The 144,179-nt window shown below is 34.8% G+C and overlaps 6 protein-coding genes across 11 annotated transcripts; 3 read left to right on the top strand and 3 right to left on the bottom strand.

Annotated features, from left to right (window-relative positions):
* Positions 1-20,693: 20,693 nt before the first annotated feature.
* On the top strand, positions 20,694-25,619 carry LOC114401160. 4 transcript variants are annotated; one of them, XM_028363585.1, is made up of 4 exons: positions 20,737-20,838; positions 22,111-22,172; positions 24,226-24,876; positions 25,185-25,619. In XM_028363585.1, exons 3-4 carry the CDS (start codon positions 24,291-24,293, stop codon positions 25,346-25,348), a joined length of 750 nt encoding a protein of 249 aa, XP_028219386.1. In that variant the 5' UTR covers positions 20,737-20,838; positions 22,111-22,172; positions 24,226-24,290; the 3' UTR covers positions 25,349-25,619. The 4 variants fall into 4 exon arrangements, with proteins under 4 accessions (XP_028219383.1, XP_028219386.1, XP_028219385.1 ...); XM_028363584.1 differs by having other exon boundaries at positions 22,111-22,185; XM_028363582.1 differs by lacking the exon at positions 22,111-22,172 and having other exon boundaries at positions 20,694-20,838.
* Positions 25,620-28,274: 2,655 nt separating this feature from the next.
* Positions 28,275-32,905, bottom strand: LOC114401631 (vesicle transport protein GOT1-like). Its single transcript, XM_028364193.1, has 7 exons — positions 32,639-32,905; positions 31,003-31,073; positions 29,816-29,907; positions 29,627-29,707; positions 29,427-29,524; positions 29,263-29,344; positions 28,275-28,879 (listed from the first exon to the last, which is right to left on the bottom strand). Exons 2-7 carry the CDS (start codon positions 31,031-31,033, stop codon positions 28,841-28,843), a joined length of 423 nt encoding a protein of 140 aa, XP_028219994.1. The 5' UTR covers positions 31,034-31,073; positions 32,639-32,905; the 3' UTR covers positions 28,275-28,840.
* A 22,572-nt stretch (positions 32,906-55,477) lies between these two features.
* On the top strand, positions 55,478-62,072 carry LOC114403248 (protein SMG7-like). The gene is made up of 8 exons (XM_028366076.1): positions 55,478-55,726; positions 56,613-56,728; positions 57,406-57,990; positions 58,099-58,221; positions 58,772-59,001; positions 59,092-61,010; positions 61,110-61,233; positions 61,457-62,072. Exons 2-6 carry the CDS (start codon positions 56,660-56,662, stop codon positions 60,986-60,988), a joined length of 2,904 nt encoding a protein of 967 aa, XP_028221877.1. The 5' UTR covers positions 55,478-55,726; positions 56,613-56,659; the 3' UTR covers positions 60,989-61,010; positions 61,110-61,233; positions 61,457-62,072.
* An 8,489-nt stretch (positions 62,073-70,561) lies between these two features.
* LOC114403179 (non-specific phospholipase C2) lies at positions 70,562-77,315 on the top strand. The gene is made up of 4 exons (XM_028365969.1): positions 70,562-71,171; positions 72,539-73,146; positions 76,042-76,218; positions 76,836-77,315. The coding sequence occupies exons 1-4, from the start codon at positions 70,675-70,677 to the stop codon at positions 77,144-77,146; spliced, it is 1,593 nt and encodes a 530-aa protein (XP_028221770.1). The 5' UTR covers positions 70,562-70,674; the 3' UTR covers positions 77,147-77,315.
* A 336-nt stretch (positions 77,316-77,651) lies between these two features.
* On the bottom strand, positions 77,652-82,958 carry LOC114403181 (hydroxyproline O-arabinosyltransferase 3-like). 3 transcript variants are annotated; one of them, XM_028365970.1, is made up of 8 exons: positions 81,857-82,958; positions 80,354-80,421; positions 80,067-80,268; positions 79,855-79,952; positions 79,634-79,703; positions 79,477-79,548; positions 79,190-79,303; positions 77,652-78,076 (listed from the first exon to the last, which is right to left on the bottom strand). In XM_028365970.1, the coding sequence occupies exons 1-8, from the start codon at positions 82,265-82,267 to the stop codon at positions 78,005-78,007; spliced, it is 1,107 nt and encodes a 368-aa protein (XP_028221771.1). In that variant the 5' UTR covers positions 82,268-82,958; the 3' UTR covers positions 77,652-78,004. The 3 variants fall into 3 exon arrangements, with proteins under 3 accessions (XP_028221771.1, XP_028221772.1, XP_028221773.1); XM_028365971.1 differs by having other exon boundaries at positions 79,190-79,242; XM_028365972.1 differs by lacking the exon at positions 77,652-78,076 and having other exon boundaries at positions 79,225-79,366.
* A 1,471-nt stretch (positions 82,959-84,429) lies between these two features.
* LOC114402605 (ABC transporter G family member 23-like) lies at positions 84,430-86,634 on the bottom strand. Its single transcript, XM_028365250.1, has one exon. It carries the CDS (start codon positions 86,545-86,547, stop codon positions 84,577-84,579), a length of 1,971 nt encoding a protein of 656 aa, XP_028221051.1. The 5' UTR covers positions 86,548-86,634; the 3' UTR covers positions 84,430-84,576.
* Positions 86,635-144,179: the final 57,545 nt, after the last annotated feature.

The raw sequence follows: 144,179 nt of genomic DNA, 5'->3' as shown, positions 1-144,179 counted from the left end.
ACTTTCCTAAACAGTTTTGCATTAAACAATTTCCACCAAAAAATATAAATGGATGAATTATTGAACATAGTCTCAAATTGAAATGAAAGAACAACTACATTGTCGGTTCAAAAGGAAGGTACTTTTGATTAAAGCATAAAATGATATAGTCAAATGACTGTACTATTTCTTGAGGGATAAAATGTTTACGAAAGCCAAAGTTGATATGGTTTTTGCATGAAGATTGCAAAATGAAATTTAATGTCAAGAAAATTGACATTCAAAGATTCTTTGCATTACAATTTTGGAAACAATCTCTATAACATTGGCTTTGACTATCAATAAATGCATCCTAGGGTGAATTTAACTTCAATACCTAGATAAATAAATAAAAGATAAAAATGAGTCATGAAAGCAAAATTATATGTCCTTAGATATGGAAAAAGAAATAATTAAGTAGACACATAATTTTAATAGCCATTTGAATCATTTTGATAGGTTATCGTTTGAAATAGTATCTCCCAAACAAAAGATAAAATTAATGAATCATTGCAATCATGTTTTTAATTTTAGGGTCTTGAATATCAATAAAAATGCTACAATAGTCCTTAGATATGGAAAAAGTAATTTACAATATATTTTGGGATCATTTTAATTGGTTATATTATAATTATGTGTTTTGGAAAGACATTGGAATTTTTTGTAATACTAGTACCTTATAGTCTCTTTGCAATAAAGCAAGGTAAAAGGACAAAATAATAAGTTACACTAAATAACTGTTTTTGGGACATAAATACAATAAATAATACTAACATGCAAATAAATAAACAAAAGTGTAATAAGGATAACAATAATCTGTTGGAACTATAAAACTTTACAATTAATTTTATTCTTTGATCTACTTAATATTTAAATTGTGTACTTTTAGTTACTCCACCATTTTGTAATAAGGAGTAATTACCACAAATATGAATTTGATGAAAGTAAGAAATGGAAATTTTCTCTTTTTTTTGGTGAACTCCTCCTTTATTTATATTAAACGAAGCCAAGGGTAAAAAAAAAAATGAAATTACTAAGAAATTAAAAGCAAAGTAGCCATTCCCATACAATAAGCAGTGAGTGACTCCCTAATAGCTTTAGGAGGCTACTCAAACAACACACGAGGTGACTTCAAATCAAGAGCAAGATTCGCCAATGCATTTGTGCAAGAATTTTCCTCAAGATAAATGTGAGACAACTTAATCATCCACCCAATATTCATAAACATCTATCTCCTTTAACCAAATGTGATTTGAATTCTATCTTATTGCTAAAAAAAGAGAAATACAAGCAATAGACTCTTTTGAACACATTCTCTTCTATTGGATGAAAATGATTGGAAATCACACATTTTAGCAAGTTTCACTTCTAATTCAATAAATTTCAACCAATAATTGAGTGTGTCAAAATGTGTTGCTAAAACTCCCCAACAACAAAACGTTGGTTATATTGTGTTTGTGGTAATTAATTTATATTAGTTAATGTTAGTGATATCTCTATAACACTCTTTGTGATTTATTGGAGATAACCAATTTTGGTGGGTTCTAAAGCAAAATTAGGAGAAAAACCATTAAATGATATGTGAAACCCACCAAAATTGGTGATTTCGAATAAATTTCAACTAATCACATAGAAAGTATAGAAAATGGTGTTAGAAAGAGTGTCATTAGCCTTTCAGTTAAATAAATTTGACATAGTAAATAAATAGTTAGATTTTTATGGAGCATTTATATGCGCAGTTGCTCACGTTTGATGCTCATATATCATGCTTGAAACAACATCAACATAATTATAACCCTGACTCTAAAAATCTTAATTTTCCTTAAAGAAAATCATTTATTTTTTGTACCAATACAAGGGTTATATATCTATTAACTTGGTGACAATTATGCATGTTGGAATCATTGAGGAAGCCAAAGCACAATACAACACTCCCATAGATATCGGTTGCAATTCCTAAGAGCCTAACATATGACAAGTATTTGACTGACACACAATCAAAGCTTCTTCTTGGCAAATATAGTGCATTCAAGAATATGGAAAAGGTAGACTCAAGTTGTGAATGCCATCTCACCTGCTGCTACACGCTGATGTACAAGTGTTGTAACCAATCAAACTAAAGATGTGTGCCACTGTCAGTAGCAAAGTACCCCTTCTTTTGGTCGACTCCAACCAATGGTTCCATCACAACCATGGCCTCATATTGTGAAAGAGGCACGTGAGATCAAGGCTTCTCAATAATAGGAATATGTAGGAGACATGACATAACATCTAGTGTAATGGTCATCTACCTTACATGAAAGAGGCACTTGAGATCAAGGCTTCCCAATAATAGGAATATGTAGGAGACATGACATAACATCTAGTGTAATGGTCATCTACCTTACATGAAGGTAAAATAAGTTGGTGTCCTTATGCCACCCGCACCACTCAAGAAATGCAAATAATATGACTTTTATTTACCATGTTATACTGTGCATGTGCGAGAAAAGCCAACCTTGAGCCTGCCACATACCTAGGGATGGCAAAATAGGCTCGGATCCTATGAGTATCTACAAGCAGGATGGACAATTACCCACTTATTGGGACTGGGAATGGGGATAAATATTTACTTGTAATTTTTTGCGAGAAGGGGTGCAAGTACAGTGTTATAGTACCCACCCCGCCTTGCCTCACACATATTTGCCATACATAATAAATATTAATATAATTAAGATTTTGTTTAAGTAAATAATTTATGCCTCATTTTCTAGTTTAGTTTTGTTAGTTATCTTATTTTGCTTGGTTTGATTCATTTTCTGCTTATTGAAATTGGGTATTGAAAAGCTACTAAGAGGGATTGATCAAATTGTTTTCTTTTCTACAATAAAAGAAAAACAAAATAAGATGGGAGTATATTAATGGAAGCAAAAGGAACATTACCATATCATGGAAGACATATCTTGATTTTATGTGCTAGGTGTTTCCTTTTGAGTACTTATTGTGCTTTGACATGTGATTCTTTTGATTAGATGGTCATATGAAAATGTTTGGAGTGTATTTGGTGTTTTTCACAAAAACAGAATAAACCTAGACTTAATGAAGTTCAATCCATACTTATCAATATCTTTTGGGGACTATTTATTTGTGTAGCCACATTCTTCATCTTCCATAGATCTTTAGTTTCTCTTCAAGTCCTTGAATATTTACTTATATTTTTGTGTTTTGCATGGAGAGTAGGGTAAGCAATTTGTATGATAGGTACCAAAGAATTCCAAGGATTATTTTTCTTTGGTTCCTTATGTTTTCTCATAGATATGGAAGTGTTTTCAATAGCATTGTCGATGGGAGGTTCACTGTCTTTGTGATTGGGAGAGAATTATGAATTGGTGAAGAATGTCTTTATATATTAACTTGAAAAGAAAGATTGAGAAATGCAATGGCAGATCATGAGAATAAAATTGTACAAATTAGGATGGCCTTGAGTGAACAAAATTGTACAAATTGCTGCTTTTTTAACCATGATTAATAATTTAATATGTTATTTCACATGAATGTCATAACTAGATAAGAAGAATATGATCCTCATTTTTTCTATCTTTGATTTGTAGACTTAAATCTTTCTTCCATTGGACAAGTACCAGGCTAGAACGCGTCTAAACATTACTTAAAGCTACATTGATAAACTCTCTTCAGCTTCATGCTAAAGAATTTTTGATGTACTTATGGATCTGCATCAATATTATGTTTAAAAACTTTTAAAAGATAGCAAATTGATGCAAGTACCATATCTTGCAGTTATTAAATTGTAGACTTATTAACTTTTTCATGTTGTCACATTTTTTTTATGGAGACTTCTACACTTCGATGTTAATTTTGGTAGGTGCCAAGTTTTCTTTATATTTAAACACTCCATTACTTTTTGTTTTCAAATCAAAAGCTTTTTATTGTGTAATAGAATAAGAAATTAACAAAAGAGTGATTGAAGCAAGGTCAGGTATCACATGTGAATTTTTCATTATTGTATGCATACTTATAGCTCTGTCTCTTCTATTATATGTCTATTTGTCTGCTAAATTTTTCATTCCCTGTCCTTTTCTTCATGAGTATGGTAGGTGATCTACTAACCTTAAGTTTAAAATAATTCATACGTAATTTCAAAGTAATGAATATTAGCATAATCATCTTTTTATACCATTTTTTTGTGACTGTCTTCTTTATTGATAATATTTTTTCCTACTTTTCTTGCTTAGCTAATGATAGAATATTCTTTGACAAATCATTATTCATTCAAGCATAAATCAATGGACTTTAAGAAGTCAAGCATAATCTTCTTGGTACATATTTATTTTTTTATATAGGAAATATTTATTTGCTTAACTGGAAGAAATCTAATATACAATTATTGGTTCATACCTTATGTATTTCTCATCAATGGATTATCTTGCATAAATCATAAATGTGCTCGTAGTTGCAACTTTTATCAGGGGTGAAATCCAACACATTACTATTGGACTGAGCTCCAAAAGGTCCAATGATGAATCAATATTGAATATAACCACTCTAGTGTTAGCAAGGGGTTTCATGTTGTCCATCTTTAAAAATCAAGTCATGGTTGTTTGTTTTCTAAACCTTTCTATTGTTTTTTTTATAGGTAGGTTGGAGCTCTAACACAATAATCAAAGTTCCTCTTCATTTTTACACATTTTTTAGTAAACCAAAAAAAAGTAGGAGAAAGAGAGACTAGAAAATGGAGATTTTCTCATCTTATATGTTAAGGCAGGAAATGCATGAAGGTATAAATGCTTTGGGTTTATCACTAAGGGATTGGACTTTTAAAATAGTCAATAGTTGTTTTTGTTTAACATACATTTAGAATGGAATTTGAAGAGTGGAATTGTACATATGTCAATAAAATAGTTAGGAACCTTATTTTGCCTTTTTTTCTTAATTTCATCTTAGTTTAATTTGTGTTTTTTGTGTCAAATTTCAAAATTTGTTTTTTGAAAGATGGTTATAATATGCTTGTTGGTGTGTTGTATAATATTGCTTTCTTTCTGTTTTGATTGGACTCATAATTTTTTATATATGAGCATGGAGATAATATTGTCAAAGAGAAAATGGACAACAAAACATTTGAAAGAATGAAGTTACAATGACTTTCCTAAACAGTTTTGCATTAAACAATTTCCACCAAAAAATATAAATGGATGAATTATTGAACATAGTCTCAAATTGAAATGAAAGAACAACTACATTGTCGGTTCAAAAGGAAGGTACTTTTGATTAAAGCATAAAATGATATAGTCAAATGACTGTACTATTTCTTGAGGGATAAAATGTTTACGAAAGCCAAAGTTGATATGGTTTTTGCATGAAGATTGCAAAATGAAATTTAATGTCAAGAAAATTGACATTCAAAGATTCTTTGCATTACAATTTTGGAAACAATCTCTATAACATTGGCTTTGACTATCAATAAATGCATCCTAGGGTGAATTTAACTTCAATACCTAGATAAATAAATAAAAGATAAAAATGAGTCATGAAAGCAAAATTATATGTCCTTAGATATGGAAAAAGAAATAATTAAGTAGACACATAATTTTAATAGCCATTTGAATCATTTTGATAGGTTATCGTTTGAAATAGTATCTCCCAAACAAAAGATAAAATTAATGAATCATTGCAATCATGTTTTTAATTTTAGGGTCTTGAATATCAATAAAAATGCTACAATAGTCCTTAGATATGGAAAAAGTAATTTACAATATATTTTGGGATCATTTTAATTGGTTATATTATAATTATGTGTTTTGGAAAGACATTGGAATTTTTTGTAATACTAGTACCTTATAGTCTCTTTGCAATAAAGCAAGGTAAAAGGACAAAATAATAAGTTACACTAAATAACTGTTTTTGGGACATAAATACAATAAATAATACTAACATGCAAATAAATAAACAAAAGTGTAATAAGGATAACAATAATCTGTTGGAACTATAAAACTTTACAATTAATTTTATTCTTTGATCTACTTAATATTTAAATTGTGTACTTTTAGTTACTCCACCATTTTGTAATAAGGAGTAATTACCACAAATATGAATTTGATGAAAGTAAGAAATGGAAATTTTCTCTTTTTTTTGGTGAACTCCTCCTTTATTTATATTAAACGAAGCCAAGGGTAAAAAAAAAATGAAATTACTAAGAAATTAAAAGCAAAGTAGCCATTCCCATACAATAAGCAGTGAGTGACTCCCTAATAGCTTTAGGAGGCTACTCAAACAACACACGAGGTGACTTCAAATCAAGAGCAAGATTCGCCAATGCATTTGTGCAAGAATTTTCCTCAAGATAAATGTGAGACAACTTAATCATCCACCCAATATTCATAAACATCTATCTCCTTTAACCAAATGTGATTTGAATTCTATCTTATTGCTAAAAAAAGAGAAATACAAGCAATAGACTCTTTTGAACACATTCTCTTCTATTGGATGAAAATGATTGGAAATCACACATTTTAGCAAGTTTCACTTCTAATTCAATAAATTTCAACCAATAATTGAGTGTGTCAAAATGTGTTGCTAAAACTCCCCAACAACAAAACGTTGGTTATATTGTGTTTGTGGTAATTAATTTATATTAGTTAATGTTAGTGATATCTCTATAACACTCTTTGTGATTTATTGGAGATAACCAATTTTGGTGGGTTCTAAAGCAAAATTAGGAGAAAAACCATTAAATGATATGTGAAACCCACCAAAATTGGTGATTTCGAATAAATTTCAACTAATCACATAGAAAGTATAGAAAATGGTGTTAGAAAGAGTGTCATTAGCCTTTCAGTTAAATAAATTTGACATAGTAAATAAATAGTTAGATTTTTATGGAGCATTTATATGCGCAGTTGCTCACGTTTGATGCTCATATATCATGCTTGAAACAACATCAACATAATTATAACCCTGACTCTAAAAATCTTAATTTTCCTTAAAGAAAATCATTTATTTTTTGTACCAATACAAGGGTTATATATCTATTAACTTGGTGACAATTATGCATGTTGGAATCATTGAGGAAGCCAAAGCACAATACAACACTCCCATAGATATCGGTTGCAATTCCTAAGAGCCTAACATATGACAAGTATTTGACTGACACACAATCAAAGCTTCTTCTTGGCAAATATAGTGCATTCAAGAATATGGAAAAGGTAGACTCAAGTTGTGAATGCCATCTCACCTGCTGCTACACGCTGATGTACAAGTGTTGTAACCAATCAAACTAAAGATGTGTGCCACTGTCAGTAGCAAAGTACCCCTTCTTTTGGTCGACTCCAACCAATGGTTCCATCACAACCATGGCCTCATATTGTGAAAGAGGCACGTGAGATCAAGGCTTCTCAATAATAGGAATATGTAGGAGACATGACATAACATCTAGTGTAATGGTCATCTACCTTACATGAAAGAGGCACTTGAGATCAAGGCTTCCCAATAATAGGAATATGTAGGAGACATGACATAACATCTAGTGTAATGGTCATCTACCTTACATGAAGGTAAAATAAGTTGGTGTCCTTATGCCACCCGCACCACTCAAGAAATGCAAATAATATGACTTTTATTTACCATGTTATACTGTGCATGTGCGAGAAAAGCCAACCTTGAGCCTGCCACATACCTAGGGATGGCAAAATAGGCTCGGATCCTATGAGTATCTACAAGCAGGATGGACAATTACCCACTTATTGGGACTGGGAATGGGGATAAATATTTACTTGTAATTTTTTGCGAGAAGGGGTGCAAGTACAGTGTTATAGTACCCACCCCGCCTTGCCTCACACATATTTGCCATACATAATAAATATTAATATAATTAAGATTTTGTTTAAGTAAATAATTTATGCCTCATTTTCTAGTTTAGTTTTGTTAGTTATCTTATTTTGCTTGGTTTGATTCATTTTCTGCTTATTGAAATTGGGTATTGAAAAGCTACTAAGAGGGATTGATCAAATTGTTTTCTTTTCTACAATAAAAGAAAAACAAAATAAGATGGGAGTATATTAATGGAAGCAAAAGGAACATTACCATATCATGGAAGACATATCTTGATTTTATGTGCTAGGTGTTTCCTTTTGAGTACTTATTGTGCTTTGACATGTGATTCTTTTGATTAGATGGTCATATGAAAATGTTTGGAGTGTATTTGGTGTTTTTCACAAAAACAGAATAAACCTAGACTTAATGAAGTTCAATCCATACTTATCAATATCTTTTGGGGACTATTTATTTGTGTAGCCACATTCTTCATCTTCCATAGATCTTTAGTTTCTCTTCAAGTCCTTGAATATTTACTTATATTTTTGTGTTTTGCATGGAGAGTAGGGTAAGCAATTTGTATGATAGGTACCAAAGAATTCCAAGGATTATTTTTCTTTGGTTCCTTATGTTTTCTCATAGATATGGAAGTGTTTTCAATAGCATTGTCGATGGGAGGTTCACTGTCTTTGTGATTGGGAGAGAATTATGAATTGGTGAAGAATGTCTTTATATATTAACTTGAAAAGAAAGATTGAGAAATGCAATGGCAGATCATGAGAATAAAATTGTACAAATTAGGATGGCCTTGAGTGAACAAAATTGTACAAATTGCTGCTTTTTTAACCATGATTAATAATTTAATATGTTATTTCACATGAATGTCATAACTAGATAAGAAGAATATGATCCTCATTTTTTCTATCTTTGATTTGTAGACTTAAATCTTTCTTCCATTGGACAAGTACCAGGCTAGAACGCGTCTAAACATTACTTAAAGCTACATTGATAAACTCTCTTCAGCTTCATGCTAAAGAATTTTTGATGTACTTATGGATCTGCATCAATATTATGTTTAAAAACTTTTAAAAGATAGCAAATTGATGCAAGTACCATATCTTGCAGTTATTAAATTGTAGACTTATTAACTTTTTCATGTTGTCACATTTTTTTTATGGAGACTTCTACACTTCGATGTTAATTTTGGTAGGTGCCAAGTTTTCTTTATATTTAAACACTCCATTACTTTTTGTTTTCAAATCAAAAGCTTTTTATTGTGTAATAGAATAAGAAATTAACAAAAGAGTGATTGAAGCAAGGTCAGGTATCACATGTGAATTTTTCATTATTGTATGCATACTTATAGCTCTGTCTCTTCTATTATATGTCTATTTGTCTGCTAAATTTTTCATTCCCTGTCCTTTTCTTCATGAGTATGGTAGGTGATCTACTAACCCTTAAGTTTAAAATAATTCATACGTAATTTCAAAGTAATGAATATTAGCATAATCATCTTTTTATACCATTTTTTTGTGACTGTCTTCTTTATTGATAATATTTTTTCCTACTTTTCTTGCTTAGCTAATGATAGAATATTCTTTGACAAATCATTATTCATTCAAGCATAAATACTCTACTTGATAAAGAAAGTGTCCAGACTGTTGTGGATTCTTACGGGAAATGGATCGTTATTGATATTCCACTGGAAAACTTCAGGGTAGGCTCAGCTAACAGGGATCAGGACACGGTTAGTAAGAAGCGTGTCATCAATGGTGTTTTATCTGAGGACAGTGATGGCTGTGAGGACAGAAATGATTCAAGTGATGCCCTTGGATGTGCAAATGCAATGACTGATATCGCTGGTCAAGTTGTGGACCGCGGCATTGCAAGAAATGGCAAACTGTTGAGTGCTGGAGAGGACAGTTTGCCTGCTGACATGGATGTTGATCCATCATCAACTTGTGTTAACCCTCCTAGGTTGCACCGTGTTGATGATATCGTTTCAAGCGATGCATTCCCAGAGAACAAAGAGAGGGGCTTAGCTACCACAGGATACGAGATTTCAACTTCTGAAAATGGTGCTTTGTCTAATGATAAGATTAAAGAAACTATTTTAGATGAAGGCGGCAGAGATTGTGCTGTGGATGTGGATCCCCCAACTTTAGATACCCTTTCATCAACATCAGAGGATGTGAAGCATTGTGAAACAGAAACACATCAAAATGGTGTCAATGAGGTTCCCAGAGTCATTTCTTGCACTAAAGATGCTGATAGCCACTTGAGCCCCCCATCAACAGTTAAACCTGCTAAGCCACTTGCACTTGATATGGGTAAAAATTCAGGTACCATGAAGGAGGATGTGAATTCGGGATCAAATACCTAAAATTCAATCATGATTCACATGACAATTAGAGATATAGATCCCAATAAAGATAGGGTTTAATTTTGATAATCTATGCAAAGATTTTTCATTGTTAATCAATTAGAAAATTATTAATTATTACGAAAGTAAAAAAAATTCAATTATATGTCAATCCTTAATTGAATGACCAATTTCAAAAAATTACTCTTTTTAACAAAATAAAAGTCCGGGGAAGGGCTAAGGAGATAAGAGGATGGACATCTGATAAGCATAAGCATAAGCCACACATCATCAAGGTGTACACCTGCAAACAGTGAGCAAGAGAAGCAATAACCATGGACCACCAGCAGCAAGGTGCACAACACCCAAGGGGTGCAAACCACCCAACAGTTATGATCCACCCAAGGGTGTAAACCACCCAATAGTTACGATTCACCCAAAGGGTGCAAGGTCAGAAGATGTGAATCAAGGGGACATGACCCTTGGGAACAGTCACAACCAACCATTATGATCCGCCTAAGGGGTGCAAGGTCAGGAGATGCGAATCAAGGGGGCATGACCCTTGGGAACAGTCACAATCATTCAGAATAGTTGTGTCCATTAGATGTAGTATAAATAGAAGTAAACCAGAATCGAAAAGGCATTCTGGAATTAGGAAGAATCTGAATTGTGGAGAGACAGACTCTCGAAAACCTGTGTAATAAAATATCTCAAATTATCTATACCAATTTCTATTTCATCTTTTCAAATCTGTTATATTTTTATTTGTTCTTATCAAGTTGGTATCAGAGCACCGATTCGGTGCTTGTTTCCAACAATAGTGACAACTTGATCTAATTCTGAAAATCCAGACACAATGGAGAGAATTTTGGAGATGCTAATGGCGGATCAACAAAATTGAGATGTAGAATGACAACAACGAGATGCAGAACGACAACAACTTGAAACATGTTTTGCGCGCCTAGAAGCCATGATGGAAAATTTATCCAAGCATTCAAATGATGACACACCCAAAGGTTTAGTCAATAAAGAAGAGACACCCAAAAGCCACACCAATGAAGGAAAAACAGAACGATGGAGAAAATTGGAAATCCCCATATATGATGGGGAATCTGATGCTTATAGTTGGATAAATAAATTGAAACGTTTTTTTTCAAATGAGAGATATATTGGAAGAAGAGAAAATTCAAGCAGTTATGGTGGCGCTAGATGGAAAGGCGCTATCTTGGTTCCAATGGTGGGAGACTTGCAATTCTGATTTTGGATGGGGCGATTTCAAGGTTGTCATTCTTGAAAGATTCCAAACTTCAGCCACTCTCAACCCTTTTGTCGCCCTCCTTGCACTTAAACAAGAAGAAACGATGGAAGAGTACGTTAAGCAATTTGAAAGGTTTGTAGGAGTGTTGTACAATGTTGGTGAAGCAATGACATTATGGCCTACGCCAAGAATGTCACCAGCTTAAGGGGATTCTTAGGCCTTACTGACTATTATGGGAGGTTTGTTCATAATCATGGAAAAATAGCAAGGTCATTGACCAACCTGTTGAAGAAAAATGCCTTCCAATGGAGTCTAAAGGCGCAAACTGCCTTCGAACAACTTAAGCAAGCCATGACCAGTTTGCCTACATTAGCAGTACCTGACTTTTCAAAGCCTTTTGTGGTTGAAACTGATGCTTGTAGAACTGGATTAGGAGCGGTTCTAATGCAAGAAGGAAGACCCCTAGCCTTTTGGAGCACTACCATATCCGAAAGAAATCAAAGGAAATCGGTGTATGATCACGAATTGATGGCAGTCGTGAAAGCGGTCCAAAAATGGCGACACTACTTGCTGGGAAACCATTTTATTATCAAAATTGACCAAAAAAGTTTGAAATTTTTGACAGAACAGAGGATGCTTGGTGAGGAATAATACAAATGTATTTCCAAATTGGCAGGATATGATTTTGAAATACAGTACAAGTCAGGGAAGGAAAATTCTGCCGTCGATGCCCTTTCCTGGAGAAGTTCCTATTGTGCCATGACCGTCTTACAAATTCACGATTTCGAGGAATGGATAGAAGAGATCAAATAAGATGACAAGTTACAGAAAATCATGCAAGACCTGATTATTGATCCCGCATCTCATATGGGCTATACTTTGAGGGATCAAAAGTTATTTTACAAGGAGAAATGGATGTTATCCAAATCTTCCTCTCGGATTCCAATCATTTTAAAAGAATTTCATTCATCATTGATAGGAGGACATTCAGGTATCTTCAGAACTTACAAAAGAATAGCAAGTCTAGTGTATTGGGAAGGGATGAAAACCGATATCAAGAATTTCATTGCTACTTGCGAAGTCTGTCAAAGAAACAAAAGCAACAACTTGTCTCCAGCAGGATTGCTACAACCATTACCCATTCCTACTCAAGTATGGACAAATATTTCTATGGATTTTATTGGAGGACTGCCCAAATCCAAGGGGAAGGATACAATCCTGGTGGTGGTTGATCGATTCACTAAATATGCTCACTTCATACCATTAGGACATTCCTTCACCGCTACTAAAGTAGCCGTAGTTTTTCTACAGGAAATTGTAAGATTGCATGGATTTCTATCTTCCATTGTTTCAAATTGTGACCATTTATTTTTAAGTAACTTCTAGAAATCCCTTTTTAAAGCAACAGGTACATAGCTTAAGTTCAGTTCAACATATCATTCCCAAACTGACGGACAAACAGAAGTTGTCAACCGATGCTTGGAAGTTTATTTACGGTGCTTAACTAGAACAAAGCCTAAGAAATGAGTCTCTTGTCTTCCATGGGCAGAATTCTGGTTTAACACCAATTATAACGCTTCAAGCAAGATGTCTCTTTTCAAAGCTTTGTATGGTCATGATCCCCCTCACATTTTCAAGGGATCCACCATTCCTTCCTGCCTTGAAAAAGTCAATAAACTAACAATTGCTCGGAATGAATTATTGGCTACTCTAGGAGAAAATTTGTTGAAGTCTCAAGATATCAAGCGAGCAAATGCCAACAAATGCCGCCAGGACATAGAATATGCAGTCTGTGATTGGGTGTTCTTGAAGATGCAACCTTACAGGAGAAGATCCTTGGCTAAAAGGATTAATGAAAAACTCTCCCCTCGGTTTTATGGTCCTTTCTAGGTGTTAAACAAGGTATGTGTTGTTGCTTAAGTTGGATTTTCCATCTCACAGTAAAATTCATTCGGTCTTTCATGTCTCTCTCCTAAAGAAAGCCATTGGTGACTCGTTCCAGTCCCAACCTTTACCACCTATGTTATCTGAGGATCAGGAATTATAAGCTTATCCAGATTCTGTTTTAGATATTTGTGGATTACAACCTGGCAACGTGGAAGTTTTAATTCAGTAGCAAAATCTCCCTCTTCGTGAAAATAGTTGAGAATCTGTGGCTAAATTACAAGAGGTTTTTCCGACTTATCATCTTGAGGACAAGGTGAGTCTTTTAGGCAGGGGTATTGATAAGCATAAGCATAAGCCACACATCACCAAGGTGTACACCTGCAAACAACAAGCAAGAGAAGCAGTAACCATGGACCACCAGCAGCAGGGCGTACAACACCCAAGGGGTGCAAACCACCCAATAGTTACAACCCACCCAAAGGGTGTAAACCACCCAATAGTTATGATTCACCCAAAGGGTGCAAGGTCAGAAGATGTGAATCAAGGGGACATGACCCTTGGGAACAGTCGCAACCAACTGAAAGATGTGAATCAAGGGGACATGACCCTTGGGAACAGTCACAACCAACCATTATGATCCGCCCAAGGGGTGCAAGGTCAGGAGATGCGAATCAAGGGGGCATGACCCTTGGGAACAGTCACAACAATTTAGAATAGTTGTGTCCATTAGATGTAGTATAAATAAAAGTAAACCAGAATGGGAAATATACTCTAGAATTAGGAAGAATCTGAATTATGGAGAGATAGACTCTCGAAAACCTGTGTAATAAAATATCTCAAATTATCTATACCAATTTCTGTTTCGTCTTTTCAAATCTGTTCCATTTTTATTTGTTCTTATCAACATCCCAACTATGTTGCCACCCCATCCTCAACCACCCCTAAACAACCCCCCTCCAAATATATTAAGAAATAGAGAATTACAAAACAATTGAGAGGGCCAAACCATACCCAATGGCGATGAGCTAGGGAAATCTATAAAAAGGAAGTCCTTTCTTGTACCTAAGGACTTCCTGCTGAACAAAAGTAGATGGAGAATCCCACCAAGTGTAACCAAAAGAGTTAAATCCAAAAGCAACAAGCTTGTCAGCACAAGTGTTGTCGTCCCTATATATGTGAGAAATTCTAAAACTAAAATGTTTTGTTAAGCTCTATACTTTTCATCCAACGAGTGTAAATAGACCAATGCATTGACTTAAGATTGTTAAAAGCATGAAGGAGTTGAGTCTGTTTCTAACCAAAAATATCGTCAACTACAAGATCTAGCCTTTTCTATGGCAAAAATATCTGCCATTGTCTTCGTAAAAAAAGCTATAGAAATAGCCACATTGCAAGCACATGCTCCCAAAAAATTAAGATCATCGTTGATGAAGAATTGCCACTTCCAACTAAATCGAGGCATCCTCTAGTTGTCCCATCTATGTTACATTTGACCCAATGCACTCTCGCTTGCCTCCAAATAACTTGTATAGGCTTTGGCGCCTTGGATGAGAGTTAACATCAAAACTCTTAAGGATATTAAAATATGTTTGAGTTTACCATTGTGCTAGAGGAAATGGATCTTGTAGTGTGAACACTAGAAGAAATAGCATTTGTGACAAAAATTAAGTTTGTCGAAATCTTCTCAAATCTAAGTTCATTTCTTGTTGTCCAGATGTTGAAAATAGTGAAGGTAATGGCAGCAAGAACAACATCAGAAGCCTGAGAGGGTCTATTCCACATACGAATCAAAATGAGATTTGATAGGGAGGATAAGTCCAAGGTATTTCCTAACTTTGATTCAACCCAACTCCTAACTTGACAAGCAAAGGGGTAGCTTAGGAAGAGATGGTGAGTCATTTCAAAATCATGGCCACAATTAGAGCAAACAGATACAATAATGATTCCTCTTTTATGCAAGTTGCCATCTGTGGGCAGCTTATTAAGAAAAGCTCTCCATAAAATAGTTGTCTTCAAAGGGGAAATAGAAGCATTCCAAATTTTTTGGCCCAACCAGCACCACTTTGCTTTGGATAGAGAAAAAGGTATGCATCCTTGAGGGACAACACCTGAATGAGATTTCCTCCAGACCATGTGATTGTCTTCTAGAGAAATAGGAATAACAACCTACAAAATGGGGTTAATAACTTGCTGGAAATTGTTAGTTAGGAATGATGGAAAGTTCCAATTGCCATTAATCCAAAAGTCATTGATATAAGCCTTAATAAACGGCCTATCTTGTGTAGGAATATTTATAGACTCTGCAATATTGAATCCCATCCAGCTCTTACACCAAAAATTCATAGATCCCCTTCCAAGAAGCCAAGAAGCATTTTCCATGACCAAACTAATGGAAGATTTGATTCCAATCGACAAGGAAGAAGAAACTTGCTCCTTGATGATTCTATTATTTTTTTTATCACCTGCCCTCTAAGTAGATTAGCTCACTGTAAGTTTGATGAAAGCATGTCCCAACCTAATTTTAACATGGTTGTCTTATTAATTGCAATAACAGATCTCATTCCTAAACCACCCTCTTCAAAAGGTTTACAGACATCATGCCAAGAAATAATCACATTCTTTTTTACATCAACATCACCACTCTATATAAAGTTCCTAACCTATTTGTCTATGTCCTTGAGAAGGGAACTAGGCTACTCATGGACATGAAAAGAGTGAGTTAGCATGCTATGGATGATAGACTTAACAAGAAACACTATGCCCGTGAAAGAAAGAAGTTTACCTTTCCAAGTGGTAAGTTTCAGCTTTATCCTATCAGCAATAGGCTAAAGGTAGTTCCTCTTTGGCTTACCTTGGAAGAAGGGAACTCCAAGATACAAAAAGGGAGAAATTCATGAGAAAATCCAGGTATACCTGAAATCTCATAAATGTGTCTGGGGGATGTTGCCTGAATAAAAATGGAATTTAGCTTTATTGATAAGTTGACCTGAGGCTTCAATGTGCTTCAATGTATTTGTCTAAGAGTAGTAGAATGCTTCTTATATTTTTCTTGGTTCCTATGCAGAAGATAATGACGTCACCTACATACAAGACATGAGAAAGGGTGTTGAAGTGTCTTGGGCTAGCCATATAGGAAAGAACCCTTTGAAACCAAGTTAGAAATCCCTCTGCTAAGGACTTCTTCAGCAATACAAAACATAAGGGGGGACAACGGGTCCCCCTATCTCACTCCTCTCTTGCAAACAAAATACCCTATAGAGTGACCATTAACAGAAATAGGTAATCTAGCTGAACTATGAATGGTTTCAATCCAGTCACAAAATATCTTATTGAACCCAAAAGCATTCATGACCTTTAGAAGAAACTCCCAATGGATGGTGTCAAAGGCTTTGCGAATGTCTAACTTGATAGTTATGTTCCCATCATTATCCTTCTTCTTGAGCAGATTTACAGCTTCAGAAGTTGTGTTTATACAATAAAAAATCGACTTGCCCTTGATAAAGCCTCATTGATTCTCAAAAATGATCTTAGGAGCCACTTTAGCAAGCCTATCTGCCAGAATTTTTGTGATAATTTTGAATTGATAATTTGCTAAAGCTATCGGTCTGTAATCCTGAACCGTGTCAGCTCCAGAAAATTTTAGAATGAGAACAAACTTATTAGAGTTTAAAAAAGGAAGGACCCAATTCTGTTGAAAGAAATTAAGAGTGGAATCATAAAACATCATTGGAAATGATGTCCCAAAAAGATTTATAGAAGAAACCTCCATAGCCATCTGGTCCAGGGGCACTATTTTTGTCCATGCTAAAAATTGCATTTTTAATCTCTTACCAGAAGGCATAGCAATCAACATGTCATTGTGAGAGACAATAGAAAGGATTGTGTGCTGAATGAGATTATTCTGTAGTTGTTGTCCAAGGCAAATAAATCTTTGTAGAAGGTAATGAAACAATTTTCAATATCATGTTGGCTGGAGATCAACTCATTGCCATTGCGAAGAAGATTGATTTTTTGAGTTTTCCTCTTAATGGCCGCCATTTTATGGAAAAAAAGCCATGTTTCTATCCCCACAAGTATGCCACTGCACTTTGGACTTTTCTTGCCATAAAGTATGTTTCATGGAGAGAGCTTAGGAAGAGTGCTGCAAGAAAGAGTCCCAACAATCCAGGAATTCAGCATTGCAAACAGTTCTATCTAATCAGATATCAATAGCATTTTGACCCCTTCTACCATTAGACCAAGTAAAAGGCACACCTACTGTTTGAAGGTGAGTGAGATTGCAAATATTTGTCCAGAACCTAAAATCATTGCAAGATCTTTGGGATGGTAGACAACCTCCTCTCTTTAAATGAGAACATAGGACAACATTAAAGTCCCCAATGTAGCACCATGGGCCTTTTAGAGAGTCTTGAAGGTCAGATAGGTGCTCCCTAAGATCTTTGCAAAAAACATAAGATGTTGAGGTGTAAACTACTATGGAATGAATTAAAGATTTGATTAATTGTGACATAGAAAGCCACAAGTTGCTTAGGGCAACAAGTGACATTTATATCTATATTATCCTTGCAAAAACACCAAAGATTAGGTGAGGGAGGATATGGAGTTGGTGGCAAACGGCTTTAAGTGTAGCTTCTGCCAAAGATATGAAGAAACTTTTGATAACTCGGTCATGGGTTCGATAATAAGCAAAATGTCTAGAGAATGAGTATTGCACAACTTCTCTATATACAACCTTGTGTCAAGGTTTTGGACCCCCCCTAGCATTCCAAAATATGACCTTCATTGAGGGGTTTTCTTGTTACCAATCTCGGAGGGTGTTGCCTTGGTTCCTTTACCAGGAGAATTCTTGCTTTGGGCTTTCATTTTTTTTTTTTGGACTTTTAGATGACCTCTTGGAAACTTGTTGCTTCCTTAACAATGACTTTGCACATGTTGTCCAGGAAGATATTATCATCTTCTACCATGTCCACCCATCGGGAGGATACAACATGCATGTCCTTCTGGACTTTATCTAGCTTATTTGCCTCTGAGGTATTTTGGACACTCAGGAATTGTCAGATGTCTATATAATGCTAAAAAAAGGTCTTGCTATAGTGAGGTGCATGAAGTTGTCAATAGCATTGATGTAGCTCTCTAATTTTAATATGGAAATTGATTTTAAATTGATGTGATTTATATTTGGATGTTTTTATTATAGAATTAAGTTAGCAGTAAAATTTAATACAAAATTTTGGATTCAACACAAAAATTACAAAAAGTCTGCTTTAACCTAGACTCAATTCTGGATCCATAATCAATTCTGAATTCTTTTCTAACCGGAAATTAAACATGTAAAAATTTATCGAAAATCAATTCTCAAATGTGAAACCAAATACGCATTAACATGATAATATTTTTTTTAATCTTGTACATCATTTGACAAATAATGGATAACACAAGTAAAATAATATCAAATTTACTAAAATACTTTTTTTTCATATTTTATCTTAAAATTTATATCAAATTCAATGTGTTTATCGAAATAAAAGTGAGAAAGAGATTTAAATAAAATAATTCTAATTTTTCCTTTTTTAAAATGATTATGTAAATCATTTATTATTTTTTCAGTTATTAAATAGATAAAAGCGGGGATAAATGTATCTTTTTAATACTTTGTGTTTGAGACATAATGTTGTTCCATGATATTTTGGCTAACAAAAATTAGAAATTTTATCTTGTCTTCATCTTAAGTTTTCTTATCCCTAATTATTTTTTAGATCAAATGTGAAACAAAAGGATTTGTATAAAAAAATTTTATCCAACCCAAAAGTTACTCAAAAAAAGTTGTTTGAACCTATCATCAATTCTAAAATAAATTCAGTATAATTTTTTTTTATCTAATGGAAAAACTCCTCAATTTTAAAATATTCTCAAACATGTCAAAATTAATTTGAAATTAATTCAAGAATCGAAATCAATTCTCCAACTTGAAATAAAAATACCGTAAGGCTTAAGCTACTTTGTTAGCCTCCCATAAAACATGAGCAACGCTAACTTCAGTTCTAGATCTGGCCAGCTGAAGAATATCATGACTAAACCATAACATTGATGAGAAGAAGAGAGCATCCTTTATCACAAGCCAGCCGAAGCCCCTTCCAAATGCCCCAAAGTTCAGCCTGAAAAATAGAACATAAACCAATCCTAGCAGAGAAGGCAGTCACAAAATTCGAATCTCCATTCCTTATAGCTCCCCCACACCAACAGACGAAAAATGCACATCTATAACTGTTATAAAGGAAATAATTTTATTTAGTATTATCTTTTTTTTTCAAATATTTTTATCCTTAATTCTTATAAATTATTATAGCATTTTATTTTAACTTTTAACAACAATTATATCTTCCTAAATAGGTTACATTTAACTATGGAATGGTTTTTTTTTTTTTTTTTTGCTCTAGTTAACCTTAATGGATACCATCCAATCAATCTCTCCTGCCTCGGCAAGTCAAAAAGATTCCAGAGTAGTAAAAGTTTGTCCAACTTGCTGGGACCTAGCTCTAATTTCAGCAACTAAAGCCTCCTCATTTTCCAAATAGCATAAGAGCAATGACAAAAACAGACCCATTTGAGACTAAAGTGATCTGCATTTTTAACGTTCACAATTGGGTAAATTGAACAACTAAATGGAGGTTGAATGATTTTTATAATAGTACATTGATAAGAGAAGAAAATAAAAAAAAAAATAAAACCTTTTTTTATTGGCTAAAATCAAGAGGAAAGATGCAAAAAGTACAAATTGTTCTCCAAATTCCAATTCTTGCCTTCTATCTGTTGTTTGTGAGCAAGTATTTCGTGCAATTAACGTTCTACACGGCTAAAATAAAATAGGGTCTTGTTAATTAATATTTTTAGGATACTGATCAAATAGTTAAAAAAATGTGTAAATTATAGGAAAATGAAAAAACAAATTATGAAAATCATAATTTTACGTCTCTCATTAAAAAAAAATTACTGTTAATTTCTTAATTAGTGTCTTGTTTCTTATCATTTGCGTATAAAATATGTTACCAAATCAAATAATCATGTAAAAGTGGTTAATGTGATCAAATTATTGTTAAATTTAAAATTGATCCCAACAAAAATAATTTTTAATCTGACCCTATCTACTTTTTAATCGAACTAGTCAAAATTTCTTTATTCTCGTGGTTTGGAGGTAAGTTAAAAAAAATTACGCTACACTTTTAGAAATATTGAGAAACTACGTTCACTATAAAACTCACGATTCCTTAATATATTATTTCCGAATTATTCGCCCCAGATGCTATGAGTGAACCAATATAAAATAATTATTTTGATTGCAATTGCAACAACTTTTATTTTGGTGGGCCCACTCTGCTAATGAAGAAATGGTGTCAAGGTTGTTATGTGGTTATCATATTCCCATCCAAGTCCCACTCGCAAACGTTAGAGCCACGAAAGCCACATCTCTCTCCCTCTATCCAGAACATGGTTAGCAGATGAAGTACAAGTAAGTTGATCATGAATTATTCTTCAAATTTCAAACCTCTCTTTTAAAAAGAAAAAGAAAAATTCAAATGGGTATGTGTTTATGATACAAGAATATAGAAGAAAAGAAACCCAATTCCCCCTTTTTTCTGTATTTTTTCATTTTAAAGCTGAGAAATGTGTGCTGAAGTAGCATGTCTAGTTGTCTTCAAATGGGTATGTGGAAAGTTCGAGTGATCTTTGTTGTGTATATTTTTCAGTTTCTGCATTTTCATAAACTGTTGCAGACAGCATCCATTTCTCGATCAGACGAACAGTGTGTTATTCAAATTCAGTGACTTTGTTCTGGAAAAATCCGTGATTTGTTTGGATGTATTCAATTTAGGTCAAGTTCTGATGCAAAAACGGTGGTTTCAGAATTTAATATACACCATTTTTTTTTTGGAAAAAAATAAAATTGTTTAATTTGTAAAGATTTTTGTTGGTTTTGGGTAGAAAATTAAGAAACAGAGGAGAGAAGAGAGACAATACGCATACGTATGAAATAAAATTCTAAATCAAATTGCAGCTACGATATAACAAGATATTAGTAAAATAAAATATTAAAACTAACTTCGTCCTTACAGATAGGAATCACTTATTGACTAGGCTAATCCATTAAAACTAACTTACTCCTATAATATAGGAAACCAACTTATTTACTAAATCCTATTTTAAAAATTGAAAAATAAAATATTATGCAGTTACAAAAGTATATCTTCAACACTCCTTCTTACTTTTGGAACTGCAAACTCCAATTGTTTGTCTTAAGAGTTCAAGTATATCTTCAACACTCCTCTTTATTTTTGGAACGGTAAACTCCAATTGTTTGTCTTAAGAGTTCAAGTTTATTGATAGGTAATGACTTTGTAAACATGTCAGTCAGTTGATCTTTATACTTGCAATAAATTAAGTTCACTACTCCACTTTATTGCATCTTTATCAAATAATAGACCTTGATGTTGAAATGTTTAGTCTTTCCATGACACACGGGATTGTTTGTAATAACAATGGCGACTTGATTGTCAACAAAAATTCCAGTTTTATTCTTTTGGGCAAATAGAATGTTTGGCCTTGTTGTAGTGAAATACATTAGACATCCAATCAAGCTCCTATAATATCCTTCATCAATGTTATCAACACCTTCTTTCTTGCTGAACTTCTCCTTTTGATTCATTGGTGTGCTAACAGATTTGCATTTCTCCATTTGAAACTTCAAATTTTCTTTTGCTTATTTCTTTTTTTTCATGTTTAGCATTCTTTCAGGATGGCAATGACCAAGTCTCTCGTGCCAAGAGTTCTGTGGGTGTGACTTGAGTGAGTGAAATAGGTTGTATGCTCCTTCTCTGCTAGATCACATGAGAAGCTTTTACCTTTCATTTTAATCCTTAGAACTTCCTGGCCAGCAATGTCATAGATAAAGCAATGTTGATGTTCAAATGACACTTTAAATCCCTTTTTAATCAATTGACCTACACTTAACAAGTTTTGGTCAATGTTAGGTACATAAAGAACATCTGATATTAATTTGGTACCTGAACACGTTGAAATTGCAACAGTTCCTTTTCCTTTTACAAAAATATAGCCACCACTCCCAATTCTGACCTTTGAGACATTAGTTGGCTTCAAATCCTTGAATAGAGTCTTATCATATGTCATGTGGTTCATACAACCACTATCAATCAACCAACATTTAAAACTACTCCTCATCGAATAGCATGTTGCAGCAAAAATATAATCTTCTTCCTCTTGCTCAACAACTTGGGCATCGGCTTCTTGCTGTTGAAATTTGCTTTTACAAATTATAGCTTCGTGTCCAAGCTTATTGCACTTGCTGCACTTTGCGTCTGGTCGTTTCCAACATTTGTATGGTGGGTGACCCAATTTTCCGCAATGCTAACAAGGTGGATAATTTTTCTTTTTATCCTTACCTTTGTTTTAGTTGTTTGCACTATTTTCGTTGCTTGCTGGCTGATTCTTCTTGAAAAAATTCTTTTTGCTTTCATCAACTTCATGATGTTTGGAGGGCAAAGCACCTTCGACAACACGATCTTGCCTCATCAACCTTTGCTGCTCTTGAGCTTGTAGGGCATGTAGCACTTCTGTCAATGTGATCTTCGACAGATCCTTTGTGTTCTCCAATGAAGCTATAGATGCTTCATACTTGTCCGGCACGTTACCAGAATTTTCTCTACAATTCTCGAATAAGCAAAATCACTTCCCAACAACTTTATCTTGTTGGCAATACCCAACAATTTGTTTGAGTATTCTTTTATTGTCTCTGACTCTTCCATCATTTGAAGCTCAAATTCCCTCCTTAAATTTAGCACTTGCATGCTTCATATTCTATCATCTCCAACATATTCCTCTTTCAGATAATCCCAAATTACTTTGGGTGTTTTAAGAGTCATGATTCTGGTGAATATCATTTGTGAAACACTAGTGAACAAACATGACCTCGCCTTTGCCTTCTTCATCTTTCTTTCGTTGTGATTTTTAATTTGGGCCATGGTGGGATTTTCAGACAACGGATATATTTCATAATCCTCCTCCACAGCATCCCACAAATCCAAAGACTCCATGTAAGATTGCATTTTCACTTTTCAAAGATCATAATTCTCTCCATCAAAGATGGGAAGAGTTATGTAGGAAAAACTTGTTTCACCTTCCATGGTACAGGTACCGTAAGAATAAAGCTCTCGATACCAATTGTTGGTTTTGTGGAGGAAATTATAAAAAACAGAGGAGAGAAGAGAGACAATACGTATGCGGAGGAAATAGAATTATTCTATTCTAAATCAAATTGTTTTCAGCAGCGATATAATAAATAGCAACAGATAAACTAATTAGATAACAAGATATTAGCAAAATAGAATATTAAAACTAACTTGCTTCTTAAAGATAGGAACCACTTATTGACTAGGCTAATCCATTAAAATTGACTTCTGAAATATAGGAAACCAACTTATTTACTAAATCTTATTTTAAAAATTGAAAAATAAAATATTATGCAGTTACAAAAGTATATCTTAAACAATTTTTATAATCTCAATCAATAAGTAAAAAAAAAACTTGACAGTTTTAAAATACATGCCAATGGATGATTAGACCGATGTCTGACTTAGTATTGGGAGGAAAATACCCACCTTATGTGCGCTCAAACGAAGATTTGTCATTGCTTTTAGTGGAGACAACTTCATACCAATACCACGGTTACCAAAAAATAGATGTCTGAGATAAAAAAACTTTATACTTGCAATGCATTCTAATTAAATTTAAATGAAATTGTTTGTCTGATTTGGGATAGCTCCTTTGTTTTTACTATGGGCTAGAAAAATGTTTAGCTGTTTTTTACTTTTTCTGTTGGCAGGATATAAAAAAATTTGGTTCTGTGGTAGTTATCTGTGTACTTTGGTGACACTAGTTTTTTCCACAATGGACTTGGGGTTTCTTGGTAAAATCCCGTGGTTTAATGCTCAATTGAACACAGATTCGGGGAGTAATTCAGTTCCTATCGATACATTCACTGAACAACCTAAACAAGAACTTGGCAATGATTCCAAATTGCCCTTTCTTTCATTGTTTCCTTGGGTGAATCGTGCTGGAGACAAATTTCAAAGGCCATCTACTATCAACAAAGAGTTAAAAAGGCAAGCACGCCGCAGGAATGGTGTAGGAAAAGATGGTGAGGTTAACCCTTTGCGCTTCCGGCCGTATGTGTGTAAGGTTCCATGGCATACAGGGGTTAGAGCATTTCTTTCTCAGATGTTCCCTCGATATGGACATTACTGTGGACCAAACTGGTCAAGCGGGAAAGACGGAGGATCTCTTGTTTGGGATAGGCGACCGATTGATTGGTTGGATTTCTGCTGTTACTGCCATGATATAGGGTATGATACTCACGATCAAGCGAAGCTGCTGAAGGCCGACTTAGCATTTCTCGAATGTTTGGAAAAGCACCATGGGAGTACTAAAGGAGACCCTCATGTTGCTCCTATTTATAAGACAATGTGTCTTAATGGTATGCTTCTCACTAAATACCGTTAGGAAAATACTTTGATGTGGTTTTGTAAGTGCTGTTGGTGTCATTATTCTGCAATCAAAATTGGAGTTTCACTTCAGTAACACGTGGAATAAAGGTTGACATTTAAGATCAGCATTGGTTACTGAGATGAAACTCTAGTTTTGATTGGAGAAAAGTGCCAAAGTCAGTTCAAGACTGTACCTATGTTTTATTCAGACTGTTATTCCTTTATGGGTTGGTGTGCTTAAGGAGAGGAGTAGCTTTTGAACATGTGTGCTGACTTATTTTTCCACTTTGAGTGACAGGTCTGAGGAATTTTCTGATACCATACAGAAGGAATATTGTGAATCTACAACAGTTTGGGCAACCTGTGATTCAGTTTGGATGGCTAAGCAATTTGAGATGGGGAAGTTGGAACTTTCAGAAAACTCATAGATTGAGCTCAGTGGGAGGAAGTACTGTGTCATAGCTCATAAATTGTGAATTTCATCAAATTTTGAAAGTATGTGGTCCTGACCCCCCAATCTTCCGAGCTCCTTTAGTTTTAAGTTTTAACCTTCTGTTTGCTGGATCATGCTTCTTATTGACATCACTTCCACATTTTGTATAGACTTAGTGTTCATAGCTTGTTTTGTAAATTGCAACCTTTGGCGTTGTGTGACATCTTGGTGCCATAAGCAAACTTGTTATAATTTTTTTTATCAGCAAATGTTAATTGTCAGTTTATTAGTTTTTGTCAACAGGAGGGATCAAACCCTCGACCTTTCCCTCATTTTTTTTTAATTTCATTATCACTCAACCAACCTTATATCTCCATGAACTTCTTATAATGAAAATCATTAGGTTGTGAATTGTGACTTGCTACTTTGCTTACTTATATTTGCAGCATATGCTTACGCCATGTGTAGTTTGGTGTCGATATTTAAAAATAGTTAGTTTTATAATAGAAAGTGTTGTTTATTGTGTGGAAAACCAATAATTTTTCAGATGAAATCGATGGTTATAAAGTTGAGCTGTGAACAATATTGCGCCGGTGTAATACGAGGAGGCTAACACACCAACGAGACTTTTGTCTAGGGGGCACAAGTGAACTATATAAGTGAATTTCAAAATTTAACATGACATCTAATTCAAAACCTTAACCATTAAATGCACGAGTTTTTCTTTATGCTATTCAATTTTGTTCAACTCTATCTAATGTGTGAGACCTTTTCATTCTTCATTTCAACACTTGTATTCTCTGAAGCATGGTACTCATGAGTATGTATACCAAAAATGTTTTTAAAAAAAGAAAAAGAAAAAAAATGGGTACTAGTTAGGTATGTATCAAGCCCACATCTGAAGACTTCGTAAGAATTGTTGGTGGAGATGAATGAGATTCATTTAAAGGGTTGACATTCATGGAGTTGTTTTTTGTTCTTGATGAACTAGATTTAAATGGGATTCTTTTCGCTGACAATAAACTAGAAAATAATGAGATTGAAATTATATTATTGAAGTGTGATTCTTGCTTAGGTATTATATTGATGATTGAATATCATTGTAAGATTTTTGTCATATTGAATAATTTAATATTATTTTGTATAGAATAATTTAATCTTCGTATATGTTATAAATTATATTTATTTGCGTTTTTTTCATCGTTTATACAATACAATTTAGTCACGTTTATGTAAAATTTTATCACCAATGAGCGCGTGGATCAATTAGTATTATGCAACGTAGCTTGTATTAAATATCAGTATACTTTTTTATATAAAAAATGTCAGTATACTTTGCAACAGAATATGTGACATGGTGTAAGGATCAAGGTCGTAATTGCGTATCAATTTTTGTTTAGCTTATCTGTTAATCAGTTTCTGCAGACATAGCCTTCTTTGGTGTGTGGCTTACTTTTGCAGTTACTTTTTATGAGCTTTTGCCTATTTTGTGGAGGAAAATGAGCAATTTATGCCTAATGAAAAGGAATGAAGATCAAATCCTACTTCAGTTCCATTTTTTCCCTCTTAGATTGTGTTTGGATGGAGAGTTTTAGAATTTTTAAGAATTTTGAATTCTCAGAATTTCAATTCTTTCAATTGAAATTTCTTCATTTCCAATTTTTTTTGTTTGTGTATATAAAAAGAAAATTTCATTTTCAAAATCTTGTGATTGCGACATGATTTCCCCATCATTTGCAATAGCGAATCCTGCCCCTTTTGAATGGCTAAACTTGCTGATTCTTTTATCACCAACCTTGATGAACTCTTTGATAACAGTGTTAATTCTGCGACATGATAGAAGAGTATGTTGATGTAGAAAACCTCAACTACTATGATGAATTGGACAGTGTTTCCAAGTTGCAGAAACCACTTCGCGCGTCTGTTGGTCGAAGCAAACTTGCAGCAAAAGTTGCTAAAAGAATCAAGAATTATGGTAGAAGTGGTGCTGCATCTGGTTTGATATCTAGTCTTGCATTCACAGCAGTGCAGGGGATTGAGCTGACAAATCCTCAGGCTCGTCATGCACACCAACTTGGTAGCACCCACTTTCAAAGATCAAGAGGACATGAAACCATGTATAAATACAAATTTTTGTTCAGTCCCCTGATTATTCTTGGTGGATATGCCTAGAAATTGTTGATGCTGATGGATATTACTTGTTAGGTTTATAGTAGATTTTTGAGTTAATTAAGTTTTTAGTCCTTAAATTATGGGATTTTGAATTTTTGATCCCTAAATTATTTTTTAAGAAAAATTTGATCCTTAAAGAATCTGTTAATGTTATCTGTTAAATGATGAAGTGTCATCAAACAACGCAAATTAAATGTCACGTGTATGCCACATACATGTCACATAAATTTTATTATATTTAGATAAATAATTATAATATTATGTTATTAAAATGTAAAAGAAAAAAAAATCATTATTAAACCCTAACGCTCCAAGCATCCATGTACGTACAACAACCACCAATTAGGAGATCTACAATGATGAACAACAATTCATTCTCCTCATCTATAATTTATGATGATATTTGTGATCATTTAAGTAAACAACTTAACACTTAACATGAATTATTAACTGTAAGAATTATGAGAATTAAAAACTTAATTAACCCTAAATTCTTTTAACGCAGCCGTGTATGTTGTCAATACGTTCCCTTTAGTCCCTTGTATATATGACTTCCCCAGTGCCTAATATCAGGTTCCTTTTCGTAGTAACAAAGAGATGTTGATGATCAATATAACCATTTGCATGGGCTAGCTTGAGAACAAAAAAACATTGTCAATGTAGAATTGTAGGCCAAGCTTTTTGTGTCAATTTAGATTTGAGACCAAGTTTATTTACGAGCAAAAAAAAAAACTTTTATCAAGTACTTTTTTCATAAACGGAACCATTACGAATCGTATCATATAAGAAGTGACCACTGTTTCAGTTTGCATACATCAAATTGGCCAATGCCACACACAAAGGGAAAATAATGGTTTCACGGTTTCAATTTGCATTCATTTTGCATACATCAAATCGACTGCTCCAATCCCAACTCTCTCACTGTAAGAGTGTATTACAGATAAAGAAATAAAAATATCAAGTACCATATTGCTGCACTAACACCATTTGATATCACTTAAAATCATTATATTCCTATGATGAGTTGTAAACAAATGCCACCAAAACACCCCAAGTACAGAAACCTTTCCAATGATGTCGTATGAATTGGATAGTAATGTAGATGAAGTTAAAGAACTGACAACTCCGATGATCAATTGATTTTCCATAAAGCATGAGAATCAAAAAGGGACTAAAAAGGAGTTGTAAAATGAATACAAAAACCTTTTTCCTTTCCATTTTCCTTTGAATAAAATGATTATGACAATTCTATACCATCAGAATTCAGAGTTAGGTCTCCATATGAGAGTATTTTCTTTACACTGACTTACATATGCACTTGCTAGCAGCTACATGATGTTCTCCACGTGTTACACAGGCACCCGTCTGCCTCTGTAGCGGTCCAATAACTGAAAAGGAAGAGTTTGATAATTTCAGCATATTATGCAAATGAATGCATAAAGACTTTCAACACCTAGCAGAGATGAAGAACTTCTACATCACATTTGAGATGTAGATCATAGATGGAACCAAAGCCCAGCAACTCATAAATGCAACAGTCTCTTGAAAGATAAATAGAACCAACTATTCTAAGACATTTATCAATGAAAACTAAGAAGCCCCAATCTACCACACCACAGCTAATAACATTAGTTTAAGACCTCCATGAACATCCTCTATTGATATGGTAACACAAGCAGGAGTGTAAAATGATAAAATAAATAGCTTTAATAAATGGTGTGTATAAATGCTTAAGATTATAGGGACAAGACATTTCAGCACAACTGCTTACTGATCGAACAAATGGTTGTTGAAACAACCAACCGAGAACAGGGATTTTCTGCAAGAAAACAGCCAGTGTAGGCCAGAAACCACTGCAAAATATAATTACATCATTAGCCTTAAGCACAAAACATACTTAATAGAACAGATTTTTTTTCAGTTTTTTTACTATACCTGAAGAGTACAATGAACCCATAAGACTCCACAATCATGCCCAGAATAGGCCACCCCAAGATAAGAATAAAGAATCCAATCCCAAATGAAATTGTTCCCTACAAAAACAGAAAATAGGCAGAAGGTAAAGGTCGAAAATTAACCATGAAGAGCACATGGAATGGCAAATGAAAGAGATGACAAATATATAACTAGTTTACCTTGAAATTACTACGTTTCATGAAGAACTGCATGGTGGATTTCAGTCCAATGGTCAGGGATACTCCAGACACAAAGAGGATCTGATTTGAGTGACAAAAAGCATGTTATAAAAGATCTTATTAAGTATAATCACACAGCAAGCAGAAAGATAAAAAAATCATAAGCATGAAATTTGTCATAACACTTACATTTCCCATTGCTAGCAATCCCTTGTCAAAGAAGAAGATAAGGCCAAGGAATGAGAAAAATATACCAAAGCCTGTTAATCCCAATCCAATCTCTGTTTAATGTGCCAATGAAAGCATTAATTTTCAGAAGATATTAGAATAGTTAAATAAAAAATTACAGTATATGCCAGCAATATAATGTTTACATTTAATCTTCTCATCTGCTTTTGCTAGCCAAGATTACAGAACAAATATGCAAAAGCAAGGGCACTAATAAATGTTTTAAAAACAGTATGATATCAAGAAAGATTTCTTGTTCCAAGAAACTGAAGAAAATAAGTACAGGGCACTGGTATAGCTGCTATAGCATTGTGTATGACATATATTGTTACTTCTACATAATAAATTTCAAGAAAGTATTTCGATATAATATTTGTGTAAGTACTGATTATTTTAACTACATGATCAGATTATCAATATCTTATCAATAGAGTTTTCAAAATGGCCATGTCAAACATGTCTAATTTCTTGCTTAGGATGGAGATAACAGGCAAAAATTATGCTCTTTTCCTTTTCCTCTTATTTCTCCTTTTGCTTCTATGTGGGTTAAGGCCCACAATCTGCCCTGCACCATGCATAAACACAATTCACATGGCACACATTAAGGCAACATCCCCTTAAAGGAGCTTTGATAAAAATCAAGGCAATTAAGATAGGTCACAATCACGTGCACACAAACTTTAAAAACTCTAGGCATTATAAAATAGATGGAAGCATTAAGTGCATGCCAATTTGGACCTGCTAGAAGAACTTCACTAACTCAAAAAAAAAAAAAAAAATGCACAACAAATAATCAGAAATTGGCCTTTCACAAACTGTGATTTAAATCCTCTAATCAACCATTAATAAAACCATGAAAATCAGAAATTCACAAGGTAGAAGAAAAGAAGAAACCAAGCAAATTAGCACAATCCTATATAAATCAGAATCATTTCAACCAGATAGCATATGCCCAAAATGAATGAATTCAATCAATAATTTATTTATGGAAACGGCCTCTTTACATATTCAAGGGTATGGTCTGGGTATGATGACCCTCCCCCATACCTTTGCAAAGCCAAGAGCCTTTTGGCACCGAAGTTAAAAAAAATGGAACTATTGCAAACTCTAATGATATTGCCAGTAATAAAAAATGAAATTCCACTTACTCTTCCGATCATTCATTTCAAAGGAAACCATTTTATATCAATGATTCAAACGTCCAAGTGTCTTGCCTTCACTGAAACAAATGATAGAAGAACATAAGTCAGTTAATAAAAATAAACGAAATGCATACAAATATTCTCCTGAGCCAGTTTGACTCAAGAAGAGCACACAGCAACATCATAGCCACTATAAGTCTCGACACAGGGAAAAGTTCCAGAAGAACCAAATGTTAATATGAAAAATCATTAAATATAGATGAAAGTGCAATTTTGGTCCTCCGAAAATAGGATTGACATCAGTTTGGTCCTTAAACAAAAATTGACATCAATTTTCCATGTGGATGCCTTTCTCATCTCCCAAATCATGTTCTCTTTCTTCCTCCTTGAACCGAAGGTTATCAAATGGCAGGCACCCATAGAGAAGCCAGAAGCACACCCATTCTCCAATAGCACTTTTCATACGGAAACATATACTCCCATTTTTTCCATCCTTAGTCACTTTGAAGCACTCATACAACAGGAATAACACACACATGCATGGGTCTGAGAGAAAATTAAGAAAGCAACAAGTAATTCACTCTTTACAAGTTTCAACAGTTAGAGGTTGACAAGAACACAACCTAGAAAATCTCCCCACAGAGACCACCAAGCATTCCTCCATAATCCATAACAATGGTCAGAAAACCATAATACTTGGAACCTAAAAAAAATCACTTGACTACCCCAGTACAACAAATCATCATTCATACCAAAAATACACTGTGTAGAATACGTAGTTTAGTTTGTATTGTAATAGTTAAAAACTTAAAATAGCAGTCATCCCACTCTCCCGCTTTAACGTTTTCAGAGCTATCCATTACGCACCAGTTTCCAAGATTGGTAACTATGCTAATTTAGATCCCTATTAAGTCCTAACGACTTAAAATTAGCATTATCACTACCATTACATAAACTAAACTGCATCAATCAGCATATACTTATTTAAAGTCAATACAAATGCAATAGACGAAAAGTTGGAAAAAAAAAACCACAAAACTTGAGCACCAAAGACCACAATACACAATAGTCTAATCCTGATAGCAAATAATCTCATTAGCCTTCCAACTTCAATAATCAAAAACCAAAGCATCCTCAACTTACTGTAACAAACACCAGATCCATGAAACAACTTATTGTAACAAACACCAGATCCATGAAACTTTCTAATTACAGCATATAAAACATTATTCTCCAAGAACAGAATCAAATACAAAACAAACTATAGAAAACTAATGCTTCCGCGTGAATATTTACTCGCTACTGTCCCATTCTAACTAAACGAAATTCAGTAAAGAAAATAACGGTTGAGTACCAAAACAAGTAACCACATGCCACCGTTTCGCGATTCGCAGCATGAATTTCTCCGCGGAAGAAACGCAAAAACGCGAAGCACAGAAAACACGTTCACGCTAATAATAGAAGGCAAAGAAATTGATCTGAAACAATTAACGGAAAAGACCATTGATGCGTTTGGATCTCAAAACGCACCGTCGTTTCGGCGAAAGAAAGAAAGGGATCCAACAACAGGAACAGCAAAATATTAAGATTCACAGAAAAGTGTGTGTGTGTGTGTGTTTGTGTGTGAGAGAGAGTGTGTTACCGGTTGTCGTAGCGGCGGTGATCGGCGGCGGTGATGGTGGTGGAAGCTGTGATTCGGCGAAGATGGAAGTTATGGAGAGGTGCGTAAGGTACAGGGTGATGATGGTTTTCACTGTTTTTCAGTTTCTCATTGTTGATTTTGCTTTGTTCGTTGATTCGTTTTTTTATTACTATATTGCAAAATCAGAATTGGATCGATGTTGTTCGGCCAATAGAATGAGATGGATTTTTGGTCTTCTCACTTATGAAATGAGCTTAGTTTATTTGTGTCGCAACTTAGAGACAAAGGAGACGCGGGTTGAATTAGATAAATTATGTTTGATTTTTCTTACTGGGGTTTAAGTCTTACGTGTAAAAGAGTTAATTTTATTGGTTTTTTTTAACCTTGCTAGAGAATAATGATTTTCTTTAAGGATCGAAGAAATTAAATAATTCAATTTTAATTTCGAGATATTAATCATTATATACAATTACTCAATTAATTTGACTTTATTTTTTTTACTGAATTAACTGTATTTAGATATTCATAATTTAAACAAAATTTTCTATTACAAAATATAAATACAAAAATTGAATTAAAATAAAGATTTAAATATAATTTTAATCTTCTATTTTCTTTAATATGTAGCTTTGATCTTCTTAATTTAAAATAAAGAGAGACATTTGATTTTCCTATTTTAAAAATTTTACAATTTTGGTAAAAATTTTAAATTTATCTACATTCAATTTTTTTCTTTAATTTTTAGTTTGAAAGTAAACTTATTTTGAAAATTGTCTATCTTATTAAAACTAGTTTAATGTGTGTGGTGATAATGATGACAAACACCGACAACAACAAAAATGAGGTGTCAAACTCAATAATGGTGGTAGGTAACGACGATATCAACATTGACAATGGTGGTGACGATAGTTCATATAGACAATAATGGTAATAGTGGCACTAGTGTCGGTGGTGGTGGGGGAGACGAGGTGATGGTAGCCATGTCCATTATGGTGACAAAAGCAAAAATAGTCATTGTCATATGTAAGAAGAATGTGTATTTTAAAACAAAATCAAATTCACATTATTTTTTCTTAATTTTGAAAATGAACGTAAATTTTTTTTTGAAATTGAGTTAAAATAATTTATACTTCATTTTTGTCAAATGTGTTTTTTTTTTTAATTATGTTTGAAAATAAAAGACTTGCAACAATCCCGAGCATACCTCTTTTATGAGCTATATGCAACAAATATCTATAATGAACAAGGTAAATATTTACATGATATGCAAGGCCGAACCTGACATTTTGTTGGCCCAAGGCAAAACAATTGATAAATACCCTTGATAAACAAGTATTATGAAAACTTAAATATGCTTTTTATCCCTTAAATTTAGGTTATTGTTGCTTTTGGTCCTTTAGACTTACTAAATTTGTTTTTTTTGTAGTCCCATACAAAATTTGAAGGATCAAATACATATTAAGCCTATTGCAAATTATAGGCTTACATACAAATTTGATCCTCTTATTTTATCAAATACCCAATTATGGTTGTCTTATTTTAAAATAAAAACATTTGATCTTCCTATTTTAAAAATTTTACAATTTTGGTCATATCCTCAATTTTGCTATGTGTACTTTTTTTATTTATCAATTATACTAAAATTCAAGCATGTGTTCCATTAAAAAATAGGCAAACAGTTTTATTAAAATGATACATATTTTATTACATACAAAATATTTTCTCTCCCAAAAATGTCTATAAATACAAAATATTACATGAAAAAAATGTTTAATTCTTTTTTTGTATGGTGTCTAGATAATTATAAATTAATAGTTATTTTTTAAAAGGATGACAAGATTAAGCTATTGTCAAAAGAATTGAAAAGAAATTATTTCTCACATTAATTTATTTTGGGGTTCCTTTTAATCATGAGGCCCATTAAGATAGTCCCCTTGGACAACCCTCAGGGTTAAACCTGGTATAGGTGATTAACATGATTGAGTCGTTTGATGAAAAAAAATCTATGATTTGACAAATTACAATTTATATTTTTATTGAAAAAGTACTCACATTTAATATTTGATCATGCTTCAAACAAAAATTAATCAATTTCATGTTTCATAAAAAACTTTATAGCAAAAAATATTATTTACATTAACTATATTTTTTGGAAAAAACCTGGCTAATCATGTTCTAAAAATATATTAAATCATAATGAATTAGATTACATTGCCTATTCTCTTTTACAAAAATAATAGTTAAAAAAAAGTGTCAACCACATTTTTTCATCTGTAAACTTTTTTTAAACTAGTTTTTTAGTCCTTCAACAAAAATTTGACCATTAAGCTCCCTAAACATTTTGAAAATGTTGTCTTTAGTCCCTAAAACCCCAATAAATAAATAAATGAGATTCAAACTTTTGTCCAGGGACTATTTCCAGTTGACATTAGTTGATGTTGTTTTTAGTCGACCCCAACCTGAATTCGGTAGACTTTGGCCTCGGACATTTTTTACTGGCTTCAGCGAAGGTTGCTTTTGGTTGACCTTAGCCTACACTTTTTTATCTGGCCTTGATAGGGACAATTCTCAATTAACATTAGTCAAGACTATTTTTGATCGGCCAAGGCCAAAGTTGTTTTTGTCTTACCTTGATTGAGGTTGTTTTCACCCGACTTCTCCTTCATTATTAGAAAAATAGGTCAAAATATTAAAACTTAAGGCCCATGAGTTGGCCCTAACCCACAAGGCTTTGTTGGAATTTTTGAAAGTGGTTTTTGGCCCTTGCACATGTGGGTCAAGCCAAATTGACAACTCTACTCTTCAAGAAGTGTTTTTTTGCTACAGGAGTGAAAAATAAAAAGATAGAAAAAAGAAACAAAAAGAGAACTAAGACATAATAGCTAGATCTCTAAGGAACAATGTTATCAAACTCGGCTTAGGTAGGTCAGTCCAACCAAATGATCCGGAAGTTGATCACCTAACGTGTATGATCTTGTTGTTCGATCAATTGTGTATTTAAAATTGTGAAAACCGGTTTAACTAGGTAAGTTTTTAGCAAAATAAGTGACTTGTTGATTTTTTTGAGAATCGATTTTTAAGCTTCCCAATTCCCATGCTCATGTTTGCTATTGTTTCATGCTTTCCTATGCCTCTAGGCACATTTTTCTCTTTCCTTATGTTGTTGTACCACGCTTCCCTATTCCCTCTTCTCTCCATTGTAGGTGTTAGTGTTCTCCATGTTTCCTTCAATATTTAAAATTCAAACTTGGTCCATTGCTAAACTTTAATCAACAACCAAGTGGGCTAAAGTCAAAAAAGCCTACAATAACAAAATGCTCACAAAGCCTTGTGGGCTAGGGATGACCCATGGGCCTCATATTTTTTAGGCTAGGTTGGATGACTAAAAAAACAAGATGACCAAAGTCGTAGATTATAAATTATAAGGGCCAAAATTATAATTTAGCCATTTTTTTAATACTTAGGGCGAGGTTGGGTGAAACAATCTCGATTGAGGTAGGCCTAAAATAGTCTTGATCGAGGTCAATAAAAAATAGCTTGGGCTTACTTTCGTAAAAAATGACCTCAATCGAGGTCAGACAAAAATAGTGTGGGTCAAGGTTGACCAAACACAGCCTTGGTTGACATTAGTAAAAATCGACAGGGGTCGAGGTTAACCAAAAATAGTCCCAATTGAAAACAATTTCACTCAAAGAAAGTCTAAGCAAAGGACGATTGAAGACAACTCAAGCTAAGATCGATCAAAGTCAGCCCAAATGAGGTGAAAATAACATTGTTCAAGATCAACCAAAAACAACCCTGTTCAAGATTAGGCATCAACCATATTACTATCTAGTGTACTACTCATCCACAAACCCACTCGATGCGTAATATTGCCTTAAGGTGGATTTTTCAAATGCTTACACACCCATCTTAATATTTCTTGATGATAGAGTTGGAAAAATCCTTATACCATATCCTCTTGCCTTTTTCCTTTGCCCATAGTCCACATCATGTAGAGCATTTCATCATCCTACTTTTTTTTGCCTCATCATCTTTTCATCGTTATTTGTCATGGATTCTTTTGTAATGTTGGGTATAATTGGACTTTGTTTTGACTTGGTTCCTATTTCTTGGCCCTTACTAAGATTTTTAATAGTTAACTTCAATGACGGATCTAGAAATTGATTGAAGGGGGATTAAGCTTTTTTTTCTCTTTATTTATATTTATTTAAATATTTAACTTTTTATAAATAATGTTTTTTTTAAAATATGTATTATTTTATTAGTACTTAATGTCATAAATATTGTTTTTATATTTTATTTGAATTTTAAAAAATATTTAAATCTCAAATTCTAAAAAAGTTGCAATAATTGTTTTAATTAGTTAAAAAATTAAAACATTTAACTTTAAAATAATTATAATTATAATGAGATTTATAATTAATTCTTTTAAAACATAAAGTACATCAACAAATAAATTTACGTTCAATTATATTATAATTATCTACTTTTATTTAGCCAAATTTTCATTGGGTCGATCCTTTAGTTTAGGTATAATAAGAAAGGGCTTGGTGGACTTTTAGTTATAAAAAAACAAAGGTTGGAAGAATTGGGGTGATGCTTCAAAATGTAAGAAGCAATAAACACATTATCTTTTGATACTATCTGAACTGGCCTTTTAATTCAGACAAAGGAGTACCTGATTTCTGGCTAACTACAATGAAGACTAATGAAGCACTAGCTGAAGGTGAATAATCTTTGTATTCAAACCTTATAATGTATGAAGAAGTGTTGAGGGAGGGAGGGCTAAAGCCCTTGTTAGCCCCATCTAGATCCGTTGTTAGATAACTTTTCCTCCTAATAACATGATTATTTTCATGCGGTTTGAATGATTTGCCACACATAGCCACCGCCTTCTCTTTAACTTGATGCATATTACTCAAATTGGTAATAATTTCCTTGAATCCCATTGACTCCTCATTAATATATTGGTCTTATTTCTTCCTATCTTCATTTTTCGTTATAATCTCTATATTTATTCCACCTTCCAAACCTCCCCATGACTGTCATAAATCAAGACAGAGTAGCATGATCCTGTATATATTTTTCTTATTTTAGGAGCACTATTTATACGAGATTTGTCACTAATGACTTTAATTGCTCTCAAAATAACAATTTGATTTTTGTTATGATTTATTTTTTCAACTAGCATCCAAGGCCATATATCTCACACACATTACAATTATTTTCTTAATTTTTTGTCTTGTTATTCCTTAAGGGCATCTACAATGCATAATTGCTTATCATAATTTTGTGGGTCTTACAATTTCATATAGATTCAAGCATTTTAAACAAAAATTCACACCAATGTTAAGATTGCTAAAGTTAGTGCTTAAGTTAATTTTGTAGATCCTACAATACTTGAAAAAATGTTATTTATGGTATAATGTTGTTAAGCAATGGTTGCTTATATAAGCAATGATGCTTATATAAGAAACTTCATGTTATATGTTCCTGTGGAAAAAAGAACTCATAAGCAACGATGCTTACATAAGCAACTTCATGTCATATGCTCCCGTGAAAATAAAAACCCTTAAGCAACGCTGCTTAAAGTTAAACAACTTATGTAAGCACTCTCATTGAAGATGCTCTAAGTCAACAAACACAAATTTAGTCAGTGGGACCCTTTCCTTCTTAGGCTCCTCATGTGGTGGCTCTACCCTCATTGGATCACTATTATCTTTATCTCCTACTACTATGTTTGAACTACCCTAGAAGGTGAACGTGACCTATTTTTGTGATACATTTCTCATCAATGATCATATTTATTGCACGTAAAGTAGACAATATGTGGCCATAATAACATGATTATTTGCATGTGGTTTGAATGATATGTCATGCATAACCATCAATTTCTCCTTAGCCTGATGCACACTACTCAAATCGGTAACAATTACCTTGGGGCCTACAGTCTCATTAATATCTTACTCTTTTTGTTCCCATCATCATTTTTCGTTACAATCTCCATATTGATTCCACCTTCCAAAACCTCCCCATAATCTCCGTAAATCAAGGAAAAATAACTAGATACCGTATTTTCCTTATTTATAGGAACTATATTAAAGTTATATCTATCAGCAATTATTTAATCTGCTGTCAAAATAACAACTTGGTTCTTATTATCATTTATTTTTTTAACTAGCATCTAAGGTTCTTATATCTCAGATACATTACAATTTTTTCTTAATTTTTTTCCTATTATCCCCTTAGTCAACAAACACAAATTTAGTGAATGGGACCCCTTCCTTCCTTAATTCCATAGGTTGCAGCTCTATGTTGTTCGCACTCCGGAATACTACTTATTTGTGTGGATGCGAAATCTACCGGCAAATGCACCGGGTTGTCAAGTAAATAATTAAAATGGTGTGAATCGAGTATCGAACTCAGGGAATTTGTTCATTTGGTAAAGGTTTGTTCAATAAGCAAGCATTTGCAAACAGAAATCATGATTGTGAATGAAAATAAAAGTATGTTCTAGTCTAATTACAAAGTAATAAACGTGAGCAAGTAAGTGTGAAAACAGATATCTAAAGGCGTTGGGTCCTCTTACTGAGCAAATTGATGCAATTAAGGATGTTTCTCTAATTAAAGATGTCTCTCTGTTCTATGCTGAAGGCTCAAGTACTAAACACCGATGTCTTGTGAGTTTAGCCTAATTCTAATTAAACTTCGTTCGCAGATGTCTCTTGTTGAACTTAGCTTAATTGAACAGCTTTATGATCACAACATAATAAAAACTAAATTACCGCACTCTGTGTCCATACATACGGTAACCTAATCCTGCTCTATCAAGTTCTAAGGAGACAATACATCTTTCAATGCTAAAGCCCCTAACAGTACACACATATGGGTGATCAAGCCACAAACATACAATAATAAAGTGTTGATAGAAACAATGAACACATAAAACAACCTTAATTAGATAGGAAAAGAGTTTACATCAATTACTCAGTAAGAATCCCCAACTGAGGATTTAGCCTTCCATAGCAAGGAAGCTCCTTTTACAATGAAGATAAGGAATTAAGAGAAATTGCTTGCTTACAAAGGAGTGAGGATGTCTTCTCCACCTCTAGGAATCTCACAATCACTCAAAAACTCACAAATCTTCCTAAAAGATCAAAACTTGGCTTCTTTGCTCTGTTCTTTGCCTCTGTGTATTTCAGTCTTCAAGCTTTTACGGCTATTCAGCGCTCTCTCTCTCTCTTTTCTGTTATTCCAGGCTTAAAAAGGGCTCACTGACCTCGACATCACGCTTAGCGGAGTAAGTGAATTTTCGCTTAACACCAAACTCTCGCTAAACCTAGAAGGTGACAAACAACTCGCTGAGCGAGCTGATGACGCGCTGAGCGCGTGCCTGCGTGACAGATTCCCTTCCAGATTTCTCCTATCCGCTAAGCACGTTGATGCCTTGCTTAGTGGATGACACTCGCTAAGCGCATTAAACTCGCTTAGCGAGACATCAACTTTAACACTTCTTCAAAATAACTCCTTTTTGCCTGAAATTGAAGAGAAATTGACATTAACTCCATACACAAGGCTTCTACTGAGCACAAATAAAAACAAAGCAAAATTTATTTACAATCCTACAAAAGGAACCATAAATTGGGAAAAATATATACATTTTGTAAAAGTTTTCTATACAAAAGTTAGTCATATAAGATGACTAACACTCTACCCTTATTTCCTCCTCCTACCTTCATCTCCTACCATGATGTTTGCATCGTCAAAAGGTAAATGTGGCATGTTTTTGTAACATATTTCTTATTAATGGTCACATTTACAACATCTATAGCAAAGAAGATATGACCCTTCATATTTGAGAGGCATAGTAATCCCATAAAATTTAATGGATGGTATCAACTTCTTTGTCAAATCCATCTCCATACAAAATCTTGCATAATGACCTCTAGAATGCATTGAAGTCAATATGTGAATTTTAAGTAGGATACTCAACTCTCTATAAAAATGTATCATTATATATTTCTAATGGAAGTTTAGGGATACAAACCTAAATTGTGACTATTCGCTCCTCCACAACATTTGCAAGAAAAAGTACATCTATAAACAAGAAGGTAATGATCTACAATCATCCATGATCTATCATACAATACATGCTTGCAGTCTTTAGGCGATGTGGATTGCACCACATAAGATGAATAATGCATATTTTATCATCTTCTTTATGCAACTTTCCTTCTAATGACTTGAAGTTCTATTTCCTAAAATGTTCACAATGAGTGCATTTTTTTCATAAGGAACTCTAGTTACCAAGTTCTTCATTTGACACACTTATCTCGGGATATGAATTGTACTCACTCCCTTGATTAACATCTTGCTTTGATAGGTTTTTGAACCATATGTTCTCAAGTAAATCTTCCTTGGCAAAAGCTTTTGTTTGGTTTCCTATTCTGGCATTGTATTCGTTGAATGTATAGGTAAGGAATTTTTATATGACGAACTACTAACAACTTCATCTGAATATCATCTCCTTCTCAAAAGATTATTGACCCTATTTGAACTTCACTTTTTGGTACAATGGTCCATTGCATTGTTATTAAAAACCCTAGCACCAGCGCCTTACACCTCCATCCTTACCCTAACAATTGTACAAAACAATTTATTCTATGATATAAGGTTATAGTAGTTTATCTAAAAAAAAAAGATTATTGTAGCTATGTAAATTTTATTTTAAAAATTCAATTTAGAAATAAAAACAAAAATAATAGATTTCTTTCATCTTTATTTTTATATTTGATTTTCTTTACCACTTTATCTTTTTCAATCTATTATTTGTATATTTGTTTCTAAATTGAATTCCAATTTTTCTTAAAATATCCTTACATCACAATGTAAATTGTTTATTTAAAACTAAAATATAATTTATATGGTTAGATATACCAACAATAGTCATGTATCACGAACGGAATTAGTCTGAGATCGAGTGGATTGAAGGACATGCACTAATAGTCTATGACCCAAGACAAAAATAAAAATATATATTTATTATAAAATTTAAATATTAAAAATAGAGTAAACTATGTTTTTGGTCCTCAAAGTTTTTCACTTTTATGATTTTGATCCTTTAACTTTTCAAAGGCTGGTTTTCATTCCCATACTTTATTTGGTCTAGTATTTTGGTCATTTCCGTCCAAATCTACCATTAACTGCCTATGTGTCACTATTTATATTAATATATTATTTTCTGACATTTTTAGTGGTAAAAAAACAGTTAAAAATTGGTACCCTCAACATAAAAAAATAAGCTCCATATCCTCCAAAATCATTCCCAATAACAAAATATATATAGTTAATAGATCCAAAATCAAAATTAATGGAGTCACATTTTCTTCAAATTTTGTTAATCATTTATAGAGTTCAAGACTGAAGAAATCCCCTTCTCTCTCCCTTATCTCCTTTGATTTTTTTTATCTTTACATCGACACAAATAAAAAATAATTCAGAGTTCAAACACATCCACACAAACTCCACCATTATGACGGAACTAACACCAGCCACAACGTCAACCACTACTACTGTTGTTGTCTCTGGTACCATCTAGATCTCCCATGGTGGCTAGATCTTTGGCTACAATTCCAGTCTCACCCACGCCACCACATCCCTTCAAACCCTTAGCCTCTTCCTCTCTCTACAAATGACCCTCGTAGCCCCCATCTCTCAATGCTTCCCTTGGCCATGTGACACCCTTTTCCCAGTCAAGACCTTGACGACCGCCATGTCAAAAAGGTCACCTTCATTACCACCGACACCATATGATGTAACACCCTTAATTCTATAAAGGACTTTTAGGTCTTTTTTTTAAAAAAATTAACAAGAAAATTAAAAGCTTGAATCATAAAAAATATCCTTCAAAGTACATGATAATACATTTTACTTTTTAAAAGTTCCACATGTAGCCACATCGCATAAACTTTCTAAAAGACTCATCATCTTTAACTCATCTAAATTTCTTTTTAATAAAACATCCATATGATTAATCAAATACTTAGTTCAAAACTACTTGCTTAATCAAACCTTTGGTTCTCGTGAAAAGTATTACAACTTAATAAAACCTTAGATATGCATTTCCCAAATCCTTCATTAGACAAAGATATTCACAAATAAAGAAACATCTCATTTTATACAATGTTTGATTTTCATTAATACAAATAAACAACCAAAGGTTTTCTTTAAACCTCAATTTCCTTATTAAAACAATATGCTTTACAAGTACATATAAATGGTTAGATATTTGAAAAGAATACATAAACACACTCGAGTCACATCCAAAAGGATCATCATAAAGTAAAAGCCTAGTTTACCCTTTTTGTTCAAGGAAGACCAAAACTCAGAACAATGACTCGACAACAAACAACCCTCATATACCCACTCCAAGCTCTAAAGGCCTTGTTGGGAAACAATTCAAATTTGTAATTTCAAATCTCTAGGATATTGTTTAGATTTTAAAAAATGATATTGTCTTATTTCTAAGATACTCTTTAGAATTAAAGATATGTTCTATAAATTAGATATTTGTTTTCTTTTTTAAGATGATGATGCTAGGTCTATATATATAGATCCTTAATATGAGAAAAACTATCAAGCCTGGATAGGGGGTCATCACTCTAGGTGAGAAAGGGGGGTTCATGTTGAAGGAATATTTATAAGTTTATCTAGTTTGTCCTAAAAACCTGTTGTGAAGAGATCATGGATGTAGGGATAAGGGTCTAAACCATGTAAAACAAATTGCCACTGAAGTTGTGGATGTAAGAGTGAGGGCCCGAACAATGTTAAACAAAATTGTGATCCTTTTCTATTTCATTTATGATGGTATCTCTTGTTTTTGGTTGTGTGATTTTTGAGTAACTAGTTTAGTACCTGTGCATATGCATGGGAAAGCTGTGAAAATTGAACATATACTTATATTCGTATGGCTATAACACTAGATAGTATTATGAAGTATTCAACTGAAAACTAAGTAAATGAGAACAAAAATGAATATGACTCAAAAAATTTATGATCAACATGTGTAAACTGAATTGAAGGTCTACCATAATAAAACAAATATTATATAAGAAACAGTCAATTAACAAAGTAATAATGTTAGAGACATTATTTGTAGGAAAAGCACGCCCACAAAATAAAGTATCAATTTACAAATATTTATAAAATTCAGAATAACATTGTACTTAACTTATAAACATGGACAAAATAAAACATAGTTAACGGTTGGATTAGGGAATTTGAAGACAATTTCCAAGTCAGGTTCAAAAGATTATGTTTCACAAAAAGTTTTCCATCCAACTCTAATTTTAGTTATCTTTCTCCTATGATTGTAAACAATGCGACATTCCGCAATGTCTTCCAAATTCAAATGAATGAACCCTTTGTCTTTCATAAAACAATACATCTTGCTTGGAACGTCTTGATACTAACAATAACTTTACATGAGAAATAGAAGAAATAAAAAACTTGGTAGATAAAGATTGGCTGAATGATTAAGTAAATTACTAAGTAACTTACCAAGCTGTGGCAGGTAATTTTGTATTGATCCAAAAGCACGTTGAAAGTGATCGAATTTGGCACTTAATGGTGTAATGAGTGCCATTTTGGGAATGATTTTGGATGGTTACTGGTTTTGAATATGGTATGTAAGAATAGAATCTGACCATAATGGGTTAACGTCACTTGATGATCTCCGATCAGCTGATAGAAATCCCTTAACATTGTCTACCATGATATAATGGTTGGGTCGTCCAAATCTTTTTTATAGACAACGGTATGCATATTTTCATTTTTGTCAACCAAATGTCAGTAACGTTTAAGCACGTCCTTCCACCTCATGGCAAATGACCTACTAACTTCACAGTAAGTCTACATTTGAAATAGGTGTAACATTAGAATGAGAATATTTGGTTGGTCAGTTGTACAAAATAATTGAAAAAATTATATGTTAAATAAAAATGAAAATGACAACAATATCATAATAAACGGTTGACTTGATCCTTCGCATGAACGGTGTTTAAAATCTCCTCTGATGTTCTTGTGATCTGCAACATGATGTTGGCCATTTCATAACACTTTCTATGGTCTTCGTTCATCAATTCTGAACTTCATATAGAGTTAAAAAGTTGGCATGATTAAATGTTGACACATAAATAACCATTTAAGCTAATTATTATACAATGATATAACAAAATTGACATTAATCTTGTGTCATGATGAAAGCCAGTTCCTTCTTAGCCTCACATAAAGATGTACATCACACACCTATTTTCCATGTTCAATGTGCCTAAAGTTATGCATATTATGAATTGAAACAAAACAACCAATCAATAGATAAGTGTAATGAGATGGATAAAACTGCAACACTCATTATACAATGATATAACAAAATTGACATTAATCTTGTGTCATGATGAAAGCTAGTTCCTTTTTTGCCTCACATAAAGATGTACATCACACACCTATTTTCCATGTTCAATGTGCCCAAAGTTATGCATATTAAGAATTGAAATAAAACAACCAATCAATAGATAAGTGTAATGAGATGGATAAAACTGCAACACTCATAATTTGTTGAAAAGACAATCTCAAAAGGTAACAGAACAATGTGTCCAGTTCTCTATTTTTTGTTCTATAGTGTTATGATTATCAAAAAAATGATATATTATGTTAACAAAGAAAGAGATGATGAAAGCCCCTTCATACAATGTACACAATGTTCGTATAAATTAAATGGGTAAAATAGAAATCATTTTCTGACAAACATTTATTTTATAATAACAATTAGGCCATTCAATTAGCATGCTTAACATAATCTACGTTTGGCCACTCATAATGCTTTTTTCCTAAATTCAAACTAAATGTGCATGTTTGTGTGTCACTGTTCACAGTGTTTTGATTATCGAAATATAGTATCCTTCGATAACCAAACAAAACGCATGCATAGAACATTAAGGCTAACATGATGTTGGGTTTGGGAGTGACAATACAAAATCATTCAATGCGGCGTAGGAGTTTGAACATTCTTATCAGGCGCAATGACTTGACATGTGACTTGTGGCTGGTTGAGGGAGCCAAACAATGATGGTGGTGGAGCAAAGCATTATGGTTACGCATTAGACAGACCGACTTTGTCTTCCAACCCTATGTCGATCTTCATCTTTGCTAGAAATGTGTGCATTCTTCACTGGTTAGTGTAGGAGATCTCTCTGGCTTTGGAAACGAAGAGAAGCAAATGAAATCGTGTATGGAGTTTGTGATTTTAAGAACAAAACATTCATCACAACACCAAATTTTCTTCTTGCACCCACCAATATATTTGGATGCCCATGCCATTTTAGATAATTATAAAATTGTCCTTTGCTGAATCTAATACATATTATGAATTTGTAAAGTCATTATGGATTTTCAATTTGTATGGGTCGATGGCGATTTTTGTATTGATTGCACATTATTTGAGTGTGTAAAAAATTAATTTGTGAAAATTAATTTGTACATAAGTTTGGGCCAATATAGGACATTAATATGACATTATTACATAACTTCTTATTTATTTGAAAAACTTCTTAATTGAAGACTTTTATATTTAAAAATAAAAGTTACAATTTATTTCAAGTGGTTATAGAAAAAACATGGCTCGAGGTAGCATGAAGGTATGAAAATTATAGTATATGTATTAGTTCTTTCTTTATAAATCAATCAATTTTGTACTTGAAAGTGTATTGATATCAGCACAAATGGTCATTATATACGTAACAGAGGTAAAAGCATGTTAATTTACTGGGTTACATGAAGTTTGCCATTTTTAAAATATCACAATTGCAAATTGATGATACCTTGCAAATAATAGCCTCAGAAGTTGATTATCATGACTCAAAATAAAAACCTACACCATTACAATGCCATAACATTTAACTATAAGAGAGGATTTAATACAAAGTCACACTAAATTTGACTTACACCGCACGTGCTTAAGACACTAAGTATAAACATTGCATGAAGTATACATGCATTCAGTGTAAAGCTGAAACCTCGTGGTTGAATGATCTTGCTGCATCAAAACATCAGTTGATTTTAATTAGTCATACAATAGTGATGTTATAATTCAATGAGTAGCAACAAACTGTTACACTGGCAATACAATATTGCACACAGTAATTAACAAGCACATGTAGTCTTAAACTAAAACCAAGTAAATAAATCATATCTAAAGAACTCATGTTGCAAGCTTAGGATAATGAAGTTGTTACAAATTTTATCTTGAATGAAACTGTGCCAAAAATAGATGTCATGAAGTTGTTACAATATATAATGCACTTAATAACCTTGCAAATAAACTTCAGATAATCTTAATCTTTGGAAATGTATTGATATTAGGACAAATGGTCATCACATATGCAACAAACATATAGCCATCCTAATTTACTCAGTTACATGAAGCTTGTTATGTTCAAAATATCACACATGCAAATTGATGACACCTTATAGATAATAGCCTTAGAAGTTGATTATCATGACTCAAAATTAAGGGTTGCACCATTACACTATCATATCATTTAACCACAACAGAGAATTTAATACAAAGTCACACTAAACTTGAGTTACATCACATCTACTTATGGCACTAAGTATAAACATTGCATGAAGTATACATGCATTCGGTGTAAAATTGAAACCTCGAGGTTGATAAGCATTGATGCATCAACATATCAGTTGAATTTACTTAGTCATATAATTTATTCAATGAGTAACACCAAACTCTTACATTGTTAATATAATTTTGCGCACAATAACTAACAAACACATGTAGTCTTAAACTGAAGTTGCAGTAAATAAACCATATCTAAACCACTCATGTTGCAAGCTTAGCAAGATAAAACTGAGGTGAATTTTGTTATGGATGAAATTATGCAAAAAGTAGATGTCGTGAAACTATTACAACTTGCAGATTTGTTAATAACGTTGCAGTTAACTACAAATAATCTTAATCTGATTGCTTTGGAAATGTATTAACATCAACACAATTGGTCATCATATACGCAGGAGAGGTATAGCCATGCTAATTTACTGGGTTACATGAAGCTTGTCATGTTCAAAATATCACATATGCAAATTGATGATGTGTTATAGATAATAGCCTCAGAAGTTGATTATCATGACTCAAAATTAAAAGTTGCACCATTACACTGTCATACCATTTAACCACAAGAAAGGATTTAATACAAAGTCACACTAAACTTGACTTACACCACATCTTCTTAAGACACTAAATATAAACATTGCATGAAGTATACATACATTCAACATAAAACTGAAACCTGATGGCTGATAAGCATTACTGCATCCAAATATCAGTTGAATTTACTTAGGAATACAACAATGACATTTTTATTAAATGAGTAACACCAAACTTTTACACTGTCAATACAATATTGCACACAGTAACTAACAAACACATGTAGTCTTAAATTAAAACCAAATAAATAAACCATATCTATAGAACTCATGTTACAAGCTTAGGAGGATTAAGCTAAGGTGAATGTTGTCTTGGTGAAATTGTGCAAAAAGTAGATGTCATGAAGTTGTTACAACTTATAATACATCATGCATTTAACTAAAGATTTTGTAGTACTTCCTTGAAAACCTCATTGATTGTTGTATTTAGTGGTTTTCCTTCTTTATCATGAATAAGAATTTTCAAACCATTTTTGCTCTGAACTCTTGAGAATGCCACATAAAGCCGGCCATGACTAAAAACTGGTTGAAGAAGATATAATCCAACACATTGAAGAGATTGGCCTTGAGATTTATTGATTGTCATGGCATATGATACAATAAATGGGAATTGTCTTCTAGTCAGCTTGAAAGGCCAAGGAGATTAAGATGGTGATAATAACATTCGTGGAATATATACCAAACTTTCTACATTTTTTTCCAGAAATTATGCGTGCCTCAATAACATGGTTTGTCATTCTAGAGATAATTAGCCTTGTCTCGTTGCATAGGCCTTCAGCTTGATCTAAATTTCGAATCAACATAACAGGTGTGCTTATTTTCAGCCTAATTTTATGATTAGGTATTCCTAATGTCTTCAATGAATGCAGAAAATCTGGTGTAACTGCTTCAAAACATTCAGTTGTTGCAGCATATGTCATGTCAATTAAGTCAGAGCTGAATTATTTTTTCTCTTCACATGGGATGATGTTTAATATATAGTCGTTAATTTGGTCCACCACCTCATTTGTTGCAGCAAGTATAACTCTAGATTTGAGAAATTCCTCATCTTTATACTTCTCCATATCTGGGTAGGTATGACCGACAATTGCTTCAATAGGATTGGTGAAATTTGTTATTAAAAGATCTGGTGGAATTTCTATCTCATAACACCCATCATCACCTTTCTAACATATTTATATATTTTAATTATAGAAGAACTCAGGTACCTTAAATTAGTGAAATTAAAGAGATCTCCTATTATGTCATGAATGAAATATGATGAAACCAAAATAAAGTCAACATTGACAATGTATTTGTATACAATGTAGTGCTCAATGAAATACATGATAATGGTAATGAGGATCAAGAGTAAGTCAATAAAAGATTGTAGAAAAAAAATGATTGACCAGAATAGAAAGACTCTATTGAGGTAAAATTAGACATGTTTCCCAAAGCAAATGATTTTTGGACCTGTGGTCTATACATCAGTAGATGTAAAACATAGGTAGGTTTTTGGACATGTAGTCCATACACCTGAAAATGAAAAACTAGTTAGATTTTTGGAGCTGCAGTCAGTATACTTGAAGATGTAAAATCAATCAAGTTTTTTGACTCATAGATTATACGCTTGAAGGTGTAAAAACAACTAAGTTTTTGGACTCATAGGTTATACACTTGAAGATGTAAAATTAGTTGGATGTAAATAGATTTTTGTGCAAAAAAAGAATGATTACATTGTGAGACGTAAAACATGACTTGTTGCTCAAGAATTTTCACAAAGGCCTAACATTAACTTTGAATACACGCATATTCACTTGTAGTGGATATGAATCTTAATCAGTCTACTTACATATAATGAATGTTGTTACAACCTATTTGTATCGGTCTATTGATAATGACATTTGTATGGAACTTATAGAAGGATATAATTTTCCCAGTAGTGCAAATTACGGAGAAAATTATCCTATCAAATTGATCAAGTCTCTCTATGGACTAAAACAATCTAGACTATGAAAAACTCCTATAGGATTTAATCTTGTTAATGATATTTGATAAAAGGACATAAAGTCATCTCATTTGTCCATGTATTTTTACTAAAAATAGAGAAATGAATTTGACGTAATTGTTATTTATAAAGATGACATAAATACTTTTTGGAACTCCCTAAGAACTTTCAAAGCTAAAGATTGATTAAACAAAGAGTTTGAGATGAAGGACACAAGAAACACAATTGTTTGAGAAATTGGATACTCGAAGAATAAATTTTTTGTGCATCAAGAAGCTTTTATAGTAAAGGTGCTTAAAAGGTGTTATATGGAAAAATCACATTCATTGTACACTTCAATGATTGCAATGTCTTTAGATATATCCTTTTAGATATTGAGAAAAGAATGAAGTACTTGGTCCTAAAGTACCATATCTTAGTGTTATCGAAACACTAATATGTCTTACTATGCATACATGACCTTATATATCATTTCTCACTTATTCACTAGTAAAATAATTTTTCATCAATATGAAAATAATTAAAGATATATTTCATTATTTTAGAGGTTATTTGTCAGATTCTCTTAACGATATGCCATAAGTTTAGGTGATACAACAATTTCATGTAATAAGTTTCTTAGTAAGATTTTAATGAGACACATTCTCAGATAATGGACATCCAAGGAGAGTGTTATGAATAATCTTGTGTGGATGTCATTATCTTCTTGTATCTTTGTTTATATTTATCTCTATTTGTATTTATTTTTTATAATTCTTTAGTTACATTTTATATCCATAAATAGGTTATTCCTCTCTTAGAATGAATATACACAATTATCATTATCTCTAAACTCTCTTCTTCTCTACTTTCTCTCTATTATTCTTCTCATAGTCATATTATATTTTATAATATTTAGATAAAATTTCTTAGAAAAATAAAATTTGTATTGATTTTATAATTAAAAAAATTAGGTGATAAAAATAGATTATATACTAACTAAATTTTGATAAAATATAATATTGAGATAAGATTTCTTAAAAAAAAGTAAAATTACTATTGATTTTATAATTTAGAAAAGTTGAGAGATAAAGACTAATTTTATGATAATTACAATTTAATAAAGCATAATATATAGTTTTAGATATGATTTTCTTCTAAAAAATATAGAATAAATTATTAATTTTTCAATTTGAAAATAAAAATCAACAAGGCCTCCCTACAACGCGAGTTCTCCCCTAGGCATGAGTGTATATTTGCATAATAAAATTGATGATTATGATTATGAATGACGTTGATTATGATTTTGAATGATTGACGTATATAATATAAAAATATTATATATATATATATATATATATATATATATATTTATCTATTATATAATATAAAAATGTTATTTCATTTGTCAATCCTCAACTTTTGTTTGATCCATCTTTTAATTTGGGTCATAAGTATTGCGATGAGAGATGTTGAAAAATATGTACCGAAATTTATTATGGATTAAAAATAGATAGCTTAATCAGTATATGTATTTAATGACAAAATAAATTAATTTTTACTCTACTTGTATTGAAAGGACATGGATAGATAATAATAAAAACTTATGGGTACTGTAATTAAGAATTACTTAAATAACTTTAATTATATATAAGTTAAGTTGTTATAAATATATAAATTAGGAAATATTATATATATATATATATATATATATAATAAAAAGAAATTACAATATAATTATAATAATATAAGTATTCATAAATGATAAACGTATAACCATGTGCGTGTTATTACACTAGTAATACTAAAAGGAGAAGAGGAAGGATATTGAAAATGTGAGAAAATAAGTTTAATAGATAAAAGTAAATCATACCTGATACACACATAGTAATAAAAAAATAAAAAGAATTATACAAAATATTTATTACATTAAAAGTATAATTTTTTTTATATTTATTTTAAATAATAGTAAAATTTGTTTAATATTGTATACCATATTAAATAAATATGGAAATTGTGTAACACCCTGAAATATTACTAATTATAAATCGATGTTTAATTGTATTTATTGTGTTATTTGACTATATGGTTGATTTGAATGAGTTCAGGTATGGTTTGAATTAGTCATGTGTGAATTTCTTGATGTGCATGTTGAGTTATGTGGAGTTTTGTTGAGCTAAGTTGAAATTATGAGATTTCAAATTTTTACCTAAACCTATTTTAGTAAAATTGCAATTTCGGATTCATTAACCGTTGGATCGTCTTAAGATTTTTTGGGGGGTTCCTAAGACAATTATCCACATTCTAACCGTTGGGATTTACAATATAACATCTTGAGTATGAGATATGATATTTTTTTATCGAAACAGAAAAATTGGAGCTGGATCTGCTCGCCCAGGCGAGCCAAACTCGCTTGGACGAGTGTTGCAGGCTTCAAAATACTTCCAACAGTGTAAAAAAATCATCTTCTTCCTCCTTCTCTTCCCCTAAACCCTCCCCCAACACCCCCAAGCTCCTCCTCCACTACCACTGACCACCACAAGCCATTTTTGCTTGTCGTCGGATCACCGCACAGAGAAGAACAGTTTGATCAAAGCAGAATCTTCAAAACTCAACTCGAGGATTCGGTAGAGAACGAAGCCTCCAATCCTTCCTTCGCGGTTTCTTCGAGGTAACCGTGATTCTAAGCCTTCTCATTATTAGTTTGAGTCTATCTTTGTATCTCTTCTGACTTAGGAACTATTATTGGATGTTTTTACATTTCCTTTGAAAAACCCTTTAAAATGAGACATTGTAAAAATTATCTTTTTATAACATTGATGTTATTTTTGTGACCTTCACTGAACCCTGGTCACATTGGCGTGATTGGAATTTTAAAATGATGTCTCCTTTTAGTAGAATCCGAAACACCCCTTAGCCCTTTATGTTTTGACAGGGGTATTTGACCCCGAATGTTGTCATTAACCTTGTTTCTGAAATCTATACTAAATTTCCTTCAATTTGGTATATAGAACCTTGCATTTGGACTAACGAACGTGAACGAGAGGGGTCTCTACGCGACGCAAAGAGAAACTGACGTAGAGTTCACGATAGGTGAGGGGAGTTTATTATTGTTTACCGTTTTTAATACCATAATTGGGGTCAGAGAACCTAACTATGGGGATGTATGCCTGGATTCTGGTTTTCAAGAAAAACTATGTTTTTAACTAATGAGATGTGATATATTTGTTATTGATGTGCATGCTGGTTTTCAAGAAAAATTGTGTTTTTAACTAATGGGATGTGATAGGTTTGTTATTGATGATAGAAATTGTCAATGATGTTGTTGTTGTATTGATTGGAATTTTTGGGAAAAGTCTTAAATATAGAGGAGACTCTGCCCAAAATTTTATATTTGTTCTTCTATTTTCTTCTTTATTAAATTTTAAATGGGCATAAGAGTTTGTTTGAATACTATAGTTTTTCTCTTTAATTTATAATTTTCCTTAAAAAAATATAAGTCTCATGGTATTATAGATTGTTGTTGTATGAGGTTTATGTTGCTTGAAGACCTGAGGAATGTGAATCCTGGGCATGAATTTATGTGTATGTATATGGAATGTGATTGCTTGTGATGTTGATGATGATATTGAGATGAAATGTTGATGATGTTGAAAATGCACTATGATGATGTTATGTTGTGTATGTACATGAGGGTGTAGTGACCTTGTTGGATATCCCTGGTGGGGGAAATTGAGTGGTTAAAGAGTTTTAAACATCTCTAGAGAGGGATGACTTTGAATCTTTAATTATCCATGGTCAGTACATTGATGGTGGCCATGTTTCATACGTTGTATGTTGTGTATGTACGTGGGGGGTGCATTGACCTTGTTGGATATCCTTGGTGGGAGAAATATAGTAGTTAAAAAGTTTTATGCATCTTTGGAGAGGGATGACTTAGAATATTTAATTATCCACAGTTATTGCATTGATGGTGCCCATGTTTCATACTTCATATTGCATGGAAATAGTACAAAATCTGTTAGTAAGTACTCGTAGTTTTTCATGAGGTAAAATACTTGTACTTGGGGGCATGTCACTCCGTTTGGAACTCCCTTGAGACTCAGGCTGGTCACTGTGGGGGGTAGTTGCCTGTGCACGACAGGGTGACCTCGACACTCCTAGTTTTCCTAAGTGAGAGTGTCGTGTGGACACGCTTAGGCTATTTCCTTGGGGATGATACCACATTGCATTTGAGAGTTGAGGTCAGGTGCATGCATCATACTGAACATGATTGATTGGAACTATGGATGGATGATGACTATTTGTTGAGTGTGTGTTGGACTAATGAATGTTTGTCTAAACTTATGATATTTGTTAATGTTTTCTTACTAATTGTGGTTATTTGATTTTTTTTTGTATTAATTTCTTTTATAATAATCTCACCCCTCGCAATTTTGAACCGTGTGGTTGGTACCTGTGATGATCACAAACCTTTGTTGGTGGGAGCAGAATGACAACAGTAGAGTACGATAAGTGAGATTCTTTTGTGGACCCGCTGAGTCGACGTGACGATGTTTGGATTATTTTGAGAGAGTTGTGTTTTGTTAATCAACTCTTCCATAGCTGGTTTCATAATTCTTTTTGCTGAATTGAAGATGTAAATCACAAATTTAATTATATGTATGAACAAATTTATTTTTTATTATGTGAATGATATGTACTGAGTTACTATTCCTATATATATATATATATATGTATTCACTTAAGTAATGACGTGTTGTTTGGTGAATGTATATCGAAAAAAAATTACTTTCATTTTTCATAAGTAAATTAACAGTTTTCATTTAAAAATTGATATTTCTTGCGATTTAAAGTTGTGATATTGAGACGGGTCGTTACAAATTGAAAATTGAAAACATATTTTTTTTATTATGGCATTAATACGAAATATTCATTATAAAAAGGAGTGACTAATTTTTGTAAGAAACTAGAAGTACACACAAAATTATTATTTTCCTCCAATATGATTTATTCTATAAACAATGCTAAAATTTAAAACTAAACAATTCAGTTAAAATGCTCATATTGTTACCATTTGTGTTGATCATTATTGGTGATTGAAAACTCTTTAAAACACATTACAAAAAAAGTCATATTGAAATTATTTAATTATTTTTTACATGAGAAATCTAATTATTAAATATGTTCACAACATATATCCATAGAGGCACACGATAAAAATTAAAAACTCGTTAAATACATGCAAAAAAATGAAAGTAGTAAAATATGAAAGGTTTCCTTTATAGAAAATAAAAAAAATATTTTCATTACAATAAAAGTATAATTTCTTTTTTACATTTTTATTTAAAGTAAACATTTTAAAATATTAATAAAGTTTATCTAATACATTCAGAACTTCTTAAAAAAATATCCTTATAAACATACGACGAAAGTTGGAAACTTTTTAAATACACACATACAAGGGGAAAAAAAAAGAAGAAAAAAGAAAAAAGGAAAATGGAAGGGAGGGTCAATTAAAAGTAGCAGTAGAAGAATAGGAAAGGGGTTCCTTTAAACGCCGTCGTTGGCATGCCGCCTGCAAAGAAAAAAAAAAAAACCACACCGCAACAAGATAGATAGAGAGAGAAATAAACTAAGAAAAGAGAGAGAAACAAAAGAAACAAACACGTTGAATTGAATTTTCTAATCTCATCTCTTTTTCGACCCCAACTACACAAACAAACCCTCTCTCTCTTTGTCTCCCATTCGTTCTTTCTCTCTCTAACGAAACCCTATCCCTGACCCTCTTTCTCCATTCTCCCTCCGATTTCAATCCCATGCTCCGATCCCTTCCCACATAGGTCAGTTTTATTTTTTTTTTTCTATTTTTTTATTCTATTTAATCAATTTTTATTTTTTACCTTCGCGAAGCTTCGATTCTTGTTCTTCTTTTTCTTTTTTGCTATAAAATCTTTGACCTGATTTGTTCTAATATGATGTATCGGTGATGGATTTTGCAGATCTGGTATTGCCTTCGTTTTTCTCTGGCATTTTTTTTCGTTTTTTTATTTGTCGATTTTATTAAATTTCTCCGCGAGTGGGAGGTTTTGACATTTGAATTTGTACAAATCTTATTATTGGAGTTTGTGAAATTATTAGAGTTTATGAAATTTAGGTCTATGATTTGTTTTGTTGGGTCTGAATGCTATTGAGGGTTTTCCGATCATCGTTCTTGTTGTTGATATTGTTTCTGTTTTTCTTTTTGTTGCTTTTTTTCATTCTCTGATCGTGGATTGTGCTGATTCATATGAATATTTACGATTTGTGCTGTGTATCAGTTTGTTTGTGTGGGTTCAGTTTTTGATGCCTGAGATTTTTCATCTGAGACAACCTTCTTCGTTAAGAAGTCGAATTAGTCGGTGTGTTTTACTGGAATTTTGTTTGAGTTTGAGTTTGACTTTCATAGGGTTCTGTTATAGTCATGTTTGTATCGGAGTTTTGTGCTGTATCTTATTTAACATGGCTTTGTTTGTTTCAATCAAGTCAATTGTCGTTTTTAAAGTTGGATGGTTCTGTATGTTCTGCTGGAATTCAGTTTTCAGTTTTACTTTCAAAGGGTATGGATATAATGATATATTAATTTGATGGGAGGCCAGGGTAGTATGTGATCGGTTTACTTGCTAACTATTCAGTGAATCATTGAAGGGAGCAATTTGCAATTGTATAATTTATAGTTTGTTTTTGCAGGTTTTATGTGATTTGAGTTTGGTTAGTCAAGAAATAATTGATGGATCATGATAGTAGAAATGGATAAAATGTCTGCTCCTTCATCAAGGGAGCGTGCACAACGCCTCTATGATAAGGTATTCTTTTCCCCTTCTTTTTTTGGTCATTCACTGTGCTGGAAACCTTGAAAAATTGATGAACAAGCCACCGTTTTTTGGTGTAGTTTCTTATGATCTTTAAATGTGGCTGGAATCTGGTTAATTTTAGTTGATTATAATCTCTGTTGGTATTGTGGTGTGTCAAGATTTTCAATTTGATCCTTTAATTGCTATATTGTTTAATGCTATTCCTTCTCTGATATTTTTTTAATGATTTTAGATTTTTATGAAGTTACTTACTGAATCAGTAAATCTCTTTTTTGCAAAAAATTCTCTAGATAAAAGTGACCATGACCATATGAAAGACACCATAATAAATTGGCACTAAGTTAGAAAATGACAATACTTTGGCACCAATCAGTGAATTGAACTGTCACTCTGGATACTTTTTATTCCAAAGCTCAAGTACTTCATTGTTAAACTCAAATGAATAAATATATTTATTGAGGATTCTTAATGTTCTTGGACTGTCACTTGCTAAACACAAAAAAAGAATGACTATACATTCAAATGAAAAATTTAAAAGAACTTTTAACTTGCTGTTGTTTTCCATGGTTTTCTTGTTTTTAGATTTTAATATTGATCTGCATGAGGTATTTTTGGTGATATGAATACTAGAGATCTGTTTGGTAACATTACAATTATTTGTTACTTAGAACCTTGAATTGGAGAGTAAGCGTCGGAGGTCGGCTAAGGCGCGTGTCCCATCAGATCCTAATGCTTGGCAACAGATACGTGAGAATTATGAAGCAATAATTCTTGAGGATCATGCTTTCTCTGAGCAGCACAATATTGAATATGCTCTTTGGCAGTTGCATTATAAGCGGATTGAGGAGTTTAGGGCATACTTCAGTGCTGCTCTTTCTTCTACAAATGCAAACTCATCTCAGGGAGGGAAAGGTCCCGCGCGACCTGATCGGATTACTAAAATAAGGCTACAATTTAAGACTTTCCTTTCAGAAGCAACTGGATTTTACCATGATCTTATTACGAAAATCAGAGCTAAGTATGGTCTTCCTCTTGGTTACTTTGAGGATTCAGAGAAAGATGGAAAGAAATCTGCTGAGATGAAGAAAGGTTTAGTAGCTTGTCATCGTTGTCTGATATACTTGGGTGATCTTGCTCGTTATAAAGGAATGTATGGTGAAGGCGACTCAATTAACCGGGAGTTCACCGCAGCTTCTAGTTATTACTTGCAAGCTGCATCACTTTGGCCTTCTAGTGGGAACCCCCATCATCAGGTTTTGGCAATCCTGCATCCATTTTTATTTTTTATGGTTGCTTTATATTTTTTTTACTTATCTTTCATAGATTTTTATATTCCATTTTATTGAGTCTGTTTTTTTCAGCTTGCTTTGTTGGCTTCATATTCTGGGGATGAGCTGGTGGCTATTTATCGATATTTTCGTAGTCTGGCAGTAGATAGTCCATTTACAACTGCCAGAGAAAACTTGATAGTTGCATTTGAGAAGGTAATGTGACCATGGCCCCATGGATTTGCTCTTGTCATTGTTTAAGTAGTTTCTGTTTTATTCTTTGATTTGACTTGTTATTCAGCCTTTATCTTCTTTATATCTTGATTGTTGCTTGCATACTTATAGTATTATTATGAGGATGAGATTCAGTCATTCTTACTTAGTGTTTGATGCTGAAAATTAAGTGCTTTAAAAAAAAAGAGAGGTTATAAATTTAAGATCTGTTGTGAGTTAGTAAAGCCATGTTTTCTGTACACATCTTAGGTGAGTTCATGCATGTATTTTGAGTACTTAATTACATTAATTTGGTGGGTAAAATAGCTTTAAAGAAACATGCTGTGAAAGCTAGTCTGTCTATTTGACCTGGACACTTTGGGCTTTAAAGAATATGCCGCTGAAATCGATTCTGTTTATTTTCATATTGTAGTCTGTGGTGTGTTAAATTTTACCACCTGTTTTCACCATTCTGTGTCATTTATTGTCTGTGATCCTTTTGAGGCATTATATTATAATTATTCTAACTAGCTATTGTTTTAATCCATGATAGAATCGTCAAAGTTTTTCTCAGCTTTCTGGTGATGTTAAAGCTCTTGCAGTCAAGGAATCTTCTGTGCGATCAACTGGCAAAGGAAGAGGAAAAGGGGAAGCAAAACTTGCAACAAGGGGTACTGGTGTTGATGCCAGTCCTAGAACAGGAGCATCCAGTATACAGGAAACATATAAATACTTCTGCACGCGCTTTGTCCGTCTAAATGGAATCTTGTTTACACGCACAAGGTGTATTTTCTTAACATTTTCTTTGTACTCGCACTGATGATTCATGTGTTTTTCTGACATTTCCCCATTGTTTCTCAAATAACTTGATAGCATTGAGACTTTTGCTGAAGTTCTTGCTGTTGTAAGCACTGGCCTGCGTGAGCTTCTGTCTTCCGGTCAAGATGAAGAGCTGAATTTTGGGACAGACACTCCTGAGAATGCACTTGTCATCGTCAGAATTGTCTGCATTCTAGTATTCACAGTTTATAATGTGAACAAGGAATCTGAAGGTCAAACTTATTCAGAAATTGTACAGCGTGCTGTTCTGCTTCAGAATGCATTTACAGCAGCTTTTGAATTGATGGGTTACCTAATAGAGAGATGTGCACAGCTGCGTGATCCTTCTTCTAGTTATCTTTTGCCAGGCATTTTGGTTTTTGTTGAGTGGTTGGCTTTTTATCCAGATCTTGCTGCAGGCAATGATGTGGATGAAAATCAGGCAAATTTGAGATCAGAATTTTGGAATCGTTGTGTATCCTTCTTGAATAAGCTGCTTTCAGTTGGGCCTATGTCTATTGATGATGACGAAGAGGAGACTTGCTTTAATAACATGAGCAGGTATGAGGAAGGGGAAACTGAAAACCGACATGCTTTGTGGGAGGACTCCGAGTTAAGGGGATTTATTCCACTTCTTCCTGCACAAACCATCCTGGATTTTTCAAGGAAGCATTCCATTGTAAGTGATGGTGATAAGGAAAGAAAAGCTCGGATCAAAAGGATTTTAGCTGCTGGGAAGGCTTTAGCAAATGTTGTTAAGGTTGATAAACAAATGATCTATTTTGATTCAAAGGTGAAGAAATTTGTAATTGGTGTTGAGCCTCAAACTGCAGATGATTTTGGTTTTTCCACCTATTCAGGCATGTCGAATGCAAAAGAGTTAGTGCAAGAAAATCCTGCACAGAAATCGAAGATGGAAATTGTTCAGTCAAACCAACACCAGCATACGGAAGGAGATGATGACGATGAGGTTATTGTTTTCAAACCTGTAGTGGCTGAGACACGAGCTGATGTGATTGCCTCATCATGGGCACCCCATGTGGGTTTGGAACCTTTTCCAAAAGCATCTGGAGGGGATTTAATATTTCATGTTAATTCTACTTCTAATCCTCTAAGTAACCTAAGTCATCAAACTTTATCTGTTCCTGGTGGTGGTATGGTGCCTCAACACCTGCAACCAGTTCAGCCACATACATCAAGGTGGTTAGAGGAGGAAATTTCTCTTGCTAACAATTTAAAAGGTCTTGGGTTATTTGAGAATGGACATGTGATGAAACCTGGTCTACAAGAAGCGGTTGGCTTCTCCAACCATGTTTCACTTCCTTTTCCTATCCAACAATCTATAGGTGCTGATACTAATGGCATGTTTTATGGTTTCTCAAAAGCTTTGGAGTCTGCAGTACCATCCAAAGTTGATACCATTGCATCTTCTGGAGTAGTTACTGATAATTTAGCTGTAAAAACGTCAGCTTTGCCAGTTGGTTCAAGAAAAGCCCCAGTCAGTCGACCTACTAGGCACCTTGGACCTCCTCCTGGTTTCAGTCATGTTCCTCCCAAACAAGGTATTGAATCCACCGTTTCAGATTCAATTAGTGGGAACCCAATTATGGATGATTATAGTTGGTTGGATGGATATCATTTGCATTCATCAACAAAAGGATTAGGCTCCAATGGTCCTCTTAACTACTCTCAGTCAAATTCTCAGCAAGTCAGTAACAACGGCTTGAGTCCTACTGCCAGCTTTCCCTTTCCTGGAAAACAAGTTCCTCCTGTGCCTCTTCAAGTGGAGAAACAGAATGGTTGGCAAGATTATCAAACTTATGATCTTTTAAAATCACATCATGGTCAGCAGCTTCAGCCACAACAGCTCACAACTGGAAATCAGCAGTTTTCTCCTCTGCCCGAGCAATTTCAAGGACAGTCAATGTGGACAGGTCGTTACTTTGTGTGATGTCAGTATGAGAGTATAGATGGTATGCTTCTGGGACGGATTTATTTATTGCCACTGCTTGTTTGTTGTTTTTTTTTGGTTATGGATTGCTAACACAACTATGTGTTTGAGGTCCTTGTAGGCATATTGCGAATGTGCTGCATCCTTTTGCTACTCAATCAAACTCCAGCTTAGCTGCCTCGTCATTGAATGTTGTTGGAGTTTCTTTGGCCTTGGCTTGTTGCAGGCACTTGCTACTACAAAAGGTGAGTGTACCAATTTCTTCAATTTGTTGATATTTGCCACTTTGTACAAATGAGGATGTAAGTCCCACCTATATTTTCACTAAATTTAGTGTTTATTTCTTAATATTTCTGTTTTGGTCTGGTCTCCATTACTAGCTTTCAAAAATTGTTGCGAAGTCTTGAGGAACTATGTCTGCTTCCACTTATTTGTATAACTTCTTTTTTTTTTGACAAATCATTACAGATTTATGGTGAGCTTGTCAGCTCGGACAAAGGAAGATAAACATGCATCTTTACCGTTCAAAGTTCGTATGAAGTAAATGCCTTGTCTGGTTGGTTGGGGTGGATAGGTGGTGATAAATAAAATGACTATTCAGTTGTCTTGGAGCTTATATCTTCTGGGATTGGTGGTGTCACAATGGTTTGTTCACACTTCTCTAGTGGAAATGTCATAATGATGCACCTGTAAAAATTGTTGTTACTATCATTTGGTTGCAAGTGATACATAGTGCTAGCCCTTTTTTCTGCTGCAATGCTTCAGACTATATATAGTTGGGAAAGGTTGGTAAAGATAAGAAGTGGGTGTCAAAGTTGGATAATGGGGTATGAAATTATTGACGTTATGGGGCTCACTTGTTGAGCACATGTGTTTAGTTGTTGCGTCTTCGTTAAGGTTCTTATCTTATTATATGTTGTGTATGACGAGTGGTATATGTGGTTTATTTTCTAATTTTTCTAAGTCGAGGGGTTGACTCGAACTTCAAAATAAATTGGTGGATTGTTGAATGCAAATCCATCTTGGTCTGTATGAGTACAATGATTTATCTACCCATAATCGGATTTACCATATTTTTTGCTTATTTGTTAGAGTTTTATTGCTTTCAGTAGTGTTTAGAGGGTAATTAAATTGTGAATGATTTTCATATTCTTTTGAGGATAAGAATTCTACTTTAAGCAAGCGTTTCCCGTGTTTGATAGTTTGTCAAAATGAAGTAATTACTGAGGTTTACGCAATGTTCGCTTCAGAGGAAGTGAACGAAGAGGAAAATGAAGAAAGACAAAATGTCTTTATTTTTTTTTTTTTGGTTTGGTTTGATGCAAAGGCTGTCTTAGGTGAATTCTTTATTTATTCATTTTCATTAATTTATTATTTCATTAGAAGTCGTTTATCATTATGATTTTGATTATTACAAGAATTTGGTTATCTTTTATTCTTTTGCTATTTTTTTATGAAGGTAAATTTGTCCTTTTAAGCTTTCCAGTTTAGTTTTTTTTTTCCTTTTAATTAAACTTGGCCTTTTTATGTTTTTTTGTGTTGTTTTTTTTTTCTTTTTATTTATATCTTTTTTTCTCTCTTCATGTTAATGATTTTTCTTCTGTTATAATGTCTCAATGAAATTTCCTCGTATGATGTTTGACGTAGTTACATAAATACGAAACGACTGAAGGAGAGGTTTTTTTTTCATCTTTTTCAATGCCGGTGGCATTCCCTTCTCTTATTGATAACTTTTTTTCTTTCTTTTTTCACGACCTTCGTACATGACCAAGCTATGAGATGGGAAGGAAAGCTGGCATGGCTTGGTATTCGACGCTTTGAATGGATGAAAGGGGAATGTGATGAACTGATGTTGGAGGTTGGGATGGGGACTGATCATGCCTTGGTTATGATCATTTATTGCCAGTAGGGTCCTATCGTATTGTTGGTTTAGGAGGATTAGCTTTTGCTAATTCAAATTTCAAAGAAAGTTTAGGGGCTTAATGTGGATTTGGATTCATGATGATGATGATTAACAAAGATATGAAAATAGGTCAAGGTTTTACAATGATTGTAACTGTAGAATAAAGGAAGGGGGGCTAAATAAGGAGAATTTGTAGGTGCTTACTAAGGTTTTTGTTATGGTTTTAGAGTTTTGATTGTAGTGTGAGAATGAAGTGAATAGGAAGAAAAAACTTAGTCACAAACACCATCCTTTTGGAAAGAATAAAAAAAAAAGCTAACTGTTCTGTGTGATTGTGAGTTTCTAATTTACATGTTTTAAATATAATTAAAAAAAAACGTGTTTGATAAAAATAGAGTTGAATTGATTTTTAATTCAACTCAAAATAATTTTACTCACTTTGTCCCTAATTATAATGCTTCTTAAGAAAAATAGTTAGTTTATTTAATTATATTAAAATTATCAATTGTTTATACTACATTTTAAAATTATTCTTTTCTTATCTCTTCATTCACTTAATTATTTTTTTTAATGTTTGGGGATAGAATAATTAGGTAACATTGCGAAGTGCGTGAGATGGTGGTGGGGTGATTTGGGAGTGACCAATTTCAGGGCTAATGAATTATTATCGGTTGTCTCATTTCTGTTGATAAAATTTAGAACAACTATTTTTAGCTTGTGGACTGTCTTATTTCCGTTTGATTTGATGAAGAAGATGAAAGGGGTTGTGCAAGAGTTTTCAATTTCTTGCTTTTTTTTTTTGTTCAGAGTGTGCTTTGAGTGTTTGTATGTGCTTGGAATAGTTGTTGTTGGAACAGTTTTGTATCCATTGTCAAATCTGAAAAATGACCAAGGAGGCTTAAAAGAGGTTTTGCTTTTGGTTCTTTGATTGTGAGTGTGATCCGACTTCGACGTTCAGGGTCGGAAGATTGAAGCTTTTGCTTCTTGATGATGTGAAAGTTTCAAAGAAGAAAATTCTAAAATTATGAAAAATGTCTTATAATTAGGGACAAATAAAATCAAGAAAAAATATTTTGTGAATTTGATTTTAAGTTCTAAAAAACACATTCAAATCACCATCACCATTACTATAATCATACCATCACCACCATTGGTCCTGCTATTGTCCCCACCACACCGCTGCTGCTGCCACCACCATTATCGCCTCCACCATTCCACTGCAAGTCTGCAACTATCACCACCATCACCACACCTTGCCTTTGGTGCCTCCACCACTACCACACTGTTGCACCACTACCACCATTCCACCATTATTGCCTCCACTATTTCGCCTCGCCATAGTTGTTTTCTTTATTACTACCATTTCGCTGTTGCCATTGCCATCATTCTTCTGTCACCACCACTGCTACTACTGTCACTATGCCACCTATCATCACCTATAATTTTAAAAACTGAATTGATAATTGACCCGATTAAGGCATTGGATCACTTGCTCAATGGTCGAACAAGTGGGTTACTAATTGATCCTCATGACCCACCTTTATTAAAAATAGAAATATATCAATCGTCATTGACTCGCATGACTCAACACATTCCTTCCTTTGAGTGTGATCCAACCTAGGCTAGTGGATCACCGGTTTAACCACAAACCTGATCGGGTTGCATCAGGTTTAATGCATCGTCAATCTGATAGACAATTTGACCCAACCAGACCTATAGGTTGCGGTCAAATGGTTCGACCAACTGGGTTGGTCTAGGTTTTAAAACACACTCATCATTGTTTCACCACTACTATCGTTACCATCATCACTTCCACCATCGTCGTCACCACTATTCCTACCACACCACCACTATCACCACCATCGTCAGTGTCACTACTCCCACCCGCTATCTTTGCCAAAATTAACATTTCATAGTAGAGTAGGATAACATAAAATAATTGAATTATTTTATTTATCTTCAATTTGTAATATTTTTTTAAAAACTAAAAATTAAGAATAAACCAAAACTCAAAAATCAAAACTAAAATTGATTTTGATTTTTAAAATTTTCAAAACAAAAAAATGAGAAATCACCCCAAATAGGACTGATGCTTGTTTAGATCATTTTCTGTTTTAATTTTAACTAAAAATAGAAAATAAGTGAGGAAATATGTTTAGTTTGACATTTTTATTTTCAAATTTAAAAAAGAGACTCAATGTTTTTCAAAAATATTGAAAACAATAAATTATCATTTTCTGTGTTTATAGTAAAATGAAAATGAAGAGTAAAAACACGGTGACACTCATATAATTTTAAACACATCATTTTTTTGGGCTCCTCTTCTCATGCATTTTTCCCAATCATGCAACCACTGCGAGAATTGTACCCACCTCCTCTATTGTGCATCATCTACCCCGCCCCCATGCCATGGTTATTTGGCAATGATGAATACTACCACCTCTTCCGGGGTCGGCTCAAGGATAAAACAAATAAAGTTTATGCTTTAGGCCCATTAGCAAAAAAAATTTGCTATTAGTATTTATAAAGTAAAAAAAATCCTATATTGATAAAAATGCTACATATGTTAATAAAAAGATTCAATATATTAAAGAAAAAATTTCTTGTAAAATTTAGTTTAGGTCTTGTTTATCATTGGGTTGGTCTTGACCTTCTTAATTTCGAAGTTCATTACAAATGTTTTTAATTTTAAAATTTTAAATTGGATTAATGTTTTATCTTTTTATGCAAAATTGGATTAAGGTGTTTTTGTTAGGAAAAAACTGGATTAAGGTTATTACAATATATTAATTATTTTAACATCAATTTATATTTGTTTTTTTTATGTTGATAATAATTAACTTACTAACGTAAATTAATCTTTATAGCTTTGTATTAGAAATAATTTACAAACTTATTTTTTATATTAAAAATGGTTAAACCAAACGTATTGTTAATGTTTTTATTCTTAAAAAATATAAAATAAAAACTCAAAACAACATTTTCATGTAGAAAAGTTTCACGAGAGACACGGTAAAGTTAGAGGAAAATGTTAATACGAAAAAGTAAAATTAAAAAAATTAAATTAAATAGAATAAATTAGAGAGAAAAATTAGTCCAAAAGAAAATTTTAGAAAATTCAATTGAATAAAAAATTAGAAGACTATACCAAAAATTAAATTGAACTGAAATTAAAATTACAATTTTGCGTAGTTTGCATAATGAGAGTTATAAATTATATATTTTCTTTTTATAAGAGAATATTCATTTTAAGATTTTTGTGTTTATTATGACTAACATAATAGAATGTTTAAATTTATTATATTCAATTACAAAATTTATAATTTATTATTAAATTTAGGTTTAATTAAGTTTTTAGTCCTCAATGGAGTTTTGAATTTTTGGTTCCTAAATTATTTTTTTATTTTAAAAATTGGTCCCTAAAGAACTTTTTATTATTATAAATAGTCCTTACGGTTAAGTGATGAAATATCATGAAACAAGACTGATTAAATGTCATGTGTATACTACATATATGACCGTATTATTATATTTAGATAAATAATTATAATATTATGTTATTAAAATCCAAAAAAGAGAGAATAACCATTGTTGAATCCTAACTCTTTCAACACCCATGAATATACAATAACCATCCATTACGAGATTTACGAACATTAATTCATCTTTCTCTTCTATAATTTATGGTGATATTTGTAACCACTTAAGTAAACAATTTAATGCTTAACATAGATTATTAACTATATAAATTATTTATAATAATAAAATATCCTTTAGGGACTATTTTTTTAAAAAATAGTTAGGGACCAAAAATTCTAAATTCCCATAGTTTAAAGACTAAAAAATTAATTAATCCTTAAATTTACATATTAAGATCAAATTTAGCATCAGGATCAAAATAAAATATTTCTAAAATATAGAGATTCAGATGCCATGAAATAACTTTCAAATTTTAAGGGACCAAATTTAATACGAATATATTTTTGGAAAACTAAAAATATATTTAATCTTCATTTTATTTTATAGGTCGTCATAATTAATGAGAGAATAATAAAAAATATCATTCCCACAAATACAATGGAGTCTATGGACATTACTCATATATGTCCAATTTATAAAACGTAGAGACTCATCCATCATTATTTGTATTTTGTACAGTACATAATGATATAAACTTTTCATTTTAGTTATTAGAAAATACAATATGTAATATTTTTATACTATTATCCAATTACAATTTTTTAAGCAATCTAATTACAAATTTTTATTTATTTGCTGAGTTTACTTTAATAATAACTACTTAAAAAGTTATACTAAATATGATTTAGCATAAAAAATATTAAATATGATTTGTAATTAGTTAATAATGTAAATTTTTTATATTGACAATGTATACCATTTAAACTAGTTTTTCATTTTAAGTGATCACAATCTAGATAAAATCATTATAAATGATAAAATTTTACTTTCAAGTATTTAATACAGTTATGGATGAAAATAAGGTAGGTCAAGTTAAACTTTGCTTTAAAAAACCTAACCTGTTTAAAAATTCAAGGCCTAAAGCCTGACTTGTTACTGGTCATAGACCTTATTTTTGGACCCGACCTATTTGAAATCCTAACTTAACGTATTACCATATTTAAAAGTCTATTTCATATGACAACTGTTGTATATGTCTAACTTTTCTTTGCATGATTCAATAGACTAATAGATTATTGAGAAAAAAACTATATAAAACAAATATAACTTCAAAAAAGAAAAAAATGTTTAAATAAATATGATCTAACTTTTATAACAGTCAAATTTAACATGTTTATATGATATAAGTTTATTATATTTATCACAACTTAATTAAAAAAGTCTATTTTCTTATAAATCATGTGCACAGTATAAATTTATCATTTAATAAACTTGTATGGTTGACTCTTTTATGTAAGTCAACATACTTGATATTTTCATAAGGTAAATAAATATATAATTTTGATATATTATAATAATTTTAATATAATAATACTAAAAAAACTTATATTTTATATTTTCTCAAATAGACTGACCCATTAAATCTAAAAGGTTTTTTTTAAATAATCTAAGTCTAATCTTTTTAATTAAATAAGCTTTTATAAAAGTTCAAATCTAACTTATCTTTAAAAGGACCTGAGTTGGACTTAAGCCTAAAATAGGTTCGTTTCCATGTTCTTTTTAATCGATTTAATCTGTTTTCACCCCCTAAATGTGATTTCACCTATTTACTTTAATTAAAAAAATAAACCCTTTTTTCGGTAAGAAAAAATAAATAAACTAAAATCACATGCTTAATTTAAAAGTATATAAAAATCAAAATAGAACAATCCAAATTGTAAGTTTTTTTTACATACCAAAATTATAAAAGATTAAAATTATATAAATGCAATAGTATGAAGATAAAAACGTAATTAAACTACGAAGATATACAAAAATAACAGACTACAATGACAGCACTGAAGAAAGGCATTACAGCACAACCACTCAATATGAAATAATCAAAGCTTTGGGCAAAAGCATAATTGTTAAGCAAACAGAAATTTCTAATGTGACAATAATATACATTTCCAACGAATTGAACTAACTAACAACACTGCAAACAAAACACCAGCGATCCTATTTATTGCTCGGCAATCAAACAACTCCAAACTACATTGCTACGGTACGTTACGTAACATACGTAGTTTCCTTAATCCAAAACACAACCAAATAATGCTCGCAAGTAATTTAAACTTTGGTTATTTCGCCAATTTGATTACTGAAATTTTATTTTCATAAATTTTATCATCTAAATATTTAATTTTTGCAAATTTTACCATTTTGCTAATTTTCTGTTTAATGTCTAACGAAATAATGATGAACCATGCATGAGTTGGAGTCTGGGTGCCACGTCGGAATACTGTAAATTATAAATTATAATTGTTTTATTTTATAAAAAAACAATGAAAATATAATTTAAAAAACTGAAAATTATAAATTATAATTATTTTTGTTTTATAAACCTGGAAATGCGCGTCTGAATTTGGAACAAAAGCATTTGCAGGAAAAAACTTGAAAAACATAGAAGTTGGAATAATTCATTGACAAAATACTTGGGCGCTAACTCATTCACAAGGTATCATTATTCCGTTAGACATTAAACAAAAGATTAGCCAAATGGTAAAATTTGTGAAAATTAAATAGTTGAATGGTACAATTTGTAAAAAAAAAAATTGGGGGTAAAATTCACGAAATAATTAGAACACAGTGGTAAAATGCATAATTAAGTCTTTAGCTTTTACTTTAAAGTATATTTGATAAAATTAGTTGAAATTTAAAAAATAATTTGAAAGCTAAAAAATAACTTATTAGATTGAAAGTGTTCCATAGAATGAATAATTGAAATAGCTGAAAGATTTAAAGGGATATAAAAAATAATATAATCATGATTTATTTAAAGATATAATAAGAAAATCTGATAAATACATTAAGGATAAAAATAAAAGAAAATATAAAAAAATAAAAACTAAAAACTAATGTGTTAAAATATGCTATTTCAAGTAACATTTAAAAAAAACATTTAAAATTGCTAAAAAAATTAAAAATAAATAATTTTTTCAATTAATAAAAAGTTAAAAGCTAATTAAAATGCATTGTAAAACACAACTTTAAAGTTTTTTCTTATTCCCAAATGATAATTTTTGTTAACAAGAAAATTCAAGCATATTACTTCTTTCCTTTTCCCTTTACCATCACTAGACAAATTTTTATCTCCAATTTAAACTTTAAAGTATTCACGCATAACTGTTCGATCTTATATATTTTTTAATAAATAAAATCTAAAAATTGAAATAACCATTTAAAATTGAGTTTAATTTCTATGTAAACTTTACACTCCTTACGAATTGAAAATTATGATTGGTATTTTGATTACATTATGAGTAGTGTAATTTTTTTCATATTATTAACTAATAAAAAAATATGTTAGATATCACTTAAGATAAGAGTAATTATTTAAAAATTAATAAACTTAAAAATATGATATTTTTTTTAGTGAAACTTAAAAAATATGACATGAGTGAATGCTTTTAGTTACAATGGTAAATAGTTAAGCAAACCATAACTTTGGTAAAAAATGTAACACATAATTGCATTAGTTATTAAAATTAAGAAAATTTTCATTAGGTTTATGAAATCTTTAAGTTGGTTCATCTAAGTTTTGTCTCAAAACACATATTAATATTATCATTTAAGTCATACTTTTTCTTAATTGGTTTTTGTGCCAGTGTAATACACTTTTTAATTTCAAATACTAAGGTTATAATATTATCAGCTAATTTATAATATTTTTTATTAGTTAAAAAATTTATTTTACTGTTTGGTAAAAAAAAAAAAACCTTTTTAATAACTTTTATTATTTGTTTAAAATGTTACCTGAATTAACATCTTTTTTAAATGATAATTTTTAATTTTTTATATTTTTTTCCACTTATATCTCGATATATTTATTTATTTCCTTGTTACTTTTTATATTTTAAAATTATAAGTATATACAGAAATTAATCTCTTTAGATGAAAATCATTGAATTATCCCGTGAAATGAGCAAGATTGTTGAACCTCACTCCCCCACCTCTCCCTTTCAGTAATTTCATTCTGTCTATATATATATACACTGATGATCTTCCTCTTTCCCAAAAAAATAAATAAATAAGAAACCCAAATCCCAAAACTAAAAACCTCACCCTCATCTTTCTCTCAACTCCCTTAACCAAAACCAAAACAATGGCCACCCAAAGAAGCCATCATTCCCCTATCTTATTTTCGTCCCTCATCTTAACCCTTTTCGTTCTCCACTTCCCAAGATGCCACCACGCCATTCCCAACAACCCCATCAAAACCGTCGTCGTTTTGGTAATGGAAAATCGCTCCTTCGACCACATGCTGGGCTGGATGAAGAGACTAAACCCGGCCATCGATGGCGTGACCGGGTCGGAGTCCAATCCGCTGTCCGTGTCCGACCCAGACTCGAAGCTGTTCTTTTTCAAGGACCGGGCCCATTTCGTGGACCCGGACCCTGGTCACTCGTTCCAGGCCATCCGGGAACAGATTTTCGGATCGAACGATTCCTCGCTCGACCCGCCTCCCATGAATGGGTTCGTCCAGCAGGCCTATTCTATGGACAATACCTCCCACATGTCCGAGAATGTGATGAACGGGTTCGACCCTGACTTGGTGGCTGTGTACAAGACACTCGTTTCTGAGTTTGCCGTGTTTGATAGGTGAGAAATTAAACCATGTTCCTCTCTAAACATTGTCTCAATTTTGTCATCTTCCATGCTCTATGTTTTGGTTTGATTAATTTAATTAATGACTACGTGTTTTTCTTAATAATTGTTGGTTGGTTTTATGTACAAAATGTTTCTTTCTATAAATTTCGTTAGTGCTTAGTATGTTTTAAATCGTGTCTATCCATTGCTACGCCATTCCAATAAGAGTTTAATGGTTTAATCATGATTTGTTATTTCACAAAGAGTGTAAAATTGCTTTGCTTTATACTGGTAAGTGGTAACCAATTTAAAGGCTGTGAATATTTTCAATTATGATTAATTTTAGTTGAACTGAACTGACTATGATAGGCACTTGGCCACGTAAGAGAGTCTCTTTAATGTTTCATCTTAGATGTAGTCACATAAATTTGGGTCTAAAAGTAGAGAGAGAGAAACCTTAGATTTCTCTATCAACTGTTTTTTCCTTTATAAAATATCTAGAGACAGCTACTTTAGGTGTCATATTCACGCGTATGATCCTGTTGATCAGCATGCTGTTTTGTTTTAAAAAAACCATTGGACTGCTTTCCCTTTCAAATATTCCATTTAAAAACGAGATAACGGATGTCGTGCTATTTTTTTTTTCCGGAATAAGGATGTAGTGTTATTTGTTAATTGTAATTTACGCCGTAAAGTTATTTTACTTTGCCATTGTGCATGAAAATATCATCATTTGCCTCATAAACTTTTGGATAATAGCTTTTAGGTTTAGTAGAAAAATTTATTTGCATTTAGCCATATTATCTCATAACAGTTCAATATTACTGAAACGAAGTGGAGAAAAAAGACTATTAGTTTTATGCTAAAATAGTAATTCTACTCCTCCTAATTTTTTTAAATTGATGAGGATTCTTCTAATTCTTAATTGTAATATTTCATCATCTAATTTTATAAATTGATAATTTTAATTCATCTGTTAGGTTATTAATTAATAATTATGATTAGTAAAATTAACAAGTTAATTATAAATAAATAAAAAAAATTAATTATTAAAAACTTAATTTATAATTACTTAATAATTAACCTTAGACAATATAATTTGCAAAAATGTTTAACTGACACCCACAGTTATGAGACGCTGGGAAGAGAAGAAAAAGAAAAAGAAAATATAAATATAATAAAATTGATGATATGATACAAAAATAGATAAAAAGAAATAGAAGGTATTAATAGGTGTTTAAGGTGTTTGTGTCCTCATATAATTTTTATATTACTAGTGAGTTTATCTAAATTGATCGAGGAAGATAGTGTGAGTGTTGTAAACTTTTTGATGTAGGTCCAACTCTTAGGATAAAAAAAAAATTTCATGTTCTTATCAGGTGGTTTGCCTCCGTGCCGGCCTCCACCCAGCCCAATCGCCTATTCGTGCACTCTGCCACCTCCGGTGGCGCCACGAGCAACGTGGCGGCCAAGCTCACGGCGGGCTACCCGCAACAAACCATCTTCGACAGCCTCCACGACGCCGGCCACGACTTCGGCATCTACTACCAGAACATCCCGGCCACCCTCTTCTACCGCAACCTCAGAAAACTAAAGTACGTGCTCAAGTTCCACATCTACGACGTGTCGTTCAAGCAACACGCCAAAGAAGGGAAGCTCCCAAGCTACACTGTGGTGGAGCAGCGGTACATGGACACTAAGCTGCTCCCCGCGAACGACGACCACCCATCGCATGATGTTTACGAGGGGCAGGTGTTCGTGAAGGAGGTGTACGAGACGCTGAGGGCGAGCCCGCAGTGGAACGAAACCCTGTTTTTGATCACGTACGATGAGCATGGAGGGTTTTATGACCACGTGCCCACGCCCGCGCGTGGGGTTCCGAGCCCTGATGGGATTGTGGGCCCCGAGCCTTTTAACTTCACGTTTAATAGGTTGGGAGTGAGGGTTCCCACTATTGCTATCTCTCCTTGGATTGAAAAGGGTACAGGTAAGTAAAAGTACTACTACTATCTCTTTTCACATTGTTTCTGTTATTTGTTTTAGACTTGTTGATTAGTAGTGTGTGGATTACATTTTATATAATTAGAAATCATAACGAATTAATGGGTCGGTTTGTTTAAGTTTTTTTTTTATTTTTTTTTATTTTAAATAAATGCTTTGTAAGCCAGAATAGTTAATATGATTTGCTTCTTAAAATAAATAAAAAATATTTTTTAAAATAGAAATAGTTTAAACAAACATATTAAAAAATAAAAATGATTTATTTTAACAAATAAATTTAAATAAACTGATCCAAATTTAAACAAACTAGTCCAATGTTGTGTTGAATATTGATGTGTCCAGATCAATTTGAGCTCATATGGTCAAATTGTAAAGATAAATACCACGAGTATTGATCACGGGGATCCCGGTCGATATATAATGAGTTAATGTTTTTAAATATATAAAATGTTTTATAATTAAAACTTGTGATAAATAAATATATTTAAATAAAAATTTAAGTTGAGGTATAACATTATTTTTAATATTTTAAAAAATTATTGAAATTTAATTTAAAAATAAAAATAAAATTATATATTAAAAGAACTAGACAATTAAGAAGATCTAGTATAAAAAAGATTGTTTGATCTGCTATTTTTTTTCTTGTCTTTTTGGGTAACCATGTTAATATGGTGCGGAGTATTAATTGTTTTACCGATAATTAGTGTCTGTCGAGATATCTGATCGACTGTTATGTTATTTCCTATTTTTTTTAACTATTAATATAAAGTCTTTATTTTCTTATGATTTTAGAATTGTGAAAGAAAGGATAAAATATTTTGTTTGATTTTTTTTTTCACCTAATAAACAAGACAATATTTTTTTAACATGAGAACAATCACTTTAACTAAAAAGAAAATAATCTGATATTAAATGATTAAATAAGTAGCATGCATATAAAATTTGTATTAAAATCCATTAATAACTGATAAATTTTGTGGTATATATATATATTGTTTTTGATGAGTTGTGGTGTATATATATATATATATATATATATATATAATATACTAGAATAATATTTTATTTTAATATAATATAAATATTATATGCATTATTATTTTTAGATTTGCACATGAATTATGTTTTGTTGGTTTATTCATTTCATTAATAAGAAATTGAATGACATATGTAGTACTTATCAATGTCATATCTTGTTTACATGTTGAGTTCTTTTTTGACATGTTTGGATTCTACTTTTTCTGTTGTTGTGTTATCTTGTGCACAAAATTGACGAGGGTCATTTTTATGCAAGATATAATAATTGCATTTCAGCATGAACAATTTATGGGCTTTTCCCTATAATACACCTAATACCTTATCATCTAGGGCATTCCCCCACCTCACTAAATGTTTACAGTTACACAGCACTATTAATATGATGATTTATTGCTCAACCAAATTGTGGTGAGAGAAGAATACTAAAATACTCAGAGTCTCTTATCACACTTTCCATGCACAACAACACCTCATCGGACTTCACATATTTGTGCCTTCATGATCTTAATAAAATACTAACTTGCTTTAAGTTAGGCACGACTCACCAATCACAGGCTCACACGTAAAATAATCATTTTCACACAAACTCTGGAAACAGACAATGCACATAAAGTGTGATGCGGTGCTGTGTGGGACCCTATGCTTTTTTTTCGTCTCTATCTTCAGTTGTCAAAGAGCACAGTGTGAAACTTCATTGCCATGGATATTTCCTAACAATGACAAATCACACACCCACAAGAAAAGAAACTGACCTTTGATTTTTTGCTAGTTCAAAGTGTGCAAGCAAACTAGTTGCTACATGTCTTAAAGCAAAACAACTAAGGGAGCAATAATGCAGGGAACTTATGGATTCGTTGGCTTATTGATTAAGGCTCAGAAATGGGCGATCTAAGGTGTTTTGGGTGGATTAATATACGACTGGTGACGCACTCATAGTATAAATCAATTTTATATTATCATTTGATTATAATTTATCATTGATTATTAAGATAATTATTATAAAAATCAATAAATTTATCATACATGATAATTTGTGATTGAATGATAAAAAATTATTTTTCGGTGCATAATCTTTTTTCTCTTAATATATCACTCATGAAAATATATATTTTCATAGATCACCATGTGCGGTATGTCATAATTGAAAAAATAAATTAAACAAAAGCTTCAAGTGGGTAATTTGTTTCCTAGTGTTGAAAAGATAGCATAAGGGGGTGATCAATTGATAAAAAGGTACTATGGCTAGTGCAGGGGAAACAAAATTAATATTTTAGGTAGAATATATAATGAAGCTGAAAGCCAAAATGTGATGGAAAGGCTTTTGATTTTTGGTGTCTGGCTGGAAATGAATTATCTATAGTTGGTTATGGACTTGTTGTGAGGAAGGAAACTTCTGGGCTCTATCACGAGTCCAGGACAAATAGGACTAGAAAAGTTGAATGAAAAGATTCTCTCTCCCAGTTAATTATATGATGGATTAATGAGTTAGATTGTAATTGCTTAAATTATCTTGAAGTAAATTTTTTGTTCAAGCCAAATTTAATTTATATTTTATTTATTTATTTATTTATTTATTCATACATAATAGAGGAAAAGTCAAGAAATTAAAATTAAAGAATTAATGAAACAAGTGAGTAAACAATTAACAGTGTATGTAGCATTTTACTTTAAATTAACATTATATTGAACACATTTTAAAAAAAAGAACAACATTATACTGAACAATTTTTGTGTCCACTTGATTGGAACCAATGAATTCCATTTCTGTCCTATTATGCAAAGCTATAGCTTATTTATAACGATACAAGGTTTTCTGATTTGTTATGGTGAATTGGTGATACAGTTGTTCATGGGCCAAATGGGTCACCATCTCCTACATCAGAATATGAACACTCATCCATTCCAGCTACAGTGAAAAAGCTCTTCAATTTGCCTTCATTTCTGACCAATAGAGATGCTTGGGCAGGAACCTTCGAGGGCATTGTTCAGACCAGGACAGAACCCAGGACTGATTGCCCGGGTTAGTATCCTTCATCGACTAATTGGACTATGATCTCATTTATATAAGCAACAAAATCCCCATTGTAGGTTATTGAACAAATACTAATCACATATCATGCATACATCCATATGTATGCAATCAAAAAGTTTTATACCTACATGGTCACATGACAATGTTAGGAAGTCTCACATCTTTTGTCTCAATTCTTGGGGTATAACTTATATATCTGTTGGATAACTTAGTATTAATTGATTTTAAACTGAAATCTAATATGATATACAAATGTGTATTTTAACAAGGATTTGAATAAATTTGCATTAGGTTGAACAGTGGATCTAATGAGCTTGGACATTTACCTTTTTTAACCTTTATGATCTATGTATATAAGTATATGAATTATGATAAGAGTTGCTAATGTTGAACTATTTGGTCCTCTTACTTCTAGTAAACACTAGTTACCAATGTTGAACTTCTAGTTCTGACTAATTGATTACAATTCACATGGCTCTTGCACTTTGTTCTTTTATTCTATAACCTTTGAATGCTCACAAGTTATATTAAGTAGATGCAAACAACATTCGTCAGTACATATTTTTTACACTTTGTTGATTCCTGCCGGTGTTATTTCGGTGCAGAGAAACTTCCAACTCCTGAAAAGATTAGGAAGGGAGAGCCTAATGAAGATGCCAAGCTCAGTGAATTTCAGCAGGAGTTGATCCAACTCGCAGCGGTGATTAAAGGAGATAATATCCTCACTAGTTTCCCAGGTACAATAGGGAAGGACATGACTGTTAAGCAAGGGAAATATTACATGGATGATGCAGTTAGAAGGTTCTTTGAAGCAGGTCGTTATGCAAGGAAAATGGGAGTGAATGAAGAACATATAGTTCAGATGAAGCCTTCTTTGACTACGAGATCATCCAAATCTCCAAACACAAACCCTTAGAAAAATAATAAACCATGTAGCATGAAATAGAGAATGTAATGGAAACAATAATTCTAATGCAAATACAAACATCTATACATAGCTGGAAAAGAGCTACATATGTTTTCTATAGAAATGTTGGCAACTTATATGGTATCCTAGGGATTTCATTTATTTCCCAGATTCTCTCTCTCTCTCTCTCTCTCTCTCTCTCTTCTTTTCTGAGGTATGGTAGAGATCTCCACTGATTTATATCTAAATCATCTGAAGTTGGAGTATATTAGTTGAGAATAATTATAACTTTTAAAGAGTCCTTGTATAAATGGTTTAGTGACTTGTACTTTTACCACAGAACATTTGAAGTCTTATTTTTTTTCACTTCTATCAAAGGATCACATTTGACTTTCTCAAGTTCCCTCCATTAAATTTTAATCAACAACTGATTTATTAAATTTTCTTAAAACATGCTCAAAGGAAATAACTACCACTTTGAAATGATTTGTATAATGCACAAATATACTATCAATCAATTCAAAACTTTGGGTGGTTACTTTCATTTTCCCTTTTCACTGGATATTTGATACGTTGAACTGTAGACATAACAATCTGACAAGATGTTTCCATTGATTTCCCTCTGACAAAAATCTTTTGGAAAATGTTGTCTGATCAACTGTCATTGTTTTTATATGTTTCAATACCAACAATTTACTTGCTAAAAAAAAAACTATTTTCAGAGCTAGCACAAAAACATATTTCTGTGTTCATCATAGTTCTTCTCTGGGTTAAACTGGTCTATTTTCATGTAATCAGAATTGTTGTTTCTCATCTAGTAGCCACTAGCATGAGGGGCCTTAGACCTTGCACTTTATTTTCTTTTCCTTAGCTTCTATTTAATGAATCCCATTTAGGTATGTTAGCAGTAGCCTCATTGATCATCTTTACAAGCTGCACCTGCAAATAGCCATCACAGTATCTATTAGCTTTCAAAACTAGAAACCACAGAATGACCAAAGTATAAATGAAGCTTCAGTTAAAACAATTGCAATTTTATAGTTTAAAGAAAAACTTTACAGTATCTGCTCAAAACTCTATCAAAAACTTATTAAATCTGACAAACACAGCCAGAGTTTGTCATTCAATTGATTTTCCAATGCCTTAGATACTTAGACAAGAAAATATTATTTCTTTTATATAAGTTAAATGCACACAATTTGAGGCAATATCAAATTGCCAGGATGCAAATTCAACCACTTAGATATTGAGTTTTTATTTTGCAAACAAAACGGATATTCTAAAAGCTAATTTTAGTTATATTAAGTATATGTATTTATTTGATCATGGAAAGTTGATTCCCTCTTCCTATTATGAGTTTAATGTTCAACATGTTTGAACTGCAAAAGGCTTTATCAAAACAGAACAACCTTTGTTACCTCAATGATGTGGCTCTTCATGTTAGCTAATTAATGTCTAAAAGTATATTACAATGAAGAAAACCAAATGTAAGATAAATATTTAATGAGTCTTTGAACTAATTCCTCTTTCCTATTGTCTAGTTTTAGGAATTAACGACTTGTATTAGACCAAATATTTATTGATAAATAAAATTTGAAGACACAGCTCACTTCATTCTTAATTTTAAAAGTTATATTAAAAAGCAACAAGTTTAAATCAGAGGTTGAAATAAATGGTTAGAAGAATACAAGTACAGATAACTCCAAAACCCCTTCTATATTGTGAAGGTTAGGAAATGCAAATGACAAGAAAAATGAGACTTCTGTTACAGACAAGGAAGACCTTTTCTAAAGATTACACAAATTTGGGGCCAAGTTTAGCTAATAACATGGTTGATCCATCAAAATTTGTGATCATGGCTAAACATCCTATAGTTTGATTTTATTATTATATATGTTGATAACTTTTTTTTCACAAAAATGAAGATCAAAGGTGAAAAGCAATTAAAACTGTTTGGGAAAGGAACTAGCAACTTTCCAATTCACCAACTCTTTCTCTAGATGGGTTTGATTAGTAATTTCCAAAGCAGAAAATTGGAAGACAAGAACTTACCACACTTTCAGGAACTCCAGGAGGGGGTAAGGAAAGGTTTTTGGGTGGAGGACCTGATAGATAAAATCTCTTGTTAAAACGCCATTCTCCAATCTTCCCATATGTTAGTTCCCCCTGAATATATAAGTAGTAGGAGTAGTTGACTTATGCAACAAGCAAAGATAGACATGCAAGACCCTAATTTTGCACAAGGGCAGACATAAAAGCAAAGGGAATATTAATCAAGGAACCACACTCTTGTTACCTTACTTTAATATACAATTTAAAGTAAGAAGAAATAAACTAACCTTTAAATTGTAGTCACATGCATAAGTATAATGGATTATAAAATTGTTCTCAACATCAAAGTCCCAAGGTGGCTGCAACATTCCAATGATGCTTATCATTAACTTAAATATTACCTCCTCAAGTAAAGATGCAATTCCCATTCACATATAAACAAACCTGGAGCATGAAGTTATCATGAAGAATATGCCGTACACCGTGCAAAGCTGATGCCACAGCGTACGCATACCTTAATTCAACAAAAGAATTACAGAAGAAAGTTAGAACTTTCAGTATTGACAAGTGTCAGGAACAGTTATAAACAAAATGAACATCACATAATTAGTAATTATCGATTTGATTAGAAATAGGATTTAGAAAATTCACGTAGTACTACTCACATTTCAAGTACCCATCCAAAAGTTTCGTCAGTTGCCGGATCATCTTTCATTTGCAAGGAAATATTCACCCATGTGGGAGCTATTTCCTCTAGCAAGGACTGATGATAAAGAAAAACCAAAGTCTCAATGGAAGGCTATTATGCTTTATAATATAACAGTTAGAATATTAGTAAAAAAATCAATCTGGCAACATGTGTATGTTGAAAATTGACCTTCTGAATGATTACAGGAGAATTGCCAATGGGATCAATAGCAGTAATAGGACCATTCGCCTTAGGGTAGAATTTCCTAAGTATTTTTTCATGTTTAACTGGTTTTATATAGAAAAATGGATACCCTGCTGGTTGGTTTCCATTAGTCAAATTTGGCAAAGGATTTACAAATATGTGGTCAGGTTCTGCCATCAAAATATATCTGCATCAATCAGAAAATGCACTGCCTCTTAGGTTTTGTTACTGGAAAGCATAACATCCAAGAAAACCAGAATAAAGAAATTTACTCTTCCTCAATGTCTGCTTTCTCCAGCCACTGAACAAAAGCCCATGGTCTATTCATGACAACATAACCCTGACCAAAAATAAAAAAAGAAATTTTTTTAAGACGTCAATTCATCAGCAAGGAATAATAAAGAAATATAACAAATAATGAAATTGATGATAAACTTTTCAGTGGAGTTAAATGATCCATGTATCTGAGTATTTGGTTGTTACTATAATTTGCAAAAGAATTTATAAAATAATTCAGTGCATAGAAACATGAGTCAAGACTGCTACTAGAGAGTAATTGAGCTAAATGAAGTTCTTTTATTTTGAAATGAGATCATTTAACTAAGCAAATGTCCCAGTCTATCTGTGCGTCAAATACGAATTCAAATGAAGATTGGCCAAACTCGGTTGCACAAAGCATCATATTTAGTGTTGAGGCTTTTAATCTGGTGTTTTAATGTGTCACCTTGGGGTGAAAAACTTCAATATCTGCTAGGGATTGACACTTTGGAAAAATTCATGGTAAATATGCATAAAATGGGAAGATGCTTTGTTCGTCCAACTTTAGCTAAAAATATATCAGTAACCAGGTAAAAGAGATAGATTAAACTTGCAAACTTTTTAATGAAGGATAAAACAGAATTACTGCGTACGTGGGACACATCTCTTTAGATTATTTCAGTGAACAAAGCAACATAGCTAGCTAGAGTAGTTCTTATCTACTTCATCTCCACTTTCTTTCATTCCCCATATTTGCACGAATCACCGTTGTACTCAATACCATATATAAGGCAAATGATATGTGGATTCTACCATGGTAAAATGTAAATACAATGTTATAAGGTGACATAAATCATACAGCAGTCTTAGGTAGATATGCTTGAAACCAAGATTATGTGACTTGTGCTGAAACAAAAGTGTTAGAGAAATTGGAGTGTTTTTTTGGCAGCACATTGATCTGGCTGGTACTTGGTGATACTGATCTATCTTTACCTGTCAGAATATTTAATTTCCTCTTTTCTATAAATCCTTCCAGACAGCTGAAATTTCTATATACATGTATATTACTTAACACAAACATAGTAAGAGATTGAAATTCACTATTTTAACCAAACAAAGAACTATCCTATAAAATGGCGATTAACAAATAACAACAATAATAAAAAAGTTAGGTTTATGTGAATTGATCCATATGGTTGTTTCTATGTTAAGTTTTAGTCCCTGTATGAGAAAACCGAAGTTTTAGTCCCTACAAAAGTTTTTATAGCGATTTGCTACAGCCAAAAAGTTTTCATAGCGGTTTTATGCCACCAAAAAGTCTTCTCTGGTATTAGCCAGAGGTTCCAAAACTTAACAAACATGCATATGTAGAGACCAAAACTTACAATTCTCTCGTATAGGGACTAAAACCAAAAATAGGAATAACTATAAGGATCAAGTGAATAGTATAACTTAGTTAAAAGTTACATAGGTTAAAAAGATATGAATTCTGTCAGAAGAAGCAGAAAATTTTGTACCCTATCCAAGCCTTCAGGAAGTGGATCAACCACAAAAGTAGGAATCTCATCCATCAACTGATCTTGCCTTCCTGAGTGCACTATTCTGGTGAACTTTCCCATGTCTGATCCAGGCATATCTTTAACCTTCTTATACCAATAGTACATAATCCGGCATTGCCATTGGCTGTAAGCCGCATCGGTTGCGGTCACTGCAACATGAAATTTTGAATTGGAATTTGCTAATGCCATCACCTTTCCAGGCATGCTGATCACAGGATCAAGAAACCTCAACTCTTCTGCTACCCAAGTTCCACCCATATGGTGTTTGATTATAAACACCAAATTATAAGTGACAAAGAGAAAAGCAAGAACCATAACAAAAAGCATAAGTAGTGACCTTGCACTTGGCTTGTTTTTCCTCACAATCATATTCTTTACTTATTTTGTTATTCTAATATGGATGCTCTAAATCTCCAAAACTCAAACCAACTAAATTCTACCTATAACAGCTGTTAAATAAACCCCATTCAGCCCTACTAAAGCTAACCACAATCATAGGTTCTGTTCATAAAAATGTACTCAATTGAGATCACTCCTTGCTTCAAATGTTGCCATTAGTGATTTGTGCAGAAAAAAATCCTAGAAACTGAAATCCATGTAAAAATAAGAACACCAGCCCATACTTGAACTAGAATAAAATTTCACATAAAAAACTGATGTTCTACACAATTCAAGGTACCCCCATAGGAAAAGTTCAAACTTTGAGTCAGAAAAAAAGACAAAGAAGGAAAATTTAGACAAAAAAAGAAGAATAGTTTGAAGCAAAGAAATGCAGGGAAAATGAATAAGATGCAAACTAGAACCAAAAAGGGAAGTTTTGAACTTTGAAGAGGTGGCTATATCTAGCTTTGTGGACTCCAAAAACTGAATACTATATTACATGCATGCACTGAGAGAAAGTGGAGTTGGCAGTGAATGAAGAAGATGGTACATTAAGTGGGTGGTCACTGTTGAATGTGGAGCATGAAAGGTAATGACACCCCAAAAGTAAGAAAAAAAAGATCATAGGTTTTTGATTGGAACTGACTGGACTCAAATCTTGGTCATAAACATTCCATTTTGTCTGCATCAGAATCAAAGTAAATTATTGTGAATATATACAAAATTCCACTTCAGGTGCAAGTGGATTGCAATTGCCATTCATAGGTGTAACTGTGTACCAACGCAAAGTCCTGTAGTTGTTGTCTTTTGGCTCAACTTGCAACTTTTTTGCCAGGTTGTTACTTGTCATCATTAAGTTTAAAATAATCTTGTTTACTTTCTTAATTAGAAAAGAGGACATTATATTAATATATTTTCTAATATATTTTTTTAATATTTTTTGTTATTAGTTAAAATTTATTGAAAATTATAAGATTGAGTGTGAGGTTCACTAAACAAAATTGAAAGATTAGTAGTGTGTAAGCTTTCTATGACAATAACAGTTATTAAAAATTGGAAGTGGTGAGCTGATTCACGACTTTTATTTGATATTAGAAAAAACAATATAGAGTCAATAAGGAAAGTTAACAAGTGAAAATTAGAGTGAATGTGTATTTCTCATGCTGAATTTGAGGTATATATTAGTTTAGTTTGGCAACCTATTATTAGGTTGGAAACCTATTAGGTGATTAGAAACTGCACCTAGCTGGATTGACTTTTGGGTCAAGTTCTATGGGCTGAGCCTAGTTCAGAACAAGAACATTTTAGGATGAATTGATAATTTTGTAAAAAAAATAAAAAGAATTGAATTATTATACTTGTATCAATCTAAAAAGTTGCAAAATCATAATAATTTATTGATAAATAAAATGAATTTTATGTTTGAGATTCCATCATGTGGAAAACAAACTAATTATTAACTTTGGTGACTTTGGTTGGAAAATATCAGCAGAATTCTAAGCTAAATAACAATGAAAAAAAGGGTAGGCGAGGGGCATCTCAATATAATGAGAAGGTAGGTTTATGGGATGTAAATTGCATTAAACATGGTTATATAGTTCAATATTTGGTTGGTCTTCCCTGGAATTAATGTACCCAAAACTTTTCCAAATGACTTCATCTAATATTCTCATGTTCTCTCTAGTAGGGTTGTTTTACAATCAATGAAGTTATTCTAATTAGGTTTAACATATTTACTAGTTTTTACAAATATAATATTAATTTACTTTCGACAAAAAATTCATAATTTTAATTTTTATATATTTTGAAAGTTTCAATTATCATTTATTGGTCACAAGATATATATCTAGACTTGTCACATCACATGTTATCTCCACATAATTGTTACATAATATGTTTAGATTTATATCATATATTATTAGTAAATGAATAATTGTTACATAAGTCTAGATTTATATCATATTATTAGTAAATATGTTAAAAACCATTTAGAAAATAAATAAGTCTATGAAGACCAAAACTAAGAAATTATTTATGAAAAATTAAAACCAAAATTTACTTGGAAATGTAAGGATGGTAAACATATTAAAACCTTTTAGTTATTTTCATCCTTTACATTTCAAGAGACAGAGGAAAGAGGACAACTATAATGAGATTATGAGAGATGACAAGACTTATAATTGTATATTAATTCCTTGAATAAATTTGTAGCATAGCATTTCATCATATATATCATAAAACTAATAGCCCTTGAAACTTGAAAGAGATTGGTTTGATTTGAAGCCTATGAACTCTTGTTATAGTGTTGTCTTGGAGGCCTTTCGTGCAAGTATTATCCAACAAAGAACACGATACAACACAAAGAATCCCAACATTATTCCCACATTCATCCACCTGTTATCCCTTTCAAGTCCTCTACTCTTCAACACATCAAACCCAGTGATCAAGCACTGTGATCCCTCTATTTGATGTGAGAAACACTCACTTCTAACATTCCAATACTCATTTGTGAGGAGCGCATCCAAAGGGTACCTATAGAGAGACACATAGTACATGAAAATCCAATACTTTGGAATGCTCTCCTTTGGGATGAAGTATCCAGAGAAGAGGAAGAAGGCTCCAAGAACTGTGCAGATGAGAGAGTTCCCTGAAATGAAATCAGGAGAGACAGCACTCAAGAAGAGTACCAAAGAACTTGCCATGAGCACAATGAGCCACACCACAAAAGTGAAGAAGGTGAAGGCAGAAAGGGAAGGGTTTAGTCCTACAAGCCAATACACAGGAACAGCAAAAAGTATAGACACTACAAACAAGAATGGAAGAAAGACAAAAGTGTTGGCTATCATGTAAGAGGAAATCCTATAGGCTCCCCTTGAGGCTTCTTTCATCAGAACACTCCTCTCTTGAAGGTATATTGGAAGTGCTTCAACTGTAGAAGAGAGGAGAAAACTAAGACTAAATGCAAATAGACCTAATCTTTCAGCAACTCCTCCTTCATCCCTTCTTATCTTTATGTAAACACTTCCTAGCCCAAAGCCACCAACTATTGCTTGCATTGTTCTGGCCAAGAAAAGCTGCTTTGTTCTATAAATGATTTTCCAAAATCTTGAGCAGAGAAACAATATCTCAATCAAGTTTGCATAGAAAAGACTGCCAAAACTTTCCTTGTTACATTGCGATTGGACAATTTGGACTTCACAGTTTTCTTCCTCTGGCCACATGAGGTTTGGAATTGGCTCCATTTCCTCAATGCTGCAAGTGTCATATTTGGAACTGGAATCTTCCAACCCGCGTATAATTTCCATGGAGAATTCTAAAGCATTCAGTTGTGTTGGAATTTGAAATCCCAATTTACTTACGGTTTCCTCTAGCTGTTCTAGGCTACCATTGTGAACAACTGAACCATGAGAAAGGATCAAGAACTTGGAAATATACTGCAATATTCTATAGCTGGGTTGGTGTATTGAAAGAACCACTGTCCTTTGCTTTGCTTTAACAATTGATGAGAGAAGCTCTATGACTTGCAAAGCTGAAGTGCTGTCTAGACCTGATGTTGGTTCATCTAGAAGCAAAATTGGTGGATTGTGAATCATGTCAACTCCAATTGACACCCTTTTCCTCTCCCCACCTGATATCCCTCTATTCTCTTCATCTCCAACAAAACTATCAGCAACATGAAAAAGGCCAAGCTCTTGCAACAAGCTTTCTACTCTCAATTCCCTATCCTTTGGTGTCATTTCTTTTAGCCTAAACTTGGCACTAAACAACAAAGTTTCTTTCACAGTTAGCATGGGAAGCAAATTGTCCTCTTGTGCCACAAAGCCACATATCTTCCTCAACTGAACTGGAGTAGTCATAGGCTGATCATTGATTGAGACACTTTTAGGATTAAAACCTTCATCTTTTACCCTTCCGGCGATGATTCGCAGAAGGGTGGACTTTCCTGTGCCACTAGGACCAACAACAGCAACAATCTCAGAACTTCTGGCAATAAAAGAGACTGACTTGAGTATGTTTACTGGCTTTGGTTTTTGAGTCAGGTGACAAAATGAAAAGGGAGTGGTCTTATGAGGGTGCAAAGTGTAGCAGAGATTTCTCACAGAAAGTTTGTTTTCAGTTCTGAATTGATATAGTGATGGTGGTGGTGAATGGTAGAAAGAGGAAGAAGAAGGACTATTGGACTCTTCAGGAGAATTAGAAGTTGAATAGAGTATCACAGAGTCATCTTCGGTGCTAGATAGCCTAGGTGGATTCAAGCATGCTGCCATTGTGTTGATTTGGTTATTCCGTGGGAGAAAAGTGAAACTAAGAAGGCTACATTTTATGGGAGAATGTTCAAGTTGAAAAGAAATGGAAGTTGCAACAACCAAGTTGACACTTATGTAGTTGTGGTTGCTGACATGTTTGGTAGAGGTAGGTTATCTGAGACATTTAACTCATCAAGTGAAGCATTTGGACAATTTTTAGTTACATTCCTATGACATATTTCATTAACTAATTAACCAATTTCCTTGCTAGGTTGGAATTTCTATCAAATCTGAACTTTGAACAGAGAAAACAAAAGAACTTATGTAAACTTGAAGTGTAATAATCAGTTATTGATTTATTGATATATATCATATTGGTTGTTTGATTAGGACATCTAGTTGGTTTTGTTAGGTGAAGCCATTGTAGAAGATCATTACTATAGGGACAAGTTTTTGGACCAAGTTAAATAAGCAGAATTATGATGCAAATGCAAAGTTCTAGAACTTCTAACAGCAATAAAGTAATATCATTAATTATATTTTTCAACATTTAGAAGACATAATTTATCTGTTAAAAAACAAAAGGCAAAAATCATGAACTAGGAATCATAGTCATCCTTTTTTAAAGGCAGTAATATTATTGTTATCACTTACGACTAATTAAAATCACAGAATCCTATCGCTCTATCGTTGTACCTGACTGAAAATGAGCCTCGGTATTTGAATTTTTTAAAATATCTTTTAACAGCGTTTTGAAAGAATATTTTTTTAAAAAAGTAATTATTTCTTATAATTTATTTTTTTTCCAACACGTTAGCCTGGTGCTTTACTTAGGTCAATTTTAGGTATCAATTTGATCTCAATTTTGGCTTCAATTTGGGATTTTGCTTACATCTTGTGACCCATTTGATTGACAGTTAAAACCAAAAAATTGTTTTCTGCATCATTTTCTCCGGATTGGCAAATCCAAAAAGTAAAAATAAAATATGAAGAGGTGTGACATTGGAGAAGGTTTTTTAGGGTGTACAAATGATGATGTAGCGAAACATGAAAGGAAAAGGAAAACGAGGGTTCAACGCCTCGTTAATTCTTAAGAATACCAAGTGTTGAGAATTAAGAAAATCTCAAATTTTATTGAATTAGAATCTTTAATCATAAGGAGGCTTAGGTACATATAAATAGAAAAACATTAATGTGCCGGAAACACTAATGCAAGAAACAATAAAAGGATAAATAATCAAGGATAAATAATCACTTTTGTTCTTAAATGTGTAATTCACTGATAAATGTGTCCTTGAAAGATGTAAATATAAAATTTAATCTTCGAAAGTATAAAAAGTATGAAAAATATATCCGGCTGTCAGCTTCTGTCTATCACCGTTAAAAAAGTTGTCTGAGGCACAAATGAACAAATCTGTCACTGAAAAGATTGTCAACGTGACACTGAGGGACATATTTGTCATATAACATTTTACTAACTTTTGATATTCCTACACTCTGGAATAGGAATATTTGTGACATTAATAATTTCAAATAAAAATTCATTGTTCATGCTTGCTTATGCCTCTTTTTCTTTTGGCTTTCTTTTCCAAACGTTTTTTTTTCTTTTGGCTTCCCCAAGGTGCTTCCTTTTTTTAACGATGGCTCTTGTTCTTCTTCTCATGCTTCCTTTTTTTAGTAAATAAATAAATAAATATAGAGCTGAGTACCCAAGGTATAAATAGTTATGTTAAATCAGGTGTCTCCTTTTCCCCTTATTTTCGTTTTTCTCTTTTCTCCACTCAAAATCCTTTCTTTTTCTCGCAGTCCACCAAACCTGTCTTAGAAAAACAACGATCTCGGACTCATTTACCGTTGGATCATCGTGAAACTTTAGAAGCACGTTAGAAATCTGATTACAAACATTCTCACCGTTGGGAATTTCAAAATCATGTCTGAGATTAGAGGAAAACCCTTCGCATTGTAACCTTTTATTTTCCCGCAGAAACCCAAAACTGTCTCGGTAAAACTACGATCCCAGTTTTGTTAACCGTTGGATTTTCATGAAATTTAGATATGTTGTTCGAAATGCAATTGTGAACAGTTTCACCGTTGGGATTTGCGAGTTAATATTTTTGGAGGGAGAAAAAAGAATCTCATGAAGACAGTACAAGTGGAGGCTTCAATCTCTTCTCCGTGTCTCTGACGTTCGAGAATTCTATCGGAGCAGTCGGAGAAAAAACTGGAGGAATCTCAGGGAACTGCTAGAGATGTCACTATCGTTGTCGGAAGACACGTGAGTCCGCTTAGAGGTAAGAGATGAGTTATTCACAATTGAGGATTAGTGAGAACATGTGTAGGGATCCTTAGAGATATCAATTGAAATGAGTTTTGAGGTATTTTTGCAATTTTCATTTTATCCTTTTAATTATTACAATAAATTATATATGTTTGATGAATCAGTTGATGTCCCAATGAGAAATTGCTATGAAATTGATGTGTTTTTGTGTTGAGTGTGAACCCCTTAGAAAAATTAAGCTCTTTTTATTAACAGTGTGAACCCCTTAGAAAAATTAAGCTCTTTTTATTAACGTAAATTATATTTTAAATAATATTATTCAATGACTTATTTAATATAAATTATTATCTTGTTCTAATTTTTCTACGACGATGATCAACATGTTATGTGTATATAATTATTGTAATACTAGAATAATAAATTAAAGAAAATTGTAAGGTTAATGTCTAGTAGTAATTTCTTTTGATGTAATATTAAATTAATTGTTATAAAAATCCTTTGATTAAAAACAATGCAGTTTAATTTACTATATACATATACATATATATATGTTTTGTATCATGCAAATATCATTATTGTGTGATGTGTATGAGTTATAAGGTGTAATAAGTTATTATAATGGTATTATAATATTATAGTGAAGATTGAGTAGTACAAAGTTGAATGTGTCAATTTGCGAGATACATGTAAAAATGAGATGATTGATGTGATATTATGAGATGTTAAATTGTGGGCATGATATTTGATTGTGCATAAGTGTGTGTGTGTTTGACACTTGATGTGACAATAATTATATTGTGAGCTATGAATTATACAATAACCCGACCAGTGTTATTTTGAGAAAAGCGTTGATGCGCAGTGTTTTAGAGAAAATGTAGGTTTCCTATTCAGGAACTAGTGTTAAATTGTAGCGCAATGTGTTAAACGTGTTTGAAACACGAGTGTGAGGTTGGGGGTATTGTATAATTCATGAGCAGTGCTTATAAATGAAATATGTGATGAATTGTGGAATAATATGTTGCCTTGAGATTATAATATTGTTATTGAGATTGAGTAAAAGTGTAAAGTAGAACATGTGTTGAATTGTGAGATACGTGAAAACATGAGATGGTGGATTGTGACATTATGAGATGTGAAATTGTGAATGAGTTTTGGTTGTAAATAAGTGTGTGATTAACTCTTGATGTGACATTATTTGTGTTGTAAGCTGTGAATTGTACAATAACCCGACCAGTGTTATCTTGAGAAAAGTGTAAATGCGCAGTGTTAAAGAGAAAGTGTAGGTTTCCTATTTAGGAACCAGTGTAAAAGAGAAAGTGTAGGTTTCCTATTTAGGAACCAGTGTTAAATTGTAGCGCAATATGTTGTACGTGTTTAAAACACGAGTGTGAGGTCATTGGTATTGTATAATTCACGAGCAGTGTCTGTGTGCTAAAATGATTTTAGGGGTTGGACTTGAATTAGGAGGGAGAGGCCCTGACGGAATCTTCAGAGTGTAGGCCTTGGGGGTCATCGGGTTTGAGTGCTCCTTTAAGCCTATGCTGATCCCATATGGTTGGAGCATTCTCGTAAAACATCGTGACCCTGACTGGTCTCCCTATGATCTTACTTAGTGAGAGTGACTTGACAAACCCATTGTGTAGTGTGTCTTGTTATGTACTCCTAAGCGCCCCAGGGTGATTTTTCACTGACATGGTACCACATTGCATATAGGCTTGAGTCTTAGCATAAGTGTCTCATGCGCTTGCTAATTGTTTATTATGAAATTGAGGTGTTATTATGTCTTGATCAGAGTGTGTGATTCTTGTGTAATGTGATTGATGATTGAAAAGTGTGATTGATGAATGAAAAATGAACTTTGCATGACAAAGTGGTGGAATTACGTGTAAGTAAGTTTTATTTGGTTTATATGATATGTATATCTAGTTGTCTTGTTTCTCTATTAGTTAGGAATGTGATAACTCACTTCCGGTTTGTTGTTTGTGTTTGGATCCTGTGATGATCTTGAACTCTGTGTTCGGGGGAGCAGATGACTAGGTGAACTGCTTTAAGGAATATTGTGCTGAAGGACGTCGAGACACAACGCTCTGATAGGATGTGACATTGGGGTATAGGATTTTATATTAATTGTATGAAGTCTCAGACGGCTTTGTTTGAGCCGATGACTTTATTACTTATTTGGAAAAGTTTGAATATAATGTAGAAGAAAGTGATTGAGAACCTTTTATCCCTTTGAAAGACTTGTATTTAAAAATGTTTTAAAAAAATACTTTTAATTAATATTTGAATTTTTATTCTTTTGTTAGTATATATGTGAGGGGTAGAGGGTGTCACAGTTCTTCTTCTTCACACTTACCCAGGTTTGCATTCTTCACATTAACTATTCCATTTTCCCGTTGTTCTCGTTCGTGCTTTTCTTCAATTTTTTCTTGTACGCGTATGTCATTTTGGTTGGTCGTAACAGCACCGTCACTGTTGTCGGCGTTCGTCGTTGGCGTAATGGTGCTGTTGCCGTTGCGTTTTGGCTGTGTGAGTTTGCTTGCACTGTATATATTTGGAACCCCTTTGACTCTTTGGTTTGGAACCTTCTGCTTCCATTGTCGGGAAGAGAAGGACAAAACTTGTGTAGATAAAATTTATTTTTTCCTTCCCTTCACAACTGTTTTTGCTTTTTGAAATTTACACATGATAATGAGCGTTTTGTTTCATTGCTTTGATAACCTCATTTAATCTCTAATTACATTTTAGAGTTAATAGAGAAAATATGTTGCCCACTATTATATAAATTTGAAGTTTTTTTTCCCCCTTTTTTTGGTTAATGACCTTCTTGTTCAACTGATTTGACACCAAGTAATTAACTGGCAGAAGCCTTTTGATTTTTTTTTGCTAAGGAAGCCTTTTGGTTTGAGTCTTGCTTGTAACTTCTTTGTTGTTGCTCAATTCTGAAAATTATTTCTATGTTGAATGCTGAATTCTTTGTGCTAAACACATATCAACACTGTTGTTTGTCCCCTTTTTTGTGGACATATCGAAGCTTCAACACTCACATGTTTAAATTAATTTTGGAGAGTTCATTACTTGCCACTCTTGTTAATTTTTATGTTACGTATTTGTAGGATGAGATTAATTGTTCTCAATCTACTCCACTAGTTGAACAACCTTCAACTAATTTGGAAATTACTCAAACACCTAATACTGAAAGTGCTCCAGCTCAAAGTGTTCCAACTCCAAGTCATCAGAGTGATTTTTACATTTAATTGATTAGTTAATGTTAAATTATGTTATACATAACTAATCATTATTTATTATTGCTATAGGAAACAATCTTCATACCTCCATCAATGTCAATTGTGTTTAGACCACCTCTAGTTAGGTCTCCTGCACCAATTTGAATTATAATCCCAGATGGAGTATCTCATAACAAGAACCAATCGAATTACATGAGCTTCATACCCAACTAGGACTACCTAGCCACCAAGATTCGAAGAAGTGAAATATGAGATAGACTTATCTTTTATTTATACTAGATTCTAACTAATTATTATAATTTGGATAAATTTGTAATGGTTGATACACTGTTACAATGTTTATTATATCTTGGTATTTCGGTACAATATTTATTTTGGATAATTTGTATTGTGATAGACAAATTATGGTTCATAATCAATATTATTGATATTATTATGTTTGTTCTTAATTATGTTTGCCAAAATATTTTTTTAAGTGATTATTGTGACGTTATGCTTGTAACGATAAAAAATGATGAAAAATTACCATAAAATTATATTTTACCCTTAAAAAAAACAAAATTTTTGGTATTTTCGTCAAAAATTTGTAACTTATTGATATTTTGGTCCGACGGAATGTATTGACATTTAGGTCCAAAAAAAATTACTAACAATTTCCTCTAAGAAAAAAATATCGACATTTTCGTCCAATAAAATATTACTGACATTTATGTCCAAAAATGATATCTTATTAACATTTTCGTCCAATCTAGTCAGCATGACCACGGTGACAATCAATTGTGTGACAAATTTGCCCATATGTGCCATGTAGGCAACTATTTTAACGATAACGAACGGAAGTTGTCAGTTGGATATATTTGTCACACTTTTAACACTTCTGAGGACTAAATTTTACATTTCACTACTAGGACAAAGAGGCTTCTACGACGGTCCTATGAAGCCTTCCACGATGATCATCAATCGTCTTTGAAAGCAATGTCGTGGAAAGTTCCACGACGGTCCCCTTATAACCGACTTCGAATATCAACAATTCTAAGACGGTCGTTATGTGAAAACCATCTTAAAATGGTCGCATTCAAAGATGGTTTTTAACTGAAGACTGTCTTTGAATGAGACCATTCTAAGACGATTTTTCTTTAAGGACCGTCTTAGAATGATTGCATTTGAAGACGGTGCTTAACTGAAGACCGTCTTTGAATGTTACCATTCTAAGGCGATCCTTAAGTGAAAACTGTCTTAGAATGGTGCTATTCTAAGTCAATTTTTAATTAAAAACCGACTTAGATGATGCACCTAGGATGTCTTTTGATCTTTCAGACTGGACCTAAATCAGAGAGTTATTTAGATATTTTTACTATAATAACATACAACATCAAACTACATAGTAGTCTCATTAGTCATTTTAGAAATCTTTGTATGTTTTTATATAAAGTATACAAAGTATTTTGAAAAGCTCAAGTTTGTGTATATCTAAGACCAAACATTCCCAATTCCCACGGTCTATGCTATATAAAATCTCCTGAAGGTAAACTTCAATAAGGATAGAAACTATTAGCAGCTAGCTAGCACTATGCATCCTAATCAACTTCTCATTCATTCAAGGATAAACTTTGTTGAAACATTCTCAATTATAATTACCCAGTCAATGAATATGCAATTCAACATGAAAAAGTCTTACTTTTAGGGCAAGTTGCAAGTTTTTTAACAATATTTTATTATAATATATGTAATGAGTGCTAAAAGAAAAAAAATTGATCAACAAATGGCATGGGATTAAATGGAAAGGAAAAGATATGAAGGCAACCAATACCAGTTAGTGAGGGAAGTCATAAAAAATCTTGGAAATACAGTTTCCTTAAGGAGTCGAGCAATAACACCTGTGATGCCCACCAAGTAGGCTGTGCTACAATGAAATTAAACACAATCAATCACTTACTTGAGAATCAGGAATACAACACATACATGGAAACTTTAGACAATTTTTTTCATTCACAAATAGCCAGTGATTTAAAATTGTAGTCCACAACCACAATTGCCACCATAATGTTGTGGTTTTAGATACCTCTGCAATTGCAATTTGGCCGCATAAGCCATATTTTACTGCAATTTATATAATAAAAGCATCTGAAGTCACAACTACCATTCTAAAAAAAAGGGAACACAATATATATCTTAAATTACCTGAGATTTGATGATCCAAGTAACGGAAGCAAGCGAACAACAACATCAGTCTGAAAAGTAGTTTATAGAAGCATATAAGAGATATCCACAAGGTTATATATCCGTAAAAATTAAACCCCGTTATATAAGGCAATCTTTGACTGAACAAAGTAATTACTCTTATCAACTAATAATTTGTTCTGCTAAGGTACACAAGGATAGTTTATTCATACTCATCATTAGATAAAGCTAATCTGATATGCTAGATAGGCTTGATCAGATACTATAAATATAGGTGAGTCTTGGGTTATGTGATATAAGAGAAATAAAGTATAAATACTTTTATTAAGTTGTTCGGTTTAGATGAATGAAAATTTAGAGTTACATATTTGCGTAAATTTATTATTCTACCCTTATTATATTGTATAGAAATCATAAATTTGGGGGAGGGGGTAGGGGGTATGAAACAAAGATAAGAAAAAACAGAACACATGTCCTTCCTATATAAATTTGGGGGAGGGAATTTGAGAACTCATGATAGTTGAACAATGGTATTAATAAGCATAACTTGTTCTTGAATTATGCAAGATTCACCTTGGATGTTTCCTAATGTCGTAAAACATGTTTATGATAGAATAAGGAGCTTGTGTGTTATTACTCATTACTGGCTTAATATTATTGTTGATTAAGCACCAAATGACTATTATCAGTTTATCAAAAGTAGGGAAATATCAATTCACTAATCACTATGTGAGGCTTAGTTGGCTAACTTGGCACTATAGGATTTGAAACCCACCAGAATTACCTTGTTCAAGGTGACATTTAAGTGTGGATTAGTATGACACCCAAAGGGTCTCCAGACATTGCATGATCTTACCAACAAAAATGGGGAAAATATCTAAGAAACCTTGAGTGTGTACTTGTCAAGATAACATAGACATGTGCACACAAACTATTTTAAAAAATGTGCACATAAACTATTTTGTTCATGTGCATACATATATGTATATGTGGTTAATTTTAGTCAAAGAAGTAACAATAACAATGAAAATTTGTAGACTCTATCAACACTAACTATTATTTTCGAAGTCCATTGTGGAAGGAAAGTGCTTATGTATCATAATCTAAATGGTTTGTCTTACAGATTGGTAGATCAAAGTGGAATGGAAATATGGGGAACTCAGATCTTGTTCTAAGAGTTGATCCTTCGTCGGGCACCCTTCCTTCTCCATTCAGATAAGTACCGACATTGAGTTTTGATAGCATTCTAGAGTTTGGTATAATTAGTTCTATAATTTGCATGAAAGTGTACATATAGGTTTGGTTCCTTGACAATACTTGCAAGAAATCCAAAAAAAGAAGAAAAAACCCTCATATTTTTCCAGTGTATTAGTTTTGTCATATTGGATCCTGATATACTTTATAGAATTTCTAATTATTTTGCAGGTATAACTTCTAAAAGTGAGATTCAAATTGAGTTGTGAGAGTGTGTCTAGTTATTTTTTCTTGAGTTATGGGAGTACTTCTAGTTGTTATTTTTCTTACATTAGTATTAATATTAATATTCATATTCTAATAGTAATTAATTGGGGAGGATCTTTCCTTTGTAAGTGAACTGGAACTTCTCAAGTAATTTTTCCTTCAAATGGGAAAATTAGATATAGATTTTGGTGTAAGATCCCTTGATCTGAGTCAGTCTTGCCGTGATCATAGCTTCTAAATTAGACACTAAAAAGAACGACTCAATTCAATCATGATTTAGAAAGACATACTAGAATCCAGCAATGTAAGAAACAACTAAAATCCGTTTTGCAGAAACTAAGATAGTAACTATTAAGGAAGTGAAAATGCAACTTTTCTGCTACCTAGGCTGAAGTTGCTTGCTATACAATTAAATTATGAATAAGGGATTGTTGATTCAAAGAACTTCCCAATCAGCTGCCTTGGCAACAATGGGTAATCAAAGACGGATTTGACCCATCAAGCAAGAAGAATAACCATAAATCAAGCACACCAGCAGGAACAAGAACGCATTGCTATCCAAACTCATAATCTTACCTATCTAGGGAACAGTGCGAGCTCCAGCTAGCTGAATAATCCACCACAACACCAATTGCACGTTTTGCAGACCTAGGGCTGAGATACCATGAATTAGTTCAAAATACGAAATGGGAGTACATTAAACAAGCCCATTCAAATGGTGGATTCATCCCCCAACATTTCATAACCCATAGAACCCCATAAAGCTTTAAACTTATTGCCAATAAAGAGACCCTAAAAACAAACCTTCAACAATCACGCTAAACCAAATGGCGGCACAGGACATTGTTCCACAGGCCAATTTTGGAAGAAAGGTACGATAGACAGTCTAGAGACGTGAGGTGAGTTTTAGGAAAGAATGGAAGTTTGTGAATGTCTTAGCTACGACACAGCGACAGGGTTCTCTGGCTGACTTGAGGCACGATTTTACTCTTTTAATTGACTCTGAATTCCACGACGATGTTAGTAGAAAACCTCGTGGATTTATCATTTCTACGACGGTCATACTAAGACCCATCGTTGTATGATCCATTTCAAGTCGGGTTTTGTTCCACCTTCGTTGTTACCAAATAAAATTTCTCAGAAACATTTCCGGCTCAAAACAAGGCCATTCAAGTTTATAAAAGAACTTAAGTTAAGAAAAAAAATAAAATAAAGTAAAATAACATGTTCGAAACATCATGCAATTAAAACATAAACCCATGCCCTAGTGCCACATCCTATTAAAGCACTGTATCCTATCATCCTCTAGCACAAGGTTCCTTAAAGCAATCCACCTAACCATCTGCTCCCACGAACACAAGATTCGAGATTATCACTGGATCCAAACACAAAAAATACATTGGGAGTGAGTCATCATATTCTTCAACGAATAAAGATAAACAGAAGCATACATGTATGATATAAATATAAGAATAATATAATAACAACAATATAGGTATAACAAGGCTCAACTTTAGCATAATTCGCATCATTTCAACACTTAACACATAACATCACTTATCTTAGAATTTAATCACAAATCAAATTCCATGCCTTCACGATGTCGCAACCTACCCTTTTGCGGGCGGGCGATGCGAGGGCTCACGGGTGCGTCTTCCAAAGGAGGAAAATGCGTGGAGTTGCCACCAACTTTTATTTGTGGAAAACGTCGGAAAAACCGAAGGAAACCGGTCATGAAGAATATTCCAGATTCAGGAGTTGTATTTACGTTTGAGGAAGGTATTAGCACCTCTCACGTTTGTCCCAAAGGACAACAACCTTAAATTAGAATTGTGTGAAATTGAGTATCTAAACTTTTATTTCCTTTTTTATTTTTGAGGTCGACAAAAGCGGGGATCTTGCTCCTACGTACCCTCCATCATAGAGGAAATCAGACCTATGTAGTTCTTTCTAAAGGGCGAATCAAGCGATTTTTTTTACTTGGAAGGTGGTCCTTTTAAGGCGTTGGACCTTAAAATGATCAATTTTTACTTGGTGAGAAAAACTGAGGTATCGAACCTTAAAATCCTTTTTAGTGATTTTTTTGCGGACGAGCTTGACTTTGCGAGTTGATTTTAGCCTTAGTTTCACTTTAGTAATTAGTCAATTCAATCAAGAAAGAGAAATCCCAAAGAGAAATGTCCGATTGATTTTTTTTTGGTTTATTTTACTAAAAGATATTTTTTGATTATTATATTATTATTTTACCTCTTTTTGGTTTCCAACGTGATTACGGCATGACTGAACGGTCGGATTTCACTTTAACAGAAATTAACGGATATTACAATTCAAATGATCGGTGGAAATTTATTTTATTTTTTGATTAGGCGAAAAAATGACTTAAGTAAATGACTAAAGCACGCCAAAATGGGGTACGAAAAGTAAATGAAATGAAAATAAAAGTACGCGAAATAAATGGGGACCACCAAGGGTACATAGAATGAATTGAAAAGTTCGATTTCGAGAACTTACAGGTTGAAGACCAAAGAACGACGAAGAACGAACGACGAACGACGAAGAACGGTTGAAAATCTTCGCGAGATCACCCACGGAAACGTTACAGAAGCACCTCGGCTTGGATTTTCTTTACGGAAACAATTTTCCTCACTAATTTTAAGTGATTACGAAGTACCAGAAGGGCTGAACCCCTTTCACCTTCACTCCTCCCTCTATTTATAGGAAAATAGGGGAGGAGCTTGCCACCCAGCTCGCCCAGGCGAGCTAGGTTGCTTCCTCCAGAAGCAACCGCCTTCTGGAGGAACATCCTGGAAGGCCCAAGTGGGCCTGTTTGCTATTTGCACCCCTTTTTTACTAAATACACTCCCTTTTGGTTTTTTTGGTGATTTTTTTTTCCGTAACGTTACAAAACTTTACGAATTTCGTAACGATACTTATTTTCTTTCCGTAAGGTTATGGAACCTTACGGGTCATGTAATTACTCCCTTTTTTAGCTTTTGGAATGTTACGGAAACTCACGGATTGCGTAACAATACTTCCTTTTGATTTCCGGCATGTTACAGAATTTCACGGATTGCGTAACAATGCTTCCTTTTGATTTCTGGTATGTCTTGGAACTTCACGTATTGTGCAACAAAGGGTGCCAAGTACCTCGAAGCGGTCAACCAAAGGTTGCATGCCATCAAACAATAGTCCCCGGACGAAATTAGGGTATGACAGTTGCCCCTCTTTACTTACCTTTTATCAGAGATAAGAGGAAAGCAAAGATAAAACACTGATGTCGTCCGTCTTCACTCTCTCCATGATTTGTTTATGACGACTCCCGTCTCTCTTTCTTCTTTCTCTGCACAACACAAAACAAACACAAACAAAAGACACCAATACATAATATATACATATACACATGTTTGGCGAAGGAACCGATCGGGAAAATAACAAAAAAAACCACATTTCCCAGTCACCGGAGGCTCCGCGCTTGATAACGGAGGACGCATGAAAAGCGCTAGATAATCAATTCATGGGGCTCCAAATAGGACGGTGGAGGATAGACGAACAACGCTAGGCAATCAATTCGTGGGGCTCCAGACTCGATGGTGGAGGACGCATGAACAACGCTAGACAATCAATTCATGGGTCTCCGAATAAGATTTGAGGGTGGAGGATAGACGAACAACGCTAGGCAATCAATTCGTGGGGCTCCAGACTCGATGGTGGAGGACACATGAACAGCGCTAGGCAATCAATTCATGGGTCTCTGAATAAGATTTGAGGGTGGAGGATAGACGAACAGTGCTAGGTAATCAATTCGTGGGGCTCCAGACTTGATGGTGGAGGATGCATGAATGACAATCAATTCTTGGGGCTCCGAATAAGATTTGAGGGTGGAGGATAGACGAACAACGCTAGGCAATCAATTCTTGGGGCTTTAGACTCGATGGTGGAGGACGCATGAACAGCGCTAGACAATCAATTCATGGGTCTCTGAATAAGATTTGAGGGTAGAGGATAGACGAACAACGCTAGGCAATCAATTTGTGGGGCTCCAGAATCGATGGTGGAGGACGCATGAACAACTCTAGACAATCAATTCATGGGTCTCCGAATAAGATTTGAGGGTGGAGGATAGACGAACAACGCTAGACAATCAATTCGTGGGACTCCAGACTCGATGGTGGAGGATGCATGAATAGCGCTAGGCAATCAATTCATGGGTCTCTGGATAAGATTTGTTGGCAGGACCGAATGGTCCACCGGTTTTTTCCACCTAAAAGGCGAACATGCTTTAGCAAGGAAAAATAAATCATTCATGAGAGCACTATATTTTAGAGAAACAATATACCCATGCCAAAAGTAATTTTCCTTGTAACCGAAAATGAAGGGCAATATGTCAACATTTAGCTTTTAAATGAACATTCAGGGGAAACGTTGGGTCAAACTGAAACTGGGAATAAAATCACTCATAGTGTATATAAACTCACACAGGTAAGTATTTTACCCTAATTCCAAACCATAGCTGCACCATGACTTTATTTTGCACATGATTTCCTATCGAACCAAAAGATCACACTCACGATCACGGATCAATAGGATTTTCCCGAGGGTAGGGTTTTTGGAGAGGAAGCTGGGTGTTTCGGTCTTTTCCTCTTTGTTTATGTGGGGCGGGATACCGCCAGTCGGGAGCGACCTTGAATGGCAATCCCAAAGGAAGAACTACTTCAAAAATGGGTTTTCCTTTGCCGGCATTCATTTGCCCAGCCGAAAATTTATCTGGTCGGAAGATCTTCCGTTCTCTTTCCTGGTTTCCTGTATTGATCAAGAATTATTCTGTTTTTCCTTCGATCCTTTTCTTTTTACTTTCTTCAGATCTTCGATCGGGAATCCTTCTTTTCCTTTTCTTTTCTTTCTTTTCATTTCTTCCTTTTCGATCTTTGATTGTGAATTCAGGTTTTAGCATTCGTTATTCGCTCTCCCTTGAGGAGATTCTGTCTCCTTTTCTTCGGGGGAAAGGATGAGGATTCTTTTCATGGGCCAATGTTCAAAGTAGCTTAAGGTTGTGTCTCAACATGGTCTTTTCATCGTGCGAGCCCGATTTTGATATCTGGGGCAAAACAAATTCGTGTGTCAAGGTGTTGGTCCCGGGTTGAATTTCCATATTATTTCCACGAGGTACGCGTAACAATGATGATTTGGGAACAACGTGCAAAATCAGTCATGGCTATAGCTAGGTGGGTACTCAAGCATCCAGTTTATGGCATTGTGATACTAAGGCTTGGGATTTACACAAGTAGACCCAATATTTCCAAATTATGTTCTTTCATCAGTTCAATGAATCCATCCATTCTTATCTCGGTTATTCCGGAAAATAAACTCTTAGCGTCAGTCCGTTGTTTCCAAAAGATATGTTTGCTCTCTATGAATGATTTATGCTTCCTATGATCATAACATGTCGACCTTCGAGGTCTTTCTTTCTTTTTCTTTTTTGTTTCATTTTTTATGTTTGCAAAAACTATACATCCACCGCCATCTATGAGAAAAGCTTTTCTTTGTACACCTACATTCCTATACACGACAAACTTTTTCTGTATACACACGCATTAAAACTCTTTCTCTTTATATTAACACGGTCTATATAAAAACTCTATTCCTGTTCAAAGATTTCTTTTCCGTTTTTTCAACATCCACTCGTGGTTTACACAAAAATTTCTTTATATACACTCGTTGCTCACACACAAGAATTTCTTTTCACACATTATTTATACACACACAAAATCTTTCCATACACTTTTTTTATATAAAAAACTCTTTTCTTTTCTTTATATATAGACATGACATTTGTTCACAACACCTCTTTCTTTTTTTCTATTCTTGGCGTTATCATGATTTTTGTTCATTTTATTTTTAGGACGATGTTCCTAAATGAAAACTCTACAAGGTTCCGGAATTTCAACAAACATTATCAACAATAACAAAGTAAGCATTAACACAACAGTCCAAACAACATGTATGCACAAAACAGAAGACAATCGAAAAAACAAAACAAACGTTAGTCCCTCAAGTTATAAAAATAAAATGATATGTAACAGATAAAAAAGGAAACATAAAAGAGAATATGAATCTGGGGATCTCCTGGTCATGTGGCTCCACTCCCTCCTAAGAAACCGAGTAAATCTGTCATCTCCTCATCCATGCGGGCCTCCTCCGCGTCGCTGGGAGCCTCCCTTACCTGGGCCTCAGGCCAATCTCCGGGCCATGCAACCTCAGCCCTGAACTGATCTAGAGTAGGGCATGCAAAAGGAGCGAAACCCTGGCTCTGCTGACTGAGGTTGAGTTGGTAGAGACACTCATGTATCTGCACCTGCCCCCTGTGGTTGACCGCCTGTTGGCGAACCAAGTGTTGTAAATACTACTCCATGCCAAATGACCCAGCCGGATCAGCCTGATAAGGTGGTGGCGGTGCGTCTGCGGCCTGCGGTGCATCACCCTGCGCCTGTCTAGGCATGCAATACTTCTCAATGAAGGCCCGGGTGATCGGTGGTCGAATCACCTTACTAGGTGTGACAGGAACCCCGAATGATTGGCAGAGACCCGTGATCAATGCTGGAAACCCCAGGGCCCTGTTAGACTTATCTGGGTCTAGAGGGTGCCTGGTAGGTGGCATACCTGCAAATAAATAAATGGCGTCAGTGATCAACTGAGCCACATGGACGCTCATCCATGTCAGGATGGCATACATCAGCTGACACTTTGGTAGAGGGAGGTCGGAGTTATGATCGCTGGGCAGGACGTTGCTGAGCAGCAACGCCATCCACATCTGGGTCAAGGTGGTCATGCTGGTGCGCATGATCCGCACCCGCCTCCCGGCAGCGGTCCAGGCAAAATCCTGACCCGGTATGCATAACAGCTGGGCAATGGCCTCCTCGTCAAATCCATCGGCCCGGTTCCTTCTCTAACTAAACTTGCACTCCTGGCCCTCCTCTAACACTAGCGGGCCACCCAGGAACTAGCTGAGGGCGTCTGCATCAAAAGGAATCCATTGGCCCTTTACCCATGACCGCATGTCCCGCACGCCCTCCTCCGGGGGCCAAGCATTAGCGTAAAACTCTAGGACTATATCTGGGTCAAACTTAGCCATGGGAGTGACCAACGACGTCCAACGCCGGCGAGCTATCTCTTCCTGAAAATCTGTGTACTCATCGTCCCTAAGCTGGATGCGTCTCTCTCGGTGGAATGACCATCCTTTGATGGCCTCGAAATGCTGCTGGTGCTCTGCGCTCCTGAAATGATGGCTGTCAAACTCAAGAGCGGCGCTGGTTCCTTCGGCCGCGGCGTCCCTCCTAGATCTCTTTGCGGAGAGCTTCCTCGGTGGCATTTCCTGCGAGGACAACATTTGGAAAGTTAGTTTACAAGAAATATACCAATCATTATAAACAAGAGCCAAACAACACTTCATATGGCGCGAGTGTCAACATTCACTTTATAAAATAATCATATTGGGACTGTGCTATTTTATGACACATACGCATTTGCACACATAAAAAAAATTTTGTGAGAAGCATTTTACGACACATATCCATGTACATATTTTTTGAAAAACCTTTTCATGCTACTTCCTATATATACACATTTTTTGGATGGCTTCTTTTGCTACCTACTCACAAATACACATATTTTGAAAAACACTTTAACGCTACCCATCCAAGCATTTTGTAAGGTACTTCATGCTATATATATTCATATTATGCAAGGCATTTTCCTGCTATATGCAAGGCATTTTATTCAACATTTTGCAAGGCATTTTATTCAACATTTTGCAAGGCATTTCATGCTACATGTTTAGATACGTACATATTATCGAAGGGCCTTTTCATGCTATCTAAGCGCAAGGCATTCCTCATGAGACAACTAGCTTTGAATTCTAGTAAAAAAAAAACTCCTCAAACATATTCTAATACTCATGCATCTTTTACATTCAAAACCGTAAACTTGGATTCCTAGGCATGAGTCATCCTTTTGGCACTTCAGTCTAGCTTCCACAAACTACCCACACACTCACAATGTGCTCAATTTATTTCGCAAGCTAAGTTCCACAAAATCATGCACAAATGCCATTGAGGCATTTCACCGAACACTTGGTGGGCACATGTTTAAGCATGAAAATCAAGGGAATGGGGGCAATGTGGCATGCCCCATTATCTCAGAATGCACCCTAGGCCTAAGGCCATCCCCTACAACCCCTCAATTCAACAAAAACAAGCAACAATTCAAGGATAAATCCCTCACGTTTTGAGAAAACACATGCAACTTAGAGCACCAATATATATCAATGGAAAGCCAAAGAGCCCAAGAATGAGGTACTTACTTGTTGGAGATGAATAATAGAGCAAAATGGAATCAAAAACGCGAAAAATGGTGACCTAGGGGCTGCAAAAATGGTGATTCCCGTAGCTTTCTTTTTGAATGAGGGGGGGGGGAGAGAGAGTTTTTGGTGCAGAAACCTTCCCCCTTCCCCCTTTTTACCCATTTCGTGCAGGGGTTGCTCGCCCAGGCGAGCTCAGCTCGCCCAAGCGAGCTAACCTGCATTTTTTTTGGGAGGAAATAAGTAAGACTCCTAAGGGTCAGCGTTTGCTTACTCGAAACCCCTCAGGGCAGATTAGGCATCTAATACTTACCTTATAGACACAACAACAATAATTATTGGAGATTTTTAAAGGATACTAGGCTGCTTCGAGAATGAAGTGATGACCATTCAAAGCTTTGGGTTCGATGGCCCCAATGACATCTATTCCCCACATGGAAAAAGGCCAAGGGGCGGGCATGACGTTCAGAGGATGTGGCGGAACATTGACATTGTCCGCGTACGCTTGACATTTATGGCATTTTCTTACATGGGTGCAGCAGTCACTTTCCATAGTGAGCCAGTAATACCCTGCTCTAAGGATCTTCCTGGCCATTGCATGCCCATTGGCATGTGTCCCAAATGAACCCCTGTGGACTTCCTCAATCATGTAGTTCGCCTCTTTGGCATCTACACATCGTAGGAGGGTCATGTCATGGTGTCGTTTGTACAGGATGGTACCACTCACAAAGAAACCAGTAGCCAATCTCCTTAACGTTCTTTTGTCATTGTCGGAAATCCCTGGTGGATATTCTTTGTTCTTGACATACTTTTTGATGTCAAAATACCACTGTTTCCCATCTCGCTCTTCCTCTATCGCACAACAATGTGCTGACTTGCCCCAAGATCTGAATTCAATGTACGACAGATCCCCGTGTGGGGCAAGTTGAAACATGGATGCCAAGGTGGCCAATGCATAGGCCATTTGGTTCTCTTCCCGAGGTATGTGGTGGAAAGAAATGTCGTCAAAGAATTCGGCTAACTTCAAGATATGAGTTTGATAGAGTATCAACTTTTGATCTCTAGTTTCCCATTCTCCTCTCAACTGGCGTATTTCCAAAGCCGAGTCTCCATACACTTTGAGTAGCTTCACGTCAAAATCAATGGCCGCTTGAATCCCAAGGGCGCACGCTTCATATTTAGCCATATTGTTGGTACAATCAAAACCTAGCCTGGCCGTGAAAGGAATACATTGATCATTTGGGAATACAAGGACTGCCCCTACTCCATGGCCCAAGGCATTAGATGCCCCATCGAAACAAACAATCCATTTGTCTATATCCTCGTGCGTCCGCTTTTCTTCGAATAGGGCCATGATGTCTTCATCCGGGAACTCAGGGTGCATCGGCCGATAATCTTGGAGGGGTTGTTGGGCAAAATAATCTGCCAAGGCGCTTCCCTTTATCGCCTTTTGGGTGATGTACACAATATCAAATTTAGATAGTAGTACCTGCCACCTAGTGATTCGTCCCGTGAGGGCCGGTTTCTCAAAGATGTATTTCACGGGATCCGTTTTGGAAATAAGCCATGTGGTATGACTGAGCATGTACTACCTAAGACGATGTGACGCCCATACCAAGGCGCAGCACGTCCTTTCCAACATTGAGTAATTCATCTTACAGGTGGTAAACTTCTAGCTTAAATAGTAAATGACTTGTTCCTTTTTTCCAGAGTCATCGTGCTGACCCAACACGCACCCTATTGACTCGTCTAACACAGTCATGTACAGGAAAAGAGGTCTTCTTGTTACAGGTGGCATGAGCATCGGGGGATTCGCGAGGCTCTGTTTGACTTTTTCGAAGGCCTCTTGGCAGTCGCTGTTCCACAGGACCGCCTGGTTCTTACGCAATAGTTTGAAGATGGGCTCGCAGGTAGGGGTGAGTTGCGAGATAAATCTCGCGATGTAGTTCAACCTGCCTAGGAAACCTCGAACCTGCTTCTCTGTGCGTGGCTCTGGCATTTCAAGAATGGCCTTCACTTTCTCGGGATCTATCTCTATCCCTTTCTGGCTCACGATAAATCCCAATAACTTCCCCGATTTCACCCCGAAGGTGCACTTGGCGGGGTTTAGTTTGAGTTGGTATTTCCGCAGCCTTCCAATCAGCTTACGCAGATTGACGAGGTGTTCGTCCTCGGTCCGAGATTTGGCAATCATGTCATCTATATAGACTTCTATCTCTTTATGCATCATGTCGTGGAACAAAGCTACCATGGCACGTTGATAGGTTGCCCCAACATTTTTTAGCTCGAAGGCCATCACTTTGTAGCAGAATGTTCCCCATAGGGTGACGAAAGTAGTCTTCTCCACATCTTCGGGGGCCATCTTTATCTGATTATACCTTGAGAAACCATCCATAAAGGAGAAAAGGGCGAACTTGGCTGTATTATCTACTAGTATATCTATGTGTGGCAAGGGAAAATTGTCTTTAGGACTGGCTCGGTTTAAGTCCCGAAAGTCTACGCACATTCGTACTTTGCCATCCTTTTTTGGGATCGGGACAATGCTGGCTACCCACTCCGGGTATCGAGCTACAGCCAAGAAACCCGCATCGAACTGCTTTCTCACTTCTTCTTTAATTTTCAAAGACATTTCGGGTCTCATCCTTCGTAGTTTTTGCATAACCGGGGAAGACCCAGGATTCAATGGCAACTTATGCTGCACAATGTCGAGGTCCAGACCTGGCATGTCTTGATATTCTTCAAGAAGGGTTACCAAACCTTGGCGGATAGCTGCGGTCATATCGGTTCCTACTTTCACTTCTTTCTTTCCCTCTCCGGTCTCTAAGTTTATCAGTTCGGTTTCCTCTTGGTGAGGCTTCATTTCGCGTTCTTCCTGAGCGATCAAGCTCTCCAACTCTGGTGAAAGGACGTCCTCTTCCTCTTCTTCGTTTATTGTTTGACTTACTACTCGGTCAAAATCGATTATCAAACCCTCGTTGTTAGGATCCTCAAAGAATCGACCCTCACATCTATACCATTCAAGACAAAAAACAAAAACATGCAAAATGATATGAGAAAAGGTGGAATCGCAAGAATAGATGAAACAAGATCTCTTTGTTATTTAATAAGGTAGATTTCACAAAACAAAAGAGAAATGAATCTATAACCTCTAATTACATTGAATCAGCGGTATAGACTTTCGGCTGGCTCATCACACGCCAGTTCCCCACTTGGGAATTGGGATGGCACGGTCGTACGAAACTTGGCGGATCTTGTGGAGACTCCTCTCCTATTGCCGCCACCTCTTCCTCGAACATTATCCTGACACTTGTGAAACACTGGCTAACATGGCCGGGCCATGCCCTATCTGCCCGGAGTCTTGACAGCGCATTCCTTTTTCCCGGTTTTCCGGGTTCATACCCCAACCCATATTTGTACGGGTTCCCCTAATGTCGACCACATCGGCATTCCTGTGGCTGTCCTTGCCCAGACCCATTCTGGGCTCATAACTGTGCCTGAGCATTACCCGTGCCACCATTAGGGCCGCATTAGAGAGACAAGGTAGCGACAGACTCATTTCCACAAAGGCACAACTCACCACCTCGAAGGATTGGAAAGCTGTTTCTAATGATTCTTTCGCTGCTTCTACATATGGTGCGGAGGAGGGGCAGCTCACCAACATATCTTCTTTGTCTGACACTATCACCAAGAGTACACCAACCGCGAATTTCAATTTCTGGTGAAGCGTCAAAGGGACCACTCCTAGTGCGTGAATCCAGGGTCTCCCCAAAAGGCAGCTGTAGGCGGGATTTATGTCCATCACTTGAAAAACCACATTGCAAGTGTGGGGGCCTATCTGAATGGGGATGTCGATTTCCCCCATCACCTCCCGCCGGCTGCCATCAAAGGCTCGTACTACCATCGAACTTGGCTTTAGACGTGATGCATTAAAAGGAAGTTTCTCCAAGGTGGTCTTTGGCATCACATTTAAACTTGAACCATTATGGATGAGCACTTTAGCGACGACATGGTCCATGCATCTGACAGACATATGTAGAGCTTTGTTGTGCCCTCTCCCCTCGACGGGAATCTCTTCTTCCGCGAACGCGATATAGTTATTGGTAGTTATATGATTAACAATACCTTCAAAACCCTCAACTGAGATGTCGTGTGCTACGTGGGTTTCGTTGAGGACCTTTACCAATAGTGCACGATGAGGCTTGGAGTTTATGAGCAGTTCGAGCAAAGAGATCCTTGCCGGTGTTTTATTCAGTTGCTCAACTACTTTAAACTCGCTTTGTTGGATGAGACGAAGAAACTCATGAGCCTCTTCCAAGGTCACCGCTTTTCCTTGAAGACCTTCTTTCTTTTCAGCTCCTTTTACCACCGGGAGATCCACTTCTTCTGAGGGGGTGGTCACGTCTGCGGGCTCTTGGATCATGGGTGCTTTCCCCTTGGAGGGAAATTCCGTCGAGTGAGGGGGAGCAAACACCCGACCACTGCGGGTTACGCCACTAAGGCCGGTAATGTTGGTCACCTTGGCTGACAAGGAGTCAACCTCGGTTGCAGCCCTTTCTCCAAAAGCGGGAGGGGTATACTTCCATGGAACGACCTTATTGCTTTGGTAGGAAAACGACGTTGGCTTGGGCACTGTCGGGGGGTACTTGGATCTGGAGCCGGTCATATTCCTAGTGAAACATATTACTAGGGCCTTGGGGGTTGGGGGAACCTTCCTTTTTGCCGAATGCATGCAAATCTGCGGTTCTTCCTTATCTCCCTCGGACACTTCGAGCTGCCCCCAGTCCATGAGCCGTTGAAGTAACTCTTCCACCGCGAGGCAGGTTTCCATGTTGTGTGATTCCCCGAGATGAAATAGACATTCATCACTTTCGCCTCCACCATGAGAGACCATGCATGCTGCTTGCAGCGATTGGTAGATGAATCGTCTAAACGTAGCCACATCTTCTAATCTCTTTGACCCTGACGGCCTATCCTTTTCGATGGCGTTTACACTAGCTCCTCCATGACTGGCTAGTGGATTGGTTTTAACGTTGGGGCCTTCTTCCTGAAATGATAGCCAGCTGACATTTATTAGGTGTGCACCTTATACTTGAATGGCAGGCAATAGTCAATGTTGTGTCCGGGGGCTCCGTTATGGTATGCGCATGTGCCATTTGAGTTGTACCACTTGGGGTACGGTTGCTAGAAGACCTTCCCGGGTATGGCCACCACCAAATGATTTTCCAATAATGAGGGCCACAACTCGGAATACGCCATGGGAACAGGAGAGAACTCGTCTCTCGGGGGGCGTCGTGCATTGTTATGGCTCGCGCCAGGAGTTGTATTATTGGCTGGTTGGGGAATGGATGGAGCTGTGTGTTGGGCAGGCATTTTTTTTTGTTGCGGGAGGCCCTTCCACTTGAGTTGGGAGGGAACTTCCGGCTCGGATCAAAAAGTTCAGGTGGTTGTGTTGGTATGAGTTTTGGGCATTTTTGGGCGTTTTCATCCATGTTGGGGCGATGGTGACCGCGTGGGTATCTCCTTCCTTTTTCCGTGTGCCCACCACTGGGGCTCTTCTATTGTTGTTGGGGGCAATGCTAGAGGCATATTCAAACTTGCCTTTCCTTAGTCCGGACACGATTCTTTCTCCGGCGAAGACAAGGTCTGCAAAGTTAGCCGGCATATATCCTATTAGCTTCTTGTAGTAGAACGTGGGCAACGTATCTACCATAATCGTGATCATTTCCCTTTCAGTCATAGGCGGGACGACTTGGGCTGCTAGGTCTCTCCACCTTTGAGCATATTCTTTAATGGACTCATGTTCCCGCTGGGTCATGCTCTGAAGTTGGTTCCGATCAGGAGCCATATCCGTGTTGTATTGGTACTGCCTAATGAGGGCAGTTGCCAAGTCTTTCCATGACCGGATCTGAGAAGCTTCCAGATTGGTGTACCATGCCACAGCTGCTCCGACTAAGCTGTCTTGAAAGAAGTGCATTAACAGCTTTTCGTTCGTAGAATATGCCCCCATCCTTCGGCAATACATCCGAAGATGACCTTTTGGACACATCGTCCCTTTGCATTTATCAAAATCTGGTACTTTAAACTTGGGAGGGATGATGATGTCAGGTACTAGACACAGATCCGCTAAATCCGAGAACGGATAGTTGCCGAGGCCTTCTATCGCTCTCAGCCTCTCTTCAAGTAGATCAATCTTTCCCTTGTCTTTTGCAATGGGAACGAGTTCCTTGACGGGTGTGGATGGAGACGGGACATGGCGAACTATGTTTGGTTGGGGCAACTCATGGGGGGCTGGTTCCTTGAGGGGAAGTAGAGGGACTAAATGGGCATCTCCTTCATCATCTTCTTGTAGAGGATAGTCAGCATGAGGAGGGAGCTGCCCCTCGAAGGTAGGGGCTTGGCTCAAATCGTCTGGAGCGGTACGGGGAGTGATGTTTGGAGGCAAACCATAAGGGTAGGCTTGAGGATTATACCTCCGATTGAAACCCGTCGCGTTTCTGTCTCGGCCCAAGTTTATTGCGGGCTATAGCACCGGTTCCGCTTCCCTAGCTGTATTGGAAGCGACCATTGTAGCATTATCTTCTATAGTTTTTTGAATCTTTGGCATGGCCTCGGTGATAGAAGCCATTTGATCTTTTAAGGCCGATAGGTCGGCCTTCATCTGTTCTTGCACTCCCTCTTCGTTATCCATCTTACTTCTGGATCGAGTGTTATAGGGTTGCCTTTGCGCTTTTTTAGTTATGGTGAGTTCCCTAAAGAAACGAACAGTGGTGAGCATGCCACCAAAACATGAATATGCTAATGAATGATCAGAGCACTTGGATCCACCTCAAGGCCTTTTTAGACAACGTGGTGAGTTTCAGAACTTCTCTTTTTATAAAAAGGAACAAAAGCTTTTATCTAGCCAAGATCATACAAAAGTGTTACAACAGAACCTAACGGTTTCTAATTATATGGGCCATCAAATCTATCATGTGTTGACAGTAATTGATTAGCCCATGATTTTCCTCTGGGGCTGAACACACTTCGGCGATGGCCTTTGCTTTGGCTAGTAGTCGCGGGAGGTCTTGACTTCCATTTAAGGTCAAGGCGAACCTATCCATCCACATGGTCGTTTCTTGATGCAATGCATCAATCACCTTTCCTCTTGCTTCCTTCTCGGCGTACGCTTGTGCGAAGTCCTCTACTAGTTTTTGTTCATGGGTCAAAGACTGGTTTAACTCTTCTTTGTACTGCCCTATTATAGCTAGCATGCTTTGCTCCGTGGCTTCTAAGTGTTGGACCAAACTCCTCTTGGATCTTGAGCAAGCAGCTAACTCCTCCTTTAAGACCATGCCATTTACTCGTGACTGGTCTCTTTCCTCTCTCCGAAGCTTGAGCTCATTGTTGCTGCCCCACAAAGCTCCTCGAAATTTATCTCGGCCATGCTCTTCCTTGCGAGCCCTCTTGGTTTCTCGTTCGAGGGCTCTTGTGGTAGCCGCATTTTCCTCTCGTAATTCGGCACACTCTTTCCGGATGTCTGTAGCGACTAACTTCAATTTTTCTTTGGCGAGTCTTGCCTTTCCTAGCTCTGATTTTAGAGCTTGGACTTCTTCATCCTCTTTCGGAGCTTCGAAGTTCTCCTCGTTGATAATTTTCAACTTGGGGAGCCAATCTAACCCTCGTGTATGAACTCTTAGCCATTCATGATAACCACCGATGATGCCATTACGGATGCCCCTAAGTTCTTTATCTTTCCTTAACAGGCTTTCCCACGCCTTGTGGACTCTTTGTACAATCTTGAGACTTTGCGCGCCGAAATCTCTCACAAGGAAAGGCGAGAGGCTCTCTTCCGTCGGTGCCCCTCTCATGGGGTACCCTAACTGTCTTATGGCAAGTGCGGGATTATAGTTAATACAACCCCTCGTCCCTATCAACGAAACGTTTGGGTAGTCCCTACATGAGAAGAGAACTCCCTTTTTCCTTCCTTCTATCGAGGAAACCAGTTGATTGTGCTACCTCCTATCCCTGCCAAGTATTGGTCCCAATCTACTCTTCTCTTTTCGACGCACGAGCGATAACTTTGAAGTGGACACAGGTGCCTTATGTCTTGTTGGAATAGGTGTGAAACCAACCATACACAAAGAGCGGGTAAACAACAGATAATTCGTGCACTGTTCTTCTCGCACCTTCGGTCAAATGTATCAAATAAGTCCGCCAAGATAGCCACCACCGGGCTCTCGTTGCTATAGTGATATGCAAGGAAAGCATCAATTGCGGCTAGGTCCACCAAACCGTCCGTGTTTGGAAAGAGAACAACCCCAAAGATTAGCAAAGCTAGTATATCCGCAAACGGGACCTATTCCTCTTGATTTGCCATATCCCTTGCCTTGCTTTCCAAGTATTTCCGCGGTAGGCCCACTACGCCGTTTCGAGTTTGCTTCATACGATCCAACTTTCTCGCCGAATCTCCGACCACAGCTGCAATCTTGCTCAAGGAGGGAAGAAACCCGGAGAAAAGATACGGTTTTCTTCCCCCAAGAGGGCATCCTAAAATCTCCTCAAATTCTTCAACAGTCGGTACTATTTAGAAGTCCCCAAACGTGAAGCATCTCAACGACTGGTCATAGTATTGGGCGAGGGATACAACGACTTCCGTAAATACCTCCACTGTGGTCAAATCTAAAATCTTTCCGTACACTTTGCGGAAGGCTTGCCTTTGGAAGGGTCCCATCAACCGTCCCAACTCCTTAAGGCTGGTGACATCTAGGCCCTTAATTTTGACTTGATAGAACCTTTTTCCGTTTTGATTTGTTCCCATGTTTACCTAAAAAGGGGTGAATCAAGGCTCCGATATGAATGATGCAATGCGTATGCATGAAACGAAAAGAAAAACAAGTGGTAATTTACATATACGAGACCGAAAAAGATCCATCTTTTTAATACTACGTTCTAGGCATTGCGGCGCCCCAACGTATGCATTAAAAAGTGACGCATTACTCTAAGGAGACAAAATATCACTAGCTATACAACCAAACTATAATTTATGTGCTATTCGCAGAAGAATGCATGAGAACAAATGGCACAGAGCTTGTTTGCTCCATGCCCCTATTTGGGGACCTATAGGATAATATCTAGGAGTCTCTAATAACTACTCCCAACGATCCATATCTCACATGGCTATTTTCTAGAGGTATCATCACTCAAGATAATATTATTGCGGTGGTATGGAATACCAGCGACAACACATTATAAAGAGAGAAAGCTCTAGACAAGGTTTCACTATTATCAAGCAAGTCAGAGACCTAGCATAACCATAGGTTCACCTCCACTCCTTAGATTCCCATGGACCCGGGTATAGGGCCCCTTTTTTTACTCAAACCCGTGGGTGCTTAGAATGCAGTGTAAAAATGTGGAAAAGACAACATTTATTATATTTACACAGTTAAAAAAAAAATGCACACACAAAGTTTCACAATTCCACAATTTCCTAAAATAGGCCTAACTCACAAAAACAGTCCCCAGTGGAGTCGCCAACTGTCGTAACCTACCCTTTTGCGGGCGAGCAAGGCGAGGCTCACGGGTGCATCTTCCAAAGGAGGAAAATGCGTGGAGTCGCCACCAACGTTTATTTGTGGAAAACATTGGAAAAACCGAAGGAAACCGGTCATGAAGAATATTCCAGATTCGGGAGTTGTATTTACGTTTGAGGAAGGTATTAGCACCTCAAACGTTTGTCCCAAAGGACAACAACCTTAAATTAGAATTGTGTGAAATTGCGTATCTAAACTTTTATTTCCTTTTTTATTTTTGAGGTCGACAAAAGCTGGGCTCTTGCTCCTACGTACCCTCCATCGAAGAGGAAATCAGACCTACGTAGTTCTTTCTAAAGGGCGAATCAAGCGATTCTTTTTTACTTGGAAGGTGGTCCTTTTAAGGCGTTGGACCTTAAAATGATCCATTTTTACTTGGTGAGAAAAACTGAGGTATTGAACCTTAAAATCCTTTTTAGTGATTTTTTTGCGGATGAGCTTGACTTTGCGAGTTGATTTTAGCCTTAGTTTCACTTTAGTTATTAGTCAATTCAATCAAGAAAGAGAAATCACAAAGAGAAACGTCTGATTGATTTTTTTTTGGTTTATTTTACTAAAAGATATTTTTTTTATTATATTATTATTTTACTTCTTTTTGGATTCCAACGTGGTTACGGCATGACCGAACGGTCGGATTTCACTTTAACAGAAATTAACGGATATTACAATTCAAATGATCGGTGGAAATTTATTATATTTTTTGATTAGGCGGAAAAATGACTTAAGTAAATGACTAAAGCACGTCAAAAGGGGGTACGGAAAGTAAATGAAACGAAAATAAAAGTACGTGAAACAAATGGGGACCACCAAGGGTACATAGAATGAATTGAAAAGTTCAATTTCGGGAACTTACCGGTTGAAGACCGAAGAACGACGAAGAGCGAACGATGAACGACGAAGAACGGTTGAAAATCTACGCGAAATCACCCACAGAAACGTTACGGAAGCCCCTAGGCTTGGATTTTCTTCATGGGAACAATTTTCCTCACTAATTTTAAGTGATTACGAAGTACTAGAAGGGCTGAACCCCTTTCACCTTCACTCCTCCCTCTATTTATAGGAAAATAGGGGAGGAGCTTGCCACCCAGCTCGCCTAGGCGAGGCAGGTTGCTTCCTCCAGAAGCAACCGCCTTCTGGAGGAACATCCTGGAAGGCCCAAGTGGGCTTTGTTGCTATTTGCACCCCCTTTTTTACTATATACACTCCCTTTTTGCTTTTTTTGGTGATTCTTTTTCCGTAACGTTACGAAACTTTACGAATTTCGTAACGATACTTGTTTTCTTTCCGTAAGGTTATGGAACCTTACGGGTTGATTTCCGGCATGTTATGGAATTTCATGGATTGCGTAACAATGCTTCCTTTTGATTTCCGACATGTCTCGGAACTTCACGTATTGTGCAACAAAGGGTGCCAAGTACCTCGAAGCGGTCAACCAAAGGTTGCATGCCATCAAACAATAGTCCCTGAATGAAATTAGGGTATGACACACGATTAATCTCATATTCAAGACAACACATCGTAAATATAATACCGCATCTCACACACAATTCATTACACGCCATTATATAACAAGTCACAATGATCATTACACAGGCGTTATGCAATAGATACACTAAGACTCAATCATATATGCAATGTGGTACCATGCTAGTAAAAAACCTCATCGGGCTCCTAGGAGTACATGACAAGACAAACCACACACTAGTAAGTCAGGTCACTCTCATTAGGTAAAATCATAGGGAGACCAGTTAAGGTCACACTGTTTTGTGAGAATGCTTCAACCATGTGAGATCGACACAAGCTTAAAGGAGTACTCAAAGCTGGTGTATTTACCCCCAAGGCCTAGACTCTAAAGAGTCTGTCAGGGCCTTTCTCTTCTAATTTAAGACCAATCCAAAAAACATTTTAACACATAGACTCTATCTATGAACTATACAAAATACACAAATCTTCAATTGTTCTCAAAATGATTTTAACTCATCGTGCCTCAAAGTGATCAACTTCGTTGGGTTACCATAGTGGATCCCATCACAATACTCGTTGCACATTAACTCGTCGCCCTTAAAGGGTCTTACAATCCATTGATTGTATGATTCATAGCTCACAACTCAATGCACACAACATCTCAATACATATGTGATCTCACAATTTAACACATAGTCAACTTGTCACTTACACACAATTCATCACACTTTCATAATCCTAATACATCATGTTATCAAGTCTCATGCATCATATACATATCACACATTAATAATATTAATATGTTATGTTCTTATGACTAATCATATCATTAAAAGAAGCATTTAAAATCATATATGTGCCATTGGAGTTTGAACTATCCAATACACACAACTACTCAATTGTTTACAAAATCATTTTAACTCGTCGCGCTTCAAAGTGATTTAACTCGTCGGGTTCCCACAGTGGATTCCATCACAATACTCGTCGCACATTAACTCATCGCCCTTAAAGGGTCTTTCAGTTGTGTGACTATATAGCTCATAACTCACAACTCAATGCATACAAAATCTCAATACACATGTATTTTACAATTCAACACATACTCAATTTATCACATACACCCAATCTCGATCACAATGTTATAATCCCAACACAACATGTTAATATTTACATGGCACAAAAAATGTATATATTAAATCAAACTATATTATTTTCAATTGAAAAGAGTTAATAAATAATTAAACTTAAAAAATGCATGAAAAGTATTTATCATTGAATCTTAATATATTAATTTCCTTCAATTTAATTTTATTATTTGAACTATTAATTCTTGATTTATTTTAACAATTCATATACATGTACGCGTTATAATCATCAACACATAATAAGCTTATGAGACCAAAACATGAGAAAGAACGTTTCCAACAATCTAATTCTCATGCTAATATAGTAAATCTTGTCCAAAACACAAACGAATTATACACAAATGCTTTTCACACCACGGGGAATAAAACCCTCAAATAATTTCACATAATCATATCAAAATCAATGGAATCAAAATCATAGGTTCACAAACACGAAAACACCAAGATAACTCAATTTTATAAACCAATTTGCATTAGGGCATCAATTGACCCATCAAACATAAAAATCTCGTGATTATAATCATAAAGGCAGAATTATAATACAATAAATATCCCAAAATAAACCCTAATTTGATCCTCTAAGGATCCCTACACATGTTCATTCTAACCCCAATTTCGATAAACTAATCCCTTAACCTATAAACTGGCTCACATGTGTAGTTTAGCAGCGATAGTAGCATCTCTAGTAGTTTCCTAAGATTCCTCAAGCTTTTCCTCTGGTTGCTCTGCTAGAGTTTCCAAGTGTTAGAGAGAAGATGAAGGAATTCGAGCCTCAATTTCACTGTCTCTATGGGAGGGGCATGTCTTTCTCTAAAAGATACTATTTCCTATATCCCAACGGTGAGAATGTAGTTTTACTAGGACAAGTTTGAGTGTATGTGGGAAAATAGAAGGTTTTGGGAGAGAAGGAAGGGAGAACAAATTTAGGAGAAAGAGAGAGTGTAGAAACGTATGATAAATGTAAAAACTGATCTAATGTTAGTGATAGGGGGAACAATGATGAAAGCTTGCTTGTGAAGCTTTTATGGAGGCTGGATCTTTGAGCTTCAATGAGATCCTTCAATGGTGATTTTCCCCCATGGAGATGCATCAGAAGATAAAGGAGAAAAGGTGAGAGGAGACGCCATCCACTAGGGAATAAGTCATGGAAGAAAGAGCTTCACCACCAAGAGAGTGCCTTGGATAAGAAGCTTAAAGAGGAAGCTTCAATGGAGGAAAAGAAATAGAGAGAGAGATGGGGGAGCACGAAATTGAAGGAGGAAAAAAGGGAGAGAAGTTGAACTTTGAAGTGTGTCTCACAAGACTCTCATTCATCAAAGTTACAACAAGTGTTACACATGCTTCTATTTATAGCCTAGGTAGCTTCCTTGAGAAACTTCCTTGTGAAGCTTCCTTGAGAAGCATCTTTGAAAAGATTCTTTGAGAAGCTTCCTTGAGAAGCTAGAGTTTAGCTACACACACCCCTTTAATAATTAAGCTCACCTCCTAGAGAAGCTTCCTTGAGAAGTTTCTTAGAGAATTTAGAGCTTAGCTACACACACCCCTCTAATAACTAAGCTCAACTCCTTGAGATGAGAAGCTAGAGTTTAGTTACACACACCCCTTATAATAGCTAAGCTCACCCCATGGCAAAATACATGAAAATACAAAAAAGTCCCTACTACAAAGACTATTCAAAATGTCCTGAAATACAAGGCTAAAACCTTATACTACTAGAATGACCAAAATAAAAGGCCCAAAAGAAAGAAAAACCTATTCTAATATTTGCAAAGAAGCGTGGACCCAACCTTGGCCCATGGGCTCAGAAATCTACCTTGAGGTTCATGAGAACCCTAGGGCCTTCTTTAGCAGCTCTAGCCCAATCCTCTTGCAGTCTTCTATCCAATACCCTTGGGGGGTAGGATTGCATCAAACAACATGAAGAATAAGTCTTGGAGCTTGAAGAAGTTGAAAAAGATGATGGTACTTACAAACCAGGGGGGATGAATTGGTTTTCAAAACAAAACGAACTTTTAAAACCATAGTTATAATAACTTAATAAATCGAACTTAATCAATACTAAATCAATCCACCTTTTACACAAGATCCTTGTTGAAGTTTTTTCTTTAACCTTTAATAAACTGATTAAGACCAAAATGAGAAAGAACGATAAGATTAAGAGAAGAGGTACACAACCTTTTTATACTGGTTCACTCTCTATCACTAGAGAAGCTAATCCAATTATCTAATCCAAAACCCGAATTATATTTTCACTATGCATATATAATTATTACAAGCAATCTACTGTTCCCACTCTGGAAAAAGAGACTTAGGCTCCCAAAACTAGGGTCCTATGTGAATAAGAGCTTAAGAGAAACCTATCCTTAGCCCAAACTAGAAGCAATTATTCTAGCATGCCTTCAGAAATTAATGCACAAAGAGATATGTAAAACCATACACGAAAGACTAGAGTAAAACATAGACACAACCTGATCAATCTTTTCCGCAAAACCTTGCTTGACTGAATAAGGTGACTTCTTGAACTCAAGAAAGTGACACAACTCACAACAAAAGATCTTCACAATCAAAAGATTTGAAGTTGTGAGTTACTATTTCTAAGCACTTTTCTTCTCTTCTTTCTTTAACTAATAACAACACATGATCTTAACTCAAACAAAAGCTTATTTTGTTGTTGTTTGAAGAGAACACAAGTTGGTTTTTTGTAGAGAAAACAATTATAACCGCTTGTAATCGATTAAATCTACTAGGTAATTGATTAATTCAATGAAGTAATCGATTAGGTTATCTTTTTAATCAATTAAAGTGTTGTTCCATAATCTGGAAAAAGCTCAAGAACAATGTAATCGATTAGATACTCAAAGTAATCGATTAAAATGTTCTACTTCACTTCTGAAATACTTATAGAAAGAGAAGTAATCGATTATATCACATGGTAATCAATTAAAGCAAATACTCCTGAATAAATCAGTCATTGTCTCAAAAATAATTGTGTAATCAATTATGATAACGCTGTAATCGATTAAACTGATATGAGACATAACTCTACAAGCTTAAGACAACTTGTGTAATCGATTATGATATGACTGTAATCGATTAAAACATAGAGTTTTGCCCTTTGAAAAATTTTATAACTTTAGAAATTTTCTTCTCACTTACTCATGATGATGCATGATGCACAAAAGATATGATGTGGACTAAGATGCAAACATTCAATATAACAACCAATACAAATGTCACTCAAGAGAGTTGGGCATGTAAAAGACAAAACATCTTCAAGCTTAAGTCTTCATGTTACTCATATTGTTCCCCCTATCTCTAACAATCTCCCCCTTTTGGCTTTGATGATGCCAAACTTGAATATGTCTTTGAGTGCATTGGGAGATCTGAGTCTTGAGAGTAGAGACTTGCTTTACTTAGTTAGTCCTGAAAATTCTTAAAACTTAAGAAAAGATCAATTCATATCATCATCATCATCGTATATCTTACTATATAATTTTACTGATGCTAATGCAAGCAATAAAGCAATATGCTAGTGCTTCCCAAATGCTTATGCAATGCAAGCAAATATGCAGTTCTTCTCCCCCTTTTGGCATTAACAAGGCCAAAAATTTTGAACTTATACATAAAATAGTACAAAAAACTGAAGGGAAAGAAACCAATTTCATTAATCCTGAAACATTACAAATCATTAATCATAGAGATTTCTGAATAAACACTTAGTTTTCATCAAACAAAAAAAAACATAACAAAACAAAACATAACAAACCAACAAACAGTAGAACGAAGCACAAAAACATAACTACACCATTAACAGTAGAAAAAGATTACCTTCCAAATCAGTGCGAGCACAAGTATAAAAGACTTTCACCAGCTCCGGATAAAAAGTTCCTTTCATCTGCACAAGCTTGGATAGACCCTGTGCTTCAAGCATATTAGGGAAGTTAAACCCTTGTTGAAAGAACCACTCCAAGTCTAGATACTTGGGTATTCTCACATTGTTCACAATGTATATCATCTTGAAGTCATTCTTTTTACTCTCATTTGTGAACAATGTATCAATCCTGTTGAGAGCACTCTTCTTGCTTCCTCTAGGAGTACTTGAATTTCTTTTGAGCTCTGGAGGGGTTTCTAGCCATCTCCAGAAGAGAGACATAGGGTTTGGAGGTAGAAGAAAAGTTGGGTTCAGAAATGGGTGATTATAGGAGGTGTTGGTGTGACTTGTGAAGACGTCAGGGTTGCCTTTTATAGAGAGGTAGTGACATTTTGGTTGGCTGAGGTTGGTGGCGGGAGTAACTGTAGAGATAATGGTGGTTAATGAGGTGAAGGCAAAGAAATGTAATGGATTACACGCAACAGACACGTAAGCAATAAATTAAAATGACATAGCAATCGATTAAATTGGCCCTTATTTTCACTTAAAACCAAAGGCTGCCATAAGTAATCGATTAAAATACAAGCATAATCGATTAAATATGCCAGAAAAACTCCCCATGAGGCCATGGCAGTTGATTAAAATGTTAAGTAATCAATTAAAATAGAACGAAATCCACGCACAAACTCATACTTACAGGAATTTAATCAATTAAAACAGACAAATATGAACCGATACCCCACAAACTCGAAAATAGTAATCGCTTAAAACATGGGGTAATCAATTAAAATAGAAGATTTTGAAAACTGATAACACATACCAAGCAATGGTAATCGATTAAATCAAGACATAATCGATTAAAACAAGAAGTTTTGAAAAACTGATCACACACTTAACACACAGTAATCGATTAAAACCAAGAGTAATCGATTAAAACAGAGAGAAATCACAAAATACCCAAGGAAAGCATGTTATTTTCTGAAAAACAAATGATTAAGCACACATATCAACAAACTAAGACATTTCAAGAGAAATCAAGAGACATAGATTGCAATATGCAACATATGATATGCACTAAACAAAATGTTATTCAATGGTAGATCCACCTGAGATGCCTAGTTATTTTCTAATGAAGAAGAACCTATCTCTAGCAAGTGGTTTAGTGAATATGTCTGCTAGTTGATGCTCACTATCTATGAACTCAATGCAGCAATCACCTTTTAAAACATGATCTCTAAGAAAATGATGCCTTATTTCTACGTGTTTAGTCCTAGAATGCATGATAGGATTTTTAGTTAGATTGATTGCACTTGTGTTGTCACATTTTAGAGGAATGTGATCAAGGTTTACTCCAAAGTCTTCATGTTGTTGCTTCATCCAGAGACTTTGAGCACAACAACTTCCAGCTGTAATATATCCAGCTTCTATAGTGGAAAGTGCTACACAAGCTTGTTTCTTGCAATTCCAAGACACAAGAGAGCTTCCTAATAGGTGGCATGTAATTTGCAACCTGCACAATCAGAATCTCTATATCTTGACTCATCCACTGATTTACCTTTCTTATCTAAGTCAAGGTAGGTTGAAGTTGTCGTTGGAGTATATGGTTCTTTGCATTTTTTATGCCAAATTTCTTAATTAGTTCTATAGAGTATTTGGTTTGACATAGGAAGGTTCCATGTTTCATCTACTGGACTTGGAGTCCAAGGAAGAAATTTAACTCACCCATCATAGACATCTCAAATTCCTTCTACATACAACTAGAAAATTCCTTACACAAAATTTCATTATTAGCACCAAATATAATATCATCAACATATATTTGAACAATTAACAACTCACTATTTACTTTCTTAATAAACAATGTTTTGTCAACTTGGCCTCTAGTGAAAGATTGCTTAATTATAAAACTGTTTAATCTATCATACGATGACCTTGGTATTTGTTTCAAACCATACAAAGCCATTTTTAGTCTATAGACATCTTTAGGATGTTCATAGTCCACAAAACCTGGTGGTTGACCTATATATACTTCTTCTTCAATGAGACCATTGAGGAAGATGCTCTTTACATCCATTTGGAATAGTTCGAAATCCATGATACATGCAAATGCAAGCAACAGTCTTATGGCCTGTAACCTTACAATTGGAGCATAGGTTTCATCATAGTCGATTCCTTCTTCTTGGTTGTAACCTTTTGCAACCAATCTTGCTTTATTCCTTACTATGATGCCAGATTTATCAAGTTTATTTCAGAACACTTGGTTCCGATTGACTTGTGAGAGTTTGGTTTAAGAACTAAGTCTTACACTTCATTTCTCTTAAACTGATTTAGCTCTTCATGCATTGCCATCAACTAGTGTTCATCACACAAAGCTTCATCAATGTTTCCTGGTTCAACCTAAGAAACAAAAGCCATGTTGTTATACAAAACCCTAAGTCTAGAGCGAGTAGAGACACCCTTTGAAATTTCTCCAATTATGTTATCCAATGAGAGGTCTTTCTGAGTTCTATTCTTTATGAAATTCTTTAGGCGTTGTAGTTGAGATTTTAATGACCTGCCTGTCACTATGATATCACTACTCTAAATCACGTAAATTTCAATTTTTAAATGAAAACTCCATTAATTTGCTTATGAAAAATGAGAGTAAATTTTTCACGATATACATCCACCAAACAGCACACAATTACTTAAATAAATAAATATATATATATATATATATATATATATATATATATATTAACTCAGTACACATCATTCACATAACAAAAAGTAAATCCGTGATTTACACCCTTAATTCAAAAAGAATTATAGAACCAGTTATGGAGGAGTTGATTAACAAAACACAACTCTCTCCCAAAATAATTTCGTCATCACATCGGTTTGGCGGCTCCATAAAAGAATCTCACTTCACGTACTCTACTCTTGTCCATCTGCTCCCACAAACGAAGGTTCACGATCATCATAGGTACCAAGCACATGGTACGAAAAAATTGCAAGGGTGAGTTTATTAGAAAAGAAATCAACACAAAAATAAATGACCATGATTTGTAAGAAGACATTAACAAATACCATAGTCATACACAAACATCCATCAATACAATATACACTTAACAAGTAGTCATCAACCTTCCACAATTCCAATCAATCATGCTCAATATGATGCATTCACCTGACCTCAACTCTCAAATGCAATGTGGTACCATTCATCGGGAAATAGCCTAAGTGTGTCCATGTGACACTCTCACTTAGGAAAACTAGGCAGCAAGTGTCGAGGTCACCCTATCGTACACAGCAACTCCCTTCCCCCCATGGTGATTAGCTTGAGTCTCAAGGGAGTTCCAAACTGAGTGACATGCCCCCAAGTACAAGTATTCCCCCCTCTTGAGAAACTACAAGCACTTACTGACAAAGTTTATACTATTTCCATGCAAAATGAAGTATGAAAAATGGGAAAAATCAATGCACTGGTTGTGGATAATTAAAGAAACCATCCCCTCCAGATATGCTTAAAACTCTTTAACCACTCTATTTCCCTACCAGGGATATCCATCATGGTCATTACACCCCCCATGTACATACACAACATACATTATCACAATGACATTTTCAACATTAACAACATCTCATCTCAATGCCATTCCCTCCATATATGCTTAAAACTCTTTAACCACTCTATTTCCCTACCAGGGATATCCATCATGGTCATTGCACCCCCCATGTACATACACAACATACATCATCACAATGACATTTTCAACATTAACAACATCTCATCTCAATGCCATTCTCAACATCAACATGATCTCATATCAACATAATCATCAACAACAACATCATCTCATATCAACATAATCATCAACAACAACATCATCTTATATCAATATTATCATAAACACCAACATCGTCTCGTATCAATTATTATCAATATCATCTTCAATAACAACATCATTCTCTATCAACATTATCATCAACATCAACATCACCTCACATCAATCAATATCATCAATAACAATAACATTAGTAAATCACATTCCACACATACATACATATATAGTTCATGCCTGAGATTCACACTCCCCAGACCTTCAGACTACACAAGTCTAATAAAAACAATAATGTCATTTATAAATAACAGACGTATCTCATCCCATTAGTGGGAAACATTATTTTTCTTGAAGACCAACATAAACAGGGACAAACATACATTTTGATAATTCAGTTCCCTAACCCCAATTATGGTACCAAAGCCATAAAATTACAATAAACTCCCCCCACCTATCGTGAGCTCTCTGTCAGCTCCTCTCTGCGTTGCTAAAAGATCTCTCTCGTTCGTGTTCGTTGGTCCAAACACAAAGTTCCATATATCAAATAGAAAGCAATTTAGTATAGATTTACAAAACAAGGTTAATAATAACATTCGGGGTCAGAGTTCTATATACCAAATCAAAAGCAATTTAGTATAGATTTAAAAAACAAGGTTAATAATAACATTCGAGGTCAAATACCCCTGTTAAAATAAAAGGGGCTAAGGAGACGCCAATATGACTGGGGTTCAGCAAAGGTCATGAAAGTAACATCAATTTTATTAAAAGATAACTTTTACAACGTCTCATTTTCAATATTTTTTCAAAGGAAGTGTAAAAACACCCTATTACAGTACCACAAACACAAGAGACACTAAGAAAAGCTCAAACTAACTAGGAGAAAGGCTTAGAAGTCAAGATAACCTCAGAGAATCTACGAAAGAAAGGATTGAGAGCTTGCTCCCCACCGAATCCTTGAGGTGGATTCTGAGGATTCCGCTCCGATTAAAACGTTCATCTCTTTATGGTGGTTCGATGGCAAGAGACGGTGGCTCGTGGTGGCCACTGGTGGTCATGGGTGGTGGAAGAGGAGTTTCTAGGGTCGTTTGGATGGAGTTTTGAGAGGGAGAGGTGTGAAATCGTGTTTTTCATGGTTTTACTAGAACAAGTTTAGGTAAAATTTGAAATCTCATAATTTCAATGTAGGTCAATAAAACTCCACAAAACTCAACATCCACATCAAGCAAATCACACATGGCTAATTCACACCATACCTCAACTCATCCAATTCAATCACATAATCAAATAACGCGATAAATATATTTAAACATTTATAGTTATTGAAATTTCAGGGTGTTACAGAGATCTCTTTGCTTTGTTCAAGTTCTTCAAATTTGATTTCATCTTCAAGAGTAGGATCCTTTTCCTGAAAACCTGCATCTTCTTCTTCTAAAGAATTATCTTGAACAATAGAGTTAGTTCCATCACATACTACATGAACATATTTTTCAAAACTTACAATTCTCTTAGTGAATACTCTTTATGCTTTATTATGCAATGAATAGCCAAGAAAAATAGCCTCATTTTCCTATGCATCAAATTTTCCTAGAGAGTCTTTACCATATTTTGAAACAAAACATTTGCAACCAAAAACTCTCAGGTGAGATATATTTGGTTTTCTTCCTTTATATAGTTCATGGGAGCAACATGAAGACTAAGTTTTGGAGCTTGAAGAAGTTTTATCTTTTACATGCCAAACTCTCTCAAGTGACATTTGTATTGATTGTTGTATTGTGTGTTGCATCTTAGTATTTATATTTTCATATGTACATCATGCATCATCATGTAGGAGTAATAAGAGTGTTTCTAAAGTTAGAAACTTTCTTGAGTGCATAAAACTCTCTGTTTTAATCGATTACAAGGCTGATTATAATTGATTACACAAGTGTTTGTAGGCTGTAGAGAAGTTTTTCATATTAGTTTAATTGATTACATAGTTCAGTTGAGACAATGATTGATTTTTTAGGAGTTTCTACTTTAATCGATTTCCAGGTGATCATAATCGATTACTTTGTTCTTAAAAGTGTTCCCATAAGTGATCAAGAAAAAATTATTTTCTAAAACATTATTTTACTCTATTTATTTCCTAATACTATGAAATCCTTATTTTAATTAACAAAAACCTTTTTTCTCTCATTTATTTAATTTCTAAAAACTCTATTAATTTTTAAATAAAACTCTTTTTATTTATTTTACGAAAAATGGGTGTTACATTATCAATGATTGATCTACCAGACACAAAAGCGGATGTTCCTTAGATACACATTTATCAATAACCTCTCTTAACCCATTAGCAATAGCCTTGGTCAGAATCTTATACACAACATCGCATAAGAATATGGGTCTAAGATTTTTCATACATTTTGGATAGTCCACTTTTGATATAAGCACAATGGTGGTATCATTAATAGAAGGAGGAAAAGCTCCCTAATCAATCCATTGACAACACAAAATAAACACATCCTCTCGACAAATACTTAGAAGTGCTGATAAAAAATTGGGTTAAATCTATCAAGATCAGGTGCTTTGTCAGGTTTCATCTAAAAAAGGCTTCTTTTAATTCCTCCCCAGTCAAAGCCCATATCAACTTATCGTTATCTTCATGTGATAATTTGCTTTCCACCTTTTGAATAACAAGGTCATAATTACCTCCATCATCTGTAAAAAGACCTACAAAATAATCAAGGTTAGAGCACAAACCCATTATTGACTCTCTATTCTCCTCCCTTCCTCATCTTCATGACACTTTATTTGCTTAATTTTTTTTATGGGTTGTAGTTGAAGCATGAAAGTATCTTGTGTTTTTATTCCTTCGACCAATTCACATTTGAACGTTGCTTCTAACAACTCCACTCTTGCAAAAGTAATTTGGTAAAATTCTCCTTCTTCTTGTTAAATTCTTTAATTATCTCATCATCCTCTTCGTATCTCAAATTCTCCAATTTATGTTTACTTCTTTTGATATCATCTCTAAACCAGCTTCTCACTCTTCTCCCCCAATCCTCCAACTCCTCTTGACACCCACAAATCTTGCTCACAATATCCTGTTGGCATTGGCGTTGACAACTTCCTTCAAGGAGCCATACATTTTCAAATTTAAACTTCCTCCTTCTATAGTTGTATGACAATGCATTAGTACACAACAATATAGGGATGTGGTCCGACATGAAAGCCATAACATTTTTCAGTTCAACATTAGGAGATAAGTACAACCAATCATTAGTTGCCATGGCTTTGTCTAGACGCTCCTCAACTACATGAGGAGTGCCTTTACTCTTGGACCAAGTATAAGGATAACTAACAAAAAGAATACCAGTTAAATTACAAGTCATTAAATGAGAACAAGTCATTGAAGTCACTAATCACACACAAAGGAAGAGGGGATAAAGAAGAAAGATTCCTAAGCATGTTCTCATAGAACTCGTGCGTGCCATGGATGAATGCAAAGCTAACCGAGGAAGCTTGCAAAGGAAGCTAGAGAGAAAAAGAGATATAGGAAGCAATGAATAGCATAGAATGAATTAGCTTACAAAGTGGGTTATTACAATTGGTTATATAGTTAGTTATAAGAACAACTAACTCACAACTAACTAAACTAACTCTAGCTACATAGTGATTAACTAACTAAGCTAACTCTAGTTACAAGTGGATCTACGATAAGAGCTCTTTTCAAGCTAGGAATGGACATCATACATTCCTTGCTTGAAATACAAAATCTGGAAAGTGCTAGGCATTAAAGCCTTAGTGTAGATATATGCTAATTGGTTTGTAGAAGGGATAGGAAACAACTTCACAATGTGCTAGTCAATCTCAACATGCTTTGTCCTTTAATGAAACACGGGACTTGCAACTATATGAAGAGCAGATTTGTTATCACAATACAAGGTAGGAGGTTGCAGGAAATCAATTGTAAACCCAGCAAATAGTTGAGCCATTGTAGCTTAGAAGTGGCACTGCCCAGTGCCCAATACTTGGTCTTTGATGAGCATCTGAACACAGTGGCTTGCTTCTAGGATTTTCATGAGATCAATGAATCGACAATGTACACAACATAATCAGTGAGAAATCTTCTGTTGTCAATGAAACCAACCCAATTTGGATCACTAAAGCCTTTTAAATGAATGTTACTTGCAGCAAAAAGAAAGATCCCTGCACCTGGAGTTCCCTTGAGGTATCTATGGATTCGAAAAGCAACTTGTTGATGAGCTAAGATGGGAGTAACAACAAACTGACTTAGATGTTGCACAACATAAGTAATATTTAGCCTTGTGTTAGTTAAGTAGATTAGTCTCCCCATTAATCTCCCAAAAGAGGAAGCATATTCTGTTGAAAGGAGAGTTCTTAAATGTTGATGCAGCTTGGTGGTATAATTAGAAGGAGTAGATACTAGCTTAGAGCCAAGCATGCCATCATCATTGAGAATGTCCAAGGCATATTTCCTCTAATGTAGATCGATACCAGTAGGTTTTCTAGCTACCTCAAAGCCTAGAAAGTACCTTAAATCACCTAAGTCCTTTATTTTGAAAGTATTATCTAGTAACTATGTAATGCTTTGAATTTCAGTCAAATTATTGCTTGATAAGACAATGTCATCTACATAGACCAGAAGAGTAGTGATTGTCTTGGAACCATGTTTAAGAAACAAAGAATGGTTAGAAGCACACTATTTGTATGCATGTGAAATCAGAAAAGATGACAATCTGGCATACCATGGCCTACTAGCTTGTTTCAGGCCATATAAGGACCTTTGAAGCTTGCAAACTTGCCTAGGTTTGGTCACCTGCATGACTTGAGGAATAACCATGTACACCTTTTCATTCAAGTCACCATGTAAGAAAGCATTGTTCACATTCAATTGCTTAAGATACCATTGATTGATAGTAGCTAAGGCCAACATAAGTCTCACTGTGGTTAACTTCGTCACTAGAGAAAAAAATGTCTAGATAGTCCTATCCTTCCACCTGAGTGTAGCCCTTGGCTATTAGCCTTGCCTTATATCTTTCTATTGAACCATTGGATTTGTGCTTGATCTTATACACCCACTTACAACCAATAGCATTCTTATGTTCAGGAAGATCAGTAAGAACCCAAGTATCATTAAGTTCTAATGTTTCAATATCTGCATTCATGTCCTCAATCCAAATAGGATCCTTAGAAGATTCAGTGTAGGATTGAGGTTCGACACTTTGTGTAATGGATAGAATGACACTGTGATAAGAGGAAGACAATCTACTCTAGGAAAGAACAAAACTAAGAGGATAGAGACTAGTACATGTAAAGTGATTGGCAGCAGTTGAGGATGGGTATGAGATATGGAAGTCCTTATATTTGCTTGGTTTATGTATCTATCTCATAGATCTTCTAGTTGTATGAGTGGGCTTCTCTGAAGTTGAGGGATCAGAATTAGTATTATTAGGCACATGCATGGTATAATCAGTTGATGATTTTGAAGAAGAATCATCAAACTGATCAATGGAATGAGATGAAGGGGTAGGAAGGATAGTAACAGGTTTAGGATTATCCTGATCAGTGAATGGAAAACAATCCTCATAGAAATTTACATTTCTAGAAATAGAAATGGCTCTAGTTTCGAGATCAAAGGTGACAAATCCTTTTGTATTTGGCTTGAAACTCAAAAAGACAAAAGTAGCAGCTCTGGGATCAAGTTTCTTTCTGTTGATCGCCAAAGTGCTAGAAAAGCACAAACAACCAAACACTCTTAAAGATTCAATATCATAGATGGTTCCATGTAGTATTTCATAAGGAGTTTGTTTGCCAAGAAAAGAAGAGGTCATGCAATTAATAAGGACAATAGAGTGGATCAAAGCATAAGACCAAAAAGCAGTTGGGCGATTTGATTGAAATAATAAGGATCAAGTCACATTGAGTAAATGCTGGTGTTTCCTTTCAACAATCCCATTCTATTGGGGGTTTCAATATAGGAAGTTTGATGTACAATGCCAATATCATCATAAAATTGTTTCATAATGAACTCATGATCCATTATATGATCTAATCACTTTTACTTTTGACTCAAATTGTCTTTCAACATTAGTAACAAAACTCTTTAAATGAGATCGTGTTTCAGCTTTTGAATGCATGAGAAAAACCCAAACAAACCTTAAATGATCATCTACAATAGTAAGGAAATACTTGTAACCATTTCAACATGCATAAGAGCAAAAGCACAAGAAGAATAAGAATCACTGTTAGGAAATGACAATCTTTTCTGTTTTGAATGATGACAAGTCTCACATACAAACCAAATTGAAAGAAACTTGATCAAATTGAATTGAAAACTAGGTATGTACAAAACATCTACTAGGTACATAAACTGAGAAAATTGAATTCTACTAGCATGAGTTGCAATGAATGTGTGACCATTAGGAAGTCTAACAATTATAGAATTTATTTTCTTGCATAAAGAAAATAAATGAGAAAAGGTTGTGACATGATCTGTGGCACCTGAGTCAAGGATCCACTCATCTTGACTAGTCTTGCTTACACTACATGTAATGGATAGTACACTACCTTTATTGTTGACTGTACCAATTTGATTCACTTGGGAGCTAAACCTTGTTGTTACAGTAGTGTTTAAAGCTTTGTACTGTTGACGAGTTAACCTCACATCTTTATTTTGTGTCTCTTGATTTCTATCTAGAGATGAGCTATCACCTTCTTCTTTCACAACATTGACATTGTTGATGTTTGAACTTTGAGGCTTATGGAACTTATGTCTAGGTGGGTAACCATGCTTCTTGTAACACTCATCAACAGTGTGGTTAGCTAAACCACAATGTGTGTAGATTTTGTTTCCTTTTCCTCTTGAGTTCGTTCTACTAGAGCTACTTTGACTACCTTTTCCTTCGCTAGAAGCATAATTCTGAGGAAAACCATTCTTCCTATAGCACCTATCAACAATGTGATTGTCGTTGCCACAATAGGTGCATGAGTATCTTGAATTCGATGAATTGGTGCTTGATGCATTGGTTAGACTCGATGCTTGATGAATTGATTAGACTCATGCTTCCTATCATTTCATTGTTGTTAATCTCTCTTTCTTGTTGAGCAGCATATGAAAAAACCTTAGCTCTGCTAGGTAATGGATCCATCATCAATACATTATATCTAATAGTGCTAAATTGATCATTTAAGCCTCTAAGAAACTGCATAACACGATCTTGTTGCTTCCTTTCCATGAAACTAGTCAGAGCATTACACACACACACACACACACTTTGGATCACATTAACACACTGGATTAGGCCTATAACTCTCTAGTTCATCCCAAATAACACGTAATCTTGTAAAGTAGTCAGTTATGGTTTGATCACCTTGTTTGATAGAAGCCATGTCTTGCTGTAATTATGAAATTCTCAACAAATCTCCTTGTGAATACCTCGACTTCAAATCCTTCCATGTGTCTCGTGCATTATCCATCCAAAGGATACTCTATCTGATCGAAGGTGAGACCGAGTGAGCAAGCTAGGAAACACAACATTGTTGCATCTCCTCCAAGCTTCATGGAGAGGATGATTTAATTCATATCTCTAGATTGATCCGTCAACAAACTCAACTTTATTTTTCACACTCAATGCGGTAAGCAACGAACGACTCCACGAATTGTAATTCTTCAAATCAAAAACTGGAGAAACCAGTGCAATCGTAGGATTTTCTCCTAGATGAAGATAGTATGGACTGTGAACATTTAGGGATTGATCTTGTGGAGGTAAATTTTTGGTCATGATGAAGGAATCGAAAGGAAACTAGAAAAGATACAAGAACAGAGAGTTGCACAACAGAGCTCTTCAATGAAAGAGCTTTAATACCATCATAGAACTCGTGCCTGCCATGGATGAATGCAAAGATAATCGAGGAAGCTTGCAAAGGAAGATAGAGAGAAAAAGTGATATAGGAAGCAATGAATAACATAAAATGAATTTGCATACAAAGTTGGTTATTACAGTTGGTTATATAGTTAGTTACAAGAATAACTAACTTGTAGAAGCAAAGCTTCATGGTGAATTAAGAATGATTCAAAGAGGAAAGTTGAATTCAAGAGGAAAGTTGAAGAACACTTCAAGATTCAAGAGGAAAGTTGAATTCAAGAATCAAGATTCAAGAGATCAAGATTTCAAGAATCAAGATTCAAGAGATCAAGATTCAAGACTCAAGATTCAAGAGAAGGCTTAATCAAGATAAGTATGAAAAGGTTTTCTCAAAAATTGAGTAGCACATGGTTTTTCTCAAAACATGTTTACCAAAGAGTTTTTACTCTCTGGTAATCGATTACCAGATTGCTGTAATCGATTACCAGTAGCAAAATGTTTTTGAAAAAGTTTTCAAATTGAATTTACAACGTTCCAATTAATTTCAAAAAGCTATAATCGATTACAATGTTTCGGTAATCGATTACCAGTGCCTTTGAACGGTGAAATTCAAATTCAAATGTGAAGAGTCACATCTTTTCACATAAAAGCCTTGTGTAATTGATTACACTGATTTGGTAATCGATTACCAGTGATTGTTTCTGAATAAATCAAAAGATGTAACTCTTCAAATGGTTTTTGACTTCTTCAAATTGGTTTTAAGTTTTTCTAAAAGTTATAACTCTTTTAAATGGTCCTCTTGGCCATACATGAAGAGTCTATAAAGCAAGGCTTTGATTTTCTTTTCAAGATACTTTTCCAATCAATCTTATAGAATCCTTTACAAGCCTTGAATCTCTTTGAACTTCTTCTTCTTCTTTGTTCCAAAAGCTTTCCAAAGTTTTATGGTTTTCTAAACCTTGAAAACTTGTGCTATTCATTCTTTTCATCTCTTCTCCCTTTGCCAAAAAGAATTCGCCAAGGACTAATCGCCTGAATTCTTTTTGTGTCTCTCTTCTCCCTTTTCCAAAAGAACGAAGGACTAACTGCCTGAATTCTTTTGTGTCTCCCATCTCCCTTGTCAAAGAATTCAAAACGACACAGTCTGAGAATTCTTTTGATTCTTCCCATTCCCTTATACAAAATTGTTCAAAGGACTAACCGCCTGAGCTCTTTGTCTTAACACATTGGAGGGTACATCCTTTGTGGTACAAGTAGAGGGTACATCTACTTGGGTTTGACTGAGAAGAAGAGAGGGTACATCTCTTGTGGATCAGTTCTAGTGGAGGGTACATCCACTAGGCTCAAAGAGAACAAGGGAGGGTACATCCCTTGTGGATCTTTGCTTGTAAAAGGATTTTTACAAGGTTGAAAGAAATCTCAAGGATCGCAGGTCGCTTGGGGATTGGATGTAGGCACGGGTTGTTGCCGAACCAGTATAAAAACTCTTGTGTGTTTGTCTTCTTCTTTCCTACTCTTTTAATTTCCGCTGTGCATTTAATTTCCGCTTTTACTTTCTGTTAAGTTTCTCTTCTACTCCTTATTCTCTTAACAACTTAGTAAAAGTCTTAGAAGAGTAATTTTTAATTAGTAAAGGTTTAGGAATAATTAATTCAACCCCCCTTTCTTAATTATTCTGAGGCCACTCGATCCAACATAACTCACAATTAACTAAACTAACTCTAGTTACATTGTGATTAACCAACTAAGCTAACTCTAGTTATAAGTCGATCTATGCTAAGATGTTCAAGAATCTTTCCTCCTTCTATGCTCAGGAAAATCATACAAGCCAAAAAGTCGCCAACTAATATTATTATCATTCTCAATTATTAAATTGATAAAATTATTTGAAAAACTGGAAATACGATAACTACAAGATTTCTTCCCATATAAAGCCATCATTCCACTTATGCCTTCTCTATCAACTGCAAAATAAAGCTAATCCAATTTTAATTTTGACCTCCTCAACTTTATTAGCATTCACCAAAGTCTCAGATAAAAATAGAACATTTGATTGATGACTACGGATGAGGTCCTTCAAAATAGGAATTGCATGCAAGATATCAATGTCTCAACAATTCTAACTAAGGATAATCATTTCTCCTGGCATGTCTGGGAGCAAGGTCCTGCCAATAAAAAATGCGTAGGAGGCTGTTGTTTCTCTTCAATCATGCAATTACCACAATTTTTTTCCTTTGTCCACAATCATTAGTTGCCTTATTAAAATTGTGGTTAATTGTTTCCTCATTTCCATGTTGATTATCACTCATAATCCCTTCTTTCGTGCTGCTTGATGCCCCACCAATCCCATCATTAATCTTGTGATCTCCCTTATTGATGAAAGTTTTTGAATTCTGACTTGATCCCACAATAATCACAGGCATTAATTGCTCTTTATTTGCCTCATTGATGTTACTTGCAAATCCATACCACTTTGATTGCCTTCATTATTGCTTCCACAATTTGCTCCGTCACCATTATTGCAGCTGCTCACCATCTCCTTTTGGTCCCTCAGCCATCTACTACCCGAAGCACCACCATACCTCTGGTTTTCTGCTCTCAACTGGCTCCCCACTCCCTTTGTCTATCGTCTTCATCACTATGAAACAACTTAATTGGGGCAAAATTTATCAGAGTGCACTAACAGCCCGTAAAGGAAGAAAAAAGTTCCCAACCTCTCATACTTGAACTACACCAACCTCCATTCTCCACCCGGTTTCTTGACCTTCTTCAAAGGAAGCCTTCTATCAACTCTGACTTGAATCCTCATATAAGCCCTCCAAACTCCTAAGTTATTATTTGGGTCGTACTCCATAAACTCACCCACAAAATTGCCAAGATGTTTCCCTACTGTCTCTATCATGAATCCAATAGGTAAATTATGTATCGGGATCCAAAAAAGAACGTCATGCATAGTCACAATTTTTGGGGTACCGTCAACGCTCAGCCTTCCCAGGATAAGAAGCTGATTATCAAAAGTCCATGGTCCTCTTTCTTATACATGTTGCACGTCCAATTTATGAAAAAACTAGAATAATATCTTCTGTCGACGACCTCATTTACCACCACGCCTTCTTTAGGTCTCCAAATCTCCGCAATCCAAAATTCATAACCTGACAACATATTTTTCTATCAGTCAAAAAGCACAACACTCTACATATGTTATGACTAAGAACAGGGAGCAACAAAACACAGAGCAAGAACTAGAGAAAGAAGAAAACTGAAGGCCAATGAGGGAAATTAACAAGCCTCATTACCTCAAAGATTTTGTGTAGAAGGCTGAGCTGACAACAGAGTGGTGGTCCTCTCGGAGCATTGTCGGCCAATATCCAAATTCTGTTAGAAGATGCTTTTATTTTTTATTTCCTCCAAGGCATATAATGCCAAAACCCGTTAGAATCCTGTAGTAGGCAAACTCTATATATACTGAATAATGTATTCAAATGGACAAGCAGAAAATAAAACCTTTTTTCCTCACCTTACTTCTGGAGGTGCCTAGGCCTCGAACGCTAGGAATTGTTCATTTCCTTGAGTAGAAAGCTCCCTGATCATAACATTGGTGCTTTCATTGAGAGACAACCATGGCAGAATCAACCTGATCCAAATCTAATATAGACCGAATTGAAGAAGCCATAGCCAAATTAGCCTCTAATCAGCTCCATGTCACAGAGAAGCTTGATGTGCTTATTAACAGGGTTACCAATCTCGAAAACAACTCCCAACCATTTCCTTCACCCTCATCTTCATCAGACATTCCCACACCAATTCCCTCTGTAACCAATCCACCATGAATGAAACTGGAGGTACCGAGATTTGATAGGTCAGACCCTTCAGGCTGGGTTTTCAAAATCACACAATTTTTTGAATACCATTCAACCCCAGACTCAGAACACCTTACTATTGCGTCTTTCTATATGGAGGGACCAGCCTTGACATGGTTTCAGTGGATGATGAGAAACCATCAACTCACTTCCTGGTCGAACTTCCTGCAGGAAATTGAGACTCGATTTGCACATTCACCATTTAAGGATCCTACAGGGATCCTTTTCAAATTGACTTAGAAGGGATTAGTTAGTGATTACCTGAAAAAATTTGAGGCGCTTGCCAATTGCATTGTAGTGTTTCTGCCACCATTCCTCCTCAGTTGCTTCGTATCTAGGTTGGACCCTCACCTTGGTCCAGGTGGTGGGGTTAGCACGACTCTAGGAAGACAAACTAACAGAGTAGCGACGCAGTCTGCGAGGTCGTACATCCTTGGAGCCTAGCTTTCAATCACCCTCACCCCTAAACCTACCCTTCTTGCCTTCACCCAGCAAACCACCACCCTTACCCTTGAAAAGGCTCACACTGGAGGAGATGACTAGTCGGAGAGAAAGAGGCCTTTGTTTCAACTGCGACGAGAAGTTCACTAGAGGCCATAAGTGTGCCTCTCGATTCTTCCTTCTCATCGAAGATGAGGAATAGGAAGCAGAGGATGCGAACCCTAAAATAGGGATGCCCAAACAGAATACAGTTGACCCGCTCCAGGAAGAACCACCCTAGGCCCAAATCAGTTTCTGTGCACTATCGGGTCATTCCGCACCTGAAACCCTGCGCTTACTGGGCCAGTATCCAAACAGAATGTCGTGATTTTGATCGATGGAGGCAGCACTCATAATTTGTGCAAAAACGCTTAGTGAAGCATCTGGGTCTTATGCCTCAGCCCACACAATCACTGAGAGTGATGGTCGGAAATGGTAATGAAGTGGACTGCCATTGCATTTGCCAGGGCGTCACCGTTTACATATAAGGGCGTGTGTTCGTAATAGACCTCCATGTCTTGCCTTTATGCGGTGCCGACATCGTCTTGGGCGTTCAATGGCTAAAGTCGCTCAGACCAGTCTTAATAGACTATAATGCCTTGACCATGAAATTCATTTAGGAAGGGGAACTCATCAAGTTTAAGGGAAACACAGACCTGGGTATACAAGCTATTACTCCACTATAGCTCCATCGTCTGATTCGAACAAATAGTGCAAGTGAATATTTTCACCTTCAAGTCTGTCCACTGGAACCTCCATCTGACACAACCCTCCCAGAAATACTAGCCTTGACCACCCAATTCGCCTCACTATTCCAGACACCGATAACACTACCTCCGTCTCGACCCACAAACCACTCCATTCATCTCCTACCCAATTCAACACCAGTCAATATATGACCCTATCGATACCCTTATTTTTAGAAGCAGAAAATTGAGATGTAGGTCGCGACAATGCTCCTAAATGGAATTATCAGATCCAACTCCAGTCCTTTCTCGTTGCCGGTTTTGTTGGTCAAGAAGAGGGATGGATCATGGCATTTCTGTGTGGATTATCGTGTATTAAACGCCATGACCGTTAAGGATCAATTCCCAATCCCTACCATTGATGAGCTGCTAGATGAATTAGGAGGTGCCTGCTGGTTTTCGAAATGGAACCTTTTGCAAGGCTACCACCAAATCCTAATGAAAGAGACTGATATAAGCAAAACAACATTTCAAACTCACCATGGCCATTATGAGTTCTTGGTCATACCCTTCGGGCTCTGCAATGCTCCCTCAACCTTTCAAGCAACCATGAACACTACATTTGCCTCTTGTGCAAATTTATCATCGTCTTCTTTGATGACATCTTAATCTACAGTAAGACATTCGTGGGGCATTTAGAACATTTGAAAACCACATTTCAAGTGTTGAGGGTAGGACAATTCTTCCTCAAGCTTTTGAAATGCTCATTTGCTACTCAACAAGTGGAGTACCTCGTGCATATTGTCTCCAAACAAGGAGTGGAACCAATTCCTGCAAAAATTGAAGCTATCCAACAATGGCCGACACCCTGTTCTACCAAAGTCTTATGAGGTTTTCTTGGCCTGTCAGGATTCTATCGAAGATTCATAAAAGGATATGCGTCCATAGCTGCACCACTCACAACACTTCTGGCAAAGGATCATTTCCACTGGAACTTAGAGGCTCAACACTTGTTCACGAATTTAAAAGATGCTCTGTGTCGCGCACCAGTTCTGGGTCTATCGGATTTCTCTTTACCCTTCGTGGTGGAGACCGGAGCTTTTGGGGTCAGCATGGGTGCGATTTTGTCTCAGCAAAATCATCCCATTGCGTTCTTCAGTAAAACCTTCTGTTCGAAGCTACTACATGCCTCTACTTATGTTAGAGAGCTGGCCGCCATCACGACCGTCGTTAAGAAATGACGACAGTACTTGCTAGGGCACCATTTCACGATTCTAATAGATCATCGTAGCCTCAAGGAACCCATGTCACAAGTTATTCAAACTCCAGAGTAGCAACTTTACCTGGCTCGCTTGTTGGGATACGATTACCCAATTCAATACCGTGCCGACAAATCAAATGCAACAGCAGATGCTCTTTCACAATTACCGGAATCCCCCTTCGGTGAATTTCTTATGCTAACCATTCCAAATTTTGTTTTCCTGGAGGAATTGAAGACAAAATTGTTGAATCATCAGGAATTCCAGGTATACCGGCAACAGATACAGGAGACCCCTGAAGCCCATCCTGATTACATAATTTGTCAGGATCTCATCATAAAAAAGGGGAGGATTTGGCTACCCACGGGGCTTCCTACCATTCAAATCACCCTCGTCGAATTTCACTCCACACCAACAGGAGGTCATATGGGAGTTGCAAAGACCTTGGCTCATGTTAGCGAGAATTTCATCTGGGCAACAATGAGTAAAGATGTTTATCGCTTTGTCACTACATGCGTTGACTGTCAACAGACAAAGGTTGACCATTGGAAACGCCCAGGGCTACTCTGTCCCCTACCTATTCCAGCACAACCATGGGAGGACCTGTCACTCGACTTCATTGTCGGACTGCCAACCTTTAAGGGACATATATGATGAGAATCCTGAAACTGGCCAAATACAGGCTAAAGGCCCAAGTGGAGAAGGATGAAAGCCAGAGGCAGAGACACTATCAAGACTATTAATTGTTGCTGAAGGCCGAAATTAATTTAAAGGCCCATAATAAATATGTTCTAATTTTTTTTTTGTTTTTTTTTTGCTCAAATTGTTTTGAAGGCCTATGTCTATTTTTATCTTTTTGTTCAGATACACTATAAGTATTGGTTTTTGTTTTCAATGCAAAAACTTTTGGCATTTTCATAAAATTTGGTGAGAGCTTCTCTCTGGGTTCCTTGTTGAACCAATCTCAGACTTATCAAGGTAATCCTTGTGACGTCTACCCTGACTTATCTTCCTTCACTAGAAGTGGCGTCATCCAATTCTCCGTAGCCTGTATCAAGCGATCCGCTCCTAGTCAGGATCACATCAATATTGTAATCTTGGTAGTGGTGGACCGATTTTCTAAGGGGGTGCACTTAGGAATGTTATTGGCACATTACACAGCTTTGATGGTTGCTAGATTATCCCCGCAGTTTAGTTTCCGACCGTGATCCCCTTTTTGTTAGTCGATTTTGGCAGAAATTATTTAAACTTAGCGGCACAAAGTTGCACATGAGCTCTATGTACCACCCTCAGTCCGATGGCCAGACCGAGGTAATGAATCGCGTCATTGAGCAATATTTGCAATCTTTCATTCACCAGAGACCATTGACTTGGGGGCGCTTTCTGGCATGGGTCGAGTGGTCTTATAATACATCCACCCACATGGCGATAGGAATGTCCCCATATGAGGTTATGTTCAGAAAGAAACCTCCAAGCATCCCTTAATATCTGACCAACACGATGAACATTGAAGCGGTGGATGATTGGTTGAGTCACAGAGACACAATCCTTGCTAGTTTGACGAAGAAATTGACCAAAGCCCAACAAAGAATGAAACATGATGCAGATCAGAGGAGGCGTGATATGCAGTTTGAGGAAGGAGATTGGGTGCTGGTAAAGTTAAGACCACGCCAACAAACCTCAGTTACAGAGGGTCATTACTCCAAGTTAGCTAAAAGGTTCTATGGCCCATTCCAAGTTACGAAGAAGATTGGAACAATTGCCTACCAATTCAACCTTCTGGTGACTTCGCGCATTCACCCAGTATTCCACTATTCTTTACTCAAATCATACCTCACACCTACTAATCAGGTTGATGCTCCTCTAGAATTGCCAAACTTTGCCGAGGATAATCAACCCATTATCACACCACTTACCATCCTTGATGCTAAATGGGAGAACATAGACATAGGAAGAAAATTACTCGTGCTGGTACAATGGCAGGGCCTGTTCCCTGAAGATACTTCGTGGGAGAAGTGGGAAGACCTTAAACTTGAATGCAACCTTGAGGACAAGGTTGCTTTGGAAGCCCATGGGGATGTTATGACTAAGAACAAGGAGCAACAGAACACAGAGAAAGAAGAAAACCGAAGGCCAAGGAGGGAAATTAACAAGCCTCGTTACCTCAGAGATTTCGCGTAGAAGGTTGAGCTGGCAGCAGAGTGGTGGTCCTCCAAGATCATTGTCGGCCAATATCCAAATTTTGTTAGAAGATGCTTTTATTTTTTATTTTCTCTAAGGCATATAATGCCAAAATCCGTTAGAATCCTGTAGTAGGCAAACTCTATATATACTGAATCATGTATTCAAATGGACAAGCAAAAAATAAAACCTTTTTTCCTCACCTTACTTCTAGAGGTGCCTAGGCCTTGAATGCTAGGAATTGTTCATTTCCTTGAGTAGAAAGCTCCCTGATCATAACAACATACCTCAATATCATAGTTATGTCCAGTGTCCTCCTGGATTTTCAACGAGAAACCATCTTCTTCCTCCTCCACCAACGATAAACCCTCCATAGCATTCTCAACACCCGAAACTATAAGGTCACAAAATATGTATTCATTGCAATCAGGCTCTCAACAAAAGAGAGAAAACATGACTCTCTACAGAAGAGAGACAAGTTTTTCACTTTCCGTAGCCAAAATTAAGACACGGCAACACGTCATTAAAAAGTTGCTTAATATGTTTGAGGTTATTTTAGAACCTCATTATAAGTTCTTTTGATATCACTGTTGGTTGATTTTGGATGCAGTAATTTGCTATGGCATTGACCACAAAGGAGGTGACAGGGGGATTGAGGAAATGCGTGAAGATAGCTAGAAAGGGATTGATCCTTGAGACAATGGTATGGAAAGATTTTAATGAGAATTATGAAATAAGATTTTAATAACATTTTAATGAAATTTTAAAGTGGGTATACGAAATGGAATTTTAAATAGAGATGAGAGAATAACAAATACCGAGGGATCATCAATTAGTTGAACAAGATAATCTGTTATAAATTTTTCAATTCGTTTCACCAAGTTGAACTGTTCAACTTTATTAGTTGAACAAGATAAATTAACCGATAAAAAAATAGAGAATAATAAATGGTGAAACAAGAGAAACATGTCACATCAAAAAATTTTGAAATTGAGGAATTTGTGTATTCTAAAATTTTGAAGTGGCAATTAATGTAACATTTCACGTTTCAGAATTAATATATTATAAATTGATAAATAAATTGGATACGGCTATGTGAAACAAATTGAAGTATTGCGCTGTAATATTCTATTACCGTTCTTCCTCTTCCTGCTATAAACTTCTTTAATAGGTCGTTTACTAACAAGTTTTCACATGTAAAAGAGCTGGTAGTGGAAAACTTAATGACGAAGGAAAATTTACAAAACAAAGAAATTATATATGAAGTTTTTTTCTTCTTATTTTCAAATAAAAAGACATATGCTAAACGGAAAATAAGATATCACAATATTTGAAAGACACTTTTTTTAAAAACAATTATTTTTACATTTATATAACTTTGAAAGACAATATATATATATATATATATATATATATATATATATATATATATATATATATATATATAGATCATTACAATCGTGAGACTTGAGGGTGGAAATTGCAACTAATAGTTCTCAAGGGAATATAACAATAACATAAAATTTCTTGTAACAAATTAGATAATTTTATACTTAGTTTGTAATGAATTGTTAGAATAAAAAAAAGCATAGGACAACAAATAAAAAGACTCAAAAGATAAATTAATTATTTTAGAAATTAAAATATAAATTACATATCTTGATGACTAAATACTAAATAATGCTAAAATATCATCTTATAGGAAATCAAACTAGGTATTTCCTTGACTTTTACTTTTAATATTTTTTAATTAAAAAGTAAACACTAGTGGAAAAACCAATAATTAACAAAAAGTGTTGTTTTCCGTAAAAAAAGAAAAAAGTGTTGTCATACCCAGAAAAAAAAAGAAAAAGTGGTAATTTATTAAGAAATAAAGGAGACTCATAAATACATATGTAATTGGAATCCGACTTCTAAAGATATTAGGAAGAAAATGCATACCTTTTTTAAAATTCTAATGCCCTAGTGTCGAACAGTTTTGTATGTACCATCACGGGCCTAAGTTTTGAATCCTCCATCAGAAGCAATTCACTTGTTGAATTCAGTTGACATATCATGTACAGCGAGAACTATAAGTTTTTTCAAGTGTTGAATGCCACGAAGTATGGTCTTGAGTTCAGATAATGCCCAAATTCGGAGTATTTCCAAAGAATGGAGGGCTCCTTCATCAATAATGATGGATTTCAAGTTAGGCAACTTTTCCAGAGATAGTTCCCTTAGTTGCTGAAATATTAATCCTCCATCTTGAAAATACAAGCTTTCACTTTCATAAGTCATATACATTCCGAGGTACAACAAATGTGGCATATACATTCCAACAAAAAAAGAAAACAAACAAAATATGCAGTTACAAAAGTAATTTAAACAAATTTAAACACTTCTCCTTGCTTTAGGAACTGCAAACTCCAATTCTTAGCCTTAAGAGTTCAAATTTGTTGATAGGCAGTGGCTTTGTAAACATGTCAGCCAGTTGATCTTTAGACTTGCTGTAAATTAAGTTCACTTCTCCACTTTGTTGCATCTCTCTCAAAAAATAGAGCTTGATGTTGAAATGTTTAGTCTTTCCATGACACACTGGATTGTTTGCAATAGCAATGGCTGCCTGGTTGTCAACAAAAATTCTAGTTTTGTTCTTCTGCTGCAAAAGTAAATCACATAGAATCTTCTTCAACCATAAAGCTTGATTTACCGTTGCTGTTGCTGCTATGAATTCAGCCTCAACAGTAGAATGTGCTACAATCTCTTGCTTCTTTGTGCACCATGAGAAAACTCCTGAGCCTAGGCTAAAACAATATCCTGAAGTGCTCTTCATGTCATCAACGGATTCAACCCAATCACTATCAGAGAATCCATACAACTTGAATTTTGGACACTTCTCAAATTCGACACCATAATCAATAGTGCCCTTAACATACCTCAATATTGTCTTTGCTGCTTTTAAATGCATCTCACTTGCACAATGCATAAAACGAGACAAGAGACTTACAACAAATAGAATGTCTGACCTTATTATAGTGAGATACATTAGACATTCAATCAAACTCCTATAATATCCTTCATCAATTTTATCAGCACCATCTTCCTTGTTGAACTTCTCCTTTTGATTCATTGGTGTGCTAATAGATTTGCATTCCTCCATTTGAAACTTCTTCAAAATTTCTTTTGTGTATTTCCTTTGACAGATTAACACTTTGTTTTAACTTTGCTTGATCTCAATTCCAAGAAAATAAGTCATGAGACCAAGATGAGTCATTTCAATAGCTTGCATCATTTCTTGCTTGAACTCCTCAACTAGCCTTGCATCATCTCCAGTTTCTAAAAGATCATCAACATAGAGAGAAACTATGAGAAAGTTATTTCCCTTATATTTCACATAAAGAGTGGACTCAGATAAGCTTTTTGCAAAGCCTATGCTCAATAGTTGATCATTTATCTTGCTATACCAATCCTTTGGCACTTATTTTAGGCCATAGAGGGCCTTTTTGAGAAGATAAACTTTATCTTCTTCACCTTGCTTCACGAATCCTTCTGACTGCTCTACATATATTTCTTCTTGTAGTTCTCCGTTTAAAAAAGCTGATTTGACATCTAGTTGGAATATTTTTCAGCCATTTTGCACAGCCACTGCTAGCACCAATCTAATTGAATCTAATATGGACATAGGTGCAAAAGTGTCAGAATAATCAACACCAAAAATTTGTGCATACCCTTTAAGTATGAGTCTGGCCTTGTGCTTGCTAATTGAGTAATCTGCATTAAGCTTTGTTCTGAAAACCCATTTAACTCCAATGACTTTTCTACCTTCAGGCCTATCAACAAGTTCCTATGTTTTGTTTTTCTGTATCATGGACATTTCCTCCTCCATTGCAACTTTCCATTTTAGATCCTTTTGTGCTTCCTCACAGCTAACAGGTTCACAAATTGC

The sequence above is a fragment of the Glycine soja genome, chromosome 20 (genome assembly GCF_004193775.1).
Source record: "Glycine soja cultivar W05 chromosome 20, ASM419377v2, whole genome shotgun sequence".
NCBI lineage: Eukaryota > Viridiplantae > Streptophyta > Magnoliopsida > Fabales > Fabaceae > Glycine > Glycine soja.
The sequence above is the reverse complement of the archived record's forward strand: the minus strand, read 5'-3'. Positions and strand labels throughout refer to the sequence as shown.

Coding starts and splice junctions, on each gene's coding strand:
- LOC114403179 (XM_028365969.1), top strand. CDS start 70,675: ATGGCCACCCAAAGAAGCCATCATTCCCCTATCTTATTTTCGTCCCTC. Junction 71,172..72,538: donor GAGTTTGCCGTGTTTGATAG/GTGAGAAATTAA, acceptor TGTTCTTATCAG/GTGGTTTGCCTCCGTGCCGG. Junction 73,147..76,041: donor TTGGATTGAAAAGGGTACAG/GTAAGTAAAAGT, acceptor TTGGTGATACAG/TTGTTCATGGGCCAAATGGG.
- LOC114401631 (XM_028364193.1), bottom strand. CDS start 31,033: ATGGTTTCCTTTGAAATGAATGATCGGAAGA. Junction 29,708..29,815: donor GATTGCTAGCAATGGGAAAT/GTAAGTGTTATG, acceptor CACTCAAATCAG/ATCCTCTTTGTGTCTGGAGT. Junction 29,345..29,426: donor GGGTTCATTGTACTCTTCAG/GTATAGTAAAAA, acceptor TATATTTTGCAG/TGGTTTCTGGCCTACACTGG.
- LOC114403181 (XM_028365970.1), bottom strand. CDS start 82,267: ATGATTGTGAGGAAAAACAAGCCAAGTGCAAGGTCACTACTTATGCTT. Junction 80,269..80,353: donor AAAGCAGACATTGAGGAAGA/GTAAATTTCTTT, acceptor TGATTGATGCAG/ATATATTTTGATGGCAGAAC. Junction 79,953..80,066: donor CTCCTGTAATCATTCAGAAG/GTCAATTTTCAA, acceptor CTTTATCATCAG/TCCTTGCTAGAGGAAATAGC.
- LOC114402605 (XM_028365250.1), bottom strand. CDS start 86,547: ATGGCAGCATGCTTGAATCCACCTAGGCTATCTAGCACCGAAGATGAC.
- LOC114403248 (XM_028366076.1), top strand. CDS start 56,660: ATGATAGTAGAAATGGATAAAATGTCTGCTCCTTCATCAAGGGAGCGT. Junction 56,729..57,405: donor CACAACGCCTCTATGATAAG/GTATTCTTTTCC, acceptor TTTGTTACTTAG/AACCTTGAATTGGAGAGTAA. Junction 59,002..59,091: donor ATCTTGTTTACACGCACAAG/GTGTATTTTCTT, acceptor ATAACTTGATAG/CATTGAGACTTTTGCTGAAG.
- LOC114401160 (XM_028363581.1), top strand. CDS start 21,011: ATGTCTAGTTGTCTTCAAATGG. Junction 21,033..24,225: donor GTCTAGTTGTCTTCAAATGG/GTATGTGGAAAG, acceptor TTCTGTTGGCAG/GATATAAAAAAATTTGGTTC. Junction 24,877..25,184: donor TAAGACAATGTGTCTTAATG/GTATGCTTCTCA, acceptor TTTGAGTGACAG/GTCTGAGGAATTTTCTGATA.